At 41.9% G+C, this 144,179-nt stretch overlaps 1 protein-coding gene and 1 long non-coding RNA gene across 7 annotated transcripts; both read right to left on the bottom strand.

Annotated features, from left to right (window-relative positions):
• Positions 1 to 31,001: 31,001 nt before the first annotated feature.
• Positions 31,002 to 37,405, bottom strand: LOC146435971 (uncharacterized). 2 transcript variants are annotated; one of them, XR_014852864.1, is made up of 4 exons: positions 37,196 to 37,405; positions 36,177 to 36,236; positions 34,910 to 34,982; positions 31,002 to 32,331 (listed from the first exon to the last, which is right to left on the bottom strand). It is a non-coding gene; the product is annotated as an uncharacterized LOC146435971 (long non-coding RNA). The 2 variants fall into 2 exon arrangements; XR_014852863.1 differs by lacking the exon at positions 37,196 to 37,405 and having other exon boundaries at positions 36,177 to 36,920.
• A 13,949-nt stretch (positions 37,406 to 51,354) lies between these two features.
• On the bottom strand, positions 51,355 to 143,524 carry BCL11B (BCL11 transcription factor B). 5 transcript variants are annotated; one of them, XM_085061420.1, is made up of 4 exons: positions 142,448 to 143,524; positions 128,594 to 128,962; positions 100,209 to 100,424; positions 51,355 to 53,969 (listed from the first exon to the last, which is right to left on the bottom strand). In XM_085061420.1, the coding sequence occupies exons 1-4, from the start codon at positions 142,503 to 142,505 to the stop codon at positions 51,958 to 51,960; spliced, it is 2,655 nt and encodes an 884-aa protein (XP_084917546.1). In that variant the 5' UTR covers positions 142,506 to 143,524; the 3' UTR covers positions 51,355 to 51,957. The 5 variants fall into 5 exon arrangements, with proteins under 5 accessions (XP_084917546.1, XP_084917548.1, XP_084917544.1 ...); XM_085061422.1 differs by having other exon boundaries at positions 128,594 to 128,959; positions 142,448 to 143,521; XM_085061418.1 differs by lacking the exon at positions 142,448 to 143,524 and adding an exon at positions 139,792 to 140,051.
• Between the last annotated feature and the right edge of the window lie 655 nt (positions 143,525 to 144,179).

The following is a 144,179-nucleotide window of genomic DNA, read 5'->3' as shown; positions in this document are numbered from 1 at the left end:
AGATTCAGGAAAACAGCACTACATAATTTTATACTCAACATAATGTTCACTAACATGAAATAGTCCTGATAAATTCCAGGTGTCCAGGTGTGTGAGCTAGGATTTCTGTCCTTTGAAAAATGGGAAAAAAAGGAGATACGTTTTTCACTCAACTCTCCACAGGCAAATGGGTGAAATTCGATATTTCACAGCAGACTCAGGAATAATAAACCTCAGTTCAGTAATTTTGTCATGTCAGAGAAATTCTTATCTGACTCAGCATCATGATACTTGCATATACCAGAAAACCTCTGCATACCAATTGTGTTGTGGATTCAAAATCATGCAATAGAGTCCTATAACCCACACAGTGGATGGAGATTCAGTGGATGGAGATCTGGTACTCTTACCTATTTTTTTTTTTAATTATAAACACAAAATGGATAGTAGGCATTTTGTTGTTATGACAATTTGGCATCTTCTGAGCAAATGTATTTGCTTGCTACCTATACCTCTTCAAGCTGTCAAGCAATTAGACAATCACTGCCCTGTCCTCATATTACAAAGTTGATTAAAATGGCAGAGGCCAGATGCCCAGCTCACTCACAGATTCTTTAATTAGAGGGTCTCCTGAACCTCCAAACCACTAGAATGAAAAAAAAGAGCAATTAACACTTTTCCAGGGCTTCCTTCGTCCATCTGTCACTGCACAGGTGAAAAAAAAACCAAAGAAAAGAGGAAGAAAGAAAAGATGATAATGGATCCTTTCTCCAGAAAGCACTGGACTCTGAGTGTGCTCCTCCAGCCAGTCCATCAAAAACATCCCTCCCTTCCCCCACCGAAGATGAAAAGCCTCTAGGTTTTCAAATATGCTAAATGCACAGAACATCATCTAAGGGAGAAAAATCATGTGGAAGCTACACAGACGGGCACAACATGTCTTTAATCACCCCCATCTCCATCAGGCAGGAAAGCCTCACAAAGCTCGGTTGGTTAGATGCAAGGGCTTGACATGTGAGGGCATCCACTTCCCACCCCCATGCTGCCCCCCCAGCCATCCGCAGTATCAAATGAGATCTGTTATCAGCCTTAGTTAGATCATAATGAAATAATTGAAGGACTCAGCTGAGGGTGACTGCAGTGTAGTGAGGTGAATTAATTTTCCCACCACAGCAGGGCATGTCAGATCTGGCCACGAGCAGGTCAAGCCATTATTTTTTGTGGGTGTGTGAAAGTGATTGACTGGATTTCTCCACTTCGGGAGGGTTTGTGGGAGAAAAACAAAGGTGCACCTCAGCCTTGAAATGGCAGGCACGAAGGAAACTAAAACAGTTCCTAAATTAACACAGAAAGAACCTTTTTATTCAGGATTAAAAAGAAACTTCATGCCACTTCAGAAATTTCATCCAGGATCTGTAAAATAGGCATTTCAATCCACTCCAGGGAAGTTACCATTCCTTTTTTTTTTTTTTTTTTTGAGGGTTACAATAAGTTTATGGCTAAAATGTTAGCAATATGCAGCTTCTAATGATCAATATCACAGTTCCCACTCCCATAAATGAGGCCGCTGTACTGAGGATAAAACATTCAGCATGACTCAGAGAGGTATTTTGGATCCAAGTGCTTTGAAACATTGTACTGAAGGCCAAACAGCACATTATGTGCTCAGTAAAGCTAACCAAATGTCTATCATTTTTCCCTAGCTATTTAGGCTTAGGGACAATTGTGATTTTCAAAATTTCCTGTATTTTCATAGGCTCAAACAAAATTGCTGCTTTTGTGAATTTTGCTGAAAGCAAACAGCTTTATATTTTAAAAGAGCTACTCATTTTAATCAGAATTCACGTAAAACCTAGAAAGGCAAGCTATCTTGCAATTCTGATTTTTCTCTTAAGAAGTACCTGAAAATAAAATAAAATTTCCATGTTTTTCTCTGTATTTCCATATCAATTTTTTACTTGGTGTTAGCTCAACATTTACATTCACCAGCAATAAAAAAAATATGTGAAGCCCTACTACAGTACTTATTATTTGATAAAGATTTTTAGTGGGGTTTTTTTTATTTTTTTAAGTCAGCACTACTGAAGGGAAAAAACAGTCTGTTGTACACTGTGTTGTATAACTTTTCCAAGAATGGTGTTGTGAAGAAATCATCTTACTGAAGCCATCCCTGGAATCTGCTGCAACTCACAGAAATCCTCTGTCAATTTCTATTGTGGCCATGAAGAGGAAACACAATGTCTTGCCTCAAGAAATGGAAAATACTTATTGAAAAACTTCAGCAGTTCTTGCAAACTCCTGGTGATGATTCGAAAGACGAGTAGTTGGAGACCAGAGGAATCTTATACAGGGATTAAATTAGGTAATTGAACAGTAAAACAGTATTTTAATGTAAAACATTCAAGGCTGAAGTGAGTACTGAAAACAAGGATTCAGAAGACAATTGCACTACAAACCATCTGTTTTTCCCTCATTTTCTTCTTTAATCTAGAACTAATCAGGAACAGGGTGCTAGTTACTTCCTGTGTTTGGATTGAGGGGAGAGGCACATTTTAAGAGGTGACTTTGTTAATTCCTTTCTGTTTTGTTTTTTCCCATAGCATTTAGATTAGAAGAAGATGAAGGAAGGGACAACTACTCAGATTTCTCTTCTAAAAAGTAAATGAGATGAGAAAAAAATTCTGCAAACATCTATATAAACCCCAAGCTGTGCTTTCTTAATTACAAAGAGGCTGAAACACCTCTAAAATACCCTTAGCAATTATTCACCTATCTTTCTTTTTAGCAGCTTTCCAGGTCCAGTCACCTCAGAGGCTCCAGTGCAACCTCCTGACAAGCTGAGTGAGAACAATGTGATTATTTAGCATCAAGAGAATACAAAACCTCAAACTACAGCACCTCGGCTGAGAAGAAAATCCACATTAAAAAATACATTCCTCCTGAGATACTAATACTAGATTATTCCAATATCTGGACTGCAGCAGGAGGTCCCAAAAACTCTTCTTCAAAGAAAAGGAAGGTGTTGCCACATTTTTACTCCTTAGGCCTGAACACTTCATCACTAAAGACAGCATGTATTAATGGCTCATAGAAATTTTATGTCAAACCACTTTTAGGAAGTATTCTTTCTCTGCAGTGTCTTTATTTTCTGTGTGTTTTATATATATGTATCAGCATATACATGGGTATGTGTATATGTGTGTGTGCACATAGATATATATATAATATGAATTTCTCTCCTATGTCTCGTTGTTGATGAGCCTGTTGCTCTCTCTCATTAAGCCCTAAGCTGTCCCAGTCCCTCAAACACAGGAACATCTCTGCTGCTGAGTACAGTTTGGGGGCAGAAGAAACAACCAAACTCTAGCTCCAAAACTGATAGGATTTCATGGAAGATTTTCTGGACAGCTATTGCAGCCAAGGGACAGAAAGGAAAGGTAAGGATACAGCCCTTTCTTGGGTTTGGAGGAATGAAAAGAACTCCAGCAGATGCCCATATTAAAGTGTTTTCTGGGCCTCATGCACCAAATTTTCCCCAGGCAGCCCAAAACTGAGGGAGCAGAAAGTGGCCTTTTATTCATTCATTTTCCTGTCTTAAATATCTGTTTCAAACCATGTTCCTCTGCTCTGTTTCTGTCTGCTCCCTGTCCATGCTGCCCATGAGGTGGAAACCTCCTCTACCCCTGCAATCCGCTGACAAAGCACAATACAAAAAAGCTGTTCTCCAGGGTACACACCTGTGCTTTATCACACCACCTTTTTCCCCTCCCTCCTCCCTCCCACTGCCATCCTCTGATGTCTCATACACAGAATTTTGTTGGCCTGAGACTGTAAGCCCCTCCAGGCAGAGACCTTGTCTTTTTTGTGTGTGTTTGTAAGGTGCTGCTCCTCTCCCTGGAGTTCAGCCCCTCATCGTTCTTCCATTTCCTCAGCAATGCAGAGCTTTACTCCCTCTCTGACACAAAATCCTACTTCAAAAATATGTTCAAACTGTTGTGGGTCTTGAAGCTCCAGTAGCAGCAAGGCAGTGTTCTATAAATGGCACAAACGTTGATTGGTAAAACCATGTGTTAATTGGCAATATCTGCCTTCAGTAGGCTCTGCAATATGTGTTATATCATACTGACTAGTTACATACCCATGATAGTAGGTATTAACTGTTTGCAGGATAAATGTGTGCTCCTTTGCGGGAAGCATGTGAATTTAGTAGTTTTGTTTAATTAGCCTTTATGGCCTGTCAAAAGCTGGAAAGTGAAGAGAGCATCCATCGAATGTGACATGCTGTCAAAACCAGGCAAAGCAAGTATTGTCTCCCCCGCTGTATAGTTCCTTCAGAAACATCCCCTTGAGATAATCATCTTAGCAGTATCAAACTCTTGGCAACCCTGACCCAATCCAGAGCTCACAAAAGGCAAAAGGAGTCTTCCCCAGACTTCACTGATTTACAAGAGCATCATTGTTGCTCCTTTGGACTTAGCAGTTAGACAGGACTCAGTTTCCCCAGGACTGCCCCAGATGATAAAGAGTGACACAGTTCAACAGTATCCTCTAGGCTGTGGGGGGGTTTGTTTGTTTGTTTGTTTGTTGCCAGACCAGAGGGGTCTTTTTCTGACCATGGAGGCATTTTCTGTACCCAGATTCTGTACCCAGAACCCATCATCAAGCACTACTTTTCTCTGCACTCCAGACCCTTGGTACTGCTCCTGCCGCCCTAGCCCTGCTCACTGCTGCTCCCATGGGGTTTGAATGGTTTTGCTCAGCAATTGCAAATCCAATATCCCATCCCTTGTGTGCCACCAAGGAAATCCCCTGCCTGCATGCTCAGGTCTAACCTGGCATGTGCTCTCTGAAATCCCTCCATTGTCTCTGCTATTTAAAGAGGCTCAGTTGATTCTTCTTCAGAGCTGGCAAACCCACTGATTTTAATGAGATCTATTATTATCTTTGCATCAAAGGCTCACTTTATGGCAGCTATTAGCACCTTTCACCATAACAGTAATTTAAAGGTGACCACAGGCATCTTCTGTTTACTCCTCAACAGTACCTTGTCTTTTTTCTGCTCAGATTGGAGAGGTCTGTGGGCACATACTTGACCAAGGATGAACCTGGTGTGTGTCTTCACTATCAACAAAGACGTAGGAGGGGGAAAAGGGAATCTCAGTGTTATAATCCACACTATTTCCTGACAAATTCAGGTGGAATAAAAGCTTTCATTTTAATTCTTTTGTAGGCATCACTGTAACCTCTTCACTTACACAGCTGAATTTACCTATCTGGCATCCAATAAAAACTAGAGCATCCAGTTCACCACAGAGGTATAGGAACTTATCTATCACACATTTTTTACCTCACCTAAGCCCCTGTAACTGGGGGGGAACTACTGGTTTTACTAGGCTGGTCTATTCCATTTGAGGGAAGTCAACTTCACCTTTTCTTCTCTCCTTCCTTATACACTCCTGATGCAGCTGCTTTAGCCTGTGGATTTATGGGAAAATGAACCAGAACTCTATTCTAACAGCTGAAGTCTTAATTTGGGCTGTTTCTGAGAGAAAAGGTGGGCCAGAAACCTAGTCATTTTAATAAACAGCCAAATTTTACTCTACACAGGCTGAGATGATAATCAGTTGATTACATCTGAGAGTGATATCTAATTTATAACAGTGGTATTACAGACTAGATTTTCCAGGCTGTCCAGTTGATGCACAGGAGGATGCCAGGTCTCTGGCATGTCATTTTTCAGAATGGGCCCCTGATAAGCAGTGCTGTATGTTAAAAGCCATTAAACATAGTAACACCTTCCTCTGTCTTCCAAATATCTACTCAGCCAGGTGCAGCTGGCTTAACATACTTTGCAAAGTATTAACATTGCATATTACCACTATTTATTATAGGACTACAAAAGATAAAATAAGGAAAATGAAACACTTGCACTATCTCCAAGAGCAATGGTTTCATTCGGTCTGTTTGCATGACCTATAAAGAAATTTCACGTAACTATTCTTGTCAATCATGTTCAAATACCTGCCCTTTCTGTGTCACTTTCCCTTCTCTCCATTGTGCTCACAATCACTACTGCCACCCTCACTGCTATTAAAGCAAAACATTCAACCACAAATTGTTAATTTCTGCAGTTACACACACACTCTCTCTTTTCTATTTCATGAAACTACCGTGTATCTCGTTTATTTTTTATAATCGGTTCCAATTAAATATCACTAATTCAGTCTTAACATCTCATTTTTTACTTAACTTCAAAGGCAGTGAAGCAACTTATACACAAAATTAATTATGTCTATTATCACTCAAAGAAATCCACTTAATTCTGTCAAGCCTGGCAAATGATATAAAAATGTTGGTTTGATAATATTAACATCAACAACTTAAACTGTATTTAAACTAGGAAGGAAGAAAATAGAAATAATTAATTGCTCATCACAAATCTGCCCAATATGGAATGCCATGTGCTTCTGCTTGTCTAATAAATTAGTTTGCTTTCTCTGCACTATTTTTTGTGAGGTATGTAAGTAGTTAAAGGAGCATATTGAAAAATGAACAATCAGGTTAACGAGGAAAGTGACTAAAAGTTAATAAAACCAAAGCCAAACTACTGAGGAAGATATAGACGGTTTGAAATGTTGTCCCACATGAGAAAGACTAGAAAGTGTTCACCTTTTCCCTCCTGTTCTTCTGTTTATATACTTGTCCCTGATGTGAGAAAACTTAAAATGAAAAATAAAACAACAAAACAACAAAGGAGAGGAACGGGGACAATCACATTGATTTATGTGCTAAAACCTGTGAAGGGAAGGACAAAACTCAGGCAATCTCAGACTTCCAGTGTTACAGACACTGTGATGAGTTTTCTAGGACTTTGCATGAGAAGCAGGTGTGTCTGAGCACACCCATGCCTTTCCATTGCACCAGAGCCAGTGTGGAGCGGAGCAGCTCTCAGTGCCCAGCACTCCTGCTTGCTCCACTCCACCCAGAGCCCTGGCAGCCAAAGGGTGCCACAGATGCCCACACGGGTGGGTGTCACAGCAATCTAAACAGACAGACCAGAAATGAATTTCACCACCAGAGATTAGCCAGCAAATTAAACTCAATCTCCCTGACGGAAAAGCACAGCAGTGGAGAGTGCCTTCACCATGCTCCTGAGAGCTGGTCCTGCCCAGAGTGCCTATCCAACACCAGCTCCCTCAGCTCCAGGGAACCAGAGATGGGGGATGTCAGATGGTATGGCTGAGCAGAAGCCAGGAGGACAGGATGCAATGCCAGTGCAGCCCCTAGAGAAGGGATGAAACCTCACTGAAAGCCAGGGTCTGCAGAAGCTCCCACAAAACAGAGCCAGATCCATCACAAGTGAAGTTCATTACTCTGTTTACCCAGAGGGAGCAATATTGACTTATGCAGAGGGATAGTCCAAAGTCCCACATTTATTCCCAGGGAACAGTCTCACTGAGATGTTTAGACTGCCCCTAAAATAAGCACTTCACAGTAAGTGTTTGCAGAGTGAGGCACTACTTACCTATTTTCTGACACCAAAAAATTCCCCTCTTGATTTTCCACTCCACATTCTCACACATTTTTCTCACTTTGTCTTCTTAGGCCATGTTAACCAGATGCATACCATGACCAGAGTTGGCTTCCAGGGTGATCTTTCTGATCAAAACTTTGCAGTTTTGAAAGAACCAAAAAACACATCAGTGGAAAGAGTGGAGGTTTCAAAGCTGGGTATGGAAATGAAAATACAAGCCACTGTAAATTATTTAAATACTTTAGCTAGAAGTACTGAGTATAAGGAAATCCAAGCACAGAAATCTCCAGTTCAGCTATGGCCCCACAAACAGGCCAGGGTGCCTGGGAGCCCCAAAACCTGCTGCCTCAGAGGTATGCCTGGCACTGGCAGCTTTAGGGCACTGTGAGGGCCACAGGAGGGTCACATCAGCAGCAGGGATGAAGCCCAGGACCACCCCAGCACAGACAGCCCAAAGGGTGGACAGTAGAGAGGGAGTAGTGAGGAGCCAGGCTGGTTTGGATGGAAATCTGCTTCGCTGTCCAGTTTTGAAATAATTTGGAAGATGTGTTAGAGCAAGCCTGTTCTCTTGAAATGACTGGGTGCCAGCAAACAAGTGTGTTTTTAACAGAATAAATGTTTCAGCACAAAAGCTTTGTCCAGATTCACAGAGGAGCACAGTCTGCTAAATGTCTTCCTCAACAGTTGATCTATAGGATATGAGAGTCTGCTTTCGCCAGGAGAATAAAAGCTCAGCTTCTTAACTTATGGTGCCTCAGCTCACACCTTGTGCTATTATAGGTCAGTCCCCAGCATTTAGCCAAGATAGCAACCTGTAACAAGACCTCTGCTCATCTCAGAAATCCATCTATAAGCCTGATCCAAAGTTCAGAGAAGATGGCAGGAAATTTTCCATAAGCCTCAGTATACAGAAAGACCTTAATGAAGAGCGTGGATGTTCCCAGACAGTTTTCACACATTCATGACTGCTTTTCCACCCACTGAAAGGACTGATTTTATCTTGTAATGCTTGAGTCCAACCATGACATGTACTGATTGGAAAATCTCAACGCATGAAAGAGGAACATCTGCTAAACAGGGATACAGGATTCTGCCCTGACTCAATCCCTTCACTATATTTCAGCACTGGAAAGGGGATATCATGCCTCCATTGATTGCCAGTACTGGATTCTCAAAGGAATATTTTCTGCTGACATAAAACTCCCAGAGGCATTTCCTAATGCCAAACTCACTTCCTTCCCTGCAAGGCAGAGAAAGAAGGAGACAAGTCTTGGAGGGTGTTTGAGGATATCATCTCCATTTTGTCCCCAAAGCTCAGTGGCAAAGATTCCCTTAGCAGCTGTTTCAAATCACAGCAACAAAGCAACATCTAACACAGAGAAAGGACAGCCAGGAAATTCAAGAGTTAGTCTCCTATGAGTGGATCCTGGAGTAGAAAAGACATCAGTCTTCTGCATCTAGTGTCCCTCTACAAGCCTCTACCTTCAGCAAAGAGAGCAAAACTGAGCAAAAATCACCTACAGCAATAGACATGGATAATTTGATAACCACTTGGAGGATGAGAGATTTAAGCTCTTGAACCAGCACTGAAAGCAAGCTTGAAGTCAAAGCCTTTCTCCTTGGCAAATGCCCAACAAGTAGCTATTCCTGATTTGCACGCACAAAGTGTGTTTATATCTTTCATGCAAATTCCTATGCAAAAGAGGGGCTGCACAGCAAAAATTACCCCTCGCCCCTGTTCCCCATCATCCCTGCTGGAGAGCATGCAGTGTGCTTGAGAGATCTTGTCCAGACCCACTGGGAGGCTTTGACGAGAACCCTTTGCTAGCACATGGTCCTAAGTGGTATCAAAAATAGTAATTCAGCCATCTCTAAGCAAACAAAACAGAGACTGTAAGAGACAAGAGCCTGCCAAATCTGAAGTGATGCATGTAACATTTTTCTTTCAGGAAGAAGGGATGTTTTCCCTTTCATCTGTTTTCTGTTTGTTCATTTGGTTTCATTCATTTACAAGAGTCTCCTTTTAACCAAAGGGGAAAAAGTTGATGTTTATTTACATCCTCTCTGCATAATAAGGCCCTGGCCCTTGCACATATATGCATAGTCCCACTTAAATCAATGGGATTAGTTGCCTGAGAAAAGTTAAATAAGGAGCAAAGTCCTTGAAGGAGCAGGGCATAAAATATCTGCCTATTGAGATAAAATAATTACCTCTTACGATAACCCAAATAATCAGCAGTTGTCACCCTTTTTCCTCATTTAATCTATAAAGTTATGTTCTGTTTTGTTGCTAAATTAGCACAAAGTTATCAGTGGAATTAAGGAGGAAGCACCCAGTCTGATTTCCACACTGCCCAACATGCAGCCCTTTGTTATAATCATCATAACAATATTAAATAAAAGATAAGGACCGCTGTCAAAAAGTTAATCATCAAAAGCTGGAAATCACATAGTGAATCTGTCAGTCGTCTGAACTGGACAGGGTCATGAAAATGAAAGGGAAAGAATGCGCAGTCCAAAGATGATGCTTACATGCTAATAAAAACCAGCCAGGCAAAAACATATATGCACAAGACTGAGCAATTTGTCACCCTGGGCTATCATGGCTGTTCCCCTGCCTATTGTAACAATGCCAGCATTCAAAATAGTCAGAAAGGAGCTTACAGGAGCTGAATGCCAGCACATGTGTTTTTCCAGCTGGAGCCGAGTCCTGGACCAGCTTCTGAATCCTAGTTTAAGTTTCTTACTCTCTCCCTCAAACAGGAAAAACACATAATGCAAAGACTGAAAGCCCTAAAATAAAAATGTTGAAGAGAAACTAATGCTGGAAAGCATCCTAAAAACATAGCTGCGAATTTGGAAGTGTTATCCATGGCCCTGCTGCACACATACCTTCCTCTCCACAGAGCCTCCCCAAGCTCTGCCTTTCCCTAACCAGGGACCAGGGACTGCAGACCCACTGCCCTCTCCTTGCCGTGCACCCACAGCCCAGCACAGCCTGGCCCTCGGAAAGGCTTTCTAAGTATGCCTCAGCCTGGTGCTGAGACACTTCACCTCTGAAAATTTCAAATGCTCTGATGCTTTCACCGTATTGGTCTTGCAAATTAACAGAGCTTCCCTCTCAGCCCTTCACCTTCTTCAGCAGGAATGGTTCAATGCGGCACAAGTGTGTGTTTAAAAAAAAAAAAAAAAATTAAAAGATAGTTTTCATCCCTCTCCAAAGTTTCCAGCCATCTACTCCAGGCATAATCATTTCAAACTCTGCAGCACTTCACATTTGGTTAAAACCACTTCAGTTTAGAAGTGATTAGAGGTTGAAGATTTGCAGTTTAAAATTTAAATTAAACTGTTTAAAATTATTGGAACACTTCACACATTTAAAGCAAATAATTTTTTCATATTTATTTATCTTTCCTTCCCAGTAGTTCTGGATTTTCAGTAGCAAACTGCAGAGCAGAAGCAGCTATTAAAGAATCAGGAAGGACAGAAGTCAGATTTAGGTTTTCAAATCCTAGTAACTTATAAAGGACAAAGTTGTGAAAAGGACTATGTTTCCACAGCAGCAAGGACAGCAAAAATATCTTTAGATACATAGAGAGAAAATCATGGGAATGGATAATAATAGTGTGTGGTTTAAGTCTTGTGCTAAATTATTACTTCAAATCATTTGCAGCCAAATTCCTTCATTTATAAAAAGGCATGTAGAAGAGGCAAACAAGCACACTATACCCTTTTATCATTTCCTTTTAGTTTTCTAAGACTTCTTACTCTAGCTGGACAAATTAAACCTTTACTCCAATATAATCTTTTTCTTTCCCCCCTAAAGACACAGACAGCATCTCTAAACTTATCACTTCTACAATTTTATGTGGCACAGCACATTATCTGTATTTGGCCTGCAACTAAACTGCATTTCCATAGGAATTAATCCTGAGTTCCTCCCAAGAAGCAGCAGTGTTTGTGCCAAATTGCAGCTCCCGGTTCACAATAAGAATGGCACAGTGCACACCCACGTGTGAACCTGAACCAAACCAAGCCATTGCACAGAGCACAGCCCGATGCTTTCAGCTCAGAACCTCTGACAGAGCAAGCCAAGAAATAAAGCATTTCCTAGGGTGCATTACCACTAAAACCAGTGCTGAAAGGGTGGCACCAGCCTTTGGACACATACTAACTGGAAGTGTGGGCTTGTGCTGTTTCTCCCTTCAGGGAAGGAGGTGGGAAAGAGGACAAGACTCATATGCAATTCTTTTAGTTCCTTTAAAGGTACGTTTATATATACTGATCACTGGCTTTCATCAGTGTTCCTCTGGCTTCCCAAATCAGTGCAGAGCTATAAATAATCTTGATAGTTAACTAAGGGTAATTTACAGTTAGTTTTTTATGGTGCTTGAACTGCCTAATATTGTGACAGAAAAGGTAAAGAAACACAAAGCTAACTGAAAATCAAGCCCGAGACATACAGCAGCATGTTTAACAAACCCATCAAAAGCAGTTTTATTCCTCTCTTACACATCCTTCCTATTATCAGTAGCTAATAAACTCCGTTTCCTCACTAACTTCATTGACAGCTACATATATACATGTGAAAAAGTAGATATACAGGTTGGATTAGAACCCCGCACTAATTCTTCATAGATGGGAATCTATGACAAAAAATAAAAACAAAATAAAGAGGGGAGGGCAGAAATAAAAAAATAAAAGTTGGGGTTTTTTCCAAGTACCCACAAGTAATACTCAACACTTGTACATTTGGTATTCAAATCTTTTATGATCTTTATATTAAAACTGCCTACTTGCCACATGCCTTTTTAAGCAGTACTAGTCTTTGACACACACATTGAAATCTACCCAGTATGTTAAAGTTATTGAACTGTTGCGAGCTTCCTGACAACAGTGCTCTGCTAATGCCAGTTTTGATTCCACTGACATTAATCTTGGTAGGGCTGAGATGCTGTTAATACTCACTTCCTAAGCGAGGTAACCCCTTCAAAGGCTGACACACACCACCTCGCCTTGTTCATCAAATATATAATCTTACTAAATGCTGTAATCTTAAATCCCAACCTAGAGTAACTAGCAGTGCTTACATTATCATTTTTCTTTAAAGTTCATCTAAAGGGAAAAAAAATTATCTATTAAAGAATTGTAGATTTTGAAATCAAAACTTAGGACCACCACCTTCTCCATACACTGCACCAAACTTCTTATTAAGCTTTAATTTTAACACAATCTAAAATTATTTTTGCCTTTCTGCCAGTCCTCCCACGCTTCCATGCACACAACACACATGAATCTTCCAGAAGGTCCCATTGAATTTTTAAAGGGCTCTTTTTTTTGCCTATTTGACAACTTTACATCCTCAAATTAAAAGGGGTAATGTGGTTATAGCTTGTGATGTAGAAGGAATTATAAAAATGGTTCTTCATTGCCAGTGCTACTCAATGACAGCTCATTTTCTTGTGCCAATAGGAAGAACAAGATTAGAAGTGACTCTAATTCTTACCCAGACTTCAGGCCGGTGAAAGTCAAGTTAAAGAAATAAGGCTCTCAGTCTCTGGAGGGCAAGGGTACCAGTCACTTACTTCTTATGAACACTTGCTGACATGTGCACTAAGCATAATAATAATAATTTTATTTATAAAATGCTCCCCCACTGAAGTGCTTGGGGCATTGTACAATATCATAAAAGCAATTTAAAATACATTTTAAAACATAGGAAATAATGGACCACCCTCTAATAATAATTATTATTTTTCTTTTTAAAATTATGACAAGAACACTGGCCTAATGTTAGAGACTCTCATCAGCTACAGCAGAGGACATTAAAATGGAGGAAGAAGAGAAAAAGAGGAAAGGAGGAAAGAGGGAAAAAAAGAGAGAGAGAGAAAGAGAGAAAGAGAGAAAGAAAGAAAAAAAGAAAGAAAGAGAGAGAGAGAGAAAGAAAAAGAAAAAGAAAGAAAGAAAGAAAGAAAGAAAGAAAGAAAGAAAGAAAGAAAGAAAGAAAGAAAGAAAGAAAGAAAGAAAGAAAGAAAGAAAGAAAGAAAGAAAGAAAAGAAAAGAAAAGAAAAGAAAGATTGATTTCTTCTGGTTTTGATTTGTAAGTTTTAAGGATCCTAAAGCATCTGTGTTTAAAAAAAATCACACATTTCAAGTAGCACTGTTTTCCTATGTATAATGAAAATCATAAGGGAATAATATGACCAACAAATTACAGTCAGGTAGTTAATTCTCTGCTCCTGTTAGCTGGCATTGATGCTTCAATTTTCCAGACTAGCTTGAATTACTTAATTTCCTAGCTTTCACTGTTGTAAGTGGTATTCCTTATAATAATGCAGGAGCAGTTGGGTATTTTTTTTTCCTCTCATGTATTTTATGTATGTAAAATTTTTAATTAATGTTTATTTAGGGATAAAAAGAAGAGTTTTTGCATCATGGGAATGGCCAAATTTATCACACATGCTAATCTACTAGTGTCAGCAAAGTTACCCTGGGGATACGTTTGGCTCTATGTATCACACTAGCATATATAATTCCAATAACTGGCATCTCCTGGGGAATAAGAAATAGAAACCAGAAGGAGAACCAGAAAGTTTAGGGTAGGATACTGGAAGATGCTTTGATAGTGCCTGGCACTGGACTGGTGTGGAAGGGCAGTGACCCTGATGCACCCAGGGCCCTTGCAAGGCACTATCAGAGAGCATTGATCAGATTCTTAATTAGGACTCTACTCATTATTTTGAAAGGCTGGATATGCTTAACAAGAAACTTAGCTAAGTGTCCTTGTACACTCTACATTCTCTATACTACCAGTGGTTTTGCACATACACTTAGAGATAAAAACAGAACTAGAATTTTATCTGACAACTGCAGTGAAATACAATTAGAAATATTTTCATAAATACATTAGCAACACAAAGAGGGCTAAGGGAAACCTCCATCTTTTACTAGATGTGAGGGGAAACATAGTGACCAATGATGAGGAAAAGGATGAGTTACTTCATGCCTTCTTTACCTCAGCCTTTAATAGTGAGATAAGTTGCTCTCTGAGTAATCAACTCCCTGAGCTGATAGACAGGGATGGGGAGAACAATGAAAGCCCCATAACCCAAAAGGAGCTAGTCAGTGACCTGCTGCATGACTTAGACACAAACAAGTCTATGGTGTTGGATGGGCTCCACCAAAGGCTGCTGCAGGAGCTGACTTTCCCACAGCACTGTCTTGGAGAAACTGGCTTTCCATGGTGGGCATGGGTGTACTCTTCCCTGGGTAAAAAACTGGCTGGATGGCCAGGCCAGAGAGTGGGGCTGACAGGAGTTAGTTCAGCTGGAGCCTGGTCACCAGTGAGGATCCCCAGGGCTCAGTGCTGGGCCAGTCCTGTTTAATGTTTTTATCAATGATCAGGATGAGGAGATCCCTCAGTCAGCTTTCAGATGGCACCCAATTGGGTGGGAGTGTTGATCTCCTGGAGGGCAGGAAGGCTCTGCAGAGGGATCTGGATAGGCTGGATCAGTGGTGTGAGGTTCAATAAGGCCAAGTTCCAGGTTCTGCACTTGGGTCATAACCTCCCCCTGCAGAGCTACCAGCTGGGGACAGAGTGGATGGAAAATGGCACTGTGAAAAAGGACCTGGGGGTGCTGGTAACAGCAGCTGAACATGAGCCAGCTGTGCCTGCTGGCCTGGATCAGCAATAGTGTGGCCAGCAGGACCAGGGCAGGGATTGTCCCCCTGTACTCAGCACTGGTGAGGCCACACCTTGAGTGCTGTGTTCAGTTCTGTGGCCCTCAGCACAAGAAGGACATTGAGATGCTGGAGAGTGTCCAGAGAAGGGCAATGGAGCTGAAGAAGGGTCTGGAGCACAGGTCTGATGAGGACTGGCTGGAGCTGGAGAAAAGGAGGCTCAGGGGGGACCTTATCACTCTCTACAATCACCTGAAAGGAGGTTGTAGCCAGTGCGGGGTCAGTCTTATCTCCCAGGTAAAAAGCAGTAGAACAAAAGGACATGGCCTGAAGTTACTCCAGGGTAGGTTAGGGACATGGTTTAGTGGTGAACTTGGCAGTGCTGGTTTAACAGTTGGACTCAATGATCTGCAGGGTATTTTCCAACCTAAACAATTATATGATTTTCAAGAAAAGCTCTGGATAGATTCATTTTCATAAAAGCTGCTGAATAACTCCCCATATTTGCTCCCAAAATTTCAACAACAGTGTCAAGAAACCCATTTAGTCCATCTGTACACTCCCAAGAGAAAGTATTATAGCTTTACTTATATTTTGGATGACCCCAAGCAGCCCTTTGTACGAAGAAAATATAAACACATTCAAATAGCATTAACTGGCCTCTCACTCTCAAATGTGCAACTTGGAGTGCCATTTTTTTTTCCTTTAATTTAAAGGCAGTTACTTCTGCTCAGGAATAAAATTGAAATTATTATAACCAACTCACCACTTGGGGTTTTTTAAGCCTTTTTGTGTGTCATTTGCACCTTCTCACTGAGTAGAATTACTTTGGTCTTTAAATTATATTTTCCTCATTGAATTTCCATGTTGCATGCTCCTTTGCATGTTTCATTGCTCAGCATTATCATTCATTAATGTTTCAGCTGCTTTCTTTTGTCTGCTGCCCTTCTCCTGTTAACATCAAGTTTCTTTGCTACTCAAATAAGTTATCCCACTCTTTTTATAAAGCCTTGGTTATGGCTTTAAAAAAAAATAAAAGCAAGAGGATACAAAATCTTCAAATGGCTTATTAGAATTCAGTATGACTGGCAAGTGTCGTTTAAAAAAGAGATACTGCACCTTTAATAAATTTAATCCACATCTGATTACAGAGGAAGAAAGCTCTTTTTTAATCTTACAGGGCTGGAATATTGCAATAACTGTTCCATCTGATTTTAAAAATAAGATTTGCTAAAGGTCAACGTATCTCCTGGCCACATATGCAGCAACATTGAAATTTCCTTGGCCAGGGAATAAAAAGATTCTATCATTAAAAATAAAAGCGCAAGGACATCTTGCAAGCCCATAGGGTTTTTAGAAAGAGAAGGAGACATTTCGTTATCAACTAGCAATCATAAGATTTTTAAGCAATATCTCTAATCTGCTTCTCTTCCCCCCCACCCCCGCTCCCCACAACCCCCCTTTCCTTTTCACATCAAGGTCTTTTTATCTTCCAATTTTGCATCTAAAGATGAGGTGAATGCCATTAGCTCAATTCAACCTCAAGTGTAGTCAGATGTGCCTGTGATTTCTGAAAAGCACTGTCTAAGGTCACATTAAAATGTATAAGAGCTTTTCTATTCCTGAGAAGGGGGCTTATTACCCATCCATGGTGTAAGGGAGTAATGTCAGTGGCCATAGACTAGGGTGAAAACAAAAGAGATACCAGGGTTTCAGGCTTTTGTCAGAGAACCTCTCGCCTCCCTTTTATTGCTGTCTGAAGCCCTACAGATAGCGCCACAGACTGTAAACTTGGGCAGCACTGGGGGAGAGAAAAACAAGTTAAACAGGCTCAGACTCTCCTTCCCTGAACCCTCATCTTTAAAAGCTTAACTCTTCCTGCAAAACCAAAATCTGAAAGCAGCAATCCCCACCCACCGAGGGGCTTCACTCTGCTCTCTTCCCAGGTGGGATCCCCACCACTGTGGGGCCACCAGAGCTCCAAGCCTGCCACAGACAGTGTCATCCACTTTGCCTTGAGCACACGAGTGTTCTCGGAAAAGAAACCTGGTAAACGCTCCTTGGGATTAGAGTCAGGACAAGATCAGAGCTGCCAAATTTGGCAGCAACTTGGAGTGCCATTTTTTTTTTCCCTTTAATTTAAAAAGGGCTGCCAAGAAAAGTTAATGAGTGTTTACCTGGGCATGATGTCCGTATTTTCCTGCAATTGAATTAAGGAGCTGTCACTCAGGGATAATGCGAGTCATCAGTAAAAAATATTACAGTACCAACAGTTTCTGTTTTCCTTCTTTCTTTAGAAAAAAAAAATTACCAGTCAAAAGAAAAATTCAATCACAGGGACTTTTCAAAAACAGATATTCATGGCCTGTTTTAAAGCACTTTTCAAATGTAATTGTATATTTTAGACTCAATTCCCATCTCAGACCTTTCTGTGTGATGTTATAGCTTTAAGTACCTTGTAGATATCCCTTCAGGGCCATGTGCATGACTGACTTGCAGCAGTCTGATGTCTTTAAGAGACTGCAGGCATGCTCTTTCTACTGTACAACTCTGCACTGAACTCCCATGACCTGGTACAGAAGATACGCTCTCTTGGTGATCTGCTGCTGAAGCTGCAGGTAGGCCTTTTCTGGAAAAACAAGGGATTATTTCCACAACTTCAACTGCCTTTTGCCCTAAGGAATGGGCAAACTAAAAGCATGAGACAGGTTTTTTCTTCCTTTTTTTTTTCCCCCAACAGCAGGTCTGATTCATCTCCTCTCCAAAGCACATTAAACACAATCTAATTTATAAAGGGTGGGCCAAATGTATTCAGGGCATAATACTTCTGAATGCTACACTAGGAGTTAATCTGACCCATAATTTTCCAGCTTGGTAAATTTTCCCATCTTGCAACCGTGATGCCAGTTAAGTGACTCACTGTGATGAGATAATGTAGTGACTTAATTACCATTGTGAACAATGAAGTTACCGTGCCATTTGTGCACCTTAAAATGGCTCACAAGCCAGTAAAGGTAATTCCTGGCTTTACTGTGTACCATGGAGCTTATTAGAGGGAGTAATAGATTGATATATCTCTTTCTTTGTGAGTAGAGGGTTCAGACCCTCTGCAATATTTTTTCATGGGACTATATATTTTCAAACCTTGCCACTGAACTCATTAGCTTTTTCCCGTGCAAGCAACTCCCTGTGAAAAGGGAGCTAAGGCATGTTTGCAAACTCCAGGCAGCAACACAGATCTGTAATGCAGTCTGCACAATCATTGTGGCATGCAAAGAAAATCGCTCGTGCAAAGGAGGCTTTGACGTCTCTGAGATGTGTTTTGTCTCGTAGACAACATTAGCTTGAGTGAAAATCACTCTGTTTCTATGTGCTGACAGTGCAGCTGACATGTACAGGTGATCCCGGTATAGGTTTCATCTATTCCATGTGCACATAGAAACAAATATTCAGCATCCCAGGCTTTTAGCCCAGGCAAGGCAAAACCTCTCCTCAAGTTGCCCTGATGGTATCCAAAGGCAGGACACCTCTACACACTGCAGAGACAAAGCCAGCTCTTCCCATCCTTGCAGAAAGACACAACATGTTGTCTTTGTCCCTTCTTGAGAGACATTGCCATCAGCTGGACAACAACCATTCCTGGCCTCATGTGACAATGGATTAAAAAATCGAGCTCTTGGGTACATCACTGTATTTACCCTATTTGTCCTTCAGTTGTGTCTGTGTTGTCACTTTCCATGAAGCCCGTGGAGCACAGGCAGCCTTTACCCTGCCCTCTCCATGTCAAGCCAACCCTTGACCTCAGTACAAAGCACACCTGGTGCCTCTCACAGGACTGAAAGCACTTCCTCTGCAGACTCCAGCCAGCCTGGGATCAGAAGGATGAGTTAAATACAAAACTTCAAATATAGTCAAAGTTTCAGTAGGCTACTTGGTTGGTTTCCACACCCCACATGCCAAATACATCCTCTAAATTACTTCCTTATTTGTCATTTATGTACTTTTGAATTTTAATGAATAGTTCTCTCGTTCTTTGCCAAACTCCTATATTCATAGAAAGCTGGCATTTCACAAATATCAAAGAGTGCTGCTAAGTGAACCAACCTCAGAGAAACTCAGGAATCATCATTCAAATTCCTTGTTAAAACAGGAAAACAGCTAAATGACATTTATCTGTTAAAATACAAATAATATTTCTACTTATCCCTCCGGTGCTCCTGCATAGCCTTAGAATGTCTCCCGAAGTGTTTGGGCTGCAATTTTATTATGATGCTTTGAGCTCAGGTTTCAAAATCTGCAGCAGTATGAATCAGATTGGGATTTCAGTTTTCTGCTGTTCTTTTTAATGTGAAGGCTCACAAAGAAATTGACCCCTCTTTTTTTTTGGCAGCCATTTGACAGTAGATCATCTTTCTTTTAGTAACCCACATCACTGTTTCCACAGTAATACTGCAGTATATCCACAGTAATACTGCAGAGCACAGACATTAGCATATTGATAACTACAGCAATGTGAAATATTTGCTTCATATTCAGCTAGTTTTGTTCTATTTATTTATTTCTTTAGAAGGAAGGGGTTTTTTTCTGATAAGCAATCTCTGACTTAAGGAACAGCTATAATTTTGTTTAGGGAAGATGAAAGACCTCCTCAGAGATCAAGGAAAAGAAACAGGGAAAGAAACAAAGCTGAAATCAACCCAGGTGATTTTTTTCACAGAGCCTTCCAATACAAAGCATTGGCAAAGAAAAGCAAAGACAGGTATGAGACACTGATCACTGTGTCCTCCTGCAGCACAGAGAAAAAAGATTTTATAATCAAAAAGCATTCAGCTATCTTCTGTGATGAGAGATGGCTGCTTTGTTTAGATGGTCGCCACTAAAACAGAGAGTGACAACTTCTCAGGTACAAAATTGACTTGTTATGTGGGCTTTAAAATACTCTGAACAGAGAAGCTTTTACTTAATGCAAAGAATCAAGTGTGTGCTTTTAACACACAAAGACAGTAAGTTGAGGATCTGAAATCGGAGATGAATAATAAGAGTACTAAAGTCATAAAGTGGCTTTATGTGAATGGAAATTCTGTATGGGAAACAAGCAAGAAGAACTAGAAGTATCACTAAATAATGGAATATATGAGTGCAAGTGAAACCTTGTAAAATGATTCTCATAACCAGAATATCAGTACGGACAGGTTCAATTTATATAGAAGAGATGCAACGGGAAGAAACAGAGGGATGGTTTTGTATGTGAAAAACACCTCCAATGCCAGCAGATGACAATATGAAAATGGAGAATAGGGTAGTGAAGTTTTTGGACAAAGACAAAAGGAATGAAAATCAAAGGGGAATCTACAGGAGGTAAACGCTATAGATCACCAAGACTGGAGGAAAGGAAGAATAATAATTCTTGGACCAACTCTCAAGATACTTTTAACCACAGGATACCCTCCCCACTAGAGAGTATAATTTCCCAGATATTTACTGTGCAGTTAGAGCGCGATACAGGTTACATCAAAGAGATTTTTAAATAGTGTGGGAGACAGCTTCATAATTCTGACAGGAGAGATTCCAACTAGTAGAAAAGTCAACCTGGAAGTAATTCTTCCTCAGAGGCTTGAATTAATCATGTAGAAGCGACCAGTAAAGAAACTTAGAATGAGTTAACTACCATTTTCTTGCCCTGAGAGGAAGGGATTCATGGCAAAGTATACATTTTAAGAAGCCATATTCGCAGTAGAAATGTAATTTAAACCCAATTCTCCTGCCTTGAAATCAGTGACAGAACAACCATTGATTTTGTTCTTTGATGCTGGCTTCATCTTCATCTAGAAGTCAATTCACATTGAGATGAGAATTCGCAGCACACCAGTAGCTCTGCACAAAGGGCAAGGATTCACCTATGAGATACTACAGCACTGTCTGAGACACCAAACCCAGGTGCCAAATCTTACCACCTAGCCAAGTGAGAGACATCTCCCCAGGATATTCCAACCCACCGAAGATCTGATTGCCCTCTGGATACAAGTAGGATCCTATGTGAAACACCTCAGGCACCTACAGCTAGGAAGAATTAATCCCCTGCTGGATCCTCACGCAGATGCTGTTATGCTCCCACTAAGAATATTTTTATGTGAAGCAGTTAACTCTGACGGTATCCATATGGAGACCGGATAGGAAATAGTTTCAGTGTTGCATACTGTATCCTACTTTTCCTATCTAAAGAAGACTGACGGATATATTAAAATTCATCTGTGAGAAAGCAAGCTGTGAAATCTCTAAGTACATAGGAAGCGATTGTTTTTAGGGTCTACATGTAATTCACAGCCATTGTTTAACCATTGAATGGTGGTCTGGGGTATTTTTGCCCATTTTTGCTTTTGAAACAGAAATAAAGCTCTCAGGCAGGAGAGCTGAGGTAGTACAATGGTTTCTCTTATTGACATCATTCCATCTCTTTTCCATCTGAGACAGATTATTTCCCTGTCTTCTTCCCAGTAGATTCATGTATACATTTTCCCCTGATTTAAATCAATCTTTAGTCAACAAGAATGAACAATTTCAGTGTACACCCTATTCCAGAGATTCTTTTTATGCCATGTGTAGTATCAATAATATTTGCTATTTCTACAAGGTATGTCTTACCTGGGATTTCATTTGCCTTTTTTTACAGCCACATCATTGCCAATGGCTTAGGCACATCTCTGTGTATTAGTTTGCAATGGTTGAGATGCAGGCATTTGTCTCATGTCTAAATGAGTCTCCTTTTTTTCTGGAAGAAATTCTTGCTACTGTTTCCTAAGGGAAGTACTTTGCACTTTGTACTACTAAATTTAAACAAATTTCTAGTACTAATATTCTCCAGATCATTTGTATTTCTCCTTCTCCCAGCTTTTGGAAGCACAGAGCCAGTTTTACAGTGATGATGGAAACTCTCATGGTTTCTTGTAGCATGAAATCTAGGGCTAGCAGCAAAGCCTAGAACACAGAGAAAAATCTTCAGACTGTGTAAATCAGCAAAGCTCCTTTGATTCAGTTTTCACAAGGATGTGGCTCTAAATCTCTAGCATGTGTACAAAAAATGTAGTCCAGTTAATGTGGAAGAAAATCCAAGTGCTATTGTTCTTTTGAAGACTGAAGATTATTATTCATGAAGTGCAGTGGGACAAGAGAAATCTCATAAAGAAAAAACAAACCGAGAAAAAAACAAATATGTAACATTTAAAATTAACTTGAAGATTTTTATCTTAGTATGGAAAATAATTTTTCTACCATAGATTTGAGATGTTAATAAGTTTTCCCTTATGCAGACTAACTTGAAAAGAATACAAATGTCATAATCTGGATTAAAATCATTCCTACTCTATTTGAGATACCCATCTCGTAATCAAGAATATCCAGGTCCCCCTTTCACAGGCACTGCTATATTCCCCAGGGGTTTTCCATGCTGAAGTTAACTTATGCAGCTAGAAAATTTAGACAGAGTGAGACTTAGAGCACTAACATGCAGGGCTGGAATTTATGTACGTGAAAAAAAAAATGGATTAACTGATTTTAAAACTGTGTTTGCTAGATTCACACTGTCTCTTAAGGGCTGTCTGTTGCCCCTCCTGGGTTCTCAGAGCTCTCTGTGAGCTCAGAGTTGCAGCCCCTTACTGGATAATCACCAAGGCAGGTTGTGATAAGTATCACACAGTGAAGGAAGCAGTTGAGAGTTTCTGAAGGTAAGGTAAATAGGCTTCTATTAATTGGAAAGAGCACTCTTTAATTACTTTTCTAGCCTGGACTAGCCTGTTCTAATATATATCCTAATTCAGAATACAGTAACTAATGTCTACAGAATTTTCATTACAAAGGGTGAAGAGCTAATTTTTGGGAGCCAAAGGTAGTTATGCCATTGATTTTAACAAGGTCAAGAATTCACCACAGATAAAGTTGTTCCTGACTAGCACCCCGTGCTTGTGTGAGCAAGAGCAAGTCACTTCTCCAGACTCCTGTGGTCTCTCCCACAGCTTGTTTTTGTATTCAAGCCCATTAGCACTGGCTCTGTCTCCCAGATTTGTTTGACTGGACTAAGAGGGTGGGAAGAGCACCACACAAAAGGTCTCAAAGTAGCTTAAAAAGGTTAATAAAAATACCAAATGTAAGCAAGATTTCTGAGCACCGGACACGTAAGGACAGAAAAGCCACCCTGGACCAGACAGCAATCTGCCCAGCGTGTGCCCAGGGATGGTGCTTGGGGAAGCAGCAGAGATGCAGCTCCAGGTTGGACCTTGTCTGCAGTTTACTTCCCAAGAATCCCTCAATCAGTTCTAAAGATCCCATGAAGCAGAGTTTACTTCCGAAATATATGGTTTAGCAGCCTCCTCTGGAATTTCATGGATATGTCTAATTCTTCTTTTAACTCATTTTTGCTTTTCACTTCCACTATACACTGTTCTCCATTTTGATTATGTACTGCACAAGAAGAAGGAAGGCTTTGTTGTTTTAAATCTAGTAATTTCACTGAATTGTGAAAATCAGAGCCTAATCCTTCCCTAATGACATTCTCTGCAATATTAATTATATACCCTCAGAAGTTCCTTTCCAAGCTAAAAAGCCCAACTCTTTCCATTCCACAGTGTATGGAAGGTATTCCTGCAACTAGTAAAACACATCACATTTCTCCATAATCACATTCAGTATTTAAGATACAGATATGCCATGAACTTGCATAAGAACATAACGATGCTTCTTATTTTTCCCACTATTCTTTACCTAAACATTCCTCAACTTCTCTTTGCCTTCCTTGAACTGAACCTCTCAAAAATTATTTAAACATCTATGGGCAAACATCAATTATTTAAACATCTATACCATCCTGTGCATAGACATGAACTTTATATATAAAGTCTATATATAGACAAGGACTTTAGGGAGGATTCTTCCCTCTGTGTAACTATTTTGCTGTTACCACCTTTGAATTTCAGTTGCCACCTAAAAACAGAATCTGTCTGGATCATGGGATACTCCAATCAAAGCTACTAAATGAATGCTATCAGAAGTCAATTTTAGTAGATAGCCCTCTTCATAATATTTTTAATAATTGATCCTATTTTGTCCTACTCAACTCCAAATTATTCAGGAGTCTGACTAGATTGCACAGTCTCACTGGAGTTCCCTCTGAAAATGGGAAACAATATTGGTGGCACAATGGATCATACTGATGCAATCTTATAGGAGCAGACAGCATACAAGAAGACACAGTTGATGCTCCATGTGGCAATTACAGAATTTAGCTGTAGCACTTCGGTTGAATACTTGTACCATCTCCTAATTAAATGATTCCACTTCACAGGACTCCCATATAGCCCTCTGATTGAGTAAATAAAGAACTGTGCAAACTTCCATCATCTAAGCAAAGTTTTTTGTCTTCTTTTCCTTTTGGTCTTTGATGATCCCTCTACTTCTACACCTATCATAAGGTAGGAAACATTAGAATGGAAAACAATTCTGAAGAATAAATCAAATAAGATGTTACAGAACTCAGCATCCCTGGGGCACATATGTTTTCAAAAAAAACCACCTCCAGATATCCTCACTTAATTATAGGCTAAATTTCTCCTAATTCTGATTAAAGAAAGCCTGCATTCTTTTCCAACAATCAAGATATATTCTATATAAATCATATCTAGGATAACTGAGAATATTCTCCAATCACTAAGCCAAGGAGGGAATCATTTAGTAAGTAACGGCAGGAGCCTGATGCCATGCCTCTGCTGCACAGGCTATCAGCCAAAGAGCTCCACGCAGCTGCAGTTTTACAGAAGGATTTTTGGAGTTCTGTGATGTTATTAAAAAAACCCCTGTTTTCCACTTGTATTCTCAAGACAATGAAAGCTTTTCAGACCCTTTATTATATCAATAAATAAATAATCAAAACTAAAAAATAACCATTTTTTACAAGTACAGACACAATAATATGCACATAAAATATATGGTTATGCTTTTGTAGATATGAATAAGGATATAGGTATTCTATAAGGCCTATATAAAAACATAGTGAAACTACCAACCGTGATTTCAGGGACTAAAGGAGCTGTGCCAGTGATATCCTATTATATAATAATTTCATATAGAACACATCAGATGTACAGTTAGTGACAAAGTATGAAGAAGTCATAGTTAAATTATTTAGAAACTATCAACATATATGACAACCCATCACTCTTAGGTTGTTACTTTCTCCTGACAAAAAGGGTGAGACAAATTAATCTTTTCTAGAACATCCCTGCATTGGATGATAGGTGAATTGCCATAGCTTTTCCTGTGCTTACACATCATACAAGGCTCATAGGTTACTAGCAATTTTATTTTAAAACAAGCCTCATGTTCTACTTAGAATGCATCAATAATTGCAACTATTAGTACATAGCCTGGGATTGGCTTTTACAAATTTTTGAGTTTACTTTACAAACCCCAGAATTAGGTTCACTTCCTCTGTTTAGAGAAGAGAAACTACACATGTGGTTTACAAAATATTTCCCCAGAAGGAGAGCACTAAGCACCTGAGTAATGCATGAATATCATGAACTAAAGCCTATGAAAGTTGTTTTCCAGGGGCAGCAATGATTAACACAGCCCATCAGAGCTTTATTTATTAGCTGGGCTCTCTGTGCCAGCTCCAGCCACGAGCCATGTGAGAGTTCGTGTGCTCAAACACACGTGTGCACTGCGCACACGGCGCGCTTGTTGTCGCAACATGCTATTAAGATATTTCCTTCCTTTCACATGGAGAGAATTACAGAGGATTAACCAGCTCTCCCTTTCTTCCCAGCACACTGCGAGTCTCCAAACTCGGAATTCGTGTAATTCTGAAATTCAGACTGGAGGAGGTTTTCCTCATTCTGTGCAGATCAAAGGCAAACAGGGGAAAAAAACAAAATTATGCCTCATATACAATGCAAGGGCCTCTTCATTTCTAAGTTATGCAGATGACCCCTCCGCAAAAATAACAATCTCTAGGAACTTGGAAGAAGAAACTGTAGTCCCAGTTGCTTTGACCTAAATAAAGTGTCTGTGTAATTATCTTCAACAGGGCTTGCCAAAACATCATTTTATACTGTTCAAATGCATATTCTAAGAGGGGATGGAAATTTGAGGGACAGGATGGCAAGCAAAGTACATTTTATTTCTCTGAACAATTAGAAAGATTATAATAATACAGCAAATACTGTGCATCCTGCCACTGTGTGCCATCTTCCATCCCAAAGGATCTCAAAGGGACTTGTCACTAATTCCATTTTTCTCGTTCCAAAAAATAACATGTCAACCTTTAACTATTTTGTTCCATGCAGTACAATACATACTTAGATTTTCTACTACCCTTTTCGTTTTTGTGAAACTGCCAATGTGCATTTGTTTGGGATTTTTTTTCCAGTGTCTTGGGATTCCATACAGTCTTGATGAACAGGCACCTTTGCTTAAATACAAGCCAAATTTTGCTCATAAATCATACCTTCCTTCTTCATTGCAGGCATTTTGCAAACCTTTTGCTCAAATATTGGAGATTATTGGGCAATTTTAGTTACGCAATAAGAAAAGTGATAAAATCTTATTTTGAAAGGATTTGCATGGAAGCAAAATTTCAGTTCAGTCAGTGAAAACTGAAATTTGAAAAGGAAATTAAAAATGAAATTTCTTTTCTTTGATGAATAATTTCTACAAAAAATTAAACTTTTGAACAAAATGTCTATTAAACAAATCAACAAACCTATTTTAAATTGATAACTCATTACACAGGAAAACATGATTTAGAGAATGATGTAAGAGTTCAATAGCATAACATCTTTTTCATGATAGAAGTACAGATTGATTTGTGAGATACACACCCCAACAGCTGCCTGAAACAGAAGATATGTCAAAAAAATAGGAGGAACTTATTCACCCTTTGAAAATGTTCTGCAGATTTTTAATAAAAGCTGAAGTTCAATTTCCTCAAAATTTAGAAAAATGAAAAAAAAAGGAATAAACATCTCAGACCTTCTCCTCATTATCTCAAGCTGACATTTCCTTAACCTGACAAGTAAAATTCAAGAGTCTTTAGGACACGACTGTTCCGAACTTTGAGAGGGATTTTTATAGACAGAAGATTTTTCCCTGACTTGGAGTCTGGCCAGGGCACTGCAGAGAGAAGCATCTTGAGAAAAAGCGATCTGGTCAAAACAAGGGATACACTCATGCTAAACTGTTTATATAAAACCCTCCTCCTGGCACCAAGACAAGCTGTCAGACACTACCACAGTGACCATCACAAACAAAGCCGTAAAGCATTTCATCACGAATGTTATCCCACACTGTGCAATTTCAGACAATAGACACCAGTTTGTTAGCAACGAGTTTGAGCAATTTACCAGGAAATGTGAAAGCTGGTCAAGTAGAGAAAGGAAAATATTTCCAGCCTATTACAGAAAAGTTCAACAAGAAACAAAACAGAGGATCTCTCACACACATGATCTTACTGGGTTGATATCCAGATGCATGCCAATAGTCCCTCTGTTGTTAGAGCTTTATTAGAGCCAACAGGGAAAGGATAGGTAAGACAAAAATTGAGACTTCCAGAGTCCAAAGCACACAAGAGGTGATGAACTAGGAACATCTCAAAACTACCATCAGGAGACCCTGTTGGGGTCAAATGCAACCTCATGAGAAATAATATATTTGTGAGGAAGATCCGTGTGTTGAACAGATAAAGCTTCAATCATGTCACACAGCAGTGGCTGGGTATATTACTCACAAAAATCACAGATACACACTTACAACAAACTCGGGACATTAACATGAAGGTGGTACTGAGACTCAATCAGCAGGATGTGGAAAGGAGCATAGCAGAAAAACATCCAGTAAACATCAGAACAGACTTTCAAAACACCCTGCTAACAGAAGAACCAAGTACAAGCCAGTCTCTTATCATCACAAGAATAAATTGCATTGGCACCAACATCAAGATGCCTGCAAGGTAAACACAAGGCTTTGTACAATACTGGCATGAGAAAGTAACTCTCTTAAATCCAGAAAAAAACACATTAATTCTCCAAGCAAACTGGAAGCTCACAAAAGCTATCAAAGAAAGAACTTGGTGTGAAACAGTGTTAAGTTATATAATTGAGGAGAATTTTAAGTGTATAAGAAAGTTCTGCTAACCACATTTAATGTTGCTATTTTAAGTACAGTAAGAATCATATTGGGAAAGGTGGCTTCCCAAGAAGGGATATTGTGTTTTGATAGCTGCTTATATGATAAGTTTATGTATCTTAAATATGTATATATATATATTATATTTAAAATCTCTTATTTCAAGAAGTACCTTATGACAGGGGACACTAACTATATTTGAAGGACTAAAAGCTGAACTATGCACCACTTTGGCTCTCTCTCTTTTTGTGCTTGAACATCAAACACCAAGGACATCAGTTCACTTTTAGTTCACCTTTTTAGTTTACCAGATAACACTTAACACATCCTTTCAGGGAAGTATAACTTCTAGGTGCTGTCTCTACTCCTTTCTTCCCAAGAGTGCAGTAAAGATGGAGCTACTAATGTCCTTCAAATGAAATGACAACAACTGTAAAAGGGAAGACATTGTCTAAGGCTCTGAAGAGACATGTTACTTGTCACCTTCTGTGTTACCTGTTAGTGCTGTGCAGACTTACTGCTTTTTTTTCTCTTTAATGTGAACTTCACATTTGTCTCTAGCAGATCCTTTGGCTTTTGTGGGCCTTTGTTTTGCTGTTTATTGAGTTTTTATCTGCAGGAACAATGCGTGCTGTTTTTCCCCGTGGTGTTTTTGTACACTGTGACCCAAAATTTAACACTTCATTTCTTACTTTCTACAACAGAAAATTCCAGTAGTTTGAATTAACTTTTCCATTGAGCATAGGAACAATCACATAGCCTGTCTTTATGCTGTACTGTGGGCAGAAAAGAATGATCTGCCAATGTCCTCAGCCAGCCACTCTTCACTCAACCCTAGTTAACAAAGTATTAAATCTGACATAAGTCCAGCTGATAATCAACCCAAAAATGCTGACGGCAAGAAGGCAGACAACTGTCCCACTGTTTGTGATGTTCCATTTCTTGCAGCTCAGCAGGGTTATGTCCTCCTACTTGTCAAATGAGTGTGCAGCACACACGCCATATCAATACACCCACCTACAAGAGGCAGCCAAGCCAATGGATTCATTCCGTGTATCTACAGCCACTAAATATTTGCAGTGAGCGAAAACACATATTCAGATTACAGCTTTCCCCTGCTAAGACTCATGTTTAAATAATTTTCAACTTCCTTTTTAATTATGTGCCTTGGAGCCTGCTTTCCAGATTGAATCTGTACTCTCAGCAGACTGGATCAGTGCTAGAACAGCATGTCTCATTTCAGCAGGTATCTGGTAAGAGATGGCACCCAGAAAGCTGCCTTCTGCAGGGGAGGAGGATATGCAAGAGAAAAAGCTGAGGGGCTGAGTACAAACAAACAAAGCAAGCAGATTTGGATATGCATGTTGTGCCTGCAGTGCAGCAAATTGCCACAGGTGAGATAAGCCTCTGATTCTTAGCCTCAGTCAGAAAGGACAGCTTGAAATGGGAGGGTAACTAGAGCCAGCTCAGCCTTTTGAGGCCAGAATTTGCCCTATCTCAGCTCAAATTCAGAAAGAAAAGTATGGAAGCTGCTGCAAATGCCCTGAAATTTTGGCCTGTCCTTTTGGAATTATATAAATCACACGAGAAGGACCAGCTGAGGAAGTGAAGAAGACAGACAGACTCTGATAGCCAATAACACCATCAGGGCTTCCCATTACACAAATCCCCACCAAGTGAGACAACACTCAGAGGGACAAAGAAATCCATTGTTTTCCCCTGAATAACTCACAGGCATCTTTTGTCTAATGAACCACTCTTTCCTGAACACCCTGAAAAATCACATTTTGTGATTCTATGATCAGATCTTGCAAAAAGCATCACATTCAATTGTCTCTGCAATATAACTATGGCTGAAGATGGAATTGAATATGTCCAATGGTAATGGGGAGCAAATTCCAAAAACCCTTTATCATTTCAGTTCTACATGTGTAATTTACACGAGGTTAGGATTAAAGGGTGGCTGCTGGTTTTCTGAAGTTTAGTATCCAGAAGTATTGCCTTCAAAGCTCCACTTCCAAAAAGCAACTAAGAATTTTTTTCCCCCACTGAAAACTGCTCCGGATTTTGGGAAGTATTGGCATTGTTTATTATTAAACCTTCTGTATGAAAATTATCTTTCACAAGCAAGCAATCACAGCAGGTACCAGCAATATGCACCCACAGACTTCCAGTTTCTCAGTGTGGGAGCAGAACTGAAGAATTTCTTCCTTTGGTCACAATTATTTTTTTTCCCTCTGCCTATCCATGGCTTCCTCTGTAAGAAAAGTGATATTTGCTGTCATAGCTTCAGCCTCACTATGTAAGTCAAAAACATGTCCTGTCTCCATTACATGATTACAGGCAGACTTTCTGATAGTCTATGAGCTAAAGTCGAGGAACGTGCGCCAGCTGTTACAAAACAGTTTTCCTGGAAAATAGCCACCGGACCAGCAGTCAAACTAGGACATTCTACATACAAGGAAGAATAAAATAAAATAAAAAAAAAACACAGCAGTACAACACATGATTTTAATAAAATCAGGAATGCCATGAAATGTTCAGAAGAAAACATGTCTATACTAACTACTAAATTTGACTAAATCCATGAACATTTACTGCAAGAAGAGCACCACGGCACTGAAATACTCACCCCAACATATTCACTTTCCATTAAAATCTTCTGCAGAAATTCAGGTGTCTTTCTGTCCTGTTGAAACTTAGATACTTGCTCATCTGAGTATCTGAGGACATCACAATATGTGATGTGTTTCACATCCATCACATGTTCTTTGTTCTCTCATCATCTCCCCATGGAGGAGGAGTATGTGGCGCCAGGCCTCTTGTTTTCCTAGGGTTTGTTGGGTTTTTTTCTGGTTTTGTCTGCACATGTTTCTCCATACTGGATAAAGCAAGGTCACAAAGCGTGTCTCACATTTGGAGTGGAAGACTGTGAGGCTTGTGATAGTCCTTAGCTTCTTAGGCTTTTGTTTTAACTGATGGAGAGCTTCCCTAAGGCTTTGTTTGTCTCCCAGACAAGTTTTATCCAAATGGAAGAGTGCTCTCTTGAGCCAGAGGAGCAAAACTATCTGTGTCCACCACCAGAATGCCATTTATGTAGCTTTCTAGAAACTTCAGTGAATAAATCCCAGGTGCCTCCTAGAGAATTCAAGAGAGGAGTTGTGGCTTGGTCCCATTTCTGATCAGAAATTAATAGGTCTAATGATCCTCACACCAAGAACCACGACAACAAAAGGTACTGTAACTTTTATTTAACACCCAAACCAACTTCTGCAACAAATGTTCACACTATTTAACTTCATGAGAGAGCTCTGGTGACTAAGACTGAACTCCCGTGTGTTTACAGGCTGGGGATTCAGAGCTAGGAGCCTACTCATCCTCCCAGATGTCCAGGCTCTTGTGCCAGTTTCCTCATGCCAGCATGAACACAAATTACACCAACACTAACCACAGACCTACATACAAATAAGAATGAATTTAAGGACTTATTGACCATAATGTTACGTAAAATGCAGCAGGAGCAGTCACAAGATGTGACAACACTGCATGACCATGATTGCTGCATATATCACGAGAGGAAGGAGGATGTTTAGTCAGCTTGTCCAGGATGTAGTGAGAGCTGCTGGCAGCTGGGAAGGACAGTTTTGGGCAGTCAGGCAAATTGCAGGTGGATTAAACATTTTGGAGGGTCTGGGTATCTCAGTTGCAGGAGATTGAGCAGCTGAGAGGACAAGGGGTGTGTGAGTACTCTCATCATGGTTGGGAGGGGCTTCTCTGAGACTGTCTCCAGATGACCCTGTGAATTTCGATGCCAAAGCAAAGCCATTCTGACATGCAGAACTGACACTGCAGAAGCCAAGGCACACAGGAGGGCACTGCTGCTTGTTTAGGTTTGGCATTTTAGTGATTCTGCTGCAAATTGCCCAAAGGAACTGCTGTACCTGGTGGCTGAGGTTCACAATGTGCAACTGAAAAATAAGTCAAAGAAAATGAAGAATGTTGTGTTAATACACATATCAGTTATCCAGAAAATTTGAAACAGAGTTAACAGTTCTAGAAGCAAGAAAGCTTATATGTGAGACAATAAATACAATGTCAGGCCATCAAGAATAAAGCAGAGAATCACACGTTTAGCATATGCATATCAAGGTTTTTAATGTTATCACAGGGGAAGTTCTTTCAAGAAATGTAAAGTATCCTGATTTGGCTTGAGCATAAGAATTCCCTTAGAAACACTAATCAGTTAGGTAAAAAATTCCAGAAGAACATTTTGCACAAACCTTTTTTTCTAAATATTTGCAAAACAGGAATATTTTCATTATGAAATGTACCCTATGTTCCCTAAACAGGGCTCAGTACAACATTAGTTCTAACTGACCTTCATCCATGAAAGCACCACTCTCATTTTTTTTTTAGTACAGGCATGAGCATTTTACTCATTGCAAGCATCAGTTCAAGCCATCATATTCCTGTTGTGCTTCTAAACATGCTCAGATGTATTTGGACAGGGCAATATAGGTTAATTGTAACTTTACCAGTTATATATTGCAAACAAAACACTGGCAATAAAACATGAGACAGAAAATCAATATGGTTACAGACAAATTAATTATCAATGGTATACAGAGTTTAAAATAATGGAATGAGATCATCCACTTAGTTATTTTCAATGGTCTGGGCCCCTGTGAGCCTCTTTTGACTTTAGAAAATTCTCCATAGGTTTGCAAAAGCAGAATAGTTGCCTGTTCAGCCAAGCCCCTTTCTCCTGTTCTTTCTGCAGAGTAAACTCAAACACACTTCAACACCCCCTTCATAGTCCTGTGCCTCAGATCACATCAGTTCCTGCCTTGCAGGGACCTCCTGGTGCTCTCATGCCTTATTTCCCCAGTGAAATTAGTATTTATAATTTCCAAAGCTTTCCTCCTTTTCCCACTTCCTGCTCAGGTGCCCAGCAGTGAAACCCCCTAACCATTCTGCTGACCCTCACCTCCCACAAAGCCCCCCTCTTTCTCATTGCCTTCCCATCATTTCCCTGGCCTGGATTGCATTCCCATGCATTCTTGTTCTCTTCTTGCTTCCTTTGGTCTATCCCCTATTTTGCATCTTCCACATCGCCCAGGCTTTCTGAACCTCTCCTTCAAACTTGTTTGAAGGGCTTCCATATCTCCATCCCACCTGCAGCTCCCATAATCTCCTCTGCTACATGCCTGTAGGTCAGGTTTCCAACTTGAATGATAGAATTACAGACTATCCCTTTCCCAAGACAAAAGCAAATGTCTTTAGGCCAAATCCAGATCTGATATGCATCAGCTTGGCTCTCCTGATTTCAGGGGAAGGCTTCAGGCTCCAAGCAGCTGAGCAGCTCACAGGCAGCTTTGCCCAAGGGGATGACTGCACCACATCACACTGGGAGCTGAGAAGTTCTCATTACCCCAGCAATGGCTATGGCTAGTTCTGCCTAAAGGCCAAAGACAGGAGCTGGTGCATGATGTTTTTATAGTTGTGGGTCATTCACAGTTGTGTCAGATACATAATAATCACAACAGACTTTGTTTGGCTGTTTTCAAAAACTTGGAATTGCTTGCGGGAAGAGGGTAAAAAGCAACAAAAGGACTTAATTAAGTGTATTCACTGAGGTCACACAGTTATGACACATACATTTGGTTAAAAAATTACATTTTTGTTCACTGTCACAAAAACTGGCAATTCTGATTTACAAGGCCAATTTCTGTCTGCTGACTCCGCTGTTCAGTTCGGAGTCTCCCTCAGTGCCAGCATGTAACAGCAGTGGCCTCCCGTAACCAACATTTACCTAGCACAAAGTGTGATTTCCCAGGTTCTCCTCCCTCCTGGATTACCAAACTTTAATTAACAGGACTCAGAGGTCAGTAACTCAGACTTTCCACATTAAGAGATCCTTTCATCAACAAATTACGGCTCTGATGGTGCCGCGGGCGCAGCCCTGGGACAGCAGGAGGTGATGACGGCGAGTCGGCCCAGGAGCAGCCCTGGGAGGCTGAGCTGCTCAGAGACAGCCCCGGCAGCCCCTTCCTGGGGGCAGAAAGCTCTGTCTGCCCCCAGCGACTTCCAGCAGCTGCCTGCAGCCCTCCCCGGGCAGCCCCGCCGTCCTGGAGCAGCTGGGGAGCTCCACCCGCACACCTGGGCAGCTTCGCAACATCCTCTCTGCTCTGCACGGACACACAGATCTGCCCTGACAGGTTCCTCTCCCCACCTGCAAAATGACTGAAATATTCTGCAGATGATAGGTCTCTGAGCAAGATGAATGAATTAAGAGCCAGGGCCAAACCCTCAGCTGGGGAGACTTAGAGTCACGCTGATTTTATGCAATATGGAGATTTGCTTTTTCGTTTGGTTTTGGGATGGTTTTTTCCCCTATATTTCCCTGCAAAACAAAGCTGTTGTCTAGTAGCAGTAAACTTTGACTGGAGGTTACTCTATTTCTTTGGCCACCCTTCTTTATTCACTCCCTTCTTTTTTATACATTTAACCTGATAGATTTTAAATTTTAAAAAATGCATTGCTTACGTAACTTCCAGTGTGCCATCCTGAGTAATGAAAGCCAGCAAATCTCAAAGCAAAACCCTCCTGAACAATGGTGCTACAAATGAAGAAAGAAGACACTTAGCAGAAAGTTGCCAAGAGAGGCTGTGAGATGCCAGATAAAAGCCAGGGATGTATCTGAGGAAACAAGGCAACTGCAAGAGATAAGAAGGCAGATATAGAGATTTAAGCTCAAGAAATAAAGCAAGTTTTTGTAAATCAGGACAATGACATAAAGACAAAGATGAGAGAGAAAACCAGGAAGAACAATATGGAATTTATCAAGACAACACTGAACAAACAAAACAAAACTTGAAAGTATGGTAGTAGAAAGAAAGCACGAGAGAGAAATAACATTTTATTGCAGTGCTGGGAAAAAGACAGAACTCTGTAAGTGACAGGGCACAAATCATTAAAAGAACTGAAGTATTCTACAGAGACTTGGAGTCCTGCGTTTATAGCAACTAGCCAAGAAAAGGGTTTTTGCCTTCAAAAAGCACCTCTGAATTCACAAATGAATGAAATGCGTGGCCTGACCAAAGCGTACAGTAGGTCAAGGCACTGGCAGGCAGTTGCCTTTGATAATCCATGCAACAGCCTGTCAGACAGCAGTGTGCTCTTTCTGATGTCTGTTTGGTGTCCTGTATAAAAAAGAGCTGTTGGTTCCCCTTGCAGGAGATATTTGTCTCTCTCACAAAGAATACCAGGGCAGTTGGCACAACTGATTCTCTAAGCAAAGATGCTGAGAGATGACTGGACACAGAGATTTTTTAAATTTTTTTTTAATAATATGGGCCACAGACATAGAGATATTCTGAATGAAGAAATACAGCATCACAGTTAGAAAGATATAGCATGGCACTCAATTGGCCATTGAAGATTTGTTCAGAAAATTTTAGCAAGCTGCCATGGAGTGCATACACCAGCCTACAACACCAGCCTTACAGATTTGATTATCAGCCCCCAAGCATGGCCATAGCAGCAATGTGGGATCAGAACAAAGGTCTGCACCTTTGTGCTCCAGCTGTGCCCAAATACAGGAGCACGTGAAATGTCTAAGATAAAGGCAGCATTGTACATTTCTCTAGCCTTCCAGTCTCCAGCCCTTTGTGACTCAGCAATTTCCTAGGCCTAAGATGGCTTCTGTGTATTCAGGAATCCTCAGAAGGTTTCCTTTCATTGAGCTTGCAAAGCCTTCCCTTTAAGGCATGTAAATGTTTATAAAGATAAATCAAGGAGTGCTGCATCTTACCTGCGTGCAGGGTGAAAAACTGCTTCTCACCTTCCCCAGCCATCATCATTTCCTTCATCCCTATCAACAAACATATTTTCACAAACCTCATATATCTTTCTCGTGGTCTGCAGAGATTTTTTCTTAATTGTTCTCTTTCCATATGTTGGATCTTCCCTGTGGACCTCTGACTAAGAACCATGATGAGCCACTTGAAAAAGCAAGTACAACCAATGGTCTTTGTGGTCTGAGTACCAGTGGAAGGCAGTTTTGAATCCATGTTAATGTGGGGAGGGAAGAAGAATGGAAAATATAATTTCTTTCAGAAAAAAAAGGCAGGAGATATTTGAGAGCACACTGAAATTCATTTATTTGGGCCTGACATATGTGCAGAAATGCAGTGCAGGTGTAACAGCATTTCTGTAATAGAAATGTTCTGTACAAACAGATCAGAAGAGGTCCCTTCAACTCTTTTGAAGCCACATCATGCAGAAGCAGCCCAGCAAAATAGGCAGAAAATGCCAGATCTCCCCAACCCATCTTCCCTACTGTCTTATCACACTGGTCCAGGTTGCCACTGCACCAAAAGTCAAAGCCCCTTAGGGGATAGCAGCAAGATCTGCCTTCCTCTGAGCTACTTGGGTAGCATCATGCCCCTCTTACTCTATCTCGGAGGAGGTGATTCCGCACTGCCCTTATCTTAACCTCCATTAAACCATCTTTAACTCCACAGTGCCCGTTAATTTTAGTAAGATCAACCACAGATTAAAACACTATTCAGTGCAGGAGTGACTTTACCTTCCACTTTTGCCTCTAAGAATCAAAGCCTGGGAAGAATTTCACAGGTATTTAACAGCTGGTACCTGTTCCCACCCCTTCACAGATATTTAAGAGGTCAACCTATTTGTTTATAATATTCATTTATCCTAGCCTAAGCAGTCAAGTGATACCATGCCTGGGGAGAACATAACAGTGGCAGAGCACTAATGGACAAACCTTTACAAAGAAAAAACAAGAGAAAACCAAGACAAAACACTTACAGATCCTTAAATCTTCTTTAACATCACCTACCCTCTGCCACCAGCTCCAGGGTAATTGCTAACACGGTTGGTATGGGCTCGAATTAGGCAATCTGCAGAGGGTTAACGCTTGGTCTGGATCTTGGAGCTTCTGCCGATTTTTACCACCTACAGATCTGGCCTGGGATCTGCTGTTTTCCCGCGACAAAAGCGAGAAAGAATATGTCTTATGCATCCTGTTAGCATTTGAGCAAACATCGTGTTTAATATTAGAAGCCGGTATGCATGTGGTTGCTTAGGAATGAGAAACATCCTTTTGCTATGCCCTCCGATATGCACAGGGTTGCTGTGGGATGTTTTTGTGCATTCTACTTGAGCAGTTACCAGGGTCTGGAGTCCACGGGAACATGACATTGTAATCTTGGTCATGTTTTATTTATGGGAAGTAGCGCAGCAGATAGGGTGTGTTAACAAACAAAGATGATTGCTTCAGGGGCACTCTCTTGTCCTGAGGTAATTAAGACAAAGTAGTTTCACTGGTTGGGGGATTCATACTGCAGACAACCTTTCTCTTGCTAAAATGATCTGCAGCAACCAGGCCAAAAAGGCTAAACCAGAAGCAACGTGGGTAGTGTTTTATCTTTGGTTAAAGGTGCATCATTAAATGGCACTGACATAAATTATACTTCTTTAAAATCCATATAACATTAAAAGCTACTGTGAAGAAAATGCCGTGCTCAGAGATGTGCAGATTTTCAGCTGGAGAAATATCCAAAGGATTACTGCTGTAGCTCAGCATCTCTTTCACATCTTGAACTGAAAACAGTAACTGTCACCAAGGCCACCCTAACCACAAACCCTGAGAGATGCTGGCCTGACAAAACATGTAAACTCAGAGTCAGGCTCAGCTGTCAAAGAATCTCAGCATCACAAGGGAAATCTATTCCACCATCAAAGGTCACAACTCAGAGACCTATGGCTGCTCACATTTGTTGGTTATTTGCAAACTGTATGGCTGTGATCACAGCCCTGCAGTACTTGCTCCAGAGGAGCAGACAAATACACACAAGGCACACCAGAGGTTTCACTGGGAAGTACACAAAGATCTTCCTCTTTGTCCATTGCCTCTTCTCCCTTCTTTTATCACTAGTCCCATCCCTTTCACTGCAGCATGTCCAGTAAGAAAACTCGCCCCCTCTCCCTCTCACTCTCCACAGAGGGTCAGCTTCTTCTGGTTATGGGCAGGTGCATTGGCTGGCCAAGGTCAGGCTGATCACATGTGGTCTCATGCAGTCACACTGTGCTCACACCCAAAGTGGAGAATGGCCTTGCTCTCTGAAGTTTTTAGCTGGCCCACTGAAACCAATGGGACATTTTTCACTGGTTTCGGCAAGCTCTGGATGAAGCTTCTCTGGGAAAACCTCGTTTCTTACACCTTGAGATGTAACTTGCCATAAAAACATGTCTCCCAAAGGATGTCCCTTAGGACTGAAAAATAAGATCAAAACCAACCAGATCTAAACTCAGGAGATCTGCACAGAATTTCTGGTTACTTCACGGAGTTTTTTGTATGACCTTCAACAAATAAGTTAATCTTTCTGTGCTTCAGATCTCCATTCATAAAGCTATTGTAATAATAGTTTTTTCTCTTACTGTTTATACATGCTGCCCAAAGATACTAAGTCTCTCACAAAAGCAAGAGGTAGCAAGCTCCAGCACTGCTTTTCTGAGACAGTTATAAGCATATGGGGCATTTCAGAGGCATCAACAATAAACTAATTCATTTTCAAGAGTCCACATCTTTCACTAATAGGTTACGTTTGCTGTGTAGAATGCTTACAGCAGTGCTGCTGTCTTCTGTCACCATTAACCCAGAAGAGTGGTCTGCTCAAAGCAGAGACAATTTGAAAGGAAAGAATAAATACACTTAATGAAACCTGACAGGTACCTTTCACACCTTTCCAGGGAAAGACATTAATTGCCCCCTTTGCTTTAAACTGTCCTACGGTGATATTTTAAAATAGATCAATATAGTACAAAACCAGTATCTTGATTGCTTGAACTGTATGTTTAATTAGGCTAATTTGCATTTTTCTCTGCGTTAATTTAAGGGCTAAAATCAGGGCTGGTGGAAGAAGGAGGAACTCTTTCAAAGGTTATGTTGCATTAGTTTACACAAGGTCTGAATCTGGTCCACAGGTCTTTTCTTGCATTTGATGAAGCCTGGGTGAAGGCAAGGTTGCCGTTGAACTCCCTTGTTTAGTAAACATTAAAAAAAAAAATCCTTGCTCTTTTAAGATGCCATTCAAGGGAGCCATAATCACTGATTTGTGAGGAAAGGAAAGGTTCTGAGAGTGGCATAAGGTGAAATTCCTTTTGAAGGTGCTGTACATTTGTTTCTTCTTCCAGATACCATGGAATCATATGTAACCAGAGAGGAGGGGAACACCTTTTACAGCATTCTTTTCCCGACTTGAGAAGAGTTATCTTCCTACTTCACTTTGCTTCCTTCTGCTCTTATTTGGACAAATGATCCAAATTATTTCAATATTTCCTCATCAAACGTTCGCAGTAGTCTTCTGATTATTTCCTTTGCTCCCTTTAGGATAACCCTCCAACTGGCCTACATGTTTCTTGATTTGTATGAGCTGAACCCAGATCTGGAAGTCCAAAGTCCTCACCAATGCTGGGTAGAGTGCACATCACTCCATTTAGGGGCTACTTTCATTGACACATGCCATGGTGGTATCTGACTTTTTTGAATGAACATATTGCTGTCTCCCTGTCTCTTATTATCTTTCATACCCTTTATTTTTCTCCCTGAACAATGTCTGTTTAGTAAATTACTCAAATAGTAAGATCACTTTGAACACCACCATCAACCTTCAACACAGTGTTGATCATTCACAACCTGATCTTGGTGTGCAAATATAATAAATGTTGCCTTCAGTCCATCACCTAAGGTTCTAATGAAATTAAATTTAATTGCACAGAAGTGCTCCCACTATTGACCCCTTAAAATCTGCTCTGTTTTGAGTGTGGCTCCTCCAAGATGGCTTTGTTCCCTTCATGTCTCTCTCTCTTCCTGAACAGAAAGAATGCCTTGAACAGAAAATTGGGAGCATGTAGTAATACAGGCAAACTGAGATATGATATTTGGCTGGTAGTCACACAGAAAAGCTGAACAACACTTTACTCGTAGTTGTGCAGGTTGTTCTAGTGTCTTTTGTGCTCAGATGATCTGAATTCATTTTTCTTTGAGCTCCTATTTCACTTAAGCAGCTATTGGGTGCAAGAACTGCAGAAGCAGACCAACAGACCTCTGAGCCAGGAGTGTTTCACAGATTACAAGTGAAGAAACTTCACTTGAGGCACAATTACCTGTACAAATTAGTTCTTATTAGCAATTTAGGGAGAAATCAATGTCCAGTCTTCCTCTTGCTGGGCCAGAGGAAGAAAAGCTGAAACCTCATCTGTGGGAAAACAGCATGGTGAGGAGAAACATCTTGGTTTTACGTTGAGGAATCATTCATCACCAGGGTTAAAGTGGTAACATGAAATCACCTCTGAATAACAGCTAACAAAAGAAGCAGTCTGAGTATGGAAAATCATGTGAACTCTCTGGCCAAAGTTTTTGCATATCAAGACAAGTATATAATTCTGGGAAATATTGCTTGAGAGATTACATCAGACTGAAATGGCAAAAAAGTTACTTCATTCTTCTGGCTGATCATTCACATTCATCACAGAAGTTCCTACTGACATGCACAGTAGACTTAATTTGCCAAGAGTTACTGCTTTCTACTATTCTTTTTGAGGATTGACTTATTGGGAACTGACAGTATCACAAAGCAATTAGGTAATTTGGTTTAAAACACCTCTTGCTTTAAAAAGAAGAACAGGTTACTCTTTCTAAAAAATATATCCAATATTAGGACCATTTACCAAGCTGAGCTGGATAGCACAAATTGGAAAATCACTCTCAATTGATAAGTAAATATGCCTAAGTAAATATGCCTTGGCACAGCAGAACAATGCTGATTTATATCAGCCCATATCCCACTTTAGTTTGCTTCCCCACAAAGTAAAATTAGGAAATTCATTTCTCTAACTTGCTACTAAAAAAGGGGAAAAAAAATCTGCATTTAGAATCCACATCTGGGAAGAGAATCTATCTTCAGAGACACAGACAGCCCCATCACCACTGGTCATTACTGCTGCTCTGCATACATCTGCTGCAATGTATCACAATGTCATGGATGGACAAGACATTATGCAGCCATTGTCAAACATACATTGTAGAATAAGGTGTGCCAACTGATATTGTACTGCTGAATTCCTCTCCTTTTCTCTGATTAGCTTGATCTGTCAGCAGAGAACTGGTTAATCTACATGGCTTTGCACTAGAGGAGAAAAGGAGCACCCATGCAAGCTGCACTGCAACTCTTTTATAGAAAGAATAAACTGTGGCAGAGGAGTAAACTGCAAATACTTCACATATCAAACTTCAAAACTAGTGCACACATAGCAACATTTCCATCAGCGAACATTTTTCATGCAGAGACATGAATTTTTGACTAAAAATGTGTTTCCCTCAACAAGAAAGTTCATGTTTTTCATCACTTGTAGATTGGGCATTTTAAATAGCTACGGTTTCATACCATTACTTCAAGAGTCTTTGCAATAAGCCAAACTGCAGATCTAAATTTCAACCTCCTTCAGGCAGAAAGGGGTATCCACCAGGATGTCATTCCAAGAGTTTCACAGGACTGTTGGAACACTTATGAGCCATATTGAGCTGAAGATAATTCTGCAGCCTTTCAGATCTAGTGAAATGGTCAAAACACTGTCCTGGCCACGTGCTGCTTACCCTGAATTTCTGTTATCTGCTGGGTACAGTGATGGGTTTCTTCACTGGAAACAGGAGGAGCTAGGAGTTATGTCTCTATTTAGTAAAGATGTGGTTAAGACACAAACTGGAACAGGATGAATCTGGCATTTCAATTTCTCTAAAATGTTCAGACATTAAAAGCAATAATTTAAGCCATTGGAATATGAGTAGAATGATATCTATGACCAGAATTTTTTTCTAAATAGCTTTGAACCACTGCCTTATTTTCAATATTCATTTGGAAATGCAAAGCTTGTTAAAAATCAGTGCGTCCTAGAACTCAAGTTACCTCTAAAATGTGATTTAAAATCCATTTCACTTAGGTATTTTGAAATGTCTAAAAGTCCTGATTCATCAATGATCCTCCAACACATTCCTTTCATCTGAACATTATTACCATGTGAAACATGATTTTCTCCCTTGTTTATATCTCTTAACATCTCCTTACCTCTCCTCTTCTAATTCTGTAATTGTGTCATTTTGTTCTGCCAGTCATTTGGGAGTATTTTGCTGGAATGGTGCTTTTCTCTGTGAAGCTGCATTATGTTACATCATTGCTAAGAATTCAAAGTATTCTGTAATAAGTGCCTGGATTCTGATTAGATTGCTTCAGCCACATCCTGAATAGAAACTACTGTTGCTATCAATATCAATTTTCCTTGGTTTTGCTTCTGGTTCACATTGGAAATATATCATATGAAGACTCTGCTCCTTGGGCCCCCTTTCTCACTCCAAAAGTTCTTCTCACATCACATCACAGAGACTTAAAAGAGTTTGTCCTGTGTTCTTTGTTCTGTGTTTCATGACTACTTGGCTTTTCTAACTTATCCTATTTTCACTTTGTCTCTCTGCATCTCACACTGGTGGAAAGACCCATTTAATATGATGACTGAAGTCCCACATCCCCCAAACACACATGTAGTTATATCTATCTGTACATATAAATTAATAAATATAGTGAGGAAAAGAATTATCAACATACCTCCTAGTGGTACTTTGCTACTGTGGAAACTTAGCATGTGCCAGATTAGCTTGGCTAGTCACTGAACTTTGCTTTATGATCTATTGTTTTTAGTGAAAAACAGCATTTTAGAGATTTTTATAGTGTCTAGTAGAATGTTACACAGACATTGCCCCCATGCCATGGGTGCTTCAATTGTGATTTCTAGAGGGGAAGCAAGGGGTCTTCATTTATCATTGTAATATCCATTTTAAATCAGCTTCACTAAAGTAACTGGTAATCTTAAGAATATAGTGCAGTGAACTAAAATGAGCTCAGTTACACTTGTCTGTTAATTAGGAGAAATTCAAATAAAACCATTATTACACTTTAGCTTTCTACAGGTACACAAATATCTAAGTTAGGTACAGAAAGATGTATACATTGTTTTTTGTACAGTCACACACATTTAACTTGTTGCTCATAGGACATCTATTCGTTATGCTTAAAACATTTTCAAAGAGCAATGTGTATTTTTTTGCATTATTGTAATTCCCAGTCAGTTTCCAGGAATAATTAAATCATTGTTTTCTTGCACATTCTCATTACCTTTTATGTTCTCTGATGATACCTATCATTTCTACCATAATCAGCACCTCCACTTGCCAACCCTGTATGAAAGTATGCAAGTGATCTTCATTTGCACCAGAAGTTTATCACAAATATCCTGACAGAAGAAGAAATAATTTAAAAGATACACACATAAGGAAACCTGTGTCTAACTTTCATGCGGAGGAAGTAATCTCTGGATCAATACCTTGTCTGCTAATGCAATGGTCTCCTGATTAGTAAGGGAAGTAGAAGAATCAGAACAAATTTTTAGACTAGTTTCACCCTCAAACTGCAGTCCAACCAAGCCTTGAAGCGTGTGTCCAGTCTCAATAAATTTAGTACCATATTGTTATATCCTGTGGTTAAAGCCATGGGAAAATGGACAGTGACAAAACTGGATGAAGACTCTTTTCTCACCAATTTTTTTTCAATGGGAAGGTGTACAATCACATTTAATTCTGTTCTACATAACATCTTGCTCAGGAAATGTACTGAAAGAAGCAGTCTTGCATTGGTAAAGCATTGGTAAATGGAGTGAATAGGTCTTTTCCATCTCTAACATGTGTGATCTCAGAGAATGGTCTGTCATCTGCCAGACAATGAAATGCATGTTGTCATTGAGTAGCTAAAGGTCAGTGTTTAGCTGAGCTAGGAGAATAATTCAGAGCAAATCAACTATTAGGCAAATGTTGCTTCTTTTTTGCTTACAAGTTGTCTGCAAATAGATCACAATTTTCCCAAATATATTCATTATTCAGAATTATTTCCTGAATGATTTTTGTGTGTAATTATTGGTCTGTTCACAAGCCTTTCATTTTGGGTGCTCAGTTTTCAAGCTGTTTTAATAGGGCATACAGATCACATGGCATCCTTCTGTCCTTTGGTAGGCTAAATGTAACTCTTGGACTCTACTTTCTGATGGAAAAATCTCAGTTATTGTCTTGCAGTTCAATGATCACTGTTATTCTGTTATATGTTCCTATCATTTATGTAAGCTTTATGTACATAAAATCACTAAAGCAGAGTCAAGCCCATGGAATACTTATGTAAGTCAGAAGTAAATCTATTGAATCCAAAGAAGTGATATGGTGTACAACCAGTGCAAAGAACAAGGACCTTGAGAAATCAAATTTCCTTTATAATAGTTTTCATTATAATAATTACAATGCTGAGTTTAACTACCTCTCCTTTCATACCAAAGTTTGAATTCCATTGGTTTCACTTGGATTTCACAAAGATTTTTCTAAGCCTTCTTCCTTTACTAATTATAATGGAGTTCTTGGATTACACAAGCATGTGTGAAACAGGAGTATCCAAACCAAGGATGTCGCAAAGTGACTCATTTGGATTTAGTTGTTTGCAGCTTTATTTATGTGATTTCTCACATTTTCTCTGTCAAAAGGGCCTAATTCTACTTTTCCCCTCATGCCAATGTATGTGGGTAATCAGGCTCTGACAGACAAGCTCTAGCAGATCCAGCAGTGATGAGTTAAGGCATTACAACTTCCAGGAGGTCCAGAATTCTCCTTGCCAGGCAGATATCACCTTCCCTAGCAGAGGCAGTAGACAGAGACCCCTTGTACCTCCAAACCCTCCCAGCCACAAGCCACCGTGCACAGCAGCGCCTGCTGCGCTAAATCTTCAAACACCACATCAACATCTGCAGGGCCTGCAGCGTCTTTACAGCTGACAAAATGACACGGCGGTGTAAAGCTCGGCTGGAGTGAAGTCATGTTTATGGGGTGTCAAAAACACCCCATTCAAATGCAAACTGTACAAAACTTAGAAGTGAAATGTAACAGCCTTTACAGCTCACTTCAGAAGGCATCCAAAATGAACATGGCATTTGGGAAATTATAGCGTGAACTATTGCCCAATATAATTGTCAGCGTCGGGTTCCGATTTCATTTTCACTGGTTTTTCATGAGTGCAACTTTTCAAAGCCTGTAACTTTTATATCACTCTGAAGCCTTGATCCAGCAAAGCACTTACATACCTAAATTTAGATTGTAGATTCAGGGAGCCTGAGATCAGGAAGGGACCATCTGTAGGAGCTCTTCTGTAGCACACACCACTTAGCTTCCCCTCCTGACTTCTGAGTTGAGCCAAATACTTTAAAGTCCAGGAGCAGTTCCTTTGAAATGAATTTCAATTACCCGCCTGCTTTGAATCAAAAGCCTGTTACATGGTTTGTTGGACCAGGGCCTCCAGGAAACCAGAATCTGGTCTCCAACACTCCAAATCTTTCCTATGCTTTCCAATAATGGTTTGAATAACAATTCTCTTATTTAAGATTTCCATGCATTAGCTAACAGGTTGACTTGATAAAGAGCATCAGGACAGTGAACTGCCTGTAGCTGTCAGCTCTTATCCTCAAACTGCAAATTGTGCAAAATTCTTTAACTGTGCCTTTAACTGTGATGTCTTTGTCCCTAGCTGAGGAGGGGGAGCAGATGTTTAGTGGCAGTTACTTTTGGTGCTTCTCACATAATACAGCCTGTGGCCCAACTTCAGGTCCTGGTTGAATTGGTAAGCGTGCTCCCTATATGCATTAGCATCCAAAAAGCAGAACATTTTAACAAACTTGAGTGCATATGCCATACGGTTACATTTATGGGGAGGGATGGAAAAAAACACAAGAGCAAAGTACTTCTCAGCACCTTCAGAAAATGGAGATAATGGCCCCAAACATAACATAATTTTGTATGAGAAATGTGACTGTTTCAAGCATTATTCTACCATTTTCTCTCAAGAACCCTATTCAGGAAATACCTTGCATTTTGTTTAAGTTCAAGGGATGTAAGCAGGACTTGAGCATCTGCTTAGCGTCACTGAGGTTCTCACGTGTCCTCCCCAAACAAGATTTCTCTCCTGATGGACTCCCACGAGTACTGACAGAAAATATGGCAGGAGCTCTATCATCTGTACTGAGGCTTCAACCCCTTGCTCCCTTCTTTTTTCCACTTCCCGCCCCTCAATGTCAAAAAAACAGGAAAGACAAGATTTGGAGATCAAGTCAAATGTCCAATTTATTTTTATAACTTGAAACTGGAACAAACGTTGTTTTGAACGAGCGTACAAATGAAATGGTAGACACATGCTGAACTCAACATTGTGACAATAAGGGGAAAAAAAAGAGGCCAAAAATCTTGTACAGAGAATAAAAGGAACAATAAATATTTCACTAAGCCATATTGAAATGACCTCCAGCCATCTCAACATTTTATCCATAATAAAAAAAAAAAGTGCTCTTGTTTTTTAAACAGAGCACAAATACCAAGCAATAATAAATAGTTCCAAACTTGTAGTAAAAGACAAAACCTCCAAGTAAACAACAAAAGCTCATACAATAAGTAATAGAAAAAGGTAATAAAAATATTTTGCCTTGCCGGTACAAATGCAAACAACTTAAATCAACGTTACTTTGCTTTGCAGTTCTAAAATACAAAGAGCACCATAAAAAATGAGTTTGCCTGTGATAAACAAAACCTTGGACTGTCTTTTACATAGGACTGGGATGAAATGCTGATTTTTTTGACCCTTTCCTTAAAAACTGGTATTTTTATTTCTAAAACAGGTTCTCACACCTGTCCTGTTGCCAAGGGAGTCGACTGGAGTTTTGCTCTGGACTTCAAAGGCAGTAGGACTAGACACAATGAAAGTAATAAATTCAACCTTAAAAAAAAAAGGTAACACTACTTAAAGTGTGAAAAGAACTATGGCAGCATTCTAGCTGTGTCCATGTTATATTGTGCTTATGGCCTAGTAAACTACGGCTCTTCTAAGCAAGAAGAAAAGGAGGGCCATTTCAGTATCACTACAGTCTGCAGAAACACAACCCTTGTGCTTTTGGGTGACTTATTGTTAGTTTCGGTGATCTAAGTCACAAAATAGACAACTGCTGGTGTTAGCTATCCTGGATAATTAAAAACAACATGGAGACTGAAGCTCCTAAGCAATTTACACTAAAATGAAAAGTGGAATTCTTTCTTAAATCAATGAATTGTGGACTGAAAATGTGCAGTTAACTTCCGATCTTCATTGCACTGATGCAAGTCCAAGAGATTCTTCTGAGTTCTGTGACATGACTGGATTTCTACAAAAGCCAGAGATCTGAATTATCACCAAAAAGTGAAAATGTGCCTTTAAGGGACCACATTCCAACCTCAGTTACGCTGGAGCAATCCAGGGCTAAGAGTGATGAATAATTCCTGATTTATATCAGTTTAATTGAGATACAGAATTTGTCCAGAAGACTTAAGGGTGTGACATTCAAGCCAGGATACATCTATCTGATATTCTCCCTACTGTCACACCCATGCCTCTCCAATTGCTCCAGCGGTTCTGCACTGATGAAAGCAGAATTTGGCATGGCAATATATTTTTTTGTTGGTTTTGTTTTAAGTTTTACCGTCATTTTCTGCAAGAGCGGTGATCATTTTCTCCTCCCCTTCACTAAAGCATTAGTGCTTCTTCTGCCACGTCTTCCCCTCGACCCAAAAGGGAGAGAGTGTGAGAGAGAGAGAGAAAAAGAACTGCAAAGAGAGACATCAAAAGGTACAGGATTTCATCCCAGTCCCTCAAACATTCAGAAATTTATGGAATGTACAATTAGAAGTGAACAGCAGCAAAGCAGCTAATAACATGGACTGGCAAGACCTGTACACGGAGTCGGTCCTGTTCTGACAGGGAAGAGGACGGCTGTGCCTGGACTAATTTTACTTCAACCCGATTACAGCTGTACCAACAGCAGACCATTTTACCATTTTATGTCAAAGTGGATGCAACAGCTCTCACTTTTTGCTATAAAAAGACTTTCTTCCAGAGGGCAGTGGCAGGGTGTGAGGAACAATGAGTGGGGGTTGGCCAGGAGAGGGAAGATGTGCTGGACATCTTGTTTGGAAGGAGGGGAAGAAATCTCCTCTCTCTCTCTCAAATCTGCAGGGAAGCTGTGGGATGTCACCCCAGACACCTTTCCAGGAACGGAATTTCTTTTCACACAAATAGGCAATAACCATCCAGCCTGGTTCAACCATACCTGGTAAAACCTTGATGCAAGGGGTCCAGGCAACTTTGAAGTTATTTAGAGCCCTGTGGGAACAGCACTTTTTTGTAGGCCATTTCTGACAAAAAAAATATATATACAACTAAAATTATTTGTGAACAACAACAAGAGAAAAAAAGTAAAATAAAAAAGCACTTAATTATTTTGTTTTGTTTCTTTTACTCAAAGGTCGTCTAACAACCCCTTTTTTTCCTGTACAATAAGGACTTCACATACAAATTTTTTTTTATTTTTGCAATATTTTATCCTGCCAAATTAAAAAAATATATTATGGCAGCCTGTTTGTTTGTTTTTATTTTTATTTCCAAATTCACTAACAAAAAGGTACATTAAATCCCTTTAAAAGGACAAGCGTACAGTTAAAAAATTACAAGCTTCAGTAAAAATACAGCAAGTGCCTACATCATATGAATCAACCAATATCAATATCCATTCCAGAAGGGGAAGGGAAGGGGTTAAGGGGAGAAAAAAAGAGAAAAATAGGTACAGGTCAGAAACGTGATTTTTTTTTTTTTTTCTGCAAAGCAATAACAATATTAAGCACTTTTTTCTACATACTTTTTCTACATGGTGTAGCAATCACCTTTTAATCCCCGAATACAAGATTCTATACATTTTCGGAAATAAAAATTCAACACCCAAGGCAGAAAAAAATTTACTAAAACTCAAGACTTTACAGTTACAGTGACAAGAACAAATTTATAGACCCACCATTTAAATTTTACTGCAACATTTTCAAGGAAAAAAGAAATTTTTTTTTTCTTTCTGGTTTTGTAAAATGCCCAGGCATTCTCCATTATTACAAATACTGGTCCACTTTTACAGTAATCAAGAAATTTTAATATATATAATATATACTAAAACCCCGTCACCAAAAGAAAACAATATACACATGGCCATTATGGCATTTTTTTTAATAACCTATTAAGCAAACTTTGAAAAAAAAAAAAGATTGCTCAAACACACATACACACAATTTCTTTTTACCCTTGTATGTATTCAATACTGTAAACGTATTTTAAGACAGAGTGCACTAAATTTAACTTTTAAAAAAAAATTAGCCGTTGTTCCTGAATTGTTTTTTCTCATTCAATGATAGCAACTTGTAATTTGTGTCATTTGAGTTTTAATTCAGCAGTAAATCATTTCCATTCCATTTCCTAAGCAGCGTTGTCCTGAAAAAAAAAAAAGGCTGAGAATAATTCAGCTAATGTATGTCCGAAGTTGTGCTGGGTATACATCTTCATTTGATTGGGTCTTATGGCATTTTCATGTCCACTATCTTCAACCAGTAATTTTTTTTTTAAGTAAATGTGGCTCTTTTTTTTCTAAAGAATGTACTTTTCTTGTTTTACTTTTTTTTTTAAAAGTCTTTCCATTTCACAAAAACATTTTGCATTTGTCTCAAGAGACTCAAATAGGAAGATCAGTTTTCAAGGCACTCACGTCAAATTGAATGGCAGTAGAAAAACTGTCCAATAAATTATTTTTATTTATTTTTCTTTATAGTGCCAGTATTGTGAATGCCATGCTTAGCAACACTGACACTTAATCTCAGCTGTTCCCTTACAGTTTAACCCACCTTTGGGCCAAGTAGAATATGATGTAATTTCTTGTTGAGAAGCCATTTTTCTCTTAACCACAAACAAAAGCTTTAAAGTGCGGGTCAACATAATTAAAATCTCTAACCATAATTGTCTACTGTTTGCTAATATTAGTTGCAAAAGGCTTTATAAAATTTGGAATTTGAAACTAGAGCAGGTGCATTTTTCTTTGCTTTACTTTTTCTCTTATGTAATGCTTTTATCTGAGTACAATTCCACTCTGTTCCTAATTAAGTTGGAAAAAATCTTACCGACTTCAGTAGGAGCAGAATCTTGCCAGGACAGGTAAATCAACCAGAATTTATTTTTTCCCTTCTTTATAATAACATTACTGTACAGCATCTAAGATCGTTCTAATGTTTCTAAGCATAAACCAAATGCCTATGAGTTGAGGCTTTTCATTGAGAAATTCACACTTTCCCATCTTCTAGCAATTAACTACAGCAAATATGGACTAAAGTGTATGTCCTGAATTCAAATTTATGATTTTGTGGATTTAAAAGAAAAAAAAAAGATGGCATTTGGCTCCTCTGAGGTTTGAAAATAATATTGAAATGTTCAAGATGTACTTTTATTGTCTCTGGGAAGAGTCACAGGAGGGGAAGAGGGAGGGAAAAACATTCCAGAAAGTGACAAACTGGCATCATTATGTTGCCATAGCTTTTAACAAGAAGAAACTATCTGATAGTAATGCACAATTAAGAATGTTTCTGGGTTTTGAGTGTAGCAGCCTTCTGCATCTATGTCATTTTTGTTGCCTGCCATAACTTTAGTGCTGAAATCCATCTAGAAAAGGCCTCTATCGTCAGCGACATTGTCAGTGCTACGTATTTGATCCAATTTCAAAAGAAAGTGCTAATTTTAAAGATTGTTATCCGCTGTACAATTTTGTTTTCCCTAATCTTCAAGGTTATTTAAGAGGAAAGAAAAATAGGAGGAAAAATAGAAAGAAAAATAGGAAGAAAAAAGAAAGAGAGAAAGAAAGAAAGAAAGAAAGAAAGAAAGAAAGAAAGAAAGAAAGAAAGAAAGAAGAAAAAGAAAGAAAGAAAGAAAGAAAGAAAGAAAGAAAGAAAGAAAGAAAGAGAAAGAGAGAGAGAAAGAGAGAAAGAGAGAAAGAAAGAGAGAAAGAGAGAGAGAAAAGGGGAAGAAAAAAGAAAGATTTCAGTTCAAATGCTGGCTTCTTCACAAGAAATTACACACATTTAGCTTAAATTTCAACAAAGCAGCGGCCCAAAAATTATAATTTTAAAAGATATGTTTCTCTCCTACAATGCAAGTAATCTCAGGCTACGACTGGGTAAAATTAAAAAGGGATACCCAACAAAATTTTAAAAGAAATTTAAACAGAAAGAATAAAAAAAAAGTACCTGCACATGCCAAAAAATTACAAAAACCCAATAAATACAGAAATTATTGCACAGTTAAAAGGCTCCACAATTTTTACTGCCTTAATCAACCCTCGGGTTTAATAGAACTTTGTAGACACAGGTTATATTTAAGTGCCAAAGTCTGGCACCTACCATAGTTATGCTAAGTTATGTTTACGGAGGCAAGTTAGGTCATCTTTTCTCAGTTGGCAATAGTTAAACTGTACAAATAAAATGTTACCTAGACCCCTGAAATTTAACCTAGCGGAGGTGGGGGCGGGGAGGAAGGGGTGGGGGGGGGGCCTTAGCTTCTTTCTGCCTGCTCAATTTTGACGTCATTTGTCAGCAAATGTTCTCCATGCCACTTTTTCATGTGTTTCTCCAGGGTGCTGTAAACACTGAAGGGCATCTGGCAAATGTCGCAGCGGTAGACCTCCTTCCCTATCTGGCCATGCGTTTTCATATGGCGCGTCAGCTTACTGCTCTGGGCACATGCATAGTTGCAGAGCTCGCATTTGTAAGGCCGCTCTCCAGTGTGGCTCCGACGGTGTACCGTCAAATTGCTGCAGTTCTTAAAGACCTTGCCACAGTACTCACATGTATCGCTCCTGCGTCCTTCCTTGGAACTGGGTCGCCCGGGGCCGGGTCCGCTGATGTGGGGGGTGCTGCCTCCGCTGGCCGTGCCGCTGCGCCCTGAGAGCCCCCCGTCCAGCATGTCCCCCGGCGGAGTGGAGAAACGCAGGCTCCCGTTCTCCGATGAGTGCTCGGAAGAGGTCGCGAAGGGGGATTGTCGGGAGTCTGTGAATCCGAGGAACGGATCCTTCATGAAGTGCCGCGATGCTGCGTACCCTACCAGCCACTGGGAGTAAACGTTTTCAGAAGGTATTATCGTTGCTGGTGGCAAGTCCAAATCTTTCTCTACCTTTATTCTTTTAGAGGAATTGTTTAAACTGGGGCTCGTGATAGGTGTTGGCTTGCGGGGGAACAAGTTTGGGAAGGGTTCACCCGGGCCAAAGTTTCTTCCATTGACCGTACCTTCCTCGGTGCGGTCCAGCTCTCCTACCACTGAGTCTTCATCGCCCGGATCTCTCTGACAGAGGTCTCGAGGACACAAGTCTCGCTGGTCAGAGGACCTTTTCATGAAGCTACTCCTCTTCTGTTTTTCAGCTAACATGTCGTTATATTGCTGAATGGCACCTAGACTTACATTCTCGATGACTTTTCCCAGGACGAGGGATTTCTCGTCCGGTAGCGACTTGGAGCCGTTTTCTCGGTTACGACTCAGCTCTGAGTCCATACTGAAGCTCGATTCTGGCCGGCTCTCATTTTCAAGTTCCTCTTCCTCCTCCTCCTCCTCTTCCTCTTCTTCATTGTCATGGCCCAGGGAAGGATCGCTCTCATTCCTGAAATCTGCCTCACTGGATTTCAGTCCCTCTCCAGTGAGCTCGCTTGTGCCTGGCTCAGGGGAGCTAGTGGTGGACAGTCCATCATCTGACCTGCCCGTCATGGAGCCAGCTTTATGCATATGCGTTTTCATGTGGCGTTTTAGCTTGCTGGCCTGGGAGCAAGCATGGTCACAGAGCTGACACTTGTAGGGCTTTTCTCCTGTGTGACTGCGCCGGTGCACGATAAGGTTACTCTGGAACTTGAATGTTTTCCCACAAAATTCACAGGACTTGCTCTTGGCCTGAGGCTGGGGAGGCGTAGTGCTGCTGGGGGGCATGGGGGGCAGTGGCGGGGTGCTCAAAAAAGGTGATTTAGGACTCGGCTGGAAAGGATTCAACAGACGATGCATAGGGTTGGTGCGACTGGGTGAGACTGGCGGAGGGGTGGAACTGTTTCCTGCCAGCTCTCGAAGCCTTCTGGAGAAATCCATCGCTGGGGACTCAATTGCCATGGGGTTTAAACGCATAACTCTGTCAAAGGCACTGGGATGCTGGGCAACTAACCCCATTTCTTCGGCACTAAGGCGATGTGGATCCAGATGATGACGAGGCGGTGGGCTGAACAGCGGAGGCGTGTTTGGGAGCCGACCCTCACCAAAGCCAGGGTGTTCACGCAAGATGGGTCCTGTCATGCGCAAAAGGTTGAAAGGGTTGTTGTCTCCAAGAAAATTCATCAGCGGGGACTGTGCAACAGTCTCCGGTCCCAGAGGAGGAGGGATGGTGATGCGTGGAGTAAGGGAACTGTTTGAAGGGCTTGTTTCCAGGTAGATGCGGAATCCATGTGTGTTCTGGGCATGCTGAAGCAAGAACCAAGCGCTATTAAAAGGCTGCTTGCATGTTGTGCAAATATAGCTTGAAGGCTCATCTTTACCTATAAAAGAAAAAACAGAAAGAACACTTAAAAAATAATACAGCGGAGAACATTTAAATACTGTTGGCATTCACTTTATTTTGTTAACACATTTCCTCCTTGGCATTTCTGAAAGAAAGATTTAATTGCAACGTATTGACTGATATAAATTGTTGAACAGCACATTTACTCATCACACTTATTCACTTAACATGTATGACAAATATCACACATACGCATTTGTGCTATATACGTTTACATCCTCTAATTTGCAAATAAAACCTTTCTTTATGACGTGTAAGGATCCAAATCCTTTCATGTGTTTATTCCACAAAAAGGAATTTGTTTCAAGGGATTTATGACTACAGACAAAACCCAAGAAAAATGCAGTGTGGTAGGTTTTACAAGGCACCTGCAAGGACCTTCAGTATCATTTTCACTCTTTCATTTTATATACTTCGTGCAGCAGTCCCCTGAGATGTTGCTGAATTTAATTTATACATGCTTAAGTCATGCCAGCACTTCCATTTTTAAAATACTATGTAGGTATTTAGCCACAAAAGTCCTATTCAAGTCAACAGGAGCTTGGAAAACATACTCTTGCATAAACCACTTTGACGTTCTTTTTGCCAAAACACCAAGAAGCCACTCAAATGAAACATCCGGTAATCAAAGCCGACAGCACGGTTGCAATTAACAGTAACAAATGTCGGGCCGTGCTTGAACTGGGTCCCAAGAATTTCTGAGCCTGAGCCTGCCCTCCAATGCAGAAATGCTCACCAGAGCCAAAAACATTGTTCTGTTTGCTTTTCTAGCCTCTTTGAACGACTGCATAAAGGTGGAAAGCATTCCTTTAACCTTGATTCAGCTTTACATAAAGGACAGGTGTGGACAAGTCTGCATCACAGTCATAATTTTGCTAGCTAGAAAATTCCGGTCCTGGGCACAATATAAACTGTGTGCTATCTGCAAAAAGCACTTCCCTCCTTGCCCCCCCTGTTCCTTTCTGAATGCTTCTGCAAGACTCTGATAAATTCATAAATATGTGTCAACTTGAAAATCATGATCCGGGATTTGTTTTGTTGTTTGTTTTTAAATGAGGGGGAGGTTTCCTGAAAAAAACCAGCCCATTTTGGAAAATCTAAAATTAATTTCTTGCTTGCTTGTTTGTTTATGATAGCACATGTTTTGTCTACCGATGGCCCCACTGAACCTAAAGGCACTAAGCTTCCTGAAAGTTTAATACCTGAACCAAGCTTCCTGCCTGACCCATGAGGGAGCAAGGACCCAAGCACTGCCTGATTCAGCCTCTCCACAGGAGCTCAGATCCAAAGCTGAACTAAGAAACCCTTTCTAAACAGGGGGGCTGCCATTCCCAAAAGCCTGTTGCATGAGCTTGAAAATTAAAGAGTTTATAAGGTGAACAGGACCATATTATCGAAACTACCTTTTAAAGAGGAATGACTCATAGCAGAGGAAAAAAATTAAACTCAGGCACATCAGGAGAAGCTGATTGAATTCCCCTCTTCTGGCTGTTGCAGGAACAGCTGCTGCTAACAAAACCTACAAAACCTTAGACAAGGAGGCTAGAAGATTATCTGCCTACCTATCAGCCTGTCAGTTTATCTAATCTTATCACCCAATATACATCCATAAGAGCACAAAGGAAAAAGCATGTATCAGATTGAGACTTATTTACAAAGGTAGGTGATAAATGTGGTGCAACTCCTCAGGCACCTATTGATTTAGTAGGGCTATTGCTGTGGATATCAGCCTCAAACCCTGCTTTCAGAGTAGCCATCTCTTCACAGCCAATAAAAAATGTGCACAATAACATTTCTGCCTGGCTGACATGGCCCCTGTGCTCTGGCCCCACATTCTGTGTGTGTATGGGACAGACACAGTTGCTTTGATTATTCCCTAACAATACCTATTGGAAAAAAAACCCAAGTTTGGGAACTGCACTTGGCTTGGAAAAAAGTGCCCATAACTGCTATTGACATTAATGAAAGCCACATACAAACATGGAAAGGAACTGATACATTATCCCTTAAAAATGTACTTAGCACTGAGGCAGTTAGGAAGTTTTATGTCAGCTTTGCAGCCAAAGCAACAGTAAATGCTCCCATTATTACTTCAAATATTTAAATTTCTGTTTCTTACAGAAATATGATGAAAATGTCTAGACCTTTAACTTTTCTTGCACAGCAACATGTGTAGTATAAAAAGTGACAGAAATCACTGAAGCAGACTAAAGTATATAACATACTCTGTCAAAAGCTTTTTTAAACAATATGTTTTACCTCAGCTCACCCTAGAATAGATTTTAATAAAGCCCCTTACGAAGTGTGATCTAATAGCAAATGAAGTGCAGCATCTTACAAGGTCATATATCTTCAAATTAAAGAGTGCTCTGCACCCTTCACCTTCACTTTATCCACTCTAATTAATCAATTTATTACCCACAGCTGTTCAATTCTTTCATTTTTAAAGTCACAGCATGCACTCTTTTTTGTTGATGGTTTTTTTTCTTTAAAAAATAAAATGTGTGAGTGTCTGTGTGTGCGCATGCATTCTCTTTGCTTAGCTCAAGAACTGACAAGAGGAAGAAAGCAGCTGTGTACTAGACAACAACAACAGCAACATGTTTACTTCAGAAAAAGCACATACGTAAGAAGAGAAATTCCTGAGCAGGCTGAGGATCAAGGCCAACCTAAAACTGAAATGGCTGATTAAAAAAATTACCCTCAAAATGGCAGCTGGCTGGATGCTTGCTACTACATGTTACATGGAACTAAGATGTTTTGGTTTTTGTTCTCCAAAACTTCACCTCCATAAAATTCAAGAGAGGAAAGTAAATCCCCTCCTTTTTAGTTTTCTATCAAAAAGATTAAATTAGTGCTATTGGTGATCTAAGATTTATAAGCCAGCAGTCATAAGTCTTCTCACCCTTTTGGTTTTGTTTAGCTTCTATGCTCCTTAACACCCCTCTTCAGGAGACCTCAACATGACAGCAAAATTCACTGCAGGCTACCTGGCTACCAATCTCTGACTGATTCATGAATGCATGCCTATATATGTGTATATATTTATTTATTTATTTTCACAACCCTCAAAGAATCTCCCCAGACTCCCCGTTTTAGAAAAAAATAGAAAATTTTTAAAAAGTCAATTACCATATTATCATTTCATGGATATCTTGCCTAAAATTTGCCCTGAGCAGTGTAGATGCTCACTTTTAAGAACAGAACAATGTCAAAAAGTCTTTGAAGATCCACTCTGAACATTTTTATATTCAAAAACTTGCTAAATATTTTAACCATGCCCAGAAACAGCCATGTATTGCTCAAGAATGATCCTTATATTTAATAATGCACCTACACTATAAAAGTCTTTGTTATAAGGCTACTTTTGATATATGGCTATCTTAATCCCTTGCCACCTGCACTGAAGTCTGTCTAAATACCCACTTTATGACAACTAGCTATATAGTCTTTGCCATATGCAGTCTTTATCACTTTAGCATGTGCTTGACTTTGAGCATGTGAGTAATCAACATCAGTGAAACTTAAGCATAGGCTGAAGTGCTCTGTTGGATAGTGATGAAATTATTCATGTGCTTAGACTCAAACACAAGCCAAGACTTCATTAATACTGTTCGATGGATTGCACATGGTTTCAATCCCACAGTCTGTAACAAAGCTTGAATTTCAGGGCCCAGAGCTGAAGTATAATTCTTTATCTTTACAGCAGCTGGTAGATATGGTGTATGTACAGAGATGAGACATCCAGGTCACAACTCCTGAGCAATCAATTGTAGCTTCAAGGCTGCAGTAAAGCCAAACAAATACTGCCACGTTCAGACATGACAGAGGTTTGTAGGGCTGAATCCTACCAAGACACAGGTGTATAGGTTCAGAAATACCATTTGAAGGCTAGGATGGATTGTGAAATTAAAGAAAGAGAGTACTGGGATAATCCTTAAAGTTTGCCCTCATCCAATTCCTGACCCAAAGGATCACAGGGTCACAGAATGGTTTGGGTCAGAAGAGACCTTAAAGTTCATCCAGTTCCAGCCCTCCTGTCATGGGCAGGGACACCTTGCACTAGACCAGGTTGCTCAGACCTCCATCCAGCCTAGCCTCAAATACTCCCAGGGATGGGACATCTGCAACAACTTTGGGTAACCAGTTCCAGTGCCTCACAAATCTCATAGTCAATAATTTTTTCCTAATGTCTCACCTAAACCTACTCTTTTAGTTTGAGCCCATTCCCCTTTGTCCTGTAACTACATGTCCATATCTGTGAATCTATTAATATCTATGCCAACTTCTCCAATACCCCACTTCAAAGGCCACCAAATGGAGAGTCTACAACCTTTTCAAAGTCTACCACATTCCTTCTCTCCTTTACCATCAGGAATATTCCCCAAGTGCCTAATCTAAATCTTTTTTCCTGCAATTTAAGATCTCAATACATTGTTCTACCCAGATGTACATGCAAAACACAGGAAAAGGTTCATCTGCACCCCACAGTTATCATCCAACGCAGGGATTTGCAGCTGAACCCCTTTGTGCCTTTTAGCACCCTCTTCTCCTAATTTGATTTGGACATGTTGATGAAGAATTCACTTTGTATTGGAGTAGTCCATGGCCACAGTTGACTATTTTCAGTATGAAAAAAAGCTGTCATCTTACCATTTTGAATTGCTGAGTTCAACTCCCAACCATTAGATCTTGTTATATTTTTATCTGGGAGATTAAAAATCTCTCTAGTATCTTCTCCCAAAGCAGGTAATTATAAACTATGAACTTATTGAACACTCTTGCCTTTTCTGCATATTATGACAAAAGATGGTCTTTTCCAGAAATATTAAAATGCGTTCCCTCCATTAGTGCATGACAGATTATGTTCCATTCAAAATGTCAAAGCAATAATGAGCCTTTTTCTCTTTCATGAACAGCCCTAAACAAAGCTGAATTCAGATCCTGCCTCCCAAATTCTGCCCTCACAGGGGACAGTGAGAAAACACAGGTCAGAACAAGACTAGACTGGGTCTGTAGACATCCACCCCACTGCACCAGCCAGCCTGAATCCCTGACTTATCTGTCCCCTGCAGTCTGACTTGTATCATTTAGTGATACGCAGATCTTCCTTGCCCAGTTGGTACATAACTTTCTATATACCTGGAATGCTGAGCGCCTTTACCCTGGAGATAAAAATTTCCCTCAAAATATCCTCAGTCATTCTGGATACCATCAAACAATAATCAGTGTGAGATAAGAACTGTTGAGAATTCATTATTTTCTGCTGAGCTACAGTGACATCCAGTGCCTTATGAATCCTCCCCTCAGCATGCCTGAATAATTCCATTAGCTGTAACAGGGAATGAACTTCCCCTCATTTTAATCACCCACCCATAACCCCTGCCAGGACTGCAGTGAGGACCTGCAGCCAGGTCTGCATAACCACTGCCATTCCTTACCTCTAGCAGTACTTTCCAGATAATGTTCCTGGTTCCCTTTTACAAAGTTACAACAGCAGCAATAAAAACGTAAAGGAATTTTAATGCTGGTTTACTGCACCTTTAGAAGTTCAGGAAAAGTAGAAACTTGCAAGCTTTAAAGAAAGGACACCTTTTATTGTAGCACTCAGGAACAGACACGTATCAGGTTCCTACAATCTTTCCACCAATATTACTCTCTTCTCCACCACTTGATTTTTAATGAACATTTAAATAATTACTCCTTGTTATTATGATGGTTACTCTAATAATACCAATAAAGGCAGTGTGGATGCGCCATAAAAAACACACCTTTAATTGAATTATTATTAAATTAAAATGCCATAATTGAGAACATGAGTTTAACAAGTCTCCTTATAAGACCAGCTGACATTAAAGAGAAGGGCATTAAATACTGGAAAGATTTAGTGTTTCATAGTGAGAAAAATATATCGTTATAAGTTGTTTCACAGATCACCCAGACAAGGGCCAAATGCTGTTCAGGTGTCTGCAGTGTGGATCTACTATGTGACCTATATCGGTTCATATTTGATACTTGATTTTGTCTGCAAAAATATCTGTAATACAGGTATTTATGCTGAAGAGGATTTATAAGCCATACTGTAAATTTTCCAAGTTAGCAAGAACATTTACTGACCTATGTTTATAATAGAATAACCATTATCTGAGCACACACTGTTGAGAGTTTTACCCTCCCTTCCTGCATTCACTGAGCTCTTTGGAAGTGCAGCTACCTCCATTTCAGAAGGACTGACAGTCTCAACAAAAAAGATAGAAATGCAAAGTAGGGTCCAAGTTTGGGTGTGAATCACCACTGCCAGTCCAATGCCAGTCACTAGCTTTAAACAACACAGGTCCCATATCTCTTTACACCTCTCTTCATATTAATTCTGTTTTGATGGCAGCAAGAGCTGAAGATGAAAAACAAGCACGACTCCTCTATCCATCCCCTGAGCTAACACAGTGCTTCCATCCCTATACTGCCTCATCTAAAGAAAGGGCTCAAGAGAGTCTTGCAGCACATCCTTCTGAGGGTTATGGGGACTATCACCAACAGTTCATAAAGTTAGCATCAACTGGCAGCTAAAGTTGGGATTTTATGACTTAACAAGTTGCCTGCAGTCTCACAACCTACGCACCTCCAATTCTACACTCAGATAAACAGCCCTTGTCTCCTGTAAAGCTCAGCCAACCTGAAGTGCATCTCAGTCAAGAAGAGCATCTCAGTCAAGAAGAGTCCAAGCACGAGGGGCCACAGAGCCTGTCATCATCTGGGAATGAGGAATCGCAGGATGAGGTCAGTAAAGGAAAGAATGTGACAGGGAAACAAAAATGCAAAGTTTTTAAGAGATGGATGGAAAAACAGGGGTGTCTGAAGAAAGAAGTAATCAAGAGGTGTCACTTCTCAGTAACAGAAGCCTATTTCCTCCCATACAAGGCCCTGTTCTCTTTTCCTACCTTGCCTCTTGATAGCCTATCTCCTCCAGTGCCATCTTCAAACAGAAGAAAAATCACGACTTCATGCAATATTCTTCTCCCACACACTGCCTGTATGTTTTACAGCTTTTCCCATCCTCTTTCTACCTTGACTAGAGAGACTGCAAGTTCTCAACAGAGATTATGCAAGAAGATTTATGCCAAGAGAACCTACACACCCCACAAGACCCTCTCATTCCCAGCACTGATTTTGATTAATGTTGTGAATATTCTTGAGAGCATTTTCTACCTGTTGGAAAATATCTACAGTGGTACTGGTTGACACAAATATTAAAATATATTAATATTACACTACTATTAGCAATGTACTATTAATTCTTCCTGTGCTAAAGGCAACTGTCAAACTCCAGTGTTGGTGGATTAAGTGCTGCCCCACTTTTGGGAAATTATTTTATTTTCTGAAGCCATTTCAGCAGTGTTTTTTTCTATTAGGCAGAACTGCAAATAATCTGTTTATCGCTCTTGTAATAATAAATATCTATTTTGCCAAATTGACTATTTTATTAAACGAGTGGAAAACCAAACGGATTAATTACCAATCACAGAGCTGAGAAGTCAGACGGTCATGCTGTCTATCTACAGCCAATCCTTTTGGAATTTCAAGAACAAAGAGCATGAATCCTTGAAAGTCTTAGAGATATCAAGCTGATACACCTCACCAAACTCTGATTTGAATTACCCTGCTATGAATTCAAAGTAGCTGCCATGATCACCAGTGCAGTCTTCAAATTTTTCCAATTAAACTACACCAGGTTGTCACTAACAAGGATCTGAACTAGACTTACATGAATATACCAAGTTGCAATCCATTTTGGTTTTTTTTCTTCATTGAACTTTCCCCAGAAGCATATTATATGTCCTGTCTGGCATTTATACTCACAAAAAAGGAGGAGGCTGCAGGCAGACTACAGCCATGCATAACACAAACAGATGCTTCCTGCTTCTTAATGGACATGGGCGACCTTTGGCTGAAGATGCAGCTTGTGTTCAATGGTCCCATTTTCTGTGAGACTTAATCATACCTCAGGTCTGTACTGCCAGATTCACATAAATGAGCCAAATGCACAGCTCAGTTTAATTTCTAGTGCTTTACAAAATGGCAATATTATATTTTTAGGTATAAAATGTCAATAGGCATTTTGGGCAACTTCCTTCTGGATGTCCAATTTCTCATTCCTTAAAAGAGCTTCTGCCTTACTGGAAGTTAATGTTCAGCCTACAGAAGTATAAGAAATGCTTTTACTTGGTGCAGAAAAGGAAAGAAAAAGGCATAGCAAAAGTTGGAACACATGACACAGGGATTTTTACCCAGAAGCACTATTTAAATAGAAGATAAAAAACATGTTTGTCATCTCTGAACACCTTCTCTTAATTGGTGTTAAATCTAAAATGCAAAGGCAATTTATAAAGCAGAGGAAGGGAGAAGTGTGAAAAGTAAGGAGCAAACAGGAAAATCAATATTAAAAGATCAATAGTGAATGAGTTAACTTTTAAATTAGCCCTTTGTGATACAACAGTTTCAACTAACTCCACCTTTAGCATCTAAACAGCTTTGTGTCTTTTAGATAGTTTCTTTGAACCTAAGACATCAACTAGCAGACTGAACGGATGTTTTACAAACCTGCTGCATAAAATAGTGAAAACTATCAGCTAAAATGGGGAATGCAATACAGAGGGGCACTGTTCCCACTCATGAGATTAAAGGACCATAGGACTAACCGTGGTTGGTGGTTTAATATATAGGATCCCATTTGCAGCACTCACGAAAACCCTTGTACTGCTCAAGGACACTTTTAGGCCTTTTCTTTGCATAAGGTATTCAAATGCATTTGAAATAATGTCAGTCTTTTCTACAACATATGAAATATGCCAGCAGCTTCCCTTTAAATCGGTTTCCTGTAAGCAGTTTTGTTTGAAAACTGGCAAGTGCTGGGATTTTTTTTCCCACAGACTTTTCTAAGGTGCCATTTTCTCATTTTACAGTCTCAGTAATCTGAATAGGAACTAAACGGAGGGTACATGAAGGAAACTGTCCATGTCATATAATGGAAAAACAAAGAGCAAATTAGGAAACAATAAAGAAAGCCAAAGGGTGAAAAAATTTTCCTGGTTTTTTTCCCCAGGAGTACTTCAGTCTGTTTTACTACAACTATTTCTTAAGGGTATTAGGTGCCTATTCATAGTTAGTAAATGAAATAGCATTTTTGTTTTAATTCATTGCTCCTTTAACAAATGCTAACTCCCATCTCTGCTTCTTTAAATCCACAAAATCTCCACATTCAAGCCTAAGAAGTATTGTAAAGGCTGTAAGTCTTGTTTTAATGGAATGTACATTTAGCTATGAGGAGATAATTGACGTTATGGAGGGCCTAGATGCTGAATTATATAGGTTATCTAATACAAAGGGGACTCATTACCGAAGCACTACAAACAAGTAGTAATATATGTATATTGTTCTGAGTGGCGTTATAGCAAAAGTGTTCAGGTCTGCAGGGATTTATAAAACACAAGAAAACAGCAGACATGCACTTGTAAATTTGTCTCATTTGTCTCTGAAGTTAAAGGTTATTCCCTTGATCTGAATTTGTAATAAAAACATGCTAGACTAAGGTTTGTAGAGAATGTTTGAATATGTAAATTGTGTATAATGATAGGCAATTATAGGGTAAAAACTGGACCTTATGAATGTTACAGAATTGCATGGAGCATCAAAGTATTTTCCTTCAGATGAAATATTTATCTTTTATGCATGTTATAAGCACTTTTTCAAAGGTATTCAGCAACCTATTTGAGTGGAGAGTTGACAAAAATCAAACCATTACAACCAACTAAGACTGTGGGCTTATGCACAGGAGAAGCCACAGCTTTTTACAGAATATACATAATAAATCTCTTGAACTAATGGTTCCGGAGATGGATCCTCAAGGACAAGTTCCACTGATTTTCACTCCCTTAGATGAAAGCTGGTCAGATGTTCCTGGATTTTTTTAAAGACGATATGGGGGTGGAAGTGTAGGGAGGGAGACCGGGGAGAATAACTAGGTAAGAATGTGAATTTTCTTGGACTGATTCAATGAAGCCCCATTTTCCCTCCAGTTCATTGGCTGCTGTTTTCAGGGAATAATATAAAAAAAATTTAAAAGAAAAAAAAAGGATGCTCTATCGAGATAGAAAGCAGTAAAGCTGGGAGAAGATACTACAGTTTATGCTACTGAAGATAAGGTTTTCTCCTTCTCTGAGCACGACAGTCTGTTCAGGTTAACCAACTGCAGTGTTAGAATAACTCCAGCCGACTTGTCACAGAGTACAAAAGTCATCAGCAACTGAATGTTCTTTTCTGCACCGCAATTAAGACGAATCAATACGACGTGCCACAAATGGTATTTTACTCTCAATAAGAACTCGGGCTGAGTTTATTCAGAATATTTTAGCGCTTCCCCAGGGGATTTTGGTCCGACGCAGATGGCAAATAAAGTACTCAGCCTAGGGCTAGAGCACATTATGCTAATTCTAATGTCAGATGTACTTTAATATACAGCTCTATTTAATCACCCCATTATTTCACATTTCCATATGAAAAACCTGCGGCACTTCTGCAGAGCTTTCACTCTGCGACAATGCCAGCTTCCTTCAACTAGCTCACTGCGAAAGAGAAAAGAAGACTGGTCATTCTCGCCAGTCAAAATGTTACAGTTTCAAAGTTTCAGTATTCCTGAATTTAAAGTGGGTCTTCCAGTGCAATTAGCAAATCGCTCGGCTAGAATGCTGATATGTACAAAATGCTAAGGAGGTGTTATTGAAAAAAAAACCCCAGCCCTCTCTCTCCAGCTCATCTGCTCGCGCATGCAGACATAGGCAGGCATGTATCTCAAATCCGTTTGCAGAATAGTAATAATAAAAATAATGAAAATATTTTCATAGTGCAATTGAACCAATATTCTCAACACTTGTCACTAAAACGTTGCTATTCCCGGCTGTGTGGCTTCCGTTACTTAGAAGAACAGACATGGCTGGCACAGCTGCCAACCTACAGATGTCTCCAAATAAAACCTTCCTTGTGTATCAATGATTTTTGCCTGCAACAAACTACACCTCTAATTATGTTTAGAAGCCACACACCTTCAGTGTGGGCCACTACCCAAATTATCTGCAAATTTACCTTGATGCCCCATCTCTTGACCACAGAATTTGAACCTTGAAAGGAAAATGATTTAAAACTGGATTTACATTGAAAGGAATGAAGGAAAAGACTTTGCTTTGGAGCAGTTTTTCGAGCCATGTAGGCTCTTGATGTGCACACAAGGAAAGCAGAAGCAGTTCTTGGAGCACCTCTTCAGCATCCAAGCTTTCCCTTCTGAGCAATTCTTTGAAGGATCCTTAATTCAGCATGTATGTACAACCACCAGTGAAATGAGTTGCATGGTCTCAACAAAATCTTCCCTCTGTTTGGCATAACCGGGGCTGCATGACAACCAGTACTGCTCATCAGGGAGAGCCAGGTCAGGCCTAGATTATACAGAGCTGTTATTAGAGGAATGTATGAAGCTTAAGTCATTTTTTTTTAATCATTTCATTAAACCTAAAACATATTTCACTGAAAAAAAAATGTATTTAGAAAAATACATCCTTTTTCCTCCTCCAACCACCCAATCTGCATCCTTTAAAAATTGTTCAACAATGCATGCAGCAGCCAGCACCTGGGGCCAGATCTCACCTGGTTTCACTACTATGCATCAACATTTAAAGATACAGAACTGCACTCTGTGCCTTGACACAACATATGCCACGACTTCCCTGTCCTAATTTGAACACAGAGGATGATATCCTTCATAGTCAAGGCAGAAATTATTCCATTTCAAGCTTTCCTGTATTTTTATATACATGCATACATATAAATGTGTGTGTGCATGTATGCATATGCGTGTGTTTATTATGTATGAGTATATGATTTGGTCTCTGTTAGACTGGCTGTGAGTACAGCATTATGCACAAAGGAAAAAGGGGGCTCAGTACAGGGCAGAGGTCCATTCTTCCTTAGCTACTTAAACTAGACCTTCAAACACATGATCTTACCATGGGAGAAGTATATACAACTGTTTCACCCCACTGGAAGTTTTGTCTGAATGTTAAACACAGCCCAAGTTAACTTAGTAAATTAGGGCAACTTTAAGATTTGTTTAAAGTGAGGTCTCTCACTCTGAGAATGAGTAGTTAATATATTAAAGAAAAAAAAAAAGATTAAATGAATGTTTAATATCCCAATGCAAAGCCCAGTAAAGTCAATATGAATCTTTCCACTGGCTTCAATGGGCTCTGGAAGCGGGTCTTCTTCCACTTTGGGATTTGTTAGTCTCAAGACACTCTCTTCAATGTAGGGATAAATCTGGTTGTGGTGGTGTAGTTAAAAGAAGATAACTGATTTCACAGCAGCTACAAGCCTAAAGAACCCAGCTGTAAATATTTTAGAGAAATAAATGGAGACACAGATAGTAAAGTATCTTTTGTGTCTTTAGTTAAAAGGAAAAACAGCTGAAATATAAGAAATACATAAACTGAAATTAATCCTTGACAATTCTGTTGCTTTTTCTTCTGCTTATGTTAGTTTTTGGAAATAAAAAAAGGACAATATCAGTTCTCCGTAGGTCTATCCTACTTCTTTAGCTCACTTTAGATAAACTGGCTTCATTCTTAAATTCCATTATTAAAATTCTTTTGTTGAGATGAGCAAACAGTTTTTAATAACATTTTTATTCTTGACAATACACAAATTTGTGGAATCCCAATCAATTTCCACCATTACGGAAATTTTTGAATGCCAAAATATTTGCAGACACATTTACACTAAAGGGTTCCTACAGGACTCAGAAGTCCTACGAAGGAAAATTCAGTCTGAGTGAACAAAGAAGCAAAATGAACAGAAGCTTTAAATGCCTAAATGGAGAGGGGGGACAAGGGGGGACAAGGGAAGGAGGAAGGTATAAAATACTCAGATGAAAAATAAAACCTATTCGTTACAGAGGTAGGGATCTTGAGAGTTGCAGTAGATAAAGCAGTTAAATTGCAATCTATGACTATGAAGTTGCAAAAGATGAATCTCCAATCATACTTCCTGAAGTGCAAAGATAAAAATACCACTTTTGCTCCTTAAATAGGTGGTGTTTTATGTCACTATAACACTGCAGCAAAATAACGCTGATGTTGGCTAAAAAGAAGATCCTAAAAACTTCCTATTTCTATAGAATCCAGATTGATCACCTAAGAGAAGCATAATTAAACAATGCTAAGCATCCCAACCCCTTAGAGAATGTGCTGCTGAAAAATATTTTTAGAACAATCACTGTAGTAATTCTTCTTAGTTGTAGAAACACTCCAAATCAGAAAGTCAATTTTTCCTCTATTTGCAGAAGTGTGCTGGTTTTCACTGGAAAGGCGCCTGTGTTTTGTTTGGCTGCTGTTCATATACTGCCTTGGCAGGATTTCCTTGGATTGCTTACAGTGAACATTGCTCTTGCATACAGTAGCACTCCCATTTTAACCGTCCCAGCCACACGTTTTCTAATAACACACGGAGAGCTGCAAAATCCCTATAAGCACAGCTCTTTAAAGCAGCAACAGAAGGGGGTGGGGGCGGAGGACCGGAGAGGGGGAGGCTCTGCCCGTTCAAAATCCAGCGCTGCAAACAGAGGATAGTCCTTTTAAAAACAACCAATGTGAATTGTGTTTAAGGAGCAGCTTTCCAGGGAAAGAAAAAACATCTCCGAGAAGGGGGCCTGATTCAGCTGATTCACCGAATCTGATCTGAACAGGCTGGGCTATGAGCATCTCTGAATTGGGTCCTAAGCACTGTTTACATGCTTGCTTTTTTTTTTTTTTTTTTTTTTTAATAATTTTAATTTTTCCTGCCCTTCTGAGGGGTGTGCAGATAATTTAATAATTCATGTGATTACCTTGCATGTTTGAGACCCTGCACCTGAGTCTGTGTTCCTCGTGCGTCCCAATTTTTTTGCCTCATCATGGAGAGGCTGGGGTGCATGGAGAACACAGGGCTCCACTGTGAAAACCAAAGGGGCAGGAGAGATGAAAAAGGAGGACATCTATCTCGCTGAAATAGTAGCAGGAAACAAATGGAGCATTTCTACCTACGGCTGAGAAAGAGAGAAAGCCAATAACAAAACCGTTATTCAGCTCCGTGCCCTTTACAAATAGGACTGACTTGTTAGTGGACAGCTGCGGCTCAGCCCCCCTCCACACCATTCCAACTTGCTGCCTTTGCCACCCTGCTTTTGGAGATCAACAGCAATTTGCATCTCCATGCATCTCATTTCTCGTTAAGTAAGTTGATTAATTTGGGCGAGGGAAGTTGTCATTCAAAAAAAACCAGAAATTTCCACTTGCATAATTTCTGCCTTTCAAAATTGGCCGACCTCCTCCCCACCGATCCAGCCCCCACTTCACACCTCTCTTTCTCCTGGTCCCTTTCTCCCCCGTTCCCGCTCCCTCCCTCCCTCTTTCCCTCTTTCTCCCTGTTGTTTACAAAGGTTTCATTATGTTTTCAACTAATCAGAAAGGCCTACTAATACACAATTAACATGTGACTATAAAAAAATAGCTTCCAGAAGAAGGAAAAGTAATTAAGTAGAGAATGCTTTTCAGTAAGTGCTCGCTTTAACCCATCGTCAGAGAACAGAGTGTAGGTTAGTCCACAATGGATGGAACAGATGCCAAGGGCGAAATGTTAAAAGCAAATAAAAAAGGACATTATTTTCTTTGGGAATAATAACTATCAACGCCACAAAAACGTACATCACATTGCAGTTGTTTATATCTGACCTCCTCCTCTTTCCTCCACTTTTCTGAAGTGCTTTTTCTGCCTATTTCATTAAAATAAATACAAAAATAAAGATATCATTTATTGCATCTTTGCTTCCAAAGTGAGAGGAAACTAAGTGTCTTAGTTTCAGCTGGGATAGAGTTAATTTTTTTCCTAGTAGCTAGTACAGAGCTGTGTTTTGTATTTAGAATGAGAATAATGTGGATAAAACACTGATGCTTTTGGTTGTTGATTACCCAAAGTCAATGGCTTTCCTTCTTCTTGCGCTGCCCCGCCAGCGAGTGGACTGGGTATGCACAAGAAGCTGGGAGAGGAAACAGCCAGGACAGCTGACCCAGCTGACCAAAGGGATATCCATGCCATATGGCCTCATGCTCAATTATATAAATATGGGGAAAGCTAGCTGGGAGGCTGCTGCTCGTGAATAGTCTGGGCATCATTCTGTTCATGAGAAGCAGTGGTTTGTCATTTGCATCATTTGTTTTTCTTCAGTTTTACTTCTGTAGGCTTTTGTTATTTTCCTTTTCATTACAACCTTTCATTATTCTTTTCTTTAATTTCAATTATTAAACTGTTCTTACCCCAACCCACATGTTTTCTTGCATTTACCCTCCCAATTCCCTCTCCCATCCCACTGAAGGGGAGTGAGCAAGTGGTTCTGTGGTGCTTAGCTGCCAACTGGGATTAAACTGTGACACCAAGTAATCACCATCACCATCAAAATAGCACAACGCTGCAGTTTACTAAAAAGATTTTACTTCAAAATATTTTAGGCCCAAATGTACACATAAACTAAGCACCCAGAAAAATCAGTAGGAATTCTGCCCAAGTAATGACAAGGGGTGTTGAACCCTTCACAAGATGCACTGCGTTATTGCAACACATAGGAACTATAGGAAACAGTTTTAAAGGATGTAGTGTTTGCAACACTTCAGATATTAACTTTAGATCTGTCTGTTGACACTGTCTTCAGACTGAGAGCTGCCACAAAGGTTGGAAGCCTGAGGACACTAGCTTATATATATGTGTGTGTATATTGGGGAGGGGGCTTAAATGAAAGTGTTATCTAAATAGATCCAGCTTTTTTTCTATTTTTTGTCTTTTTTGCCCTTTTTTTTAATCCAGGGATTGTCAAAATATGTCCAAATTTTCCTCGTGTTCTTTATGCATTCAGCCAACCTCTACAGCAAAAATAGTTCCCTTTGGAAAAATATGTATTCCTCTATATGTCTGTCCTTGGAGTGGAGTATTTGGGATATTTTTTATCTCTGTCCACCTCCCTTATATGAGTTCTAAAGCAAACAGACATTTAGTTGTGTAATTTCAAAACCAAATTCTGCAAGGAGCTCAGTGTTTTCAGCAAGATATTAAACACCACTTTGGTCCCACTGAAGTCAAGTGGGAGTTGAGAGGTATTGGGAGGGACAGGTCTTCCAAAGTCACAAAGGACTACATGCAATAACTGCTCCTTTTCCTTATGTTCCTCCCCCCCACCCCATGAATTTATATTCCAAACTATGTATCGCATACAGAGTATTTTTTACTATCCAAAATCCCATTAGTTTCATTGGCACTTTAGGTAATAAGATTTGCATGGTAAAAATTCCATTTCTATTAGATTGGGTCCATAGGACTCACCAGCCTGATATGATTGTCAGAGGAAAGGGAGGATGTGTGGGTTTGTTACAATATGAGGATTTGTCCACACAGAATTTGGCACCAGTTTAATCAAAAGGACTCAGTTTAACCAGTGCAAAACCCCAGTGTAGCTTCTATTTCTGTCAGCTTAAGACTGGCTGTATCAGGAAATTTCTCACTGTACATATATATAGGTATGCTAAAACAGGTCAGCTGAACTGGAGTGGCAATCAATTTAAACAATTGATACCCTGAGGTATTCTGGATTATCTGTCTGGAGAACCCCTTTAGCTAAACTAGTGGAAGGAGGTGTTCAGGCCAGACCCAAATGATGCTTTACACAGAAGAAAGAAATTATGGCATCCTGGGCTGAAAGTCGAGTTCTCTCTGGACAGAGAGAAATCAGTGGGATCCCATCAGCCAGGCTCTGCTGCTCTTGCTCATATAAGAACCTAAACCCTCTGGGTCATGCCCACAGGCAGGACCTCATTTCAACCATGGCCACCAGCTGGAGCTTAGGGAAAAAGCTTGTGAATCAAGCTAAAAAAAATTCACAACTACACCCTAGCCAGACCTCCCAGCTCCTAGCAATCAATGACATAGAGTCTTTCAATGCCAGGACTTGATCCAGACCAGATTAGCATTTTTATTAACCACCCACCAAATCTTCCTGATTTTGCCTTGTCCTTTTCCAAACCTGTTTTTTATTTTTAGCCCCTAAGACACCCTACAGCAATGAGTTCCACACCTCTATTTTATGTGAACAAGAAACTACATCAGTTTTAGGTCTGCTGCCTGATTCGTGGGGTATTTAACAGGGACATTTGCACTGTCAAGTGCAACCTGAGTGGGTCAGAGCAGCAGGCCATCACAAGGTAATCCCTAGAGATATGGACAGGAAAACCACACTCTCTACTTTTATACAATTCTTATGCCACAGGAGACTGAATTGTAACTAACAGCAAATTGAAAACTTCAGGATCAGGCACAAGTCAGATATGGCAGCTCCTTTCCAGACCATCCTTCCCTTAGTTTGTTTGCTCTTGATTTCTGATGAACTAAAGAGTTTCTTTTTCTGTTCCTAGCCTTGTTGAGGCTTAAATGCCTCAAACAAAGGAGATATATTGACCAAATGCTAGGAAATGAGTTTTTAAGTACTTTTCTGAAACTTGGCAGTTTTCCACCTCTTAAGAACACTCTACAACCTGAAAATCAGTCATGGTCTGGATTTTTTTTCTAGTGCTCATTTCACACATAGTTCAGTCACCTATTATTCATTCTGAAAATGCACCTATGCATAGCATCAAACTGATACTGAATTCTCTTTTGTTTCACAGGCTTTGAAACCTCACTCCAAGCTTTCTGAAAATGGGCCCTGGAAGGGTTGTCACACTACTGAATCATCCCCAATGTTCCTTGACACCTGAATCATAATTCCTCTACCTGCTCCTTATTTAACTTGCTCATATATTTTTAGTTCTTTTCATCTTTCCTTTTGAAAAAAAATCCTGTCAACATTTTAATCACTTTTGTTGTGCTTCTCTGAATTACCTCCAATTTGACAACACCCTCCAATTAGCAAGGTGCACAAAATCATAGGCAGTCTTGGCTCTTTGTTCTGTAGAAAAATAGTTTTCCATTTAGTCTTGCTGTGGATGACATTCTGACTTCAAGAACACCCTGCGATGGTAAAGCTAAAGATTGAATTTGGCCCTTGTACATAACTGAGAAGAAAGAGTATTTTCACAGTTCAGTGTCAATGTCCCTGGATCAAGCAGTAATCAAGAGCATCTTGATTACCTCCTCTACCACTCCTGAGACCAGAACACAGAGCTGGGTGGCAGAGCCTTCAGTCTGGACTGGTTTGCCTTTATCACTCAGGCAGATGTTTAACTCTACACAGAAGATATTTTCCAACCAAAACATCATGGCTCGCCAGATTAACAAAACTTGCTGTTGAGGGATATGGGCTGCAAAGCAGGAAGAAGGGCCCTGGACACGCACAAAGCAGACAGCAATCAGGCTGACATAGCCAAAATTTGATTGGAGACTCCAGATAATCATCCAGGAGTGTCTGACAGGGGACAGATAGTGAGGCTAGCAAGGAATTGTTTGGGGATCCCACTGAGGTATAAGAAGAAGTAATGAGATTTAATTGGGCTGCTGACAGTGTAGGCTGATTATCAGGAAATATTTCCTAACTCTGAGGCCAGCAAATTCTTGCAAGAAGCCCCAAGACAGTGACATCTCAGACAAGGAGGGGCACTTCAGAGTACACAACAATAATGTCCCATTGCCAAAGTCAGGCAGCATTATGAAACAGGCATTTTCTGCTTTCTAAATTTACAGCTGTGATTCACAAAAAGGAATTGGGTTGATCCAAGCACCCCATTTAGAAACACCGGACTCAGCATGAGCTGCACACACCCCCTCCAACCTCAACAGAGGCTCTGCTGTATGGGAGCCTCAGCGTGCTCTAGAAATGAGTGTTATCAATATCAGTCACTGAGAGATCAGGTCAAAACTTTTAATATCTCATCAGTCACGCGAAATGCATCTCCTTTCCAACACACACCTACAGATTTATTATTAGGGTACTTCAGCCCTTTTGTATTTTTAAATCAAGCTGATTCACATACTGTTAACATTCATTACATAATTAAAAATATATGATGGTAAAAGGTTTTTTCCTAACTCATTAGGGAAAACATATGATATATATTTATAAATTACATATTATCATCTTTTTAGACCTAATGATGTGTGCTGTCTCAGGCAAGATGACCTGTTACTCAGACTAATTGATGCCATTTCATATCTACAAGCACGAGGTATTTTTATCTAAGCTTGGTCAATTGGCTCTATCCATAAAACATGTACTTTGGGTTTTGCTGGGAAGGGGGATGGGAGGGAAACAAGATTGAATGTTTGAGTCAATATTTATCCCTTTGTCGAGATGGATGAGGAATGGATAAATCTGGTGTATATGCTTTGTCTACTGAACTTGGCAACATGGACTCTGCTCAGCAGACCTATCTAAGTCAACAAATACTCTCCCAATTAACTAACAGGGAATTCTAGGTACCAGACAAACAGAGAAGTCCTGGCTTCTTCAGTGAATAACATGAACTTTCATGAAGACAAAATCCATTCCCACAAGAGGTGAGATAAACACTCAAGGTAATTGAAGTGTTGAGAGAAATAATGAAATAATTTTGGGGGTGTCAATATAAAGGTGACTGTTTCTAAAGCCACTTTCTTCACCAAAGAAGATTCCCTACATATAGTAGCCTTCAATTCTTCCAAGTCCCAATGCACACACAGTTGTTCTCAACTGCACTCTTATGTTTGAAAAAAAAGAAATTGGAGTAATGCATAACCCTTGCCTTCCTGAAGACTAAAATGGGACAGAGGCATGAAAGCACCCCTAATTCTCTAGCCCTCAAAGCATGGAAAGGGACTTGCATCTTTTTATTCTTCAAATCAAAGAGGACCTAAATCAAAGTGGTCACTCCTGCTTCAGCCTACAGGTCCGACCTTCCTCAGAGACAGGGAGCGCTTTGTCACATCCCCTGCACAGTGTGGGGTGCTCTGAAAACACAAAGCAACAACCTGCGAAGGCTGGAGCCTCATTCCACACAGCTCTGCACTGCCAGCTCTCCCTCTCTAGGGTGCTCCGATGTGTTTGTGCCAGGTTTTGGAGCTGGAGGCAGACCAAGCTCTGCACACCTCAGCCATGTGCTGAGGAAAGGCTGTGGCCGTGGCAGGCACAGCCCCAGCAGGACAGGGTAGGGCTGGGAAGCAGCATGAGGACTACAAAAGGTAACTGCCACAGAGGTACTGCCTGTGACAAAGCCATCAGGCTCTGATGAGGGAAGGCAGATAGTGGTGAGGATGACAGATGAAAGCTGCACGAAGAAAAACACTGTGATGCTCCATTGAAGATACAGGGAATGAGGGATCTGCATTATTCCCTCCAAAACTCCCTCTGTGAAACACACAGTACATTCAAGTCTTTCCTGTTAATTATCCATCTCTCCTTTGCCAACTTCCCCTTTGTTTTACCTCCTATCATCAAGCGCTCTTACGGGAGCTTCTGTTTAATTTTTCCACCACTGACTACCAGTCAGAAACTAAGCAGACCAAATTTTTGCCCTATTATAAATCTGCCAGAGCCTTTTACCAGAGATAAATGTAGCCCTGCAGACACAATATGATGCAACAGCATGGTATATGGAGAGATCTGATTTTCATTACTGTAAGGATAGACAGTGCAGTTATGTGGTGATTATTACATAATCCACGCCTCTATAATGGGCAAACAGGAGTCAAACTTGTGTACTCCAGTAATAAAGGGTTTACAAATGGGCCTCTTCTATTCATGTAAATAGTCTTCCCTATTTTATTAAGATCCATCTATTGTATGTTGCAGAGCTAACAAGCAATCTTCAGTTGCCACCTCGCGTGTCTGCATTGCATAGTACAATTCCTCCTAGATAAATATCTTGGGAGAAGCAGGAAAACAATTAAAACTAGAAGGTAATAAATGATGAAGAAGCCTATGAACAGCATGCTGGCCCTCTTCCCAGTCTTCATTCATGCATCAAAAAATCCCATAGCTCTGAGTCTTTGAGAGGGCAGCTGGGCAGTAGGGATGTCCACAGCAATATAAATGGGAATTAGATATGATCGAATGTGCTCATTGCATTTTCAACAGCACATGTAATATTCTCCCCACTTCCCTCCAGTTCCCCCACCTCTCACCCTGCTACCAGAATAGATGACTAATGATCCTGTAACCAAGCAACGGGGCAATTGAAGAGTTTCAAAGTTCCAGTACATGATAATTTAGCTATGATCATTTGGGTGATCAGGCTCTGACTGGAGACACCATCCCTGAGTTAAATACCTCTGCTCTCTCCAAATAGTTTTACCCTGGCAAGGGTTTGCTAGGATTGGCGGAGGTAGAATTTTGTCCTCAGAGCTTGGCAGCTCTGTTCATTACTTCTGCTGCTCCCTGACACACGCAAGAGGATGACGACCACAGAGGAAATGAAGATGCATCTACTTGACAGTCACCTGCATAGCAGCAATGGAGGCAGCCCAGTTCACACTGCCATTGTGACACTCCATCAGTGATACCCCAATGAAATTTCATCCCCAGCAAGCAAGTGCTCATACAGAGTCCATCAGTAGGTACACTTAGCGCAGTTTAATCCACCACTGCTGTATTTTTTTTTTTTTTGCATAATGCAATAACATTATTTATAAGAATTAAGTCACCGAAAACATTTTAAAATACCTAAATCTTTTTCATGGGTCTATTCTAACTGCAGTAGCCCTTTCCACTGGGGAATGTATTGTGAGATAATTGATTTTGATGCCACCACGTGTGCCCTTGCTTTAGACTCAGGACACATAACTCACGTGGGTCAATTATCTCATAGTACAATCCCCAGTGGCAAAGTCTATGGCTTAAAAAGATCCTATGCTAGAAAAAGTATACCATTATCACTGGCTGGCATTTGTCTCCAAAGAAAAATGTAGCGGTAAAATTGTTTATTGCCAACACACATAGGCATGCAGATAGATGTGTGTGTATAAAATATATATTGAATATAAAAGGAGTATGTTGAATGCATATCTATTTGTACACATATGTCTGTAACTCTCGCTGCTACAGCATCTTTGATGTAGATGTAGAAAAATGTACAGTAAGTATTTTTAACTCTTGCCTTGCAAAGAGAGTGTCTCTAGTAAGGACATTCAGCTCTAGCCATTTGAATAAACAAGGCAAATATCTTTACAAGAAATGTAGCCCAGGTCCTGCTAATTGTTTTTAAACTCTGAGTTTTATTAAGCCTTCTCAAATCCTGGACTATCCTGACAATACTGAGTTAGCATTCACATATCATCTGTAATTGCCAACTGGCCACCACAGTTGAAAACTATTTAGTAATAAAACTTAACTCTATTACATTGACCCAAGATTAAGCTTTCTGGCTGATCACTGAATGAGGGTGGTCAGACATACATCTGTACATCTCCATTTAGCCACAGAGGCCCAAAAGAATGTGGCAGTATTCTAAAGAAAACTAGTCATAGGTAACTAAACCCCCCACAAAAGACTTGGCAAGCCACCCTAAGATCACACTGCCAAATTCCAAGGGAGTGAGTGCTTTCCAATCCTCAGCAAGTATAGAGGTTAGGCTCTTTGGTGAGGTAGAGTTTAAATCACTATCTGGTAGAGAAAATTGGTGCAAACAGTGGCATCTTTACCAGTTTGGGATTCTAGGCTGAGCAGTAAAAGGTAGCTTGCAGATAAGGGGATATGTCAGGAAAATCAGTCAGCTGGAAAACATCACATTCCTTTTCTTCAGCCCAGCTCCTTCGTGCCTCTCCAAAAGCAAGCATATTCAGGTTCCAACCCCAGGTTTTAAGTTACGTTCAATTTTTGACCCCAGGTGAATGTTGAAAGTGTTCACATCTTACCACTTACAACTCCATTGTTTTTTACCACCTTAAACCTACACAATACAGCCTCAGCCATTTGAATACCAAACCTCAAGTCAATGTCAGTCCCAGTGAGAGATTTGCCAGAGGGACTGAGATCTGCCTTAAAGTGAAGACAGCAAAAGAAATTACAAAAACTGTATTGGGAATGTGCATCACAGGGACACTTTAAAGCTAAATGAGACCTATCTTCTTTTTCGAAGTCAGGCTGAAAAACAAAGAGCTTCAAGTAAGAAAATATACACTTCAGGAAATTAAGAGGTTGATGCAGATGGAGTTTTTAATCACTGCTTCTTAGTGTAGGTTTATTGGCCACTTTTAAGTAGAGAAAAGAATGCTTAGCAGAGATCATCTCCAGCACGAAGAGCTTCAAACCTGGAACTATTAGCAACCCCTTCAGGGTGAGTAATTATAATCAATAAATTCACCCTCTTCATCCGTGTTAGAATTACTGTGGCTGTGAATAATGTAAATAAGGTGCAAGGATTTGGGGAGTAACCCTGCTCACCACACTGGTCTCTCTGAACTTACATCTCATTGTTTTGGGCAGTAACTTACAAAACTAGAGAGATTTATAAAAAATAAATAAAAACACAAACCCAAATTAAAACTTCCTCCAGATCTTGTGAACTATGGGGGTGAAGGAGGCCAGGTCTCTGTAGAGGCTGACATTGGAAATGGAGGTGTGGGCTAAAGCAGAAGAGGAATGGAGGGTGCTCTGCTGCTCACACAGTGGTGTTGGGAAATGCCTCACTCTTGTCTTAAAAAAAACATTCAGAAGCCTCCACAGATGTTGACTGTGCTCCCCAAAACAGCTCACTGATGGTCAGAAAGACCTATTCCTAAAACAACTGCCCCTTGGGTAAAAGAACTCAAGCCCACACAGCCCACTGCAAATCACTAAGAAGCTTCAATACCTCAGGTTTGACTCAAAATGTGCCCTCCTAAGTGTTAACAGGGGTGACCAGCATGTCCTGTGTTTACTAATATGATTCCTGCTTGATTTACAAACAGCTCAGTCTCACTGAGCATGTTCCACACTCGAGCACACTGCACGCAGAACTCTGCAGACCCATCAACTCAGCGTGACTCAAATTCTCACTCTGGAGTGATGCTTTGCACCGGGCTATTGTCCACAAACCATTACTTGTCGAAAAACAAACAAAAGGAGAACATTGGAGATACTTTTACATGATACTTTTCTGATTCCTGAAAATGTGAGATAATGAATAAAAATGTTCATTACAGAATTATTCACTTTTCTTCGTGATTCACGTCCCAGTAATTACCGTGACCAGCCTAATAAAAACTGCTACAAAACGAAGGTCAACTAGCAGTTAGAAGTGTTCATTTTCATTTCAATGTATTCATCTCTGGCTCCTAATGGCCTCATTTTCTCCTATGCTCTTTAATAAATACCACTGAATTACAGGTTAAATAGCTAAATTAAATTATTGCAATTACAGCGTGCGGAGCACTGAAACTGGTTTACCTTTCCCAGTTCAATTAGAGGGGAAGTTTCAACAGCCTGAGACTCCTGATTGCTGTCAATATTCTGAATCACTAGGAATCCTCACTAAAGGCCAGGTTATTTGGTTACAGACTGGGTAATTTCCACACCCCTCTTCCCTCCTGTATAAAGAGGAATGTCTTGAGTGCTCTCAGCTAAAACAAAATGAGGCAATCAAAGTATTTTGGGGGAAAGTAACCGCAATGCATAATTGATTCTTTTTGACTGAAGAGAAGGAAGTCTTGAAGTGGCTCAGGCTGAAGGAGAGAATATGAAACGACAACCTCCTTCCTCTAAAGCAGAGGCAAGTACATTTTAATAAATATGAATGCTTAACCTGCCATCGGCCCACAATTATTTTACATGTACAAATTAAAGATGTTCTTCATTATTTAAATATATTCCAGCATTTGTTGATGTTGCCCCTTCCACAGGCTTAATTATTTAACATCCCTTTATAAGAATGAATATCTTAATAATAAGGACTGTTGGAAGATAAATTTAAAAAATAAAAAAAGGTTTCTTTCCAAAAGATCCCAGAGCATGCAGTGATATTTGTTGTGGAAGAGCTCCCCCTTACTTCTTCACTCTCATCTTTGCAAAAAGCACCAAAAAAAAGCTATCAAGAATGGGGGATTCTTTGCTGCAATGATAACAGGACATGAAATACAGGCACACGCAGATACAGTTAGAATGAGAGACTGAAATATTTTGACTGCTCAGTGCAATTGCTATTTCTAGCATTAAGGGAGAGGGGATCTGTTTGTCTTTCACCAAAATCCACATGTTCAAAGTCACATGTTCTGTACTGCACTTAAACAGAGAAATTATACTGTCACTGTGAGAAAAGCGAGCTGGACCATGCAGGTAAAACACTCTAAAGGCTCGGATTATTTCTTCTTAGGATACCAACAGGAAGTAGCAAGAAAGGGAGTTACTTTGTGCCAAGTTGAGGAGCCACATTAAAACAACTCTACAGCCAAAGTAAAAATATATAAACTCATTAAGGTAATTGGAAGCATACACAAAATCCTGTTATTTTATTATCTCATCTTTGAGATGTTTTGCCATTACAAGAATTTAATTCCTGGTAATCAACTGGATGGAGGCAAGAACAGAATACAGCCAACACACTGAAATGAAGTTGGAAATTAATAGGAACGTTAAAGAAGGGGACACTGATAGGGGCACAAATGTGAATTAAAAATGTTACTGGGTTCTTGCATGTGCCACATCAAGGCTGAGGAACACTAATATGATTTTGCCTACTGGATTTTAGTTTGGGGTTTTCTTGCATGTGGATCCTGCTGCAATTAACCTTAATAAGCCACAATATTACAATGGTGTTCTCAGTAGCTTGAGCAGAACCATATTCTACTGTATTTTCTACAAAACATAAACCACATTTTTCATGAATTTGGGTAGAGAGACAGATTCCACGTGTGAATTATCAAGAGAAGATCAAATCACCAGCAAGGTAACCTACAGCATGGGGCAGATCTTGAATGCACATTATGGCAATGAAAGAGCTAATTAGTGGCAGCACCCAGGGCCCCGAAGGAAAGCACTGTACAGCGTTTGAGTGACTCAGCAAAGAAAGACAGAAATGCAAGTAGAAGGAAAGTATTACCAGTATATCACTACAAAGTCCTGAGTACAGAGTATAAAAGGGCTCAGTGCACGTGTGAGTAGAGGAAGACGATGAGTTCTGAAGGTGTGAATTTCTCAGATTCATCCCTCTAAGCAATCTTGAAAGGTTTGTTTTCTCCACCCACCCTTCCTCAACCTGAGAGCAGGGTTCAGTTCACATATAACCTTGCGAACTGGACCCTGCAGGGCTTGAACAGTTCTAGACAAAACTGTAGCAATGGAAATGAAATGAGTGTTTTGTGATAGCTGACAAATTAGGTTACATCTCTCCAACTGTGAAGTGCATCCACCCTTTGATATGTTTCCGCTTTTCTCACGGATCTAAGAGGGCATCCGTAACACCCCAGGGCTGAATGACCCATGTCTGGACCTTCATATCCTATTTGTAATCTAGCTGGGATACTCAGGACATGGAAGAGACAATTGGAAGGCTTTTCTTATGTCTATCACATTGAAAGAGCTCTTTGATGATAACTGTACCAGCCAAGCAATGTAATCAACGTGTAAAGCCCACTTCTTCTCACAGAACATCGCAGATCCTATCTTACAGATCTGACATGGTTAAACTTAAAATAAGTTTAAGGACCATGAACTAGAGCTGCTCAGAACACTTACCAAAGAGTCTTGCCAGCTAATATGACCTGTGTTAAGAGCTGAGTTTTGGCGAAGTTTCATCAGAAAGACTGAGAGAGAAAGAGTTGCTAAGTGCTCCTGAACCCCATGTTCAACTCCTCTTGTCAGACTACAAATCACCTGGGAGAAAAATGCTGAAATACTATTAATACTTACCCAGAAGTCATCAGAAATAAAATATTGTGGGTTTGCCTAACAAACTGAGAACAAAGCTCAATTTCTCAGAAATCTTTAAGTTCGGGTTTCATTCCAGTAGGCAGAAAAACCCAAAATTTCAGACTTCAAAAATTTTGCAAAGTGAACATTTGCTATTCTCAATTCTTGGGATGCAAATCCTTATGAAAAACCTACAGAAGTCACCATGAACTTTCTGGTGGGTTTAACAGACCACAGTTTCACACGTTGATGATGTGGGGGTTTTTCAGAACACTAGTGCTGGCATGTAAGAAATTGAAAGAAGATAATTTTTTCTGGGCAATTTGAAGCTTTTATATCACTATGAAGTTCAAGCTTCCCTCAGCAAGAAGCCAAGGAAGGAATATTAATGAATTAGTAACAGATAGGAATCATAAAATATACATCTACAATTCTTTGAATTACAGAGACCAGTCAAAGCTCAGACAACTTGGAAACATGAGCCAACACCAATTGCTTTTTCACTCTTTGTCTTCACTCGGTAAAGCATAGTTTGTACCCTGTAGGGTGAAACTTTTATTATACTCCCTAGGGAAGAAGCACCAGTTGCTGAAGTCACTTGTTCGCTTCTGGCTAAATCACCACTCCCTTCTTCAAGGTGAAGAGAGAGGGCAATATCACCATAAAGCACTATCGAGATCTCAACAACTTCAAGAGACTCCAAACCAGCCTCTCAGGGCTGGTGGTAAACTGCATCGCCTGAGGGAGGGTAGCAATAAAATCTAGAGACTTCTTCAGGGCTGACAACTGTATCACTGCAGTCACATGCAATTACAGAGCTGGAGCAGCCAGCAGGAAAGAGGGCTGACAGTGACCAAGAGAGTGGAAAGGCCTGGGAGAAAGCAGAACAAACATTAGTAATGCAAAGTCAGTGCCTACATTGCTAAATCCATGCGTTACACAAAGGACCTCCTTTGGCAACCACTGCTCAAGATGACTAACATTTGCTCATGCTGACTTCAACGAAAATTAAGTGCCTGAGAAACTGCTACCTAGGGTGAGGAAGGGTATGTCTACACCGTACCTGGCAGGCTGACAAAGGCTCGCCCTGCCTGCACTCCTGCCTGGCCAGGCACAAGCCAGCACCACTGCAGAGGACATGTAGCTGTGGTTAGTACAACCCCAAACCCGAGCTAACAAGCCCTGCAGAGAAACGGGGCTGGGGCTCAACATCCTCGCTCACACAGCTGTACGGCTTCCGCTGGAGCTTGGCTGGGCTCCAGTTGGCTTGAAGCATGGGCAGAGCAACCTCACGTCTGCTTGCAAAATACTGCACACACCTACCTTCACACAGCTCTGACTTTCGCCCAGGAGGTTGAAGAAATGAAGAAAACACACATAAAGTAGCCATTATGGATTCTTGGCTTCTTCAAAACCTGGAGACTCACACTGCAGAGCCAGCCCTGGTTGGCCTTCCTAGCAGATTCCAGGTATTAAATACTTAATCTCAACAAAATAAAATTAATTGCATTTAAATCTTTCAGGTCTCCTTTTTTATTTTTTTTATATTTATTTCACGTGTTCTCAATTACAGTAAAAGTTAAAACCCATTATTTGATCAGAAATGCTCCAGTATCTCCATGCCTAAACAGGAATTTTAGGCATACTTCTGTCATGCATTTCAATTCTGACTACCTTGGGCCAAAATGCTCTCACTTTCTGCAAGATAGTTTGATAACTGCTGACCTGGATTATGGGCCTAATCCAAACCCAAAGCAAACCACTTTCAAGAGTAAATTCATTTTATGCCTGATGTTCATGTAGCAACGTGACCAGACCAGATTTCTAGAGGCTGGGAACTTATTAACCAAGTTTGTGCCCAGGCCCTTTGTGTTTTTCCTGCCTGTAAAATGGGTCATACGCACCTGTGAGGGCTGATTAGGAGAAACCACAAAGTTGAACTATGCTACACAATCTCAGGCAAGTTGCAGCATTTTTAAGGATTATCACTCTGCTTCTAAACCACCAAAATTCTATACTTCAGAGAGAAGTGCAATCAAGAAGCACTATACTTTCTGACCCATACATAGCCTAAATTCTTGGAAATCTACATGTCAACATGATGGGCACTATAAGTTACAAAGCTGGACACTTTACCCTGGTGCTTTTCAATCAAACCAGATTGCTACACCTCTTTCCAAAAATAATGACTAATGAAATGACTAAGAGGGATGGGTAACTAAAAAGAAGAGGCTGCAGGAATGACACAATACTGTAAAGTATTAATTCTGTCAGGGAACCTGGCACTGTTTGAGTATTTTTTTATCCTTTCTCTTTGGGAACACAATGCTAACCCAGCCTGGCCATTTTATTACATAGGAGAGGGGAATTCCTCCTTGCAGCAGGAACCTTATTACTGCAAAGGAAAAAATAAAGTAATCCAGTGGAGAAACAAAATGTTAAAGCTAGCCTGTGCATTAGTACTTAAGGCAGAAAGGTGGCAAATGACAACTGCACCAGAATCTTCTCTTGCTGTTTACAGTACAGAAGATGTAAGAAGTGAAAGAAATGAGACAAGAGCATGGCAATTGCAAAAATGAATGGACTGTGCCAGACTTTCTCTTACTGCCCTTGCCAAAATGCCCTGATGTCTCCTGAAATACAACTTAATGGCAGTCAAGGAGCAAGCAACCTGACCTAATGCTCACTGAATCAATAGCAACTGATTCTCCTGATAACTTCCACGGACTTCATCTATGTCCTGCCCTGAAAGAGTTCATTTGTTCCCTCACTATTTGATCATATTTCTTCTTAGAGTGGACCTCCACGGGTTCAATTTCTCTGAACATACAAGTCTATTCACAATAATCCTGTTTAGGTTCTTGCACTGCTTGCTTTATCCACAAAACTGTTTGCCTGAGATTAAGCCTCACACATCCCCACCACAGCCACAGTTCACAGAGAGGTGGTGTGGTGGGGGCAGCAACAAGAAAACTCAGTTTCCATTGTCTTCCTTGTTCATCCCTTGAACTACAAAACTGCCCCTGCTGTAATGACTTGAATTTCATTTTTTTTTTTTTGCTCACTCTTCAAATTAGAAGTGCTCTGGGCTCCTTGGAATGAAAGGTTTTAGCTAAGTACTTGTTGTTGTTATCATTGAGATTATTCACAAATAGAAATGTCAAGGTAGATTCAGAGTAAGTTCTTCTGAGGCTCATATATCTTCCAGGCATCCATCCATGCTGTTATATAGTATTAAGGTGTGAACAGGGAAAACCATGTACCCAGTCAGTGCTGTGTTTAAGTGGCCTGCCAATTCCAGCTAATCACCAAGTTATTTACTTCCAGTTTATTAGGCCGAAACTGCCACTAGCTGTTGGCAGCCTCTAATATATACACCTCACTTTCCTGGGGTCTCTTCAAGCACTGCTGTAATAAAAAGGCCATTTCTTCCAGTTTCAGATGCAAGAATTAACACACAGAGCACCTCACAAGGCCAAGGCAAATTCTGATCTCAGTTACAAATGTGCAACCCCATTGATTTCCAGTGGCTTAATTTGCAATGGTCTTGAGCTGCTGTACCTGAGAGCACAATTTGATCCACTGTTTTCACAGAGAGGAGTAACAGCAGTACCTCTTATGCACTTGTGAGTATTTTAAACACAGTAACAGTTGGGTAAACATCAATCACCATCAATGCCCCTCAGACTCATTTACATCACATCCAATAAAACCTTGGATGAGCAATTCATCAAAAATTAGCTTAAATTATTTGCATTCATTTTATATACTTCTGTCGATTTTTATTATTTTAGTATATGAGCACCTCAGAAACTTCCACATCTTCATCCTCATAATATTCCCATCAGAGAATGAAGAGTTGGAATTCCTTACTGAGTTTGTGGGAAGATTCCCATGGAGAAATTAAAGGACTTTTCAGAGATCACAGGGAAAATTCAACAAAGGCTTGGATTTAGATTTCCCAAACTGTAGGGAATAGGACAGGAAATGCAAGGATCCTCTTATCAATGCTTTTCACTGGATAACAATAAAAGCATACAGCAAATTCTCAAATCCTCTCACAATATTTTTCAACCTGGATTTTCCTATTTTAGCCAAATACAGGGTCCTTTTGTTGGTATCACTGGGGACCCCTGGACAAGAATGTTTTATTTTCTTCCACCTGTAAGGAGAGCCTGTTGTTGGTCTCCTAAAGCTGCTTTTTCCAAGGAACACTCCCTGTGCGGTGTTTTCCTTTGATTCTAGACGCATGATTAAACCTCACAGCCATGCCTGCAGTTGTGTAAGGCCAACAGAGTATTTGTCCATGCAGAGCAAACATGAGATTCCTGATGCTAAGCCTGAGGTGTGCACTGAGCTATGAGCACCACATGAAGTTCCCAACCCCATTACACCTTCCCACTGCCAACATGAGGGAGTTCCACAATTTGCCCAGGGCCAGGCACACCTTTATTCAGAGGAAAACCTGCTAAGAAGCAGCCAGAGAAAACCAATACTTACTCATAGCACATGTGTACTTGCTCAAGTGACCACTTCCAGAAACAATAAAATACTGCAGACAAGCCCTGTCCTGCAAAAATTACACACTCACAGCTCATTCTGCAGGCTGAGTTCATTGCACTGAGGAAAGTCACCATGTTATAAAAAATATCTCCCTTTAAACATTTTCTCAAAGATATTTTCACCTACTTCACATAAAGATGGAGGAGCAACCAGACAGGAGACCAGATAAAAAGAAATTGTAACATATATTGCTGACTGCATGGTCATCTGTGCCCCTTCTCTTGACTTCAGTCCTGACTCTTCTCCATAGAAATGAAGTTTGATGTGCACTACAGGCTGACCAATAATGATATCAGCTACATTAATAACTCAGCAGCTTAATTTAGGATAGTCACATTTGCACCAATTCCATTTCCTCCCATAAGAAAATAAAAGCTAAGAAGAGGGTGGAGTAAGTAAGAGAAGTAAAGGAAGACAAAAAGCAGATTTTGTGCTTTAGTAACTTGAAAGTATGTCCTGATAGGGAGAGAGTTCCCATTGAATTTATTTTGGCCCACTTTCTGATTTCCAGTCATTTTGTGAGGTATATCAGCTGGGAATTGTTGGCATCATAGCACAATCAGGTAGATACAGGGAAAATCACCAAGAACAATCTGAATGGCCAGGTTTTGCACCAGTAAAGTATAGTTACTTTAACTGAAACAGTCTCACTGCTCAGTTCAGTACTGTCTTTAAAAAAAAAAAGCCACAAAGACTTTAAGATATAGTTATATTTGGTATTAATATTGTTATAGTTACACCCCACATGAAAAAAACCCAGCTTGAAAAAACAGTTTATTCTCTGTTCTCACCTGGCTGCTGTATGTAGAGCCCCATTCAGGTTCCAGGCTAATAGGAGGTCATTCTGGAAGTACTCTTTTTGGCTGTAATTTTGACATGAATACAATACAAAAACTAACATAGGCAGAGCTCTGGGATGCCAGTGTACCTGTCCTTCTCCATGACTCCAAGTCCTTTCTCTGTCCCTTTTATCCTCCGTCTTTCCTCCTCTCTCTCTTTCCCTCTCCTGCCACACACACATCCCAGGTCAGCCTGATTTATTGACATCAAGGAAGAGTTATGTTGGTCTTTACATCTTCGTCTGTCCACCTGTGAAATCGTTTTCTAGTCACAGACATTACCTGAATAGCAATTTAACAAACAGTAAAAATGCAAAGGCTATTTCACACCCAAAAAAAAAAAATCAAAGTGACTAAATCTGTTTTCTCTTTTGCTCACAGAAATACTGATGAGTATTTTAAAACTCCTGGAAATATTTTTAAAGGAGGCTTTAAAAAGTAAACGCTCTCTGTTTTTTGGAAACACTGACAATCCTGCTGCCATTATCAGAAATGCCTGCCCTTGGCCAAAATGCCTCCTCCTCCATGCACTGACTGCTAACCTGCTGTTACACACTGGCTGGGAAGGTGAACCCCAGGGGCCAAGAGAATACACAAGAGCACTGCTTGTAAAAGGGTTGTAAAGCATCATCACTAAACTGGAGAGCCCATGTGAAAAGATCCTGTCTGTATCTGCTTTTATCTAAAAAGCTGTTGCACTTACTGTGTGCAGTGTATGTCAAAGTTGCCTGGATGACACAAAACCTGATCTTGTGCCCAGGCAATTCAGTCTTTTGCTCCTTTTGCTGTCTGCTCTCCACAGATCTGCATGAGCTCAAGCTAGCAAACTCTGAAAAGTGTTCGGCCTGGCTCGCCAGAATTGCCTGAGCACCTACCCAGTCCACAAATAGCAAAGACTGCAGTATCAACTTTGGTTTGGTTTTGTCGGGTGGTTTTTCAGGGGTTGAGTTAACTTTAGAATCAGCACTGGGCATGCAACACACTAGAAACTGAACTTACCTGCCCTTGGACAACATACCAACACTACTCCCTGAGTAAAAACTCAGAAATAAAGTCCTGGTTGTCATCAATTCACAGGGCCTTCCCCTGAACTGGAGTTTGTCAAGTACTTCTGACAATTTGAGGACAACACTGTTGTATGTATAGATATCTCACAAGCAGGGAAAAACCTACCTGGGATCCTTTATTTGTTAACTGTTCACTCTGCTCATGATAGGTGTGTGACTCTGAACTGTGTTTGGCATCCAACATCTCTCTTTTGATAGATAGCAGTCTCTCAGCAGCCTGCTCCCTGAACCAGTGCAGGCAAGGAATGGGCAGCACACGTTCATCAAACTAACATCTGCTTTCAGTTCTCATTTATAGATATGGAATCCTTTCAACTGGACATTAATCATTCTCTACAGCAGCAATTAGATACTTGAGACAGATCAGAACAAATCAAATTAGCCTTATTTATTAAACAAAAGAATCCTAAGGAGTAAATAAAAAGGATGGCAGACCATCCCGTGTGCAGCAACATAAAAAGAAAATTAAGATACTGACACACAGGAGTCTAAAAGCTTTCAGGTGCTATTTTCAAAGCCTCAACTGTAACCAAATAGCAGAGGGCTCTACTGCAGAATGCCTCATGGATTATTTTAGCAATAAGGTATAATTGAAAGGATTATCATGAATGTAATGTTTCCCTTCCAAAAATTCCAGGAATGCAAAAATTAGTCTCATGTGCACTGCATGACTCATGTTTTTAATGCTGGAGCTTCATTTTCACTCATGAGGAATTCAAGCTCAGGGAAATATTACCACAGAAATCCTCATCCAATCGACAACGGAAAATCTCTCTTTTTGCTGCAGTTAAACAAAGCCTAAGAAATGTATCTTTAGAGAGTCTGGCTTGATTCAGCTTCAGGCAATGGACATCCTGCACACCAAGAAGAGACACTGCCATCCCTGAGGGATCAAATGGATCACTCTGAGGAGCTCAAATTCTACAGACTGGCTCAAACCAAGCAGAGCAGCTTCCTCTTGCTGGATTTCCCCAGCTTAACACGGCAGACAGCTTTCAGCAAGAAAGGTGGGGGACCCTGCCACATTTGCATGGAAATTAGTAGCAAAATATTTGTCAGTCACAAGATGAATGGACTGATCACAGGGAAGGTATGCAGCTGTCCACCAAGCACCTGATAATCTTTCCCTAATCTGCTTTTTTTCCAAAAGGTGCTTTTGCTTTTACTAATGAAATAGTTCAGCATATTCATTAGAGAAAACTAGCACTGCCTAAGTGAAAAAGAGTTCCCACCATCTAGATTACATGTATCAGCAGCATTCCAGGGCTGTCTTTTACAATGGGAGCTAAATGTTAAGCAGATGAGAAGTTTCATGAAAGAATATGTTGGAGAACAGGAAACAGGGTTTTGCCATCCAAAACCAAAATGATCCTCATCTGCCTGTTCCATAGATTGTAAAGCTGATCATCTGCTCTTGCCCAAAAAGCCCCATCCCACGCTGGGCTGCTTTGCTGCTGGAGAGCACTAGGGTGGGACAAGCAGGTCTGGAGGAAATGTGATTCTGCTGCATGCCTTGAAAAGCTGTGCTGCTTTATCGCCTTTGTTCTCAGCATCTGTTCAGGGAGTCTATGGGTGGGATGGAGGCTTGCATGGGAAGGAGGAAGACACTTTTTCCAGTGAATCCATCAGACCTCTCTTTCGATGTCGAGAGCCTCTCATACTGATCCTTCAATCTCCCTTCCTCAACTCCACATGCACCTGACTAATAGCAGCAGAGATACCATCTGGGGTTAGCTCATTACATGTTTAGTACTCCTTTGTTTATTTCTTCATAAATATAAACTGTTGTTACCTGTGCAAGCCTGTGCATCTAGCCCAGTTTTGGTGAGCCTTAAAAGCCCCAAACTGAAAATAGCCTAAAGATGTGAGAAATCAAGCCAGCATCACCACCAGTTAGCCAAGGCATGGAGAGAGAACCATTGCAAGATGCAACGTGTAGGGTTGGGTTTATATTTAAGATTTCCTGGCTCCAAGGTACCGTGTTAGCTGGTTAGATGTGGGTATAAATGGAAGCACCTGCTGACATTAATCACAGCAATTTGGCAATGCGGCTACCAGTGCAAAATTACGGAAGGGACAGGCACCTTGAAAACCTAAGTCCAGTTTATCATTGGCCAGATCAATTATCAGCCAGAGAAAATAACCTTTCCTCTCTGTTCTGTGATCTCATGCAAATGGGGATGTGAGGAAGAGAGGGAGGGACCGTGGGTTTTTATTTGATTGGATTTTTCATTTGGTTCAATGTAACTTTAAGAAATGTTAATCTGCTCCTTCATTTAATTTCATCTGTACCACTGGCCAAGAGAAACGCACTAATTTATAAGTTGAAGCAAGCCTTGAGATAATGTCACCCACCATTCATCCAAATTTGTCACTAGCATCCCATTAAAGCCATAATTATTTTTTAATTAAAACTAAGGAAGCTGGCATGTGTGTGCCTACTTTATACATCTGTTATGGGTTAAAATAGCTTTTAAAAAATGTTTCTTTAGACCGCAGTCTTTTGTGGCCATGGCCTATGCCAAAGAAAACGCAAACTTGCTTATTTTCTCCATGGGGCGCAACACTGCCTATGTGTGCCTGAACAGATTCGACTGGCCGTGAAAAGAATTCTAAATAAAACACAAACATGGAATTTGGCAACGCCACAGAAGCGAGCTTAAGACTAATTCCAGCATGCGGACGGCTCTCACACAGCAAGTCTGGCTCCACTATAAATGAAACCAGGCTCTGTAAAATCGCCAGTAAAGTTTGAGTTAGGATTTAAAGAGACAGCACTCTTATTCCAAGGTTTAAGGGGGGAAAACACACACGTGCGCGCTCACACACATACCCTAGCTTATTAAGGAAATTCATGCTGGCTCAGTAAGTCTGTACATTGCAAACTGTGTTTATTTTCAGCAGTCATTTCCATTTTAAAAAATGTGAAGTTAAAGGAAAAAAAAAACCACTAAAAAGAACAATTTCACTTCGGACTTGAGTTTTAGAAAAAGAGTGCTGTAATTATGACTGCAGGGACCACTGGCAGTGACAGCAATGAATGAAAAACGTACCTGATGGAAAAGTTGAAATGTTTTATATAAAATCAGAAAGAAATAAGGATGTCTAGGGCAGAGCAAGGGAAGGGAAAGGTGCAGATGGGCAGAAGCTCCATGGCCAGGGTGGCCTGGGACAGAGCATCCTGTTCCCATCAGACAGCCAGCAAGCAGGATGGTGACTCACTGAGACTTGCTGGGAGGGAGCTATATGCAATACAGCTCCATGCTGCTGTGTAGATGGGGAAATCTAACCCTGGGGCAATGAAATCCCCTGGGAAATACCTCCCCAGCAGTGCCAGCCAGCCCCAGAGAGCAAAGACATCTGTGAAGAAAGAGTGAGGAGAAAGTGAGATGAGAAACAACTTTCGCTCATCTTTACCTATTAAGGAGAATACAAATCTAAGAAATCTCAGTTTATAATCACAAGACACAGCCTGACAAACTTAAATGTAAAGGGCAAAAAGCAAATTATTTAAGCAGTGATGATACTGCCTCCCACACTCTTGCTCTCCCTTACAGCTCTGTATGATACCAGGTCACTGAACTAAAATTATTCCTCAAATGCCCACCTCAAACCCTGACCATTGTGTTTTTCTCAAAAAGGGAAGAGAAGAAGATTTGCTAGCTAGAGAGCTCTAAATATGGGAAGAGCTCAGACATTTCTGAGTGTGCTCAACTGCACTAATGAACGGTGACAGTGGTGATGGAGGAAGGGGCAGCATGGATGCAGCCTTCCAGAAATGGAAAATGGGCAGGGAAAATATGAAGGAAATTGGGAAAGAGTTTACAACAATCTCACAGGATTGTTTTACAACTATTTTATGTATGTATTGATAGTGATAGTGAAGTGTTTGGCTTCAAGAGACTATGGAGCCTTTAAGATTCTGCCTCAAATTCAGAATGGAGGAATTAGTTCCATTTGAAGAGAAAACAATAAAAATAGAGAAAGAATTACTATTTTTTTTAGTAAGGTTTTACAGGAATGTAAAGTTACTCACTAATCTTGTCCTCACTGTATGACCACAGTGATCCTGTTCCCAGCTTAATCAACAGTTCACACATTTTTATAAAGGATTTGGATTAATTAATCTGTAAACACTCAAACCTAATTTTTGGACATACTTTACATTATAAGCCTATCTGTGCCATAATAAATTAACTTATTCTCTCCCTATTCAATCAGAAGAGATGAGAAAATAACCTAAAACTCTGTTAGAGGATGCAAACTGAAAAAATATTTCCCCTGCAGGCAGAAGGCTCTGGTGCTATGCTGAGGTCTTCCAAGATTCCCTGAATTTTAGGGTTTTACCCTCATCAGCATGGACAGTTTTAAATGGTATGTATTTGCCAACAATACTCTGACTCTTACTTAAATCCCTGTATATCCTGGAATTCCATAGACCATGTTCACAGCTGGCAGAACAGTATAACACCACTGAAGTCAGAAAACACCTCAAAGGAAGATGCTCAGCCAAGCATCCCTAGGCAGCCCCTAACCCATCTCTCAGTGGACTGTTGGCATGGCACAGCACACCCTGGCAGCACCACGTTTGTCACGCGGCCGTGGAAGAGATGTGAGGATCAGGTTTAGATATGAGTCTCACATGAAGTAATCTAGGTCAATACAGGACATGTAAGGAGACAGTCTGACACACAGGAAGGATGGGATGCCTCTCTCACATTGCCAGGGGATGTACTGAAAATAATACATTTACAGTTGGCTTCAAACAGCCAGGTGACTTTTAAACAAGCATAAAAGCTGCAGGTATGCTGTGCAAACCAGCTCTTCTCTAACCAGAGATGCTTTATGTGAATAGCAAAGACAGCAATTTAGAAAACACCATTTCCCAGCATGATTCCAGCAACTGTGTCTCCCCATCTCCTTGCTTAGTGCCTGCATTAACCTCATTCTTGAAGTCCCAGGACCTCTGACTCATACAGCTGAATTCATAAAAAATGTAAGCCTTCGCTGTGTGGGATTTTTGCCTGCTTCCTTCCAAAAGCATGTCTTAGTGTCTCGTTGAACATGGCTTACCCAGCCTGTGCTATGGCAAGTTACATTAGCTGGAACTGGAATGCAGAGAAATGGTTTGATTAAGATAAAAACAGGAGGAAAATAAAGATACCAACGGCATGTACCACAACCCAGCCTACCAGACTTCTGCACATACTGCAAAAATGCTTGGAAAAAGCCTGCCCAAAAGAAGGCAAACAGCATAAAAAGGTGTGTTGCTAACAGTTGCTCAGCTGTTTACTGCTCAGCAGAAAGAAGAGCCAACATGCAGAACACTGGAGCCCAGTGGGGCACACACAAGATGCACCAGCATGGCTTCTTTGACTCAAATCCCATTCTGAACATAAAGCATCCTGTTGGAGCACAGAACCCTTCCTTTCATCTATTTTTATGAACCACTCAGAAAATGAAAAAGAGCAGAGGTCCTCTGAATTAGACTGCTCCAGAGGGACACAGGGTAATTTTTTTGCAGTTCTCTGGCCTAAACCTGAGCCACCCCAGGAATAAATGTTCCAATTCCTCTAAAACAAATAAAACAAAATTAACTGATTTCGCTACAAAATGTACAACACCTCATTGTTCCCTCCACCTTTCCCACTCTGGCTTGTGAACTAAAGAGCAGTTCTCATCACAGCTACCTACGCCATACACCATAGCTGCCATACTTCCTTTGACACTGAGCTTTATATTTGTGCACGAGAGATTTATCTCTGTTCTCACAAACTGAACAGGCCAATTCACTTCCTGGCTCAGACACACAAACACATCCGCACGAATCTGACAGAAAGTGAGAAGAAAAGTGATGACAAAAAGCTACTGCTGAAGGGGCAGGAGGAAACTCCATCCTGAATATGCCAGGTGAGGCTGTACAAGTGAACTGTTTAGCATATGTTATGTACAAATGAATGGCAATTTGCTGAGAGAAAGAAAGAATAATTGCAAACATTTATGCCTTGTGCATGTGTATAAAAAAAAGTAAATCAGCTCTTAGGAAGCTGGTGCATTGCCCAACGAAAAGGCAAGGCACCTGACAAGCTCTACCCCTAATTTTGTCGCTTTTTAGGTGATTGCTTCCTTCCTTCTCTTCCTACAGTTGATTTCTTCTCTTTTTAGGAAGTGTTCACCAAGAGGCATTCAACTCTCTGAAAATGGATGGGAAAACAGTGGCAGCAGGGAAGAGGCTGGTTCCATCCTGCAAACCATCCCTGGTGGTTACTCTGCTGCAGAAACATGAAAGAGATTCCCATCCCATTGCTGAGTATAAGCACACACCACACTACAACTTCAAAAAGAGGTCTGCTCCTCCTTCAGTCAACCAAGGTGTTTCTGGACATAATGGCTACTGAGAGTCATGATGGTGCCCAAACTTTTCCTGCTGCGCCTAATTAAAGCAGTCCCCACTTATGCTGGTGTCTTGTGGAAAGCACTGCACAAATGCCATGAGAAAAGAAGACTCTATCTGTTTGGGTTTTTTGTCACAGCAGCACAAACCATGTCATCAGTGGTGCCTCTTTTGTAACCAAGCTACTCTCTCCCTTCCAAACTACCAATACTTTCAAATGTTTAATGAATCAAGGGGACAAAATGGGGGTTATTGCTAATGGGAACAACAAGGTACAACAAGGCACAGGAATGAAGCACTGCAATAAATTAAAAAAAAAAAAGTTCAATGAGACAGAACAGAAATGTCCTTCCCTTGCTTTCCCATAAGCTCCCTTTTTGTCTCGTCTCCCACCTGACATCACCAAAGCCTGTTTGTGCTTTAACAAAGATGGATCAGTTGCTGTGTGCTCCCCTGGTCCTTACCTATACTCTGAAGTCACCTACTCCTAATCCAGCCATCATTCAGCAAACTCCAAAAGGACATAAATTCATTCATTCCAATAAGCAAATTATAAAACCACCTTCATCCATCTTGTTCCTATGTTTTTAAATTTGATTGTGGCAACAGAATTGCTGGCTACGAATTACCCTTCCCCCACTCTCACATACACCCTTTAAAAATGCAAAATCTAGCCCTCTATTTCAATATTTCTGATGTCAGTGACCGGTGTCGGCTCTCCCCATACAGTAACTGCTTTAAAGCGCTGCATACAGCACTGCATTAAAAATTAATTACACATGCTATTTTATTGATAGTGCATAATGTAATGAGCACCAGCTGTGCTAAACATCCAAACTCCTTTTTAAGACAGCTATAAAAAAAGAAAGAAACTGCACTTCCAAATGCTTCTCCTGTCAGAGGAGAAAAACAGCAACATCTTGGACGGATTTGAAACAGGATTCTTTGATTTAGCTCTCCATTTGGAGCGTTTGAAGAGTTCAGACTCTCGGGCTCGGTGTAGTGGTATGTGATCGAGTTAACTCTCTCAATGTTGGAACCATTGTCCTTACTGCAGGCAATGTTGCCTTGAACCTTTTTGTCCCAAGACTACCAGATTCAGTTCCACCCATTAATATTGCAATTAAGGGCTTTTCTTTTTTCCTGGGATGTCTGGAAATGGCAAGCATCCGCTTTAAAGCACCTTTAAATATCACTATTGCTCCTGCTGGTTCTTAACTTGACATAATTAGGACTTACAAAGTTATAGTGATCAGCCATCTGTCTAGAACAAAGCCACAGCCACGCTCACATTGCCAGCGACCCTGCCCCATGCAGAACCCTCATTTTAAGTCACCTCTTTGCAGTCTTGAGGTCTCTTCACTGCCTCTTGACAAACATGCCATTCAGTCAAAAAAATCAGTCCATGTTAGATCCACCTATTTTGAGTTTGGATCTGATTTTAATCTCTAGTGAGACAGGGAGCTGCATAGACTGCAGGTCACATATGATTTTAATACTTGGATAGATGAATGAACACATAGATTGATATATAAGTGCAAAGATGGATGTGTATACTCAGAGTGACGCATTGCTTTTTTTAGTGTGTACATCTCTCACACATCCCTGCACTCTGTAAGTACTGTCCACAAAGTCAATTCTACTATAGCATGCATTAAATATTTCACTAAAATAAATAAATACACGTAACCATGACTAATAGGGATATCTTTCCGGAGTGTTAGCCAGTATTTTATGCAAACCTCTTCTTTATGGAGCAAAATGAAAAGACACATTTACAAAGGGTCTCAGGGAAACTACAGATCTTTGTCTGTCCTGTGACACCTATAACAAATTTCTCTTTCTCCTCTTAAAAAAGCAAGTTTTATTGCACTATTTGTTGGTTTTTTTGGTTTTTTTTTTTTAAGACTCTACTCAACAAAAAATGAAGAGTAGAGTATCGGCCATTGTCCTGAGACACTATAAGTTAGAAGGTTTTTGCTGCATGAGTTTGCATTCTCTGCTCTGATTACTGTTTTGTTTTCCATTGATCCCCCTGTGTTAATAAAACCCAGTCTGGAGTGAACAAAAGCTTGCTTCTTGTTCAAGTAAGAAATGTGCCGAGTGCATACCATATCATTAACATAAAAGTTTCTGAAATAATACTTCTTTCTAGACAGACTGTATTAATTGCATCAAGCTTTTTACAGCAGGGTGGTCTAATCTAGCTCTTCCCATTGGCTGACTCCAGTTATAAAACCAATATAAAATGAATACAGTGATATTATAGAGGGAGAAAAAAGTATTCTTCTAAAACCTATGATTTACTTACAGGGACTGCTTTTATCTTTACTGTCACCTTTACCTCTGCCAAGAAAACCCCAGACTAGTTAAATGAAGCAGTAAGTAGAATTTCAGTAGCCAAGTAAATTGATATTAACTTTACAAGATGACTGTGATTTTTAGAATGTCCTAATGACTAACACAGCTGATTCCTTGAATTAGCAGGAGCTTATTCCTCTTTTCAGAGATATGGCCCCATGCCTTCCTCTGTTTTAGACCTTAAATTTCACAGCCCTGTCCATTAATCACTGCTGTCCATGCCCACTTGCTGTTTTTATATATGCAACTAAGTATCGTAATTGCTTTCCACCTCCTTCCATCAGCCTACATGTGGGAAGGAAGCAGTTTCACTGGTTAGATGAATATATGTGTATTGGGCAGATTTAATTATCTTTACGGGGGTATATAAAACCCTCAGTCGTAGGCCCAGGTCCAAAGAATTTGGATCAGGTACATATCTGAATGCAGGCACAGGGGATAAATTGTTCTCTGTACCATTACAATCCCCTTTGTCTTATGCTGATTACGATCCTCTTCCTGGGGCTTTTGCACCACAGTATCTTCAACGCAGGGACTTTTTCCTTTGGAGATCACACTGTAAAGTGCCATGCACTTCTGCACTGAGATTTTCAATGCTCATTTCTCGTTAACTTTAATGGGAAATGGGCATCCAAATCTCTTAGGCAGCTTTGACAATTTAAGCCTTAATGTACAATATTAATAAATCAGCATCATAAAAAGAGCCTTATGAAGATGTATTGTGAAAAAATAGCCCCACAAAAAGCATTGCAGTGTATGTGTGCATGCACACAGGCATATACTTTTCTTTACATAATTATGTCTCTCAACAATCATTTGCATGTCTCTGTTATGCAAAAAAAAAAAAACTGTGCGTGTTTTACAGTTACTCTGAGCAGTTGCAATTCATTGAAATGAAATAAAAAGCAGGCTCACAAAAAGCACCCTAATCTGGCAAGGGGTAAAGCAAAATGAATGCTTTGCCCATTTATATTTTAGATCCAAGCTACACAACCCTGTGAATTTCATTACTCTATTCCAACTTCTAATTAAATAGGCACTAAAAACATTTGAACGGAAGAACCCAGTTCAACTGACAAAAGCTTCTGGGGCAAAATATATAAATAAATAAATAGACTGAGAGAGATTGAACCAGTGGTAGAGATTTTTTTTAAATCACATGAAAAAATATGGACCTTTACTTGCAAATTCCTTGTCCTGGGCTGCCCTGAATATAAAGAATTGAACAAAGACAGAGAGGACCATGATCAGCACCAGCTGAGCAGCACAGTGGACATCCAAGCAGACCTCCCAGCACCATTTACTGTGATTGAAACTATCAGCAGCACGTTTTCTAAAGATCACTAACAGCTCTGGATAAGGCAGCACGACTTCCTCTGTGCATGACTGAACACTACTCAGCATCCCAGGCAATCACTCTTATCTAGGTCGGAGATTTCCAAATGCAGTTTTTCACACATGTGTACCCCAAATCCCACCGGCAGACAGACATTTGGATTCTCCAGCACAAACTGCTGCGAGGGACTCTTGACGGCCCAGTTTGTGAGCACCCAGCAAAGATTTTGGAGTACCTGCAACTTCAAGCCATCAGAGGGGCAGTCTGCTTGAGAACTGCATGGAAAATCTCCAGGTCCTGAATTAAATAAATGCTGAAAAACAGGAAAGGTAAGAAATGATGAAGGATGAGGAGAGGCGGAAACTGCTGATGGCTTTTGTTCAAAGAAGTAACCAATTCCTCAGAAGCAAGAACAGGGCTGACAGAATAAAAGGCTAATCAAGTCAGAGAGACAAGCTGATCTCTAAAGCTGGAGCAAGTGACTGTTGTAAATGTCTATATTAAAAAAGAGGGCACAATGCAGGGATTGTCACTAGATTATTAATCAACACAAAGAACTCACTTTCCTTTCATTTCCACAAAACATTTTGGGGAGCAGAAAGATCCCATAACCCTTGCCGTGGGGTTTTAAGCCATGCCCAGGCTCACATACAGTGAATACTATGGGAGCTAAGAAAGGGTTAAGTAGACATAATCTCCTTTTTCAAGGGAAGAAAATGTTTCTTTCAAGCAGACCTTGACCAACTACTGTCATAAACATGTAGCATGCACTTTGATAAAACCTTCTCTAAGTGTCGCAGACTGCAGCAGTAATTACAGGAAGCCATGATAACAGGTCTCTCTATGCCACAGAGCTGGCATCGCTCTCCCAGCAAACAGGCAATTCTGAAAACTCACAGCACAGAACTCCAAAGTGAGAACTCCAAGTACGCAAAGTACGAAAGCCTCACCTTCCCCACATTCTTTAATAAGTTATTCCTTCCTTCCTTTTCTATTTTTAGTTGTACTTGCTTCCATTCCCACTAGCTGCTGGCATCAGAAGCAAGAGGGAACCAGGGCATCCAGTTCAGTGTTACAACTACCTGCCTCCTGAAGGCACAGGCGTGCATACTACACAGGTGAAAACAGAGGACAGCAAAGCAGGAGACCAGCTCCAGTTTGGTTTACTGGTTCCTGGGAGGAGGGAAGGCAGGATGTAGGGAAGCTTTCTGAGCTTTCTGACTTTCTGATCCAACTGCCACCATTTGCAAGAGCCTGTCTTGACACCCATCTCAGGCCAGTTGCTCTATCTGCCAAGGCTGATGAAGCCGAGTTTGATTAAAACAGCATCCCCTGCCACACTGCATACAGCAGTTTCAATAGAAAATTCATCCAGACCCCCAGATTTAATGACAGCACCTCAGCACACAGCACACTGCTACAAGACCAGGGCCTGTGCCCCAGTGCAAGTGGATGGGTGTAAGCTGAGCGTCTTCCAGGCCGCATGGAAGCCTTCACCCAGGATCCACACAGCACCCTGCAGAGTGCTCTTGGTCTCCTCCTGAGAATATTTTATCTTTCAAGACCAATGGTTTCCAAGGTACAAATTTAAATTTCTTGCAAAACTCTTTACCTCTCTTTATTATATCATTGAGAGATGTACAGGAACATTCTCATGGGATACAGCATACTGCAGCCAGGTGGTACCACTGCTTATGGAAAAAAGCTGAGCACAGCAAAGTTTTGCCAGCTTCAGGAGCTATTTCCCGAAGGCTTTACTCCTGACAGTCATTGTTGTCTCTCTAAATCCTTTGGTCCTCACACTTTACTTATCCAGCATCATTTAGGGAACTCTCTATTAAAACTACATGCACATTATCATGAATGAGAGCGGTGAGGTTTGGCCCACCGCAGCAAGACTCCATAAACATTTGTGGATTTTGCCACATCTGTACTTTCTTTTAAACCCTTCCCATTTTCACCTCACCAGCCTGCAGTTCAGCATAGACCAAGCCTTGCAACTGAGCCACACTCAGAAACACCCACTGATTTCAAAGAGATCACTGGGCCTGAAATGATGGGGTCTGGTGACAATATGTCCGTGTTCCCTTTGGCTAGTTTTGGTGTGCCTTCATTTTCACATCACTTTCCCCTCCTTGTGGTGACAAAAGTCAGGCATCCAAAAGGAATAAAGGAAAAGAAAAACTGATGGGGTAGAGGCCAGGGATGCATGGTGAGGTACCAGGGAGCATTTTCTCAAAGCAAGGGAGAAAACAGCATGGAGCACATACATCCTGCGTGCACATGGATGCAGAGGAGAGCCTTTAATATGAATGATTGAGGAGGAAGGGCAAAAAAAAGGAGGGAAATAAAAATACCTCAGATGTTAAACGTTATCCAATTAAGCTTAAAATAAACAGACTAGAGAGATGAAATCTTGATACTGGGGTATCACATTCTGTGAGGAGTCTCAGACATTTGTTCACAACATGGCACAAATGGCCCAGAAGTGGCCACAGGTGACAACTGAGGGTGGGCAGGCAGGAGGGGAGGGATGGGGAAATAGAGGGGGTCGCAGGCCCTTTTCCATTCCCCATCCTCTTCCAGGGTGGAGAGGGAAGGAGGAAGGATGGTGGGGGAGTGGTTGGGGCATTTTCTCTGCCTTTCCCATGCGACCCAGCAAAGGCAGCTCTCCCACAGCAAAGACGACATCACTTGGCAGCACTACTGACCTTCAGATAGCAACAAAAAAAAAAGTATTTCTATTACCTGACAACTGACAATGACATCCAAATGTGCCTGACGTCTCAGTCTGAATCTCAGTCTGAGTCCCGCCAACTGAGACTGCACGTGCACCACAGCAGGGCAGGCTAAGGCAGGGCGGGAGGGAGGCCAGTGCGCGGAGAGGTGACGTGATCACGGATGTGTGAGGGTGGGAGGAGGCAGCTATGGGAGCCCCCGGCAGGTTTGCAGGCCTGGACGGCCCTGGAGAAAAAACAATAGAAAAAACTGTCAGTCGGATCTAAGTTTGAAGGGACAGAGGAGGCATCAAACAAGAGAAGTGGGGGCTGCCTGCCTAATGCACAACACGATTGGGCTGAACCTCTCTCTGGGTCCGGCTGAGGCTGGTGGGCTCACACTAGGAGGGGGAAGAATAAGAAGAGACCTGGAGGACCCACGAACCCAGGCTGGGGGCCTGTGGTGGGGATGGAGCGGGGTGAAGGTGGAGGATGGCCAGCCCTGGCACGGAGCAGAGCCAGAGGCGGCGGACGTCGCCACCAGCACTTGCTCAGGGACCAAATCAAAAGGGGGATAATTGTTTTATGGCTGTGTTAATGCACTGAGCCGACACAAAACTGGGCAGGCTTTCTGCCGAGCCACCGCTGAAGTGGGCTCCACACACCAGCCGGGACAAAGTGTGGTGACTTAGAGCTCAAATGGCCTCAGTGAGATGCCAGGAGCCGAGCTCCCAGAAGAAAGCCTTGGCGGCCATGTGCTGCCTTCCCGCTTGAGCTGCGGCCAGTTGTGCATTTTGCATGCCCCGATTATGCAGGCTGATTCCCTACTGAGCCTGAGAGGAAGGGAACAACCTTTTTCCTGGTAGCTAAAAGATGATATTGTAACCTCCAACCTTATTATTTATTTTTAACCCCTCTAGGAATCACCTGCCATTTAAAAGCTGTATCTAAGAGTTTTCTCCTGCTCCACTGGAAAACCTTGCTCCTCCTGGCACTAGTCCAAACTGAACTCTGTGGCTTTGAAAAACTAAGATGCAAGTCTTAAATATCGATGTACATCTGCACAAATACAGACATATACACACACACACACACACACACACACACACACACACAGAGAATCATGTAGGACTCACGGTTTTGGCTGGCACAAATTAGCAGAGTTTAAAGGGAAGCTGAGTGAATGGCACCACTTTCCATCCATTGGGAATCCCAACCCCTCCATTTGAAACTGTGCTGGCCACTTAGTTATTAACTAAAGGGTAGTTACTAATCAAGGCCAGTTTCTAAATGAGGATATGTGATGGAGTAGTTGCCATTAAAAAGCTGGCATTTGCCAACAGTTACCACACAGCGGTAGATCAGAAACCACAGTTTCCCCCTGTATTTAGATCAGGAAATATGTGTGCTAATTGTGGGGTACCTTCTGGCAAACACTTTCTTTCTAAATGGTGGCATCTCTGGCTGTGCATGAGTGTGGTAGATGCAAACACCATGGCAGCAAGGAGAAATATTTATCTGTGTTTCCTCCAACCCTAGAAAAAACAACATTTCCTAAAGGAACTTACACTGTGGCAGCAAGGAAGAATATTTATCCATTCCGCTCCTGACCCTAAACATGCAACATTTTCCAAGGGAGTCTCTCTACCTTGAGAGTCCCTACTTGGAAACCAGGCCTGCATGTTGATCTGACAGCTACACATGTGAGGCAAATGGGGATACTTCTTCCTTGGCACAGCATCCAGCGCTCCAGTCTGCAAGGACTGCATTTGATTTTGGCGTTTATCTTAAATGGCTAAGAGACCACCAGTGCAAAACATTTGTGTGAAGCTTTTGCCAAAACCACAAGTGAAGAGTCTAAATTCCCTGCGTAAATACTTGAGCTTCAAGCATCAAGGATAAAATTTGTGCTCTTTTGTGAGGACTGGTTTTAAATAGAAGCCATCTCTGTGACTTGTGGGACAAGGAAGGACTTTTTTTTTATTTTGGGGGCTCTGTTGTTTGACTTTTGTAACTCTTTGATCTCTCTGGAAGTATTATACAAGCAGGTAATGATAACTGCTATCCAGATCATAGCTACATTGCATTTTTGGCAAGATGGTGCACTACGCATGTGGAAACTGATGTTGGACATGGATTTCTATGTGAGTAGGCACTGCTCTACTGCCACTGAAAGAGATATAAATAAAGTTTGCTTTTTTCATGGAACAAGCAAAAAATAACACAGATTCCCTCCAATAACTTAATTGTATCTTATATTCCTAATATAATAAAAATGCCTAGGCTGTGTTGAGCTGCCTGGGCACTTGTCCTTGCTTGGAAAGTCATGAGCTTCAAATGGCGATTTAGAGTAGAACCACAGGGCAGCTACATATCAGGTTACACTGAAATGTGTCTGTGGTCCATCATGACTAAGGGCACAGATCTTGCAGTCACTTGGCTCTCTATACATCATGATGCCTTACTACATGTTTTGAAGGAGATTATCACACAGAGAAACTATATGAAGCCCACCAAATGCACCATCTGACTCTACTGAATGGGGCTTAAATGTGGAGGTCCATGGGCCCTGGCACACAACACTACCCTGAGAGTAACAGCCTCCTCTCTAGCCATGGTGTTTTCCACATGTCCATTGGCAATGAATTTAGTGCAATCTGCACAGCCCTGTGGTGTACGAGAAGATGCAAAAAGCTCTCACCAAGTGGGTACAGGGAAGACCTCCCTGGATCTCTGGATGTGGAAAGGGAATAAAGGTCTCAAAGAAGAGGTTTCTCACCATCTGCTCAAAGGGATCCTGTAAGAGCCTCCCAACAGAAGTACTTGGGGCAAAACAGCAATCTGCTGTAACAAGCTACCTATCAAATTTACCAGAAAGACTGTATAAACCATATGCCAGTGAATGGATGGAACTGAATCTGTCACTCAGAAGGTCTTTTTCTTGTCCTCAGCCTGGAGAAGAGGCTCTGGGGAAACCTTATAGCAGCCCTCCAGTACCCGAAGTGGGCTGACAAGGCAACTGGTAAGGGACTTTTTACAAGATATGCAATGATAGAACAGGGGACAATGGCATTAAACTGACAGAGGTAGGTGTAGATTAGGTTTTAGAAAGAAATTCTTTGCTGTGAGGGTGGTGAGAGACCGGAACAAGCTGCCCAGAGAAGTTGTGCTCAGTACGAGGTTGGATGGGTCTTTGAGGTGCCCCTGGCCATGACAGGAGGGTCCATTTCAACCCAAACCATTCTATGATTCCACGACTGGATGTACGCGGAAGGAAATCTAAAAATTGCTAACCTAGTATCACAAAAGAAAGGAGAGGGTAAGGGAGAAGAAGGATGGACCAAGAGACACTGGCAGATGATCAGGGATTACTACTGTCACTCTGGAGTCCAGCACTAAGAGACAAATACCATGCAGCTGTCAGACAAGGAGACTTGAGTTTGTCCCTACAAGCAGAGTCAAATCAGGTGATTCCTCCTCCTCTTTACTACCACTTCAAGGTTTACTTCTTTGTTACTAATCAGGATAGTCCTACAGAATCAGATCAAGTGGCAAATCATGAAAATGGAAATCATATCCAGTGGCTTCAAGAAAAGGCAGGGAGAAAAGGAGGGGTCCACCATTAGGTACATGATACCTCTTCATAGCTATAGAAAGAATAAGAGTTGTGTTCAAAAATACTCAGCTTGTATTTACTAGGAACACATTCCCATTTCATCTCTTCAGCTCCTCTCTGTGGGATCCTATGTGTGATTTTTATCCCATAAAGGGTCTATTTAAAGCTGAAAATGAAGATGGAGGCTCTTCAACTTAACTGTTACAGGTGACAGACAAACACAAAATGAACAAACATAAAAAGATAGATAGATAGATAGATAGATAGATAGATAGATAGATAGATAGATAGATAATAGATAGCTAGATAGATAGATAGATAGAATCTTAAGGTGGTGCTGTGAATTTTCTGCTCAGCCCACACAGCAACAGGCAAGTGAGTGAAGCTGATCTCTGGAATTCCACATCCAATCGACCACATCACGTTGCACAGAGGTTTCAAAGAGAAAACACACCTGAGAGCCCCTGACTGCCACAAAGGGCACTGCCACAATCAGCACTAAAGGGAAAGCAAACTGCAAGAACTGCAATGCAATCTTAGAGGCAAATATCCCATCTGGGTGGGGAGAGCAGGCACACACATGCAGCATTGTGTCGCTCAGACATCCCTGACACGATGTGTGAGGCTCGATTTTCCTCTTGGGTCAGCACTGGGAAATCACTCACCTGCACTGCAGATCTCAATTATATATTCTGCATTCATTCTGCACGGATGCAAAGGGGAGTTTTGCACATAGCATGAGTGTGAAACACGCACAGGGACTGTCACCATGTAAATAAAACATCTGCATTGCTGATGGTAAAGAAAGATTTTGTTCTCATGCTTTAAAGAGGCTCAGCATATCCTCAGAGCCTGTACACAGCCATAGCTCATAGGTGATGTTGACTCCCATGCACCACTAAGAGCAATTTTTTTCTCTCTCTGCTATTTTTAAACTTGCAAAGAAGAAAATTAGGTAAATTGGACATGACCCCAGATGGAAAATGAACATAAAAGCCAAGATGAACTTGACAAAAGCCACAATCAAGGCATAAATTGCATCCTTTTGTTGCCTATCTCCCTGAGCCTAGGCACGACTGGCCATATGATATGGTGCAAAATACCACGCTCCTCTGGCAGATCTGCTGAAAAGTCCCTGAGCAAAACACAAAGATGGAGCCAAAGTGGCATTCACAATGTCCCATCTCAGCACGGCTTAGATCAGGGGAAGCAACCTTAAATTAAGAGCTCTGGCTTTACATCTCATGTCACATATAACTGCAGCCTCACATAGCTGGTGTGTCCCAGGGGTGCTGTGTGCTTGGCTGGGTGGGTGCCTGGGTGTGTATCTGTGTACAGGAAGACAGGCAGGTGCACAAACACGAGACGTGTGAGCCTTTTAACAGGGCACAAACCAAGTACTTCTATGTGTTACTCTGTGCCTGTCTGATGACAGAAAATCCAATCAATAGCTGGTTAGAGAATAAAGCTCGCTCCATTATTAAAAAATCCTCTTCCAATAAAAAGAAAAACATCTGTTCAAACAGTGCACAGCTAAAAATTTGGAGTGCAGGCTGAAGCCTCATCCCTGCCCTGTGCCCATCATGTTCAGGGAAAATACTGCAGATGTTTTGAGATGGGATTTACATGAACCATTGCAGCAGGTTTGAGCAGGCACTTCCAAAAATTATAGACAAATCTATCCACTAATCTCTCCAACATTTTTTCCAAGCTTTTCCTAAAACAAGTTGTCTTATCTGTATGACACCCTCTCATGTGGACTGTTCCCACCTGATGGTATTGTATTTCTGCCATGTCTCTTTACACAGACACCAACAGGGCTGGTAAGAAGATACACACAAGCAGACACGAGTACACACACAGAGAAACACAGAGACATGCAGAGACACACAGAGCAATGCCTGAACACCCTGTGAGGGGCAAACACACACAGCACCCTCCAGGAAAGGCAGAACGACTCCATGGTATGGGCAGACAGAGTCCTGTACACACTCACACCCACAGTCCAGCTCTCAGCCAGACACACCTGCACACCAGCCTTCACCTCACCCTCCAGCACACTCACAGCAGCTCAGGAGCAGTTTCCTCACACCAGTTATGATGCTTAGACTAAAACTTTGCTCAAGCTGGAAAGGGAAAAGTTGTACCGGGTGGAGAAGAAGGAGGGCAGAGAAGGGATTTCTTGTTGTATTTTGCTCAGGGATTTTTTCATTTTGGCAGACAAGGATTCCCTTTGAATTGATACATTTCTTTCTCCCAAGAATTTTGAATGATAATGCATAAATGAGTCATAGATCAAGAACAGCGACGTGGTGAGCAAGGAGGAGAAAGAGTGTGAGTGAGGGGCACTGGCACAGAAATTTGACAGTACCCCAACTCCCCCCCTTCCTCCCCCCATGCCAAGACATTAATTCTCACAAGTCGGAGAAAATTACTATGCATGAATGCAAAAAGCATGATCAGGAGTAATTAACATGGCTTCATATGCAAATTTTATTAATGCAGAAGTACAAAGTCATTATGCAAATGAAACTTACGTCAACTCTCTTGACAAATATTCATCTCTAAAGCTCAAGTTTCTCCCTTCTAATTTTTTTTTAAATTTTTGGTGTAAAACCAAAAAAAAAAAAAAGTGATGAGGACTGCTTGACAAGTTTGCAAAGTTGTTTTTCAACCGGAGAAATTTATTCTTGCATTGTTGATATATTTTTTTTTGTTGTTGTTGTTGGCAGGTACACGACAGCTCATGGAAGAGAGCGGGAGGATGGGGGACGCGGGCTACCAGCAGCAGGCAGCCAATCAAAACGCCAGCGGCTGTAATGAGCGCGATTGATGACTGTTTGGCTTTACTGCAGGGTAATGAACTAGAATCCAGTCTGAGGAGGGAAAAAATATGAATATTCATGAAGCTGTGCTCCTGCCTTTGATGATTAAAGAAATTTTTAATATTCAAATAAGCGCTTGCCAAGTGATTAACAAAGAACAAGCACGCAGGAATATGGAAATGGAGCTGTGGAAGATTTGGGAGTCACAGTCTGTGCAGAAAAGACAGCACAAAATTTCATAAACAAGATAGGCAGATAACCTAATTCAAATCTGAGCAAATAAAGGGGGGAAAAATCACCTTCTTTTTCATCAGTTTGCATATTGTATCAGTCACTTTGTTTTAGAGTGCAAAGGAGAATAAAATCAACCGATGCAATAAGATGGGGGGAAATATCCAAACCCTGAGAAACCCAACCCAGCAATTACAAAGTAAGAATCCCGGGTGAGAAACCGATAGGAAAATGATGGCTAAGTCCACTGTCTGCTGTGGGCTATTGCTTTTCAAAAGCAGGAACCTGCCTGATGCTGAGACCCTACTGGCTACTGAGAGCCGCCAACTTGTTGTATACGACAGGCAGGAGTCGTAAGTATCCTGAAATAACCAAGACCAGTCCCTGCTGTTAAATCCCTTTCCTTGGATAAAGGGCACACTGCAGGGCTTGACTCCTGTCTGGGAGAGGAGGGAGTGCAACAGAAAGACGAAGTATTATTGCCAGGGTAAAGAAAGCAAGAAAAAAACTGAAAAGGAGGGTGCAAGGAGGTCTCAGCTGCCCACCCTGGTAATCAGTTGGTAAAAAATGTGTTTTCCATGTCTGAGCCAGAAAGGTTCTCCACTCCCCACAGATTTCTGAACAAGGATACAAAAATTCAGTCACATTATAAAATGTCTGATAAGTTCAGGCTCTCACAGTTTAATAGCTTCACTAAGGATTCACACTGAAGCACATAGTAACAATATTAGCTGCTAAAATGACTTTGCAGTTAAAATACATCTAATTAGCAGCCAGCTCATTTTTTTTGTCTTTCTTTGAAAAACAGTTAACTTCAGGGCTACATTATACCAGAATGAAATGTGGTTGAGCTCTTTCTGTTACTCAAAAGCCAGAGTAAGGATATCTTCAAACTCTTAGGGCACTGGAAAACCAACTCACCTTTTTGTTATTAGATCCTGGGGTTTCACAGGCCTGTTTGCCTTTTCTGCAGACCTTTAAAAACTCTGGTTAATTATTTCTTGTTCAAAAATCTAAAGAAAGCATAGGCTAGATACCATTTAATAATTAACCGGTGTCTTCAGAATGTAAAATTTAAGCTATACTTAAAATTAAACAATAACAATTATAGCATGAGGACAATGTTACAAAATGCAAAAAAATGGCCACGATCAGAACCTTCAAAGTTGTAATGAAAACACATTATGCAGCTAATGGGATTTTTCCCCCTATATCTGCTCCATTTTTGGAGATACAAAAATACTCACTACTGATGTACCACAGAAAAGAACAGAAAAAAAAAAAAAAGGAAAATAAGGAGAGAGAAAAAAAAAAAAAGAAATGCCTAAACGTAAGTAAAGATAAGGTTAAACACCATGCCGGGGTATTGCTGGGAGTCTTTGCTCTGAATAATGCCAAGACCTTTCGAAGATGTCTGTTGTCTCTAGGTGCGTGTGGGCGGGTGAAGTGTGATATTACATAACACACACGCGGCAGTGGCTGTGCACAACCGTACTGATTAAAACGCTTGACTGTGAAACCCAGATCTCCATTTCCTGGGCTGTTTGTAGCTCGTGTCAGACCCCTGAACACCGTAAATGTTATCCTTTGTCTACAAGATTCCTTGGCTTTATTTTAATCAGTGCATTTTCTTCTTTAATGACAGAGGAGCAAGTACCAGCTCCTACAGTTAGTTGCTTTGAAGCCCTTCTTAAACGACCATTGAATTCTACCATACAAATGTGAATACTTAATATTTATGCCATATTTTCATTCTTTCTTTAAAAGAACCCCATTTACATATTTCTGGAGAATAATGATACTTCTGCAGGGCAGGTGAACACACATTTCTGCATATGGAGTCAATGGGGAAAAGCATTAAGAGTCCATATTGTAAAAATCAGCCCCTAAATTTAAGTGGCTTGAATTGAGCATGCAGCTGTGGTTGCCTGTCAGTAGTTAGATGCTGTAATAATAATAACAACAACAATAATAACAATAATAATAATAATCTTTTCATTTCTCTAGTGCCTTCCACGCAAAGATCTGGAAGTACTTTACAAAGATAAATAAACTGAGTTTGGAACACCCCGTGTGGTTAATAAATATCCTAATATATCTAAAGAGCATGCAATTCCTCTCACTGTGTAAAAATCCATGTATTATGTCATCCACATATTTGCATATGGCATTTTGGAGGCTTGGACACCAAGGGCAAGCTGTGGAGAATTTTACTCACCTTGAGACCATGTGAATTCACAGAAGTAGCCCACACCATGCCTGCAGGACTGTTTCTGCAGTGCCAAAACCCCTCTTTTAGAAAATGGGAGTGTGGGTTGTCGCTGGCCCCACTCAGGGGCTAGGGTGGGTGGCCCCAGGGGTATCCAGGTGCCACATGGCAGCACTGGCAGCATCCCTATGAGCCAGGTCCCCACAAGGACTCCTGCAGGACCACCTGTACCTCCCTCCTGCCTGATGCTCATCTAAACTTGCTCTCACCCCTTGTCTGTGCTATGAACATGAAAACAGAAAAACTGAAACATCTTGGCTCACCCCAATTAACACACAAGAAAAAGGACTCCCGCTTACCCAAGGCTGCCTTCATCTCTTCCCCATATTGTGCCCTCTGCCCACCCCACCAACACAAACCTTTGCCCCAGGAGGACCATATCCCTTTGCAATGAGAGTAACTGGGAGCAAGAGCAAGGGAAAACAGAGCAGGATTTAGCCTAAAAATTTCATAAGGCATAAGTAAATACGGCATATCAACAGATGTGCTAAAAATATAACACAGGAAACCAGGGAGCTTCCTCATCTCAGGAGGGTGGTCTTGCAGACCACTGGTCTGGGAAGGGGGTGCACATCCCAGGGCATGAGCCACCCAGGCTATGGCATGTTCTCTCCTGGAGGTCAGCTTTCCCCTTCCCACTGCCTGCCTGCCTGGTCTGTTCAGCCCCAACACACTTTTAAGCAGAGCCCAGATCTCACTCTGGGGACGCAGTGTCTGACACAAGGGTGGCCTGATCTGAGTTGCAATGTCCAGAAGCTACCACAATAAGCTAACAAACAAGAATAATCACTCTGATTTGTGGAGGGTTTTTTTTTTTCTTTTCCAAAAGGCATAAAGGGTAGACAATAAACAGTTCATCAATTTTCCCAAGTTTTTTCCCCAACTCTTGTAATTAAGTCCTGGGGAGTTTCAGTGGTTGTAAAAATCCTTGTGGGGACTAAAAATTATAGTCCTGATTATATCATGAATATTTCTATCTACCAGGAAATATTTCTGAAGTAATTGAAACATATAACTACCCCAACAGACAATTGCAGTAATTTAACAGGCCCTGAAATTAATAAAGGAACTCAGTGGATGGAAAGAGATGCTTCCAAAGGGCAAAATAATATGCACAGGCAGCTAGAGCAAGAAATCCCACAACAAATAACCAGAGGGCTTGACTTGTGGTCAAGAGGTTAAAATGAAGGAATTGACGTGGCCAGGGAAGAGCCACAGATAACCAGGAGTCATTAGCTCCAGTGGACTTCCCTGACTTGGCCATTCAGAACTGAGACCCACTCACACACTTGGCAGATGCTGCACTGCAAACGTATATCCTCAAGCTGAATATGGCCTCTGGAAAAGAGAACAGCAGGATTTGCTGCTTGGGTAAGTATCTCTGCCTAGCTCTGAAGTTTGCCTTCTACAAGTAGTTTTAAATTTTGTCCCTATCTCGCACAATAAAAAATAATAATTTTTTTAAACTTGGTGGAATTAGGCAAAATGAGGCTTTAGCAGCTCTTCAGCTGTTTGGCTGAGAAAACAATTCCTGGAATGGGAGGGAACTTGGGGAAAAAGAAGCAGATGAAGTCACTCTGCCCCTCTGTGCCTCAGTCTCCCCATCTGTGAAAATCGGCTAATGACATCCACCTGATTTAGTTAAATGTCCTGGAAACTAAAAAGACTCTGTAACAGCACTATATTAAGCAGCAGCACTGTTAACTGCTTCACTGCTGGAAATGCGAAGGGGAACCATCAGGTGATGTCGTGTCCCTGCACAGCACAGATGGACAAACTTAATATACAGAAACAATTAGCTTTGGGAGAGAATCACAGCTTCTGTTTTTTTGGCTCACCCCTTGCCAAAAGCAATGTAAGTGTAGACACTTTGTAAGTGCTGAATTTCAATGTGAAAAATAGTCTACCTGCCTACTGTGAATGCATACATCAGACTTAAAGTAATATAACTTTAAAACAAGGGGGGGAAGGGAGGGGCATTAACAGGCACACAATTTTGAAATTTTTCCTTGTGCATGGAGCACATTCACACCTAGCAGAGCAATTCACTTACACCAAGCAAACTTGAAAAAGCAAAGCAGTGTCAGTGACTGGGGAGGGAGCAGCAGGGATTTTTTTTAAATGAGAGTTCCCTTTGAGTTTTGGACCTCTCAGGGGAAAACCACTCCAGTTATGTGTGTACGAGTGGATGCAAGTCTGATAACTGAATCTGTCAAATTAAACAAGCAGAGCAATCACCTGGAGATGGTAAAACAACCCACCAAATGAGAAGAACACTGAGGATCTAAAGTTTCAGTCTTCAATTCACTGGACACCAGCACAACTAAGCAAATAATGCTCTCTGAATGGAAAAGGGGCTAGAAAATTAACTAGCTTTTAAATAATGAAAGAAAGCAGATAAATAAACCAGCAACCAGGAATTTAGTTCAGACTATAATGTAAATCAAAAAAAGGAAATAGTGAACCGGTGTTTCATTTGCATAAGGAAGCATGCTGGAAACTTGTGCCCAATCCTCCTGCTAAATAGAACAATGAAGTTTTACCCAAAGAGTTGGATCCAAACAGAATCTGGCCAGTCAGAAGCACTAATTAGACAGGATAACTGAACCCTGCACCAGGAGAGGTAAAACACAAATGCAGCATAGTAAGAACTCTTTAATCCTTTCACTCTGACACAAAACTAAGAGCAAAGGAAAAGAAACCAAGAACCATTTTACATAAAGAATTTTTTTCTGAGGTATATATTTTCTGGACCAGATTTCCCTGTAACTCTCGATTTACCCATTATTTGTAAAGAATAGCATCTTCCTCCATAGCATAAAAGTGTAAGACACAAAAAGGCTTTTTATTATCAAGTCTGCTTGAAATGGAAGCTGAATACACTTACCCAGGAAAGTGTATTAAAAAAAAAAAAACAAAATTATAAAAAAACAGAGATACTGTACAAACAAGGTGAGGCAAGAGAATTCCTTCAAAAATTCATGGTTAGGATGAGAAAGCAATATTAAATTCATACCTATCACCCCAGTAAAATAAAGGTGAGCAGACTTCTGTTTTGTTTCTGATGAAAATGTCAATATACTCAAATGACGGCTTATTGCTGTATATCACAGTCTAACCAAATCTTTCAATAACCTCCTGCATTACGAGCAAAATCTCTAAAATGTCACCAACTGAATAACTGAAATAGCCTGTAATTAGTTTCAACAAAGTCATCCTTTTCACCCTAATTTTATAGATGTAGATGGTATTTCTGTAGTAAGCATTATGAACCTTCCTTAAGGACAAGTGAAATCAAATTGTAAAATCATAAACAGCGATCTAGTAGTTCCTCCTCAAAGCAAGCCCTTTATTTGCCTGTAATAAATTCAAATCCAGTCTTCAGTCTCTTAATAGGTGATCAGAGAAAATATGCATGCACACCTAAACCGCTACAACAAACCTTATTTTTTAAATAACACTTCAATCGCTAATACAATAAAGATTGTTGTATCCCGTTAGCACTGGTATCATTATTCCTTATGATTCAATATTCTAATGACTGGCTGTAACAGAGGTTTATGTTCTGCAGAGGTTTATACCACTATTTAATGTAATTAAGCAAACTGGCAGCCAGTGCCTCTATGGAAATATCATTTCTATCACAGAGTATTCCCACCAGAAATTCAGAGGGATCATAACATACAAACTTTGATTCTGTTTATTTTTTTCCCCTGTTCTGAAACTGATCTGGCATTTCTTTGACTTAGTATTAAGTGGAAGAAGGAATTAATTTGGCTTCTGTAGACATGTTATTATTGACAATGCTAATAATCTATGACAAATGGGCCATCCCCGCTCCTCTCTTTCAGCAGGCATTGCAGCCTGCAACATCACTTTGCAAAACCCCAGAGCTGGACTCTTCTCCTGCCGGGAGCCCTGTGAGTGTACCAGCAATGGGGTTTTAAGCAAGCCATTAAAATGCTAATATTCAGCACGGGCCAGATCCCTGTTACCACTGAAAGCAGAACTAAAGCTTCTCTGGAGACAGGATAAGGCCCTTCCAATGTGATCAAAGAGTAAATACATGCAAAGCTCTGATGGGAAAAAGGATCTTTTTTCTAATTTTAAAACTAAACAGGGTGAGTCCACCAGGCTCATAATCCATGTTACAGTCACATCTGGGATCACTGACATCTGGGATAACAGCAGTGAGGAAGATGGGTCCAGGCTAAAAAGTTGCCACCTGGGGTCAAAGAGGAGCACTTAATACCCAGGATTCTGTGAAAATTGAGTTATTTATCTTTTAGGCTACACTCAACACAACTCTGCTGATGACAGCAAATGTGCCACACTATATATATTTGTTATAACAAATATATATGTGTATCTATATATATATATACACACACAGGCACTGCGCATTTTACCCTATCTTGCAAAGGACGCTCAGCCCCTAACTCAAGCAGGAGGTTTATAGGGCCACCCAAGAATGCAGGGTCAGGAGCAGAATTCAGACCAAAAACCAGAGTTCACCCTCTGCCTGCAACAGCAGAGCCAATTTGGTTAAATAAAGGGTTAGTTGCCTCTCCTTCCCAGCTGTAACGCTCCCTGTAGAGGGAAGGGGAAAAAAAAAAAAAACAGAAAAACTTTGAAAGTAAACCCACTCCCATTTGTGGGGGGGAATGGGACATGGAAGGATAACGGGAAAGGAAAAATGTCTGGTTCCTATTATTGCTATCTCCAGCACTTTCACCTCCACAAACAGCTTAAAGGAGAGCTTCTGGAACAGAAGTTCAACTTTCCTTAATCTGGGCTCTTAACTGCCAGGATCCGGTTACATTTTCTCCTTCTGCAGATTTAATACTTTTATTTTATATTCTAATGGGGAGTGGGGGGAGTAAGAGTGGGAATCTCAGTGTCACTCTAAGAAAGAAGTCACCGGGTTTTGCAATCCAGCAGCTTCCTTGGCAGAGGGAACTGCTGGTTGGCATAATCCACTCGTTTGACAAAACTACTATTTCTGGGCACAGGCTCAAAAACAGGTAGGAAGCAAATGCTGAGAAATAAGGAAGTAAAAACAGCCAACAGATTTTTCACTACCAAGAACGCCAAGAGTAAACATGATTTATTTAGCTGTGTTTAACATGTCTCTTCTGCACTAGACTGCAGAAATCTGCTTGCATTTAGAGCAGGAGGAGGAGGAGGAGGTAGGGGGGAGGGGATGAAAAGGGAATCCATTACGGCGCTCCGCTGGTACTTTCTGAATTGTTCAGTCACACAGTTTTATGGAGTACAAGTATTTTCTAGCCCAAAATATATTCATGTGTCAGAAGAAAGCAGCACTAATCTGCTGTTAATTAACAAGCTGCTGCTAACAAAAGATGAAGGACCCAATCCATACAAACAATATTTACGTGGGTGTCGCATGATTTTGTCACAGATCTTTTCTCTTTTCCCCTCCCCACCCCCCTCCACTTTTCCCCCTGCCTCCTCCTCCTCTTCCTCAGCACCCGTTTGCAGTGATGGAGCACAGAGGAGTCCCAGCTCCTCTTGTAGCTGATACCCACAGTGGAGGTGAGGGCACCAGCCATGTCCCAGCCCAGCCAACCTCAGACACGGTCTCACCTGAGCCAGCCAGCTCCGGGGCTCACGGCTGCCCACACAGGAAAAGGCTCTAGCACGTGTTCGCAAGTGAAATTTCCTCAGATCCTTCATTTCTGCGGGAGAGGCCATCTCCTGGCACTGTGCCCACAGTGGCAATGCTGCCGGGGCTCCAGGAAGTGGCATGAAGCTTCCCATCCTGCATCCATCCTCACCAATCGGTGCAGACACCACTGCCTTCCCCAGTGCCTGGCCTGCGATTTCATTTTTATTTAACCCAACTTTTTGCCGAGGAGTTTGGTGATGGGGGGAGCATGCTAAAAGCACAGAGACTCAAAGGGATTAGGGCTTGCTCAAAAATATCCACACACACACAAACGGGTAGGGCTGTGAGCAGGGAACCAGAGGGCAGCTCTCCCAGCCACAGCCCTGCTGCCCTCCCTGCTCCCCGCTGGCATTTTGGACAGTAGCACCTGTGGCCTCATCCAGAAGGGTGCTGAGCACTGCAGGCAGCCCCAAGTCCCTGCCGGATGCAGCTGGGCACTTTGGAAAATAAACCCATTCACATCTTTTCTGCCTCATCTGAGAAATGAGAGTGCATATCTCCTGTGGGCGTCTTAAAGCTGGTGCTGGCAAAGAGATGGGAGAGTTAAAACCAACAGCAACTAGCACTAAAAATTCCTGGACTTGTTCCACTCTCGGGAACAGAGCTGGGGCTGCAGGGTGTGAGGAAGGGCTGATGGTCTCCTGCGCTTCACCCATCAAGCCATGCCAACCTGTCCTACAGAAGGGTCACAGGGGACAGAGTTTGGGCGCTGCTCTGTACTGTTATCACACAGCCAGGGCTGGGAGAAGTGTAGGGACTGGAGGGTGGGAAGTAGAAGTATTTAAGCGTGATTCTAGAAGTGCCAGGGCTCTCCCGTCATGGCACGCTGGGGTGGTATTTCTGCTAGCACAGTTCTCTGCACACCCCAGTTACTGTCTCGCCCTCAAGGCCACAGCTTCCTCAGTGAGAAACAAACTCCACTGGAGCATGCACACATCTGCCCTTCCAGGTTTTCTCTCTGTACCCTTACCCCATTCCCTAAACCATGGGGTTTTCACTGCAGAAGTCACAACCACTCTCTCAGCACATCCCCCAGGTACCCTGGCCAGCACCCAGCCCCACCACTGGCTCCTTCCAGGACCTGCTCTGGCCTCTGACCTGGCAAGAGCCTCTATCAGGGACTAGCCCTGAATGCAGACTGGCACTGACTTTTCTCCACATCGTCATTTTGTGCATTTCCAGAGTCATCTTTGCCACTTCTAGACCAGCATTTTAACAGAGTCCTGGCCTGAGCACTTTCAAAGATCTATTTTTTTTTTCTTTTTTTTTAAGCAGTGATACTTGAAACACTGGCATTTACCATTTGAAAAGCAAATAAAACACATTGAAACAAGCGTCTTTAAAGAGCTAATGAAAGAGAAACAGATCCATCTGTATTGTGTTCTCCACTCACTATCTCTTGAAGTAAACCTTTCCAGATAGCAGGGAAGTCTCCCAACAGTGAAAACAATAGCAGTTCCCAAGCTTCCCGCAGAGGGAGTGAGGAAAACCAGTGAATTGCCCCACCCGGGTTAACGCCTGCTGCAAGCTGCTGGCTGCCCGGAAAAAAACCCAGCCCAATCAGCCTCAAGGCCCCAGCCCACAGACTTCACAATCCAGCTCATCAGTCCTTCCAAAACAAGCAGGTGCCTTTGCTAGGGGTCTCTAACCACCACTGCACCCATGACCTCCCCCTGCAGAAATGTTTCTAATGGATGTCAGACAGGGAGCGCTGAGGATTGAGGGTGTTTTTCCTTACCCGCAGAGCAGACATGGTAAGGATGAGGCCAGTCCAAGACAATGCACTGTCAAAAGCCCCCTGAAGGGATGGGTGCTTCTGTTGGCCAGCAAAGATGTCTTTTGCTCCTGTGTATTAGCACTGCTGACAGAAAACCATCTTGTGCATCCCTTTGGAGAAACAGCTTCAATCAGGTATCCTCAATCGGCTTCAAAATCAAAAATAATGTGCATCATCCTAAATGATGAGCTTGGCACAGTGAGGATAACATCCTCCAGGGGAGTCTGGGAGCTGGAGTGGGGGCTCATGGGGTTTTTTTTGGGAGTTTTGGGGCTTACTGTTTTAACTTCTTTCTTGCAAAAAGGCTCTGTACCATAAACATTAATCAAACACTATATTCTGCCTTTTAGTCTTGAACAATTATGAGTACAGTTTTGTGATCTTTAGCCATATTTACTGATACTCAAAGGCAGATTCTATCTTGTTAGATTGTTATAAATGGGACCCCAGGGAATCGGCACACAGGCGGAGGCAGATGTGAAAGAGCCTTCTCAGAGCTCGGGTGTGCTTCAGTTTTCTGCTGCTGAAATTACGAATGTTTTGGAGAAAAAAAACCCAACCAACTTTAGATTCCTCTGCCAGATCATTACAAAGAGCTGCCTGTAGATTAAAAAAAAAAATTTAAAAAAAGTGCCGTTTTGCTGAACTTAATATTTTTTAAGGTTAACTGTTACATTTCAAAGTGTGGTTTGCATGTGCTGGCCACTTGTATGCACAAAAGTTTCAGAGACAGACAGAGAAAAGGTTTCTGGTTATAAACCATTAAAGAAAGAAACCCACAAATTCTATCTCGTTCTCTCTTACTTAAATATGTTGTTTCAGCTCCAGACCTGTTTCATAATACCATAAAATAGAGGCATGTTTCCGACACTAGATTTGAGAAGCTGTCACATTAAAGGTAAACTTTTAATCTGCTAGAGACAAACAGCACACATTTTTATTTCCCGAGAAACAGCTCTTGAGAAATGTTTAAACAAGAATTTAAGAGCTGTGTGGTAAAGCCACATACAGGGGTCTCAGACAGCTACTGGGTTTGAGCTTCTTTTCCTTGTTTTTGTTTTTTTAATTCTTTAAATAACCCACTAAAAAGTAGACTTCGAGGAACAAAGTAACCAAGATGCATGGTAAAGTGAACCTCTAGGCTTGCTTTTATTTCTAGTTAATAGAAAAGAAATGTTTTAACTGAAACACAGGCCTGAATTTCTAGTTGTTCATCTCCATCTTTTTATTTTCTTGGGACTCACAATCAAATACTTTTAAGAAGTTAATTGTGTCACAATTAGTAACACATTAGTCCTCCAATATTTTTAATAGCAACCCAGGTTTTTCCCCAAGGCACTTAAAAATGGCAGGCTCGGCTATATTCTCCCTTTTTCAAAACTCCCATGCACTTTCTTCTTTAAAAAACTCCCACATGCATTTCACTTGGTCTGAAAATACCAGCTCAGATCTTAATCCTGCCAACGCTTACAGACATGCTTAACTTTCTGCACATCAGTAATCCCGCTGACTGCAGGACCGTTGGCGTACCTACAGCTCGGTGCAGGCTAAGGATGGAATCCGGCCTGCGCCCAAGCCAATGGCAAAACCCCCATTGACGTCAATAAGGTTGTGCTTTGACATCCAGTTTCTTGCAGGATTGGGACCATCCTCATTTCAAGGTACTTTCCCAAAATCTATTTTGGTTTGGGTTTTTGTTTGGGTTTTTTTTTTTTTTCTCTCTCTTTTTCTCTTCCTGCTCTTTCTCCCCCTCACCTCCCACACTCACTCTTGTGGGGCCCCATATTGAGACCACTTGAAAACTTCTGCCTTTCAAATCCCTCCACGAGAAAAACCCCCTCGCTAAGACAGGAAACATCCTTTGCAGGTAAAACTGAAAGAGACTATTTTGCTCCACTGTGTGCATTTGAGTAAACTAATTAAAACCTGGGAACTTGGGTTCCAACCAAAGCCAAGAAGCAATCGTTATGAGCTGAAGTGAAATGGGAAGCTCCAGACACTTAAAATCAGCTGTAGGGGGGAAAAAAAATAGAAAAGTAGAAAAGGAGGAGGGAAAAAAAGCGGAGGAAAGAGGGAAAGAGGGAAAGGATATTTTGTAATTTTTACTGTAAAGTCAACTCAACGCGGCTTGAACTGCACGGGGTTAAAATACATTTGGGGGGGATGCTATACAATGAGGGATAAAGCCCTGCTGAAAAGCAGGGGTGGGGGAAGCAGCGACAGCCGGCTCGGAAGCGCTGCAGTGCTGTGAAGAGCGGGCAGAAGTGAGCAAACCAGCTGAACCGCTTGCAGAATTAATCAGTAACAAAGAGGCTGGAGCTGTTGGCGGGCTTCAGCCCTTGAACCTGGACTCTGCTCTATAAATTTCAACTTGGAATGGCTCTCTACTTGTTGAAAGACAGGTTGGCTCCAGGCCAAGGCAGAGGGGGAAGAAAAAAAAAACAAAAGAAAAAAAATTCCTTCTTGCTCAGGAAACTTCCCTTCAGTTTCTAACTCTTTTTATGAGCTAGTAATAGGGCAGTCTAGAAAACGGGAAACAAAAAGTGGGTCTTGAAAGCAAAAATTACCCAGGAGCTGGTTTAATAAAGAAAATAAAACAGGTAGGTGCTAAATTCAAATCTGGATTTTGCCTGTACGCAAGTACATCAGCTCTAATAGAAGACTTCAGAGCACCTCGGCAATAATTCAAAGGAGACTTTTACGGTTACATTAGCTGACTACAGGTTTGACTCTGAAAATAATAAATGTCTTAAAAGAGGAAGAGGGCTGTTTAATCCCTGTCTGCAGTCTCATCTCGTTCTCTCCTCCCCCACCACTCCACCTTGTTTAAATGACCATTACAAAAGGAGTGTGGTATAAAAAACATGTAGACGCATCATTTATTCAACAGCATCTCTTTCCTTTTTTATTTTTCCCCTCTTCAAACAGAGGTGTGCAGCAGAACCGAGACTCTGCTCAACATCTACTCACTGCCAAGGCAGTTTCAGCCACAAATACCTTGCCGCCACCGTGCTTTCCCAGCATGAGCAGACAAGGAGTGGGCTGGAGCAGAGTGAGGGGCTGGAGTGCAGAGGGGGGAAGCTGTCAAAGTGGGAAGAAAGAAGGCAAACATCTATTCAGAGGCCAGATGCGCTGAGCAAGGTCAGCTGCAGAGACACAGCCCTTTGCAGCAGCTATGCAATTACATCCAAAGTCTGCACAGCACCGAGAGTCCCACAACCTGCATGCACGGGCTGGACCAGAGGATCTAGGGCAGCTGGAAGAAGGTCTATAATGATTTTAATTGCTCTTCCGAGATGCTAAAGGGTAGATGAGATGCTCTTTAGCTAGAGCAGAGGGGCTCATGCTCTGTACTGCTTGCAAGAATACATGCAGATAAAATACCCTAATGAGAGAATGGAGAGAGAAATAGGGTAAGTGCCAGCAGTGATCAAAAGGTGAAATAAAATAGTGAAATAAGACACAGCCTAATCAGAGCATGGAGGACAGGGATACAAAATCTTTTCACCAAAAGTGGCTGTTAAGGTAAATTAGATTAATCACTCCCAGCTCTCTTCCTCCCCAAACTCCCTTAATTTTAAAGAAGGGGCTGACTCCTGTAAAGCTGAACACCATCCAAGACTGCTGGACATTTAAAGCTATATACGTAGCATGCCTGCTACAGACACGTATCCTGTACTTCCACTTTCCAAGAAAACTGGGATCTGCTACTTGGTAGGTCTTTTCCATCTGCAGTTTTTATGGCTCTACCGAGGGCCCAGTGAGCAGTGTCCCCCTTTTCTCGCTCCAGAAATATGCTACCAAATGCCAGAAGAAGGAACGAGTTTAAGAGCTGTTTGGCTTAACAGTGGTTTGTGCTGATCACACTCGAATCTTGCTGCAAAGGCGTACACGCAAAGAGAAAAAAACAACAACCACTAAGTAACCACTTCACATCTGCCATTAACATTATTAAACTCCTTACAAGAGGTATCTACCCCACCTTCCCCACTACACACAAACATACACACACCCCCGAGCTCTGCAACACAGCATCTAGGAGCCAAGACGGCTCTCCTCACTGCAGCAACCACATTCATTCCTGTTAAGGGGTTAACGATTCATTTCCACTACTTCTCTCGAGAAAACCTACAATGAAAACATTGGCTCACGAAAGCGTTCTCACTGCCAGAATGCCACAGCGCGAGTGAAAAGTCCGTTTTGTTTTCATTACATCTCTGGGATTTCCGGCTTAACTCCTGAGCTTAGACACCAAATCCCTAGATACCCCACCCACCCAGTTTTTCTTCTTTCTTTTTTTTTTCTTTTTTTTTTTTTTTTTTTTAAATAACATTTCTACTGCACAGCCCACCAGTTACCATTTGGAGGGTGGGAGGGAATGGGGAAAAGGAACCATGCTGAAAAGGATGCTCTCATTGGAGAGAGCGCACGCATCTCCCAAGACAAGTGTTACCCGTTTCTCCTGGCTTCCAGGGTTTTCTGCTGAGAAACACGGTTTCATTTCTATACCTGGCCTCTCTCTTCTATTTCTTACCCTCTGGGCTCCCATCTTCCCACTCGGCCACCGAAGCCAGTGCTGAAAGTCAGCCCCAAATCTATGCCCTTTGAAGTTATGTGACATGACATAGAAATCCAAGCCTTTCTTGTACAAAAAGTATGATTACTTCACAGTTTTAGGGTTTTTTTTCTCCAGTTATGATAGAAAAATGTTCCAATCTCAGAAAAAACCTAGAAAGGTTCAACCTTTATGTCACAGCCGATTTGGTCACTGTGTGTATAGGCAGCACAGTTCAAACACCGGCTGAAAAAGAAAAACAATCTATGGAAAACACATGAAGGGTGGCAACCTCATGCTATAGCAACACTTCTGTCCTGCTCAAGCAAAGGAACCATTTCTGTGCCTTTATGTATTTATCAACTGTTGGAGAGGAACACCGTTAGAGACAGCTTTTTCTTTAATAGTACTTCCACACACCCAGCTTTTCCACACACCTTTAGCTACATCCCAATACAAAATTCCCACGCAAACACATACAAAATCCTTTTTTGCAGTCAACACTTCACCAAGCACAAGTATATTGCTAGTAGTTGCATCCACAGAAATGCCAAAGCAGTCCACAAGATGTTTGGGCGCTGCTTTTACTTTGCTCTTAAACAGTTGCTCACAAAGTCGTCAAGAAAAATGAGTAATGACTGGCTGAACAGTGCCTTTTCACCATTCACCGTTACTGTTGCCTATAAAAATCTACCAATCCTTCCAGGGTAATAATAACCAGATATGCATACAGTTTCTGGATGCGTGGCCCAAGCAGTTTCACAAAAGGAACCAAATAAAGGCAAAAAGCCACTTTGTTGGGTGGCATTTTTAGTGGGTTCTAACTCTGAGTGAGTCCAGAGTTCTTCCATTGGATTAAAAGAGGCTAACAGCAGTACCAACATGGTACAAACAAGCAAGTTTTGCTCTTAAAGAGTGACTCCTCACATGCATTCACCCCAGAGCAAGAAGACTCTGGCCATGTGTACTGAATGACCTTCTTAAATCCCCTCTCATCAGCCTGCAAAATGGCACTTCTGTCGAAAAGGTTTTACCCAGCATTGTCACTCATAAAACTGAAGATGACTATAACTAGGAAAGATTAGAGAGGGAGAAAATAACAGCAGCAAGCTCCTGTTTCTCAGTTTGGCACACCGCGCACTCAGGGACAGGTCCCTGCTTGTGTCACCCAATCAGTCCGGCATGGCCCTGCTGGTTGCAGGGGAGTTACCCCAGGTGAAACTGGGGCAGAGTAGGGTAAACTGGACCCCCATCACTCCTCCAGCCTTGGGGGAATCCTGCTAACCACATACAGGGCATGGAAGATAACTTTGAAAAACAGGATGGTGAGAGAAACAAAACTAAAAGCTAAGACTGGCAGGGAGAATTGAGGGCATAATATCCTCAGCGGTTTTTTTAATCTGCTTTTAAAACTCGGCGTGATTAGTTTCACTCTTTACTAGCAGATGCCAGGAAGCCTTGGTGCCTCAGTCCCCAGGCAGGACACGGCTGAGGTGGCAGTGGGGAGAAAGACAGGGTGGTTGGTGGCCTTGGGCTGGGTCTGAGGAGAGGGTGCTGAGTGGGGCCCCAGGGTGTGGTGGAGTTCAGGCAAGGGGAAGGAAGGGTTTTGTAACTGGCAGGTTTCTCACCTTTAACTCTTGCTGGGATTAGCAGGGTCTGTGCTGCTGCCTTGGTGAGAGACACGGCAACCGCGGCCCTGCGGCTGCAGCCCTGGGGATGGCATACTGACAAGCACCCTCCACACTGCCCTCTCTCAGGATCCCCCACAGGGCCAGTCATATTCCTTGGAAACCCCCATGCTGGCCTCCACCAGCTTAAAATATTAAGCCATTAGAATTTCAGCAGCCTTTGGTCATGCTTGAAGCAAACCTGGGAGGGCAGCTGCCTCTGTGGGCTGCTCCTGTGGGCTGTGGGGTGCCCTGTCCCTAGAGGAGAGCCAAACTCCCCAAGCATAACCCCCCACCCCAGCCCTGGGTGCAAGCAGCGCCCTGGGTGAGATCACCTGGCTTGTTTTTCTCTCCACACCCCAGTAAGGACCTCAGCAAAATCCCAGGGGCAGGAAGCTTGCTCATTAACCCACTCTCAGGGCACTGTCAGTTGACACCTTCCTTGTGTCATGTGTCCTCCCCTTACTGCTCAGCAGCACCAATTAGCAAACCGTGTTGCTAAATACCTGGTGAAGCAGCAAAGGAATAGGAGGAGGTGTCCAGGTAACTCCTCTGCACTCAGGAAAACCCTAGCAGATTCGAGGGCAGAAACAAGCCTGGAAAAGCCTCACGAAAAGGACTGCAGCTGAGTTTCTCAGGCACTGTTACCACACACTTCTAGAAGCCTCTTTTTCTTCACACACTGTTTTCTCCTGGCCTCGCTTTTACAAGTCACTCCTGCAAGACCCATTACCCCAGGGAGGTGCTGGCAGCAGCACCTGGTGCCATGACAGCCTTGGGAAGGGGATGGACACCATGCCCCATGCCAGCTCAGCTTCAGAGCACCTCTTCCCAACCTGCCTGACGTTGCTGTCACAGTACTTGGGCTGTTTCATCTGGCGTTTCCCTCCCCTCACGTGTGAAGGCATCACGATGGCTGTCTGAGTCCTGCAGTTAATATGGGTGCACGGGTCCATAATGGTACATTGTAAGTGAATGTCTCAGGGTAGACAGCAATAATAATTAGCTGTCATGATTTGAAAAAAGGATAATCCATGCCATTGAGTTAACAATCACTCACACAACACACATGGATTTAACTAATCTTAATTTGGAGAAAAATAACAATTCTAAATATATCTAATAGCCCATTTCATGGCAACCTGCAGCGGTGTTTATCTCTGGCTTCCAGCACATGCGAGTTATTTAGTTTCTCTCACTGGCAGTTTTAGCATTCAAAAGCCTGAAATGAACATTCATGGAGCAGGGGTTGCAGTTAAATCCTGCTTCTGACAGGGAGCCTTTTTTCATGATGTACATCTAGTACAATGTATGGAGCCCAGCACTGGTAGCTGGGACAGGATGAATGAGAAATTCCAATCAACCCCCTCCCCTTTCCTAGCACTATCTTTGTAAAAATTAGCTCACCATCTTAATGAACCTCTGCTGCTGCTGCTGCTGCTGGAGTTATATTTATGATGGTCTGCTGGTCTGAAGGTGCAGACCTGCCAGTGAACCTGGAGAAGGCCTAGTCCAAGTGCTGCTTGCCCCACAGAGGCTCCCTCCTCTCTGCTGGGGTTTTGTGAAACCACCCAGCATTAAAATCAAGCTGACTGGTACTTTTTCTTTAACCTGGGTAGTTTCAGAGAGTCCTGATAACAAACAGACCACCATGGGGAGGAGATGAGATACCATCAGTCAAACGACAGTGGGAGCACCGTCCTAGGTCATTCTTCAGCCAGGAGAGGTCACCTGGTTATGCCCAAGATCTGATAACTATGAAAGATAAAAAGAGGTATAAAATACAACAGCAGTCTCTTTTTTTCCAAAATGCCTGCCAGCAGTAAAGTAAAAGAAACAGTGACCGATAACTCCTCGCCAACTCATTGGCCTGGCTATGTTTTGCTGTGCGACAATCTGGTACATCTCTTTGATACTATCACACCCTCTGTAGAAGAGGCAGAACTGATTTTCAAACAGGTTAGCCAATTTGAAAACAGAAAAAAATAACTTCACAGGGCAGACTGCTCCTGAGCAAGTCACATCCTCCTGGTGCCAGCTAACATGCTACCACACATCTCACGGACAGTGGTAACTAAATGAAAACACCTTCAAAAACTTGGATTTGCAAGTTACCAGTCAGAGCAAGATGACAGATTTCATTATCAGAAGATCTTTAAAAGCTGATGGCAGAGACAAAGTTGCTTTTGTCTCCACTGAAATATGGAAATGTCAGTTGGAGATTTGTGTTGCATACATAGAAATTCTCATGGACTCCTGAATTCTGTCTCAAAGCCTCCCTCAATGTGGCACAAGGTCTGTTGTGTGGTCAAGAGGCATTCAGTGACCGGGGCAAGAAGAGCTACCAAGAAAGTAAAAAAAAAAAGACAAAAAGAAACAGAGGAGGAAAGAGCTCAGGAGCAGCCTGTACCAGGATGAACACTCAGCACAGTTCTGCATCCCAAAATCCTCACACCCCGAGCTACGAGAGGTGCAATGGCAGAGCCAAGATCAGCACTTGACGTACCCTCAGAGCATTCAGCCATGGGAAGCTGTAAGGGTTGGTGGCTTAGTCACACCACAGAAGGCTGTACAAATCATTCTGACCAAATAAGAAGGTCTACAAAAATAACACAAGATCAAGGAGAGGAGCTGAAGCCTCTTTGAGGACAGCAGTGGTGCCAGCATATTTCAGGGAGCCGGAGTGGCGAGTGGGTGATTTCTGGTCTTCCTCTTCAAATATAAAGACCCAATTATCTTTGAACAGCTTGCTTTACACATGAATTGACACATTTATTTTACAATAAATAACTGAAAGTTATCTATGTTTCCTTTACTGTTAATCTACACAAAGAAATAATAAACAGAGCTTGTCTACAAAAATGCAACTACTGCAGTCCTCAGAATTCAATTAAGCTAAAATAATTAATGCTTCCACCATATTAAATTACTTTATACATTTGAGCCACTGAAGTTTTTTTTTTTATTCTTTAATCTTTTTCGCCTTTTTATTTAATAAAAAAAGTTAGTTTCAAAGGGGGGGCTGGCTAGGAGGGGGAAAAAGAACATGATTTGCTGTTAAAATGTAATGGTCTCCTTTAGCTGACACAGCATGTAGAGTGTTTTGTGCCTTTGATTAAAATAACATTTTAAATGCTTTGAACAAACATATCTCCCCATACTTCTAAGGGATTATTTTACATATTTCTTGGTGGAATAAAGAAATTCATTCTTCCTGTCGCAGTACAGAAAGGCTAAGAATATCTTTCGTCACATATAAAGTAAAAATACTGTAGGCTGTTGCATTATTACAAAAAAAATAAAAAAATAAAGGGAGGGGGTGGCAGGGTAGGAGAAAGCTGCCTTAGAGATTAAGTTTCCCTTTTATGAAATCGTATTTAGTCTCTTTTTTTAACAAATCTAACAACAATGCTCTACAGCCGCTCACTGGGAAATACCTTTAATGTTAAATGCAGATTCTGATTTTCTTGGCTAATGCAGAAAGCCTTTCTATTGAAATATAAATAAGGGGTTTGGTATATCCCACTAAAGCCTTTCCAGTGAATGACTTCTGTGGGTTTTTCATGGCTACCCTCCATGGCTGTAATGTGAGGCTTTTATCCTACTATTGAAAACTATCCGCTGCTATTAAAAAAATATGGAAGGACACTGCACCTTTTTATCTCAGAGCTGGGCTCCTAATTGAGAAAGCATTATTACGGCACTGTTTAGTGGATGTCCCTATCTCCACGCACTGCTGAGAAAATGCCAATCAAATGATAAACCCTTTTATTTTTCTCAATTCAAAATCTTTCCTACATATTTTTCATTTGATATTCAGTTTAGTCTGAAAGAGATTAGGTGCTCCAGATTGGCTTTTCAATTTTTTTTTTTATGCCTTTCCCACATGTGAACATCTCCTGCTCTCCCTCCTACCCCAGCAGATTTTCTGCATGGCAAAAGCTTTGGTTATGTTGTTGCTGACCCCCAGAAGCTGGGATGGGACAGCACCCTCTGCTCTGGGAATAGCCACAGAGGTACTGTGGATTGAATTTGGGCAGAGATTAGTAAGAGATGAGCTCTGGACTGCGACTGCAGCAGAGCTCTCCTAAGCCAACCTTACTAAGCACAGCACACCCTCTGCAAGGGGCTGAGCGCCATTGCAGGACATCAACAGCTATTGGGAGTGCTCAGCACCACTCAGGCAGCCGTCAGCACTATTGAGGGGAAGGTCCTGAATACTTCTCTTCTGCTCCTACCAAATGGAAAGGAAATCTAGCCCTCAAATCTGCTACACCATGACCTAGTCATCTCTCCCAAGAAATGCATTCAGAGCTGCAAAAGGATGAGGAAAGCTGAAAGAGCATGAGGAAAGGATGGGGTCAGGTCTTACGGTAGGTTTGCTTACAGTGCTACAGCACAGTCCTGCCACACCTCATGCCCCCAAAGCTACCAGCTGCCCCAGGTCAAGGTGGTGGCTGCACCCCAAAAAAGATTGCTAGGAGAAAACAGTGTAGTCAATGGGCGTCCTATGCCCTGTCCTAATAGACAGGAAGTCCGAAGCCTGTGGCATTTTAAAGCCCACACCCTCATTTATGTGATCCCAAGCCTGTCAGAGATGCTGGGGACTGACTCAGAGACCTCCAACACTAAAAGCAGAAATCTCTTAAGCTTCAATTGTAAAGAGAGGAGCCTCTCACCAGTCTTCTGGGGATCCCCTCATGGGAGCATCTCTACTACAGGCAGGATCCTGGATTGTCAGATCTAATCCCACAGGACAATTCCTAGAGAAATCGAGATAGTGGCAGCAAAGACAAATTGCCACTGGTGTTCTGTATGGGACGCAGTCGGTTTGAACAAAAAAGGCCCGTTTGAGGGGAGATCCTGCTGTGTAACATAAAACCCCCACTCACTAGCAGGGAGGAGAGTCATCCTTTCACCACTGCAGAGGGGAGAAACACCCTGCATGATGGAAGCAGACCCATGCCAGGCACTCTGCAGGAACCACTGCATATCCTCTCACCCAGGTGGATAATCATCACCTGCCTGCCCACCTCTGAGCAGGGGAGGTCCACTGAATGAATGTTAACTACACCATGTACGAGAGTTTTAGAAAAAGAAATGCCTGCCATTTGCTCACCCAGGCCAGCCTGTGCTCTTGTATCCTCATTCAGAAGGTCCATTTGGGGTGTGCATGAGAATGGAGGTGTTTCCCACCCAATCCAAGCCATCTAAGGAGACCCAGGGCAGGAGGCATAGGCAGCAGCCTAGGCCAGGAAGCTGACGTCTACCCAGGGAAAGAAAATGGAAGCACTTACTGAACCTCTGCTTTAGTCCTCACAACAAAATCTTCTTCCCACCAACAGTCAGTGTGAAGAGGATTTTTCCACTGACTTCACTAGGGTCAGGATGTGGTCCTTCCCAGTGAGTCTGCATGTGACAAACGGTATCTGGAACAGGACTGAACTGAGCATCTCACCAAAGTCCCCTATCCCTCCACCACTGCTACCTTATTAATGATGCTCCTGAAATGTTTTCTGCCCCCAACTCTCTGCTTTTTCCCAGATGTACAGGCTGCCCCTTGGCTCCCCTGGGGGCCTGAGAGGCTCCTTTCTCCAGCAGCTGGCCCTGCACAGACAGCTACTCTGGATTAAACAGGGGATGGACAGCCCCGCATAGCCATGAGGATCCTCCAGATGGATAGCTCCTATAAAGACATGTTGCTGAAGCCTGTTTCGTGGCACTTTCTAGAGGACTCTAGTTAAAAGATTACCTAGGCAAGTTGATTGAGTGTAAAACGTGCTGTACCTGCAATGTTCTCCTGCTTGGGGCAAATTCCTTTTGTAGGCGTGAGAAGACGGTCTTCTTCATCGGGTGTGACTTGGATCCCGATTTCCACTGGCTCTGACACTTTCCTGAGCTCGGCGCGTGAGGAGGGGGGAGGGCTGCTCTTATCCATGCTCTTTTCATAGCAGACACCACCAGTGCCATTGCACTGTTTTCTCTTGTGCTCTATAAAAACCAAGATGTCTCCCAGCGGGAAGTTCATCTGACACTGTCCACAGGTTAACAAGTCGGGGTCTGTCCCGCCTGCGGCGATGCTGATGCCACCTGGGTCTGCTATTGCCAGGCTCTCATCCTCGTCGGCCAGTGCCGGTTCCACATGGTCAGCCTCTGCTTTGCATGGACAAGGAGAAAAAGGGAGGAAAGGGATGAGGGGAGAAGAGAAAGAGATTGCTTTGAGTGTTCACAGACTCTGAAGGATGCATCACCAGAGGCCCAGCCTCCCACCACCCCCCCCTCAAAGAAGCCAAGCTTGATTAGATCTTTCTTTTATTTTTCAGCTTTTCCGCTCTCCCAGAATGATTTCAATATATTTTGCAACCAAGCCTGCCTGAAACAAAATGGAAAGGCTGACCTGGCATAGCTTTCTTGACAGCTCCTTCCCACTGCTGCCAGCACTGCAAGGATATCAGCAAAGAGCCATTTTGCAAGCGTTCGAGCCCCAAGTCACATTCTGAAATAGTTCCTCTCTTTTTATCCCACCTTCTCATTCCCACCGCGTCTCCCAGCCATCTGGCCAAGGCCCCATCCAGCAAAGCTTATGCACCCAAGTCTTTCCTTCTTTTTCAGAGAGAGGGGGAAAGATTTTATACACCAAACCAGCAGGACCAAGCTCCCTGTGACATACAAAATTAGTACCACCTTGTCCCATTACAGAGTTACTGGCAAGATTAAATGACCACCCATTAGAAGAGATTACAACTAACTATTTGCAAGGCTAACATAAGCAGGATATGGTCTCATGAGCAGTTAAGGGGTTTCAAAAGTGTGTACAGTGGGAAAGGGAGTGAGGCACTTATTTAACATACTGGAATATTGGCTGAGCCTGAAATGTTCCACTCTATTTTTCCAATGCCAAATAACCCTGCCATTGCTATATAGACTAATAAAAGGTTTTTTTGTTTAAATCTTGTCCGCAGACCTGTTGAATTTCCTACCTATACCCCCAAAGACTGGGAAAGGATTTCTTAGTGACCTGAATCAGTTTCTAGGAAATACATAACTTCTCATTTCACAATCAATAAAACCCAACATGTTTCTAATGGATATTTAGAAGATAATTTTTACACTACAAAATAATTGTGGATCACAATCCATTTCTGGGCAAAACATGTTTTTTGGTTTGTTTTCTCTTGTTCTGCCATGTAACTGCCAAATCATACAAACCTTGGACTTTACTCAGGCAAAATTTCCACTGACTTTTGCCTAAGGCTGGTTTGTCTCTGCAAGGACTATAGGATTTGGGCTGAACAAAACAGAGGAACTAACAGTATGTAAATCAGTGACTGAGACCTCTAATCGAATCAGGATTAAAGGAATAGGAGGAAAAATCTTCTCTATTAGCCCAAGCAGTTTCCTTATGGATTTCCTGGGGAAAATAAGTAACACAAATAATCTCAAAGAAGTAAGACTGTGATAAACAGATGCTATAATTCAGATTTGGACTCTTCTCCAGTCTGAAAACAAAAGGATTTTTGTCCCACTCTTCAGCAATTGCAAAAAGAAGAAAAAAAAAAAAAAGGAGCAAGAGGTAGACGGTGGAATGCATTGCCTGGCAACAAAAATGGTTAAGCCTTGAAAAAAGGTAGTTTAGAAAAAGAATCGCTCCCATTTTTGCCTTCCAGAATAAATAACTGCTCAGCATATCTAGCAGCTGTATTACAAGTTGCATCATAGCTCCCTAACAGCAAAGCGTAGAGCAGCAGCAGCACCAGCGACAGCAGAAAAGGACAGGGACCCCAGAGAAGTGCCCAAGCATGGACCATCCTGCTGGAGAAAATGATGGGCACAAGAAGGCTTATGTTTCCCAACTCCCTCATTCTGAAAATCATTAATTACCTTTTTTCCCTTAACCTAAGTTTAAAAGGAGTTTGAAGACAATACTAAGCAATTAATTCACCCATTTCTATCATGAAAAGATGCCTCCTTGCCTTAGTGAAAATGTAACTATAACCCTGTGCTGAAAAGGCACTGCTGGGAAGGGAGCGGATGCCTGCAAACAGCGTGTCACGATGGAAAAGGTAATTATTTAGTGCTGCAGTTCCCTTTAATGATCTAACATTGAGCAATATTGTTTATATTGAAGAGAGCTTGCACCTTTAATTACCAATTACATATACATCATTTTAGAGCCAAAAGAAAAGGACTGTGAAAAGGGTCTTTTAGAAATGTGCACGCTATTTGTAGCCAGAATTCCTATTAAGGGGGAGCAGTGTGTCAAAATATTAAAAAAACCCATACAGAAAGGCACACACAGAGGAACGAAGATACACATGCAGGAGATGGGACAAAGAGCTGGAAAAGACAACACAAAAACAGGAACTGAACCAAGGGTCGTAAGAAAGAAAGGTGGCAGAGGGGAAAAATGCTTGTTACTAGTTTCCCTAACATTCCTGTAAAGCCTTTTGATTAAAGTCTGTGTCTTAAATTACAAAGGCTGAATTTTGGCATTTATATAGATGTAACAAATAAAAAGAAAAGCACGGATCTCAACTTTATTATCTTTTTGATGTGAGGATTTGTATTTTTTTTGCCCGTGATTTAGATTGTGCCCTTCAGAAAATGTAGCAAAATTGCTGCATTTGATAAGGGTCCTGACCAGGCATCTGCAGAAACATGAAGGAGGTTTGAACAGCTAAACTGTTACGAATTCTTTCTTTTCAGTTCTACACTTCATCTGAATATTAGTTAAATCCACATATGCCTATTCGCTTACACTCGCTCACTCTCTCTTTCCAAGGACTCTGCAATGGCACTTTTTTAAAATAACATCTGGTATTCCTTCATATTTTGGCAGTCGTCACATCACCGAAAATCAGCTTTTCGTTTTCTTGGTACGCCGAGCCCTCGTGATCAGTAGTAATTGGGTTTCAAACTATCAAAAGATTTTTTTACTCAACTCTATTTCTGATTTGAGCTTAATAAATCATCAATCATGAGACCAGCTATTCACCCAACAATGCAGAAGCTGTATTACATCCCCTTATTCACGACATGGAAAACAGACATAAAAGAATGAAAAACAAAATACTGAATAGATCTTCAAATGCATTTTATCCATGTCAATTTGCATTTATTTTTTTACTCAGAATAAAAAAAAAACAAGAAAGAAAAGGCTTCCTATTGACAACTCAATTAAGCCATTAAAAACCTACATTCAAGTAACATTACAGGAGAGATTTAAAACCCACAAAGGAAAAGAGAAAAAAGCCTGCAAGTCCGGCCCATAACGCATCGGGTCATGCCTGGTTAATACAACAGCCAAGATCTTAGGCTGTTTAAGGAGCCCTTTAATACCAGTGGGGCAATTTAGGCCAGTCTCAATCTAAAGTTCTGACTCTGCTTGTGTCTGTGGGTTTAAAATGAGTCGCTTCATATTATTTGAATTTAACTCTGTGGTTTTATTGCTGTTGTTGGTAGCTGGGTTTAGAGGTAGGAGGGTGTTTCTTCACAAGTATTTATTTTAAATTAATTTATATTTTTTAGGAAGAAATTAAGCCCCACAAAATAAGAGAATGGAAAACATTTCAAATTGCTTACATGGGAAAAGTAAAAAAAAAAAAAGCAAATTAGCTATTTCCAGCCAGGACTCATGCCCTGGTTCTTTCAGGTGTGTTAAGGTGTGCCCAATATTTTCCCTACATCCAGAGATTCCTACACAGAGGATTGCCTTGGCATTGCTTGCCTAGGGAGCACAGTGAGTTGGCGACGGGCAATCTTTGGGGACATGAGTGACACAGTTGTGATATGATGGCTTTGTGAAATTAATGCAACCAGACAATCTAAATCATTTGCTTTACTTAAAAAAGTGTTACACTTGCTGACTGGACTCTAAGCGGCATCTCCAAGCTCTCTGGCTGCCTAACACACCAAAATACAGTGGACAAACCCCTTAATTCCATAAAGGCACTGTCACAAAGCCACCAGCACTTCTACTCCAGCGTGGTGACATCATTAGAGCATATGTGCCCCATGCAAACAATGCTCTCATGCCCAGTATTAAAGTGAATGCACATGCTCACAACTTTCTGCCTGTCAGTTGCCTCAAAATCTTACCCATTAATACTGGAAAAGACTGTTCTGTTAAAAATCTTTTCCAAGGCCTCAAAGAGTTTGGGTGAGGCTGGATCCAGACAGCAATCATTCATTTTCTTGCCTTTTTATTGCAGTGCAGAACCAGAGTAAGACGGTATCTAAAGTTTCCAATCTATTCTCTTCCTTATTTTTCCTGTCCCACAGTATCAAAATGAGACAAAGAAAGGGGGAAGAGGAGATGATTTGGTGTTGGGCCAAAGTGTTGCATGTGAAACTTCCCCTCCACGGCTGGTTTCTGCACAAATCAATAACGGGGTGCTGAAGGTGAGTGCTGCCAGTACCGTCACCACAGAAGTGCTGCTGAGTGCCCTGCCTGCCCCAGCACCCTGCCACAGCTACTGCCCACCCTTGTGCCCACTTGATGGACATAGCACAGGCTACGCCAGGGGCCACCCTTCTCTGGGACAAGCTGGGGGTGCCCAGGGTCCACCATGGGGACTGAGCTCCTGGTGGCCAGGCACAGGAAGCTGCCCAGAAATGTGCCGCAGCACATCAAGTGTACTGTTCTCCTCACACAGTCGCTGCTGTCTTGAAGGCACAGCCAGAGAGAGCTCAGCCTAGTTGAGGAGCAAGCACAAAGGACTGACTTGCTCTTCAGGGTGTTGGCCCAAAGCAGGCCTGAAAATGATGTCCCTTCAATCAACACCCACATGTCGCATTTACTGTAACATCAACATGCTTAACGGAAATAGCTCGAATCACACGCTCTCTGGCTGGGTTATCACCGAGATCGGTGTCAGGATCCTTGCTGCACAAAGACTAACGCTGCTCAAAGCAGGCAATGCGGCTCCTTGCCGTCGAAGTTTATCAATAACCTGCTTCCAGAGCCTCCCAGCAGCTTCCTGCAGCTGCAAGGTGCAGAGTTGAGATTATGCCTACATATTGCATCAGCATCACACTCAGCGGTACTAGGCACCGCTGATCTGCCACCAATTTTTGATTTTTCTGAAGACTGCAAAACAATTGTTCACAGTATTTAATTCTTTCCTGAATGTAATTCTGAGGCTGAGTCGGCCAAAAGAGGCAACTTGATGGAGAAGCAGCAGAAGCACAGGGGACCGCGCTTTGCCTCACTTTCCCAGCGCCTCTCCGGCGTGTGCAAAGTGCACAAAGGCGGCCGGAGCAGCGGCAGGCGAGGCTCCGCCGCTCGGTGCAAGCCTGGCCCCGGTGCAGCCGCCGAGCCGCCGCCGGCCGGTCAGCGGTCAGCCGCCGCCACGTGCCGGGCGGCCGGAGCGCAGCGCGGCAGGTGCCGGACCCGGCGGGCACCATGGACAGGCCGTCCCGCCGGACCGCGAGGGGAGCGGGACACGGCGGGGCAGGGAGCTGGGGAGGTGACCCGGTCACCCCAACAGCACCCGCACAGCGCTGAAGGGCTGTGCTGCAGCGCTGGTACCTCAGACGCCTTTTGCAGAAGTAGACCGAACCTCTCAGAAAGCAGTTAACCCTGTGTACACACCTGAGACAGAACAAGCCCAAGCACTGCCACAAAGAGACTGTCGACACATCAGGATTTAGGGAAAAGAAGAAGGAAAAGGACACAATAACCACGCCAGACCCAAACAGGACAAAAGATAAGAATATCCAAGAATCTGCACAACAACAAATCTCCAACGCTTGTCAGATATTATTTCTTCCGAAACTATGTACAGTGTTACAGAAGGGAGTAGTGTGTCTCCTCTTAAGTAAACTATACATTCATAAAAAAATATTTACTGCTTTTGAAAGCAGAAAATGCATAGGCTCTTCTATAGACTGCAGAAGCTGTAAATCTCTGCAGATAAAATGGGATGTGATGATGTGATATAAAAGCATTCTTTGTTCCCCAGTGAATACATTTGTTTTATTTAAAACTAAACGACAACCAAGGAGAGAAAGGAGCGCTCGGTGCCACAAAAGGAGAAGGAGCGGTATTTGGGTACAGGCTTTCAACTGGCATAGAAAAGAATATTGGAAGCAGAGATTCTTACCCAAGGATTTAAAAGGCATGATCAAAATTAAGTAATTAGTTCGGAGCATGTATTAAACACACAACAGCTCTGTTCTTTTCTTAAATATCAGGCTCAAAAGAGACTGCATTTTTCAATTGTTTATGGCACACTGTTGCTCATATACGATTTTCTTAAGCTTTTTTTTTTTTTTACTTTCATTGAAGCATATTCATTATAACATTCAGCGAATTTATGGCTTCTTCCAGTGGCTTAGTAAAAGGGGTCATAAAAAAGTTAAGTAAACCAGTATGTTTTTTTCCTCTCCCTTAAGTTTGGATTCCTTTTTTGTACTGTGCTGTCTAGTGCTTAGTCTTTGGAAAGTACCTTGGGCATATCCAGCACACACACAAATTATCAGCTGCTCCAGGAACAAACAAAACGGAATTTCTTGCACTGAGGCAACTACACAAAAGACTTGCATATGTCAAAAATACAGAACTAAGTCCCTGTGAATGCTGCACCATTAATCAAATCCCCGATCTGGTGTCACTTTTGCCAGTAAAATGATTATATTCTTCTAACCCCCTTCTACTGGCGCGTGCCTGCAATGCATGAAGTGTGTCCCTCTACTTTAATTTGTTTTCGAATAGCCTGCTTTAGGCATTTTTTATATATCCTTTGAAAAAAAAAAAAAAAGAAAAGAAAAAAATAAAGCTGCTACTTAAAGCTCCAGCAAGGGTCTACAGTACTGAGCAAGCAACAGCTTTTTGAGAAGGAGGGCAGACAGCGAGAAAATTTAACTGATGCTCAGGAGCTGAACACACAACTGCCTCTGAGGCTGCAACTGTGAGTGCCGAGAAATGGTGTGCAGTCTGCCCAGATACATTTTTAAAAAGTAAATAAACACCGAGGAGGAAGGTGCTATAGTAAGAGCAGCTGAATGAATCATGCATTTATCAATGCTTGCCGTTATTGATGCCTTTTCCCTCCCTCATTAAAAAGATACATACATACAAAGCCGTCTACAGATGATGCTGATGCTTCACCGAGTGCCTTAGTGGCACTGTTAACTTTAAAGCATGTGGGTAAACCCCAGCCACTCTTTATTTTTCCACATGCTTTCTCTGGACGGTATGAAGGGAAACTAAACTCCACCAACAACTGCACTGCAACCCTAGAGAAACCGAACTGCAACCAAAGAATAGGAAATGCTCTGGCAAGGAGGCTGAGAGCCATTTTGGGGTAGCAGGTCTCTGCAAGGAGACTTTTCCACCAGGCTTCGACCTGGGGGAGTGGGAAGGGTGGGATGCAGAGGAGGGAGTGTGAGGAAGGGTAGCATGGGTGTGTGTGCACTTGGTGGGCACAGGCGAAGGGAAGGAGGATTGAGGGATAGCTATTTCTCTTGATAAAAGTTCACACTCATGCTATGGAAGGAAAGCCGCAGTAAGTGAAGTCTGAGGTTTTGGGAGGGGAGAAGGTAAGGTTTTCCCCATGGCTGTGCAACATTAGCATCAGAAGGGGCCCAGGCACTGTGCTCTTCAGCTTACCGGTCTGTCAAATGAGCTGGCTGCTGTCTATATGCTTCCAAGTAGCTCAATTCAAACATTAAATGAAGTAGAGAAATCATCAGATAAATTACTGGTCCTCTCTACCCAAGAGTGAAGGGTTTTTGTACAGCTGATGACAGCCTGGATCCTTTGTCTGACCTAATTTACTTCTCTTGAAGGTTAGAATAAAGCGCACTTTCCTGTCGCAGAATAACCTCCGTCTACATATTGCACCCTAAAAATAAGAAGATGCTTCTGCTATGTTAACAGTGCCCTAACTTGATGGGCTTCTCAGGATGGGTGAAACAGACATCCACAGCTTCCCGAGTGTATGCCACTAAATTATATGTTTGGGCAGGAAAGCGTCCTGCTAAAGTCTGTCCACGACACGCAAGCCGACTGCAGCAGAGAGCAGCACAAGCCCGTCGGAGAAGCCTGTGAGCTGCTCAGCAGCAACTTCTACATGACAGATGTGATTCTGTGTTTATTTCTCTAGGAAAAAAAGAATGCTTATTTTCATTTACAGGAAGTGCAGATTGTTTGCTCTAAGGACCTGAGGATCAAAGTACGGTAAACTATCTCATATCAAATCCTCTCGGCAGGGGTACATGTGGCTTTCTGATATGTAATCTAAGCCAATTTCTGTACATGTGTGTCTGCTTTGTTGCTGCACACATCTTGCCCTACAACTCCAGCTTCTTCACTCTGTGTTTTCACATCCACTGGAACTAGCATATGGATCTCCGTGGGTTCCCCCCGCTCCCCGCCACGCAGGAGCTCACTCATGTACAGGTATCATTACCCCGATTACTATCTGACAACAACAAATCGAGAATTTAAACATTGTCTGTTGACAATAAAAAGCACCGTTAAAAACTAATTTTAATTAAAAACTCCTGTCCGCCCGAGTCAATTAATCAGCCGCGATTTAGTTAAAAATAGATTTGTCTCGCTGTCAGCCTCTCTCGGCTAGCTCTGTATAGATCTTCGCATGAAAATCAATAGTACAACTTTCCGGCGAGCACATCTCGCAGCGCGGTGCGCGCCGGGCGCGGCGGTGCGGGGCTCCGGCGGAGCATCCCGCGCGTCCCGCGGCGGGGCTAGCGCGGCCATCGCACGGGCTGGGAGCTCCCCCTAGTCGCCAAGCCCCGCCACTGGCGGCCGGGGCACACGGCAGGCTCCCGGCAGACAGCGAAGTTTATTTTGGAAAGTATTTTCCATCAACAAACAGCACAAAGGGCAAAGAGATGCAGGTAGGAAATGTGGGAGACAAGCTAACATCGTGTGCGAGGCGCGTTTGAAGCAGAGATGTTTGCTCGCGGCGAGCTCAGCCCTGGGGAGAGCAGCTGAAATCAGCCAGAGTCCGTAACTGATATCAAAAATTTGTACTACTTCTTCGAGCGCACACTCCTCTAAGTCATAATTATTGCCAAATATGCCACAAGACAATCCTTTGTTCTGCAGAGAAACACGAATTTTGTGCAAAACAAGGGCTTCCGCCATTCCTGTTAAAGGCAGCCAGTTCGTAAAATCTTGAAGAGTTTTATTTCTCAGTATTTAAATAAGCCTGACAAAATATGCTCTGCATCTGCCGACCAGCAAAAAATGCAAAATGGTTTCTCACCCACTGTATATCTGTATAAGCCACCGGACACACCAACCAAAAAGGTCAGAACAACCCACAGCCACAACCTAGTTGCTCTGCACCAGTTTTAAAAAATATTTTAAAAGACCAGAAACTATGAAAATGTGCCAGTATTTTTTTTATTTATCTTGTAAGTCCAATACAAGTATATTCAAATGAAAGACAACCTGGAAGTCGACAGCATATAAGCTTTTTTCCCCCCATCCTATTTAAAGTAAACACATGTAATGTCTTTTAAAAGCATGTTAAGCTTTTCTGTGCACAGCCATGCAGGTATTATGAAAAAGTCATCCATCCTTAAAATAATAGTAATTTCCTCTTTAATTCTTCAGTCACAGCTTACATTCTCTTTGTATTAGAGTTGATTACATTGGTGTGGGTTTTCTTCTGCAGGGAAAGTGCGTTAATTGCACTAAATCTAAATGCATTTTAGGAGAACTCCTTGAAGCAATTTGCAAAACTTTGACATGCAAAAACTCATAGGGGTTTTTGTTATGATTTTTAATGACTACGTACAAAACAAAGTGATACAGGAAATTATTGCTCTTCCTAGGAAACCTGTTGACCAGGTACTGAAGAGCTGCCTTGGGAAACCTGGTTCTCTACCTGGAATTGTATGATTTTACTATGCCTTTCCTCCTCTATCTTTGCTGCTGCTCTACAGAAATGTTCTTGCTTTGCTGCCTTCTGCAAAACTGCTACCAGCTAGCTTTTCACATGCTCTTGCCTTTCACATTTCCTTCAAATGCAAAATGCAGGGCTAGTTTGAAAACAGATTTCTTAAGTTAAAAATGGAAGATCTTAAGCTGGAAAATCAGCAGTTTGAATCAAACCAAAATAACGTTTCTTTGCACAGAGCAACTCAACGCCTCAGCCTCCTCTCCTCTACATAATCGGTTCTTTAGCATTGTCCACCCATTTAAATGAGCTTGGCTACCAAGTTTCCTCTGTCCACCAGAAGTGAAGACAGGTCCGGAGTTGCCCTTTTCTCTCCGTGTTTAACCTCTTTTTTTTTTTTTTGTCCTGCACCTACACCCTTTACAAGGCTGCCTGAGTGAGCCTGGCAAGGACAGGCAGGCCACTCTCGTTTTGCAGTCCTGAAGACCGCTGTGCTAATGAGATGCTGTAACTCTGGAGCACAACTATATTGCACTTTCTCTACTTTTTGAGTTTGTTTGTCTTACACTCAGGATCTAAACGTTTCTCCAAACACCAAGTGCATGAAACCAAATAAACTCCAGCTGAACAGTGTCAGAAAACCCTTCTCTTTCTCTCTCTCCCCATCTCTCTTTCCTTCCCTGGCACAGACCTCCAATCCATCCTGAAATGCAACTCTCCTGACAGATGCCAAAAAGGGAGACAGGGAGAAAAAAGCCCAAGCTAAACACGACATAAATGCAAGATTTCTGCAAACAATATCAATTCATCCTGGCTTTGGGGGCTTGGCTTGGGGTTGACTCTATTTTGTTGTAAGTGCTTTGGTTTCCTATTCTGTTGCCCGCTACTTTCCAAACTCCCCTTCGGAGAGGACACTCTGCCTGGCTGCTTTTCCCCCATGAATGACACTTCCCAAGGAGTGCAGAGACTGCTTCCCCCTCTCCCGCAAGCCTGCAGCTGAGGCTCAGACCTGTGCTCTGAAATGCCTGCGCTGCTGCTCCCCAGCCCCAACCCCAGCCCGGCGCAGCTCCCCCCCGCCCCCCGCCTCCCACCACCTCCTCCCCTGGATACCTTCATTTTTTTCCTGCCACTGTTCAGTATGCAGCCTGATTTCTCCGCCAGCTTCCTCAGGATGGAGAGATAGATAAATACAAGAGGGGAGGGAGGGAAGCTCGTACTGCTCTGCTCTCCATTCCTCCCCCAGCCTTCCCGCTAAACCCATTGTACACGCAGCTCCTCGGCACCTTTGAATGCTCTCCTGCCTCATTATTTACGTTCAAGTAAAGCGATCGGAAAAGGAGATCAAATTGGAATAACAAACCTACCTGGCTCTCTTCTCCACCCCACCTCCCCCCCACCCCCCCAGCAGCAACAGCAGCGAGAAAAGAAATGTTTCACCCATTGAAACAAATTCAGATGTGCACAACAAAACAGATTTTCCGCACACCCCCTTTCAACACCCCACATCTCCTCGCAAGAGAGGCAGAAAACAAGTAGGAGAAATTACACAGGGCGATTTAGGGGGGCTGTTGATTCTTTTTCTTTTAAAAAGAAAATTAAAAAACAAAAAAGGGGAAAAAATCAGAAGCCACCAACAAAAAGGGTAAGACATTTTCCAAACCGGATGGTTAAAATAAAAAATGCAATTAACGAAGGGGAGGGAGTTGAGGAAGGGGGGAATCCACCTTTTGTGGTGATGCAAATCTGTCTGCAAAATAACAATGAATTAAAAACAACATCCCCAGAAAAAGCTGAAGACCAGATGCATCTTCATCAAGGTTTCACCAGCTGATGGACTGGGGGTGGGGTGAGGGGTACTTTTTAAAAAATAAAGGCACACATCCAAAAAAAAAAAAAAAAAGAGTATGTATATATATATATATGTATATATTTAAAAAAATAAAGAAAGGAAATACAGAAACAGCGAAAGAAATTAGAATTTTGGAACTCAAACCGTCCCCCAACAACCCTCCGCTATGAAAAGAAAATCCCAATGGAGGTGGAAAAATTATATACACATATATATCTCGATTCCCAAGGAAATCTTACAAACAGAAATTTATCACCGGTAACAAAGAAAGAGAGGAGCTCGCAAGCACCAAATGCTCCTGGCAGATGGCTCCTATTCTTGGCTTTCAGGGGAGGGGAGAGAAGCCGAGGAAATATTTTATTTATTTATTTAAATTTTTTAAAATCTCAACATAAATATTCGGATCCGCCGCGGCTCAGGCTCAGCCCCGGGCTGGCTCCGTGCGAGCCGCCGCCCCCCGCAGCACAACAACTTGCGGACTCGTCTTGCGGGGCGGGGGGGGGGGGCAGGGGTCCGACCGGGCTTCCCGAGTGCGGGGCCACGGCGCGCTGGGCATTTTCTTACCACCCCCCCAAACTGGTCCTATGCTACAGGAGGGAAATGGGGGACCCCCCTGACCTCCCCCTTCCCCGTGCCCCGGAGGCGTCGGAGCAGCGCGGAGCGCTGGGGGCCACGCGGCCCGGGAGGCGACCCCACATCCCCCCGCCTCGCCGCACAAGCCCCCGGGGACGGGAGCGGCGGAGCAGCGGAGCGGGGCGCCCGCTCGGGGACCTGCCCCCTACTCTGCCTGCAAGCACTCGCCCCTCTCCCGGAGCTGTAGGGGTGGGAACGGGGAGGAGGGGGATTCTGGTGCTGGGGGGAGGGGGAGCGCCTCCTTCCCTCCCCCCGCTTTATTTTTTCCTTCCCTATTTTTTTTTTCTGGGGGGGGGAAGATATGTGTGTATTTTCACTTACAATGGGAGCTTCAGCAAAGTGCAGCCTCCGCTCCTGCCCCGCGGGCGAGCCGGTGCTGCTGCCCGGCCCGCATTTCGTGCACTCCATCCCCGTCCCCCGCCACGGCTCTCCTCTCGCCCCCCGCCACCGACAGACACTCCCGCCCGCACCGGGCCCCTGGGCAGCCCCTGCCCTGCCTCTAGCCCCAGCCGAGCTGGTTCTGCCTTCCCCCGCGCTTCGGGGAAGAGTTCTCTTCCCCCGCCGGCGATGCACCTGGGGCGGGCAGGGCGCAGCTGGCCGTCTACCTGCCCCGCGCTCCAGTGCCGGGGGGCTCGGCCCCGCCGCCGCCGGCCCACCGCCTCCATGTGCTTCCCGCTAAGTCCCCCCGGCCGTTCCGCTTCTCCCTCCCTCGCTGCCCACCTTGATCCGCCCCCCCCTCCGCGGCCCGGCTGTCACGCCGAGGCAAGGCGCTCGGCCAACTTTTCCCACCGCTCCGTGCTGCCCCCGAAGCGAGGAACAAGGAGCGGGGCCGCGGGCGAGCGGCGGAGCCCCGGCGGGGTAGCCCGGCGTGGCCAGGGGTGGCCCGGCCCGGCCCGGAGCAGCGCGCCCCGCTCCGCCGCCCCCCGCACACGCAGCCGCTCCCCGGGAGAGCCCCGCGCCGCCCCACGCCGCGCTCTGCCCGCCGGCAGCTCCTTCCCCGCTCCACGCCGCCTGCCCTCCCGCCTGCCTGCCCGCCTCACCTCCGCACCGCTGCAAAAACGCACAGCAAACTTCGGGCTTCTCCCCCCCTCCACCCCCAGCCCATCCCCCCCAGCCACACACCCCCCTCCCCTCTTTAATTCCCTTCTCCTCTCCCTCTCTCTGAAGTCATTTACCAGCTTTGGTTGCTCCTGGAGTTTCCCCCCCCCCTCCCCAACCGCTTCCTCCCCTTCCCTAATTTTGCTTCTCGATTTCGGCTCGGTCTGGTTCCAAGTTCAAACTTACGTGTGATAATCTCTCTTTGTGACAAGTGCTGCGGGTTTCCCTGCTTGCGACGGGACATTGCCCTGGCATTTACACTGGCATCGCCTGGAGAGCTGCACTGGTTTGGGGGGATGTGTTGGGGGGCCGATCCTCCTCCTCTTTTTTTTCCTCTTTATTCTTCTTCTTCTTTATCGAGTTCTTCTTTCAAAAAAAAAAAAAATCAAAACGAAAAAAAGCCTCCTTTTTGTTGCTGCTGTGGTGCACTGGATGGGATTCCCTCTCAATTAAAAATCATCATCATCATCATCATCAGGAAAAGCTCTTTCTCGCTCTTTTTCTCTTTCACACACTGTCTTTTCTCCACTGCTTCTGCCACTTGGGCTTCCAGATCTCTTCTTGAACTTAGGAGGATATGCACCGCCAGTGACACTTTTCTCTTTCCCTCTTTCCAGAGTGCTTGGCAAAATTGGCAAGTGCGCTTTTCCACCAGGAGGGTTAAAAAAAAAAAAAAAAAGAAAAAAGAAAAAAGAAAAAAAAAAGAAAAAAGAAAAGAAAAAAAACAGTAGTAAAAAAAGAAGAAAAGTACTAGAATTGGGATAGCCCCCACACAAAAAAAAATTGCCAAAAAAAAAAATGTTTCTCAGAGATTGACCCTTGCTGGGTAGATATATAGAGAGAATTTTTTGAAAAGGGGTAGCCGAAACTGTGTCTCCTCTTTCCCAGTTCAAGTGGCACTGCTTTGCCCTGGTGCTTTTAGATTGCCAGTGCTCCTGCACCACTTTGCACTCTTCCCCCCTCGCCTGGCACTGGGACTGGAAGGAAGGAAGCCCCCAGTGCAGCTGGGCTGGTGCTGGCTATTACTATTATATATTGCAATGTGAAGATGGCGGAGTCCTGGTTCTCTGGGAGCGCTCTGTCTCTCTATGGCTGGGGCTGCCTCTGTACAATGGGATAAAATTCAAGTTCAAGTGCGGACGTGACGTTTAATCTGCACTAGAGACAAAAAGACCCAGAGAGTAGGAGCACTGGGGGCGACTAGCGGTGGCTTTTTAACATTGTACCCTGCAAGAGAACAAGAAACGCCACTCGCACACACCGCACACACCGCACACGCACACACACCGCACACACACCAACTACGGCACACGCAGGGCTCGCCGCCGCTCCGGGCTTTGTGCAGCGCCGCTTTCAGTACGCGGAGCGCCGGCGGCCAGGGAAAGAGAGGGGGGAAGGAATAAATCCGCATCCTCACGCACGGCCAAACTTCCCCGAGCCCGGCGCCGGCCGCAGCGGGGGCGGCTCGGGCGGGGGAGGCTGCCGGGGTCCGCGGGGGGCGCGGGGGGAGGCGGCGGCTCTGCCCGCCCGTGCCGCGCTGCCCGCCCGTGCCGCCGCCTCGCCGCTGCTCATCGCGGCCGCCGCTCTCCGCCGCCCGGGCTCGGCGCTGGGTCGTGCTCCCGCCGTCCGTGCCCAGGAGCGGAGGCTCCCCGGGGGTCGCGGGCTGCTCTTCCTTCCCTCCAGCCGCCGCCGCAGCTCCTCGGCGGCGAGCGCGTTCCCCTTGCATTTCTTTCAAACAGTTTTACAACAACACAAATATCTGTGTGGGCTGGGGAGAGGGAATTTTTTTCCCCCTCCTCTCTCCCTACCCGAAGCGCGATGGTAGCGGGACACGCGCGCACACCCGATCCGCACACGCACACACGCTCCGACCTTCTCCCACCCCCCTACCCCCCTTCCCTTAAAATACTGGCAGAGA

Source organism: Lichenostomus cassidix, chromosome 5, assembly GCF_008360975.1.
Source record: "Lichenostomus cassidix isolate B80296 chromosome 5, HeHo_3.0, whole genome shotgun sequence".
In the NCBI taxonomy this organism is placed as follows: Eukaryota; Metazoa; Chordata; class Aves; order Passeriformes; family Meliphagidae; genus Lichenostomus; species Lichenostomus cassidix.
Note: the sequence above shows the minus strand (reverse complement) of the source record. Positions and strands in the feature narration are given on the sequence as shown.

Excerpts from the sequence above, each read along its gene's own strand:
- BCL11B (XM_085061418.1), bottom strand. The coding sequence starts at position 139,987 with ATGAGGCAGGAGAGCATTCAAAGGTGCCGAGGAGCTGCGTGTACAATG. Across the intron at positions 100,425-128,593 it reads CAAGCAGGAGAACATTGCAG|GGCCGTCCAGGCCTGCAAAC; the intron begins GTACAGCACGTT and ends TTTTTTCTCCAG. Across the intron at positions 53,970-100,208 it reads ATGTCATTGTCAGTTGTCAG|GTAAAGATGAGCCTTCAAGC; the intron begins GTAATAGAAATA and ends TTTCTTTTATAG.